The sequence below is a fragment of the Trichomycterus rosablanca genome, chromosome 1, assembly GCF_030014385.1.
Source record: "Trichomycterus rosablanca isolate fTriRos1 chromosome 1, fTriRos1.hap1, whole genome shotgun sequence".
Lineage (NCBI taxonomy): Eukaryota > Metazoa > Chordata > Actinopteri > Siluriformes > Trichomycteridae > Trichomycterus > Trichomycterus rosablanca.
In genome coordinates, this window is record NC_085988.1 from 5419063 (window position 1) to 5527217 (window position 108155).

At 40.5% G+C, this 108155-nt stretch overlaps 1 protein-coding gene across 1 annotated transcript; it reads left to right on the top strand.

Annotated features, from left to right (window-relative positions):
* Positions 1-15503: 15503 nt before the first annotated feature.
* Positions 15504-53325, top strand: LOC134325597 (NLR family CARD domain-containing protein 3-like). Its single transcript, XM_063007850.1, has 10 exons — positions 15504-15571; positions 15895-16011; positions 23495-23548; positions 23774-25579; positions 28076-28249; positions 29702-29875; positions 35407-35580; positions 51659-51832; positions 52634-52807; positions 53284-53325. The coding sequence occupies exons 1-10, from the start codon at positions 15504-15506 to the stop codon at positions 53294-53296; spliced, it is 2928 nt and encodes a 975-aa protein (XP_062863920.1). The 3' UTR covers positions 53297-53325.
* Positions 53326-108155: the final 54830 nt, after the last annotated feature.

The window sequence follows — 108155 nt, forward strand, 5'->3', positions numbered from 1 at the left end:
GTTTGACACATGGTTCTACTCATGGGTCAATTTGGTATGGTATAGTATTTTAGTAAGACATGGTTTGCCCACTGGACATCTCCAAACATCAGGAGACACACAATCAGAACCTTCTAAATGTGTTTATCCTGTTGGAAAGCACAGAATTTTAATGTTAGTTCAATCAAAGTCTGGTGTTAGCTGGACCTGTAAACAAATAATGTCGTTAGTGAGCAGTGGAAGGTGTGTAACAGCTTTGTCGGCAGTGTCACCTCTGGCATTGTCCTGTAAAATTGGAACAAAACTTTAGAATATGCACAATTTACAAAATGGCTCTCTGTTTGGGCAGCAGAATTGCATCCACAAGTTGTGCAACAAGGTATGGTGGGCGATTTCCAAATTTAAATTAGTCAAAACAAGACACTCTCCCACCAAATACAACCAATTGTTCGATTCCATATGTGAAAGTTTAGTTCATAAACATGTAAGCAGTTTTGCTTTCAGCCAGTCTAGAGGCTGTAATTAAAGCATGTAGTTCAACAGTTTAAGCCAATAAATTGAATAGGAGGGACAATGACACAAAGTATCATTTGCTAAAATTTTAACTAAGCCCACTTGTTTCCTGTCTGTTGCAGCATCTCTGGATGCAAATCTTTTCACAAACATTTCCAATTCAGGATTCCTATCAGGCCCAGAAAAAAATAGATAGAGTAATACAGTCATGATGTTCACCATCTTCCCTGTAGTGTATGAGATATGAGGTTGAGTGAGAATACTATTGATTCTGTCTTTTCTCGCTCTTGACAGGGTAAAGGCTGTGGAAATCAAAAATGCAGTCACACCATGACTTGTATTGACAATAAGAGGATGACATGACCAAATGTGCTGTTTGAGCTATGGTACAAGGGTACAGCTCTCCACTCCCCCCTTTTCTGAAAAAGAACTGCATTTATAATGCCATTCTTTTCAGAAACATCCAAATAGAAAGGGTCAGAGTATTTCGGTTGTTGTAGGTCACTGGCTAAGGTCAGTTGCTGTTTTAATTCAATAAAAGCAGCCTCAAGGGGCTTGGCCCACTCTACTTAGGTTGTTAGGTTTCTTTGACCTAACCTGGTAATTTCAGCCCTCAAAGGTGCAACCAAGCCTGAGTAATTAGGGATGTAGTTCCTGGAATAACCTGTCAAGCCAAGAAAAGACAGAAGGTGACTCACGGTAGTTGGCTTCGGGTGATTCAGGATGCAACCTCTGGTGTCAGCAGTCAGGGAGTGACCCTTGCTGGAAACCCTCCATCCTAGAAATGTCACGACAGGTCGGCATATCTGCAGTTTGGCTTTGTTGACTTTGTATCCTGTAAACTTCTGAACCCTGCAACAGTCTATGAAATCTCACTCTTTACAACTACACAATATTTTAGAAATAGTAACATATTAGCTTTTACCTTTTACTTGTATTCAGCATTTGTACACAGAGAAAAACACGACATCACTCTCAAATAAACACAAGCTTTGACAGTATATAATCCAATATATCAACACATGTCTTAATCAGAGGTGGAAAGAGTACCAAAAAGTGTATTCAAGCAAAAGTACTATTACCTTAATGAATCTCCACCTAATTACGAGTAAAGTTACTACTCTGAAAATCCACTCAAGCAAAAAGTAGAAAGTAACTCATTTAAAATGTACTCACCGAGTAAACAGCAGGGGGTCTCCTCTGTGTAATGTAAACAGGAGTGGATACAAACCTCACAACAGTAGTGTTTAATTCAAATGCAATAGAAGAAACGTTGTCCTTAACTCAAATGCAATAGAAGAAACATGTTGATGCAACAATTAAAACAGTTAGGGATGTGTAATGCATCATTTCAAATGACATAAAACTTTTTCAAACTGTATAATCACTAGCGATGTGTCGCAAAATGATTCGAATCTATGAACCGGCTCTTCTAACCGAAACAAAGGAACCGACTCTTCCGGGAGTCGCCATGTAAATATTAGGAGACCTGCGGTAGCTGGTGAATGCACCCCGAGTTCCCAGCGAAACAGGTCTTACAGAGCCAAGCAAACAAGGGCCTTAAATAGGAGGAGGACTAATTAGGGCTGATCACCTGCAGCTGCGGGGCTGGCTATTTAAGCCAGCCCTGTGCAGCGGCAGGTGTCGCACCTTTTGTTTGTTCCTGGTTCACAGGTGGCAGCTCGTCCACGCTTTGGTAGGCTTAGAGGGTATCCCCTGGTGGCATGCGCCATTCGGGTGTGTAGACTGCAAGGTCGAGGTATTCTTCGTTATTTTGCCTATTAGGATTAGCGTGGTGCGACGCCGTGCAGCCCTCGCGCTGCTTATTGTTTATCGGTTAGCATTAGCGGTGCTGCTACTCAGCAAGCGTTTGCGCTTGTTGCGGTACCCGTGCAACCTCTTGTATCCAATTAGTAATTGGATTCCACAACCGCTGGGTGGCGACGCCGCTAAGCATTCGGCACTTACGCCGTCATCCCCGGTTCGAATCCGCTCTTTGTCTGTCAAATTCCTAACTCATTATTCTCTCTTTTCCAGATCGGCGAATTCCCTCGGCTGCAAGCTTTCGCGAGGTAGACGTCGGTTGCGTACATCGCTAGCCTTCCGCTGTGCTGGGGCTAGCGTTTTCCGGGAGTTAACGTCTCCCGCGTTCCTACGCTCTAGCGCCTTAAGCGCTCTTCCGCTCTCCGTCACCCGCGCTGTAATAGCGCGGAGTTAGCGCGCCCGGTTAGTACCTGGAAGACCGGGGTTCGCGCCCTACTTTATTATTTTCCTTTTGTATTTTTGTTGCCTGCTGGTTAAGCGGCGCCATCGGACTTCCCGATTGGTTTTTGTTTTTCTCCTTTTATCTCTTCTGTTGTTTGTTTCTAAATATAAATAAAATATTAATCTTTTTTATAAGTTCTGCATTTGAGTCCTCCTTTCTTCCACGTAACAGTAAATACGCGGCTCTTCAAAAGGAACCGAGACAAAAGACTCGACTCCCCGTCGCAAAACTCACTGGATTAGTTTTCCAGCCGCGATTTCTTTAGCGTTTTTTTTTATTTTGCTCGGTAACAGATGCTATTCAAAATGTAACAATTACTAATACAAAACATACTTAAGCAAAAGCAAAATTACAGTCTGTGAAATGTGCTTTAAAAACTACTTTGTTACAGTAACCAGTGTGATCAGAGCGGTAACACTAAGCACTGGCTTCGTGTATGTACAGGGGTTGGACAATGAAACTGAAACACCTGTCATTTTAGTGTGGGAGGTTTCATGGCTAAATTGGACCAGTCTGGTGGCCAATCTTCATTAATTGCACATTGCACCAGTAAGAGCAGAGTGTGAAGGTTCAATTAGCAGGGTAAGAGCACAGTTTTGCTCAAAATATTGCAATGCACACAACATTATGGGTGACATACCAGAGTTCAAAAGAGGACAAATTGTTGGTGCACGTCTTGCTGGCGCATCTGTGACCAAGACAGCAAGTCTTTGTGATGTATCAAGAGCCACGGTATCCAGGGTGATGTCAGCATACCACCAAGAAGGACAAACCACATCCAACAGGATTAACTGTGGACGCAAGAGGATGCTGTCTGAAAGGGATGTTCGGGTGCTAACCCGGATTGTATTGTGCCCAAATCACGGCAGAATTAAATGTGCACCTCAACTCTCCTGTTTCCACCAGAACTGTCCGTCGGGAGCTCCACAGGGTCAATATACACGGCCGGGCTGCTATAGCCAAACCTTTGGTCACTCGTGCCAATGCCAAACGTCGGTTTCAATGGTGCAAGGAGCGCAAATCTTGGGCTGTGGACAATGTGAAACATGTATTGTTCTCTGATGAGTCAACCTTTACTGTTTTCCCCACATCCGGGAGAGTTACGGTGTGGAGAAGCCCCAAAGAAGCGTACCACCCAGACTGTTGCATGCCCAGAGTGAAGCATGGGGGTGGATCAGTGGTGGTTTGGGCTGCCATATCATGGCATTCCCTTGGCCCAATACTTGTGCTAGATGGGCGCGTCACTGCCAAGGACTACCGAACCATTCGGGAGTACCATGTGCATCCAATGGTTCAAACATTGTATCCTGAAGGCGGTGCCGTGTATCAGGATGACCATGCACCAATACACACAGCAAGACTGGTGAAAGATTGGTTTGATGAACATGAAAGTGAAGTTGAACATCTCCCATGGCGTGCACAGTCACCAGATCTAAATATTATTGAGCCACTTTGGGGTGTTTTGGAAAAGCGAGTCAGGAAACGTTTTCTTCCACCAGCATCACGTAGTGACCTGGCCACTATCCTGCAAGAAGAATGGCTTAAAATCCCTCTGACCACTGTGCAGGACTTGTATATGTCATTTCCAAGACGAATTGACGCTGTATTGGCCGCAAAAGGAGGCCCTACACCATACTAATAAATTATTGTGGTCTAAAACCAGGTGTTTCAGTTATTTTGTCCAACCCCTGTATGTGTATTGATCGAATTTGTTTAAAATCATATCCCCGCTATTGAAACATTATCCACTTGCGACATATTGATGTCGAATTATTGTCCAGCATTGCCCCACACATTAAAACAAAAAAACAATATAACAATCTCTCAACAATACATGCAAAGCTCCTAACACGATTAACAAGCGCTGGGTTAGTCAACAATTTTAATCTTATCCACTATAACAACTCTGATTAAGGAGATTTTCCTTAACTATTTGGGAAAATGTCTTACTCCTCTCAGTGGAGAGGGGTAATACTTTTCATGCATGGATGAATTCTACTCTAAGTGCCCCCTTTCCTAGTTTAAGCACCTTAAAGTTGAAGAACGCTACCTACCTTAAAACACACTTAGTAAGGTACCATGTCATATACTTCGTCTTAACTCATAGTTATCCTAAGCTTATAAAATTAAATTAAATTATAAAATTAACTGCAGCACTTACCCAATCCAGGCATACAAAGGCAAAGATATCCGACAGAAATGCGCTGCGCATAAAGAGCCGAAATGGCCGACATACAGCAAGATATCATGCTGCGCGCCCGGAGCCAATATGGCCTTTGAACAAAAGAAACCACGCTGCGCAACCCAGAGCCAAAATGGCGGATAGACAGAAAAGCACGCTGCGTTCCCAAGACCAAAATGGCGGATAGACAGAAAAGCACGCTGCGTTCCCAAGACCAAAATGGCGGATAGACAGAAAAGCACGCTGCGTTCCCAAGACCAAAATGGCGGATAGACAGAAAAGCACGCTGCGTTCCCAGAGCCAAGATGGCGGATAGACGGGAAACCTCGCTGCGTTCCCAAGACCAAAATGGCGGACAAACAAAAGGTTAAGGACAAAGTAAACTGCTTACCCACGGTTTCACCCGCGGTTCGCAGACAAATACACACAGAAACACTGACAAACAAACTCCTGATGTACTATTTACGAACCGAATTTAGAATTTAGAGTAATCAAATTATTCCAGCCCCGTTCCCAAAACAGACAGGCTAGTTAGAATTTAGAACGATCGAATTAGGCTAATTCCGTTACCCAAACGGACGAACTAGCCGAGTCCCGTTTCCAAAACAGCCAGACTCCTTTGAGATTAATAATCAAATTACCCGAATTCCGTTACCGAAACAGACGAATTCGTTAGAATTTATTACACTCGAATTAGGTTCTTGCCCCGTTGCCAAAACAAACAGGCTTCCCTCACTCCAATTGTGTTCCGGGCCCGGCCCTGTCGAACACATGGCGCCCTTTACCATTTATTTTAACCGGTCTGGTTCGAACTCAGCAATCAGGAAACATACATTTTAGCTCCAGCATATATTCACAGTTTTAAACTATCTAATGATACTTTAGTAATTTAATCAGACACTTACGGATTCTGAGATTCAATTTCACACTCAGTACGCTAAATAATAAATGCAGCTAATATATATACAGAGAACGTCTGTTTACCTTAAGTAGGCGCGCGCCTTGTACTGAGTACAAAAGATCCTTAGAATTCCAGGTCCTACCTTGATCAGCTGAATCGATCTGATGCTATTTCAGGCCTCTTGAACCATCCTTCTGCTACCATTTGTTGCGACAAATCTTTTAGTTCAAGAGGTCCTGGAGAAAGCAGTCGGGAAGTCCAGAAAGTACTCTTTAAAACACTTTATTAAGTGTAAAAATGATCTGTGAATATATGTCAGAGCTAAGCCGATCGGCGCTCCTTTCTCCTGCAGTCTAGAAACACAACCACCAAAGAAAGAGACCCGGCGTCTGAGCGCGCCCTTCTTTTAAACTAGTCTAGGCTCCTCCTCCGCCACTGCTGTTGGAGCCAATGAAATGTGCTAAAAAGCCCAGGGCTCCGCCTCCCCCCCCCCTCGGTAGGAGTCAGGGAGGGAGCCTGGCCGGCGCCATTTTGAACAAAGGGAGCATGGCCGGCGCCATTTTGAACAAAGGGAGCACGTGGGTAAATGCCGGAACACTTCCCATATTAAATGTACGTTTTTATGTTCCGAAAATCCTAACACATCTTATACAGACTGTTAATTACTATTCATTACAAAGGTGCTATATAGACGTGATTTAGTATTTAAAGCATAAACAACTTTTAATGAGGACATGTTTTGAAGCAGTGCATGATCTATACTGTAATAACTGTTATGTTCATCATGTTGTAGAACCTTTGTGTTGGAGAACAGTGTGCAGGGGGCATTCATGTACAAAAGTGGGAGAACCTGAAGCAGAAATACAAAATAATCTTCAGTAAAAATATCAGTACAGATTTTATTACTACACGTTAATTTCCTTGTTCTGTGTTTATGAATTTTGTAGGAACTCGAGTGCCCCCCTACTGGGGTGAGAAGAGAGAGTAGTGAAGCAACAGCAGCATCCTAGAAATGCTCTGCTGACATGGATGAGGCAATAGATGGGAGGCCATCGATTACCCCACCGACCCTTATTGCCTCTTCTGACCAGGGTGCTGCTGAAGCTCCACCCCCCTCTGTTAGGCCGAGAAGCACAGAGACCCCAGCCAGAAAGAGACGGGGGGAGACAGATTTAATGCTCAGCAGATCAGGGTAGAAGCTGTTCCTCACCTGTTATGGTGATGGTTTCTTAATACACGTGTTGCAGGTCTCGTTTTACATCTCTTAGTAACTGTGAGTCCAGATGAAAAAGTTCCACTAGACCAGCTGATGAGAAACGCATGCAAACATCCTTAATATACATCACATGTGTACTAGTGTTGAAGCTCTCAACTGTCCAGAAGTGCTGCTTTTAGGACTTTTGGAGTGAAAGATTCACTTTCATCTATTGACGAGTGAATGAAGTAAATAAAGAGCAGATTAAACCAGAGCTCGATCATCACTCATTCATCTTTAAATGAAGAATTTCCTGACATGTAATTAAATATGATGTCAGTGATGTGAGCAGCTTTCATATAAGCCAACAAACATGGTAATACTCTGGTCCTCACCACTGTGGCAGTAAGAGCTGGACTTAATCTGAGCCTGATCCAGAACAGTGGCTTCACTTCATTACTAATAGAAATGTGAACTAATACTTTAACCGTGTTAAACATGTTTAAGAAAGAACAAAAACATCAGTGAAATGTCTAGAATTAAAGTTTATTGTTGTTTAAATGAAACAGACTACAGTCCACGTGACTGAAGATCTGGGGGGTCTCCTCAAGTTCATCTCTTTAATACCATGGACAGGGATCTTCTGTGGTTGTTGGACTGCACTGGTGAGGATATGTGAGCAGCAGAAGTTGATGTAGAGCTGTGTGACACTACAAAAATAATACACTCATATTAGCCAGTGTTTAATGTTCACAATCACTGACTGTATTTAAACATTTAGAGTATTGAAGCGATGCTGTAATACATTAGGAGTGATGTACCATGATGCGCTGGTGCTGCTCTGCTAGTCTCCTCTCATCAGAACACAGATGAAAGAAGCAACCCTCATAATGATTTTTTATTTTTTTTTCTGTGCAATATCTCTTTTAGTGCAATATTTGGTAAAATAATATATACAGTGTATCACAAAAGTGAGTACACCCCTCACATTTCTGCAAATATTTCATTATATCTTTTCATGGGACAACACTATAGACATGAAACTTGGATATAACTTAGAGTAGTCAGTGTACAGCTTGTATAGCAGTGTAGATTTACTGTCTTCTGAAAATAACTCAACACACAGCCATTAATGTCTAAATAGCTGGCAACATAAGTGAGTACACCCCACAGTGAACATGTCCAAATTGTGCCCAAATGTGTCGTTGTCCCTCCCTGGTGTCATGTGTCAAGGTCCCAGGTGTAAATGGGGAGCAGGGCTGTTAAATTTGGTGTTTTGGGTACAATTCTCTCATACTGGCCACTGGATATTCAACATGGCACCTCATGGCAAAGAACTCTCTGAGGATGTGAGAAATAGAATTGTTGCTCTCCACAAAGATGGCCTGGGCTATAAGAAGATTGCTAACACCCTGAAACTGAGCTACAGCATGGTGGCCAAGGTCATACAGCGGTTTTCCAGGACAGGTTCCACTCGAAACAGGCTTCGCCAGGGTCGACCAAAGAAGTTGAGTCCACGTGTTCGGCGTCATATCCAGAGGTTGGCTTTAAAAAATAGACACATGAGTGCTGCCAGCATTGCTGCAGAGGTTGAAGACGTGGGAGGTCAGCCTGTCAGTGCTCAGACCATACGCCGCACACTGCATCAACTCGGTCTGCATGGTCGTCATCCCAGAAGGAAGCTGACGCACAAGAAAGCCAGCAAACAGTTTGCTGAAGACAAGCAGTCCAAGAACATGGATTACTGGAATGCCCTGTGGTCTGACGAGACCAAGATAAACTTGTTTGGCTCAGATGGTGTCCAGCATGTGTGGCGGCGCCCTGGTGAGAAGTACCAAGACAACTGTATCTTGCCTACAGTCAAGCATGGTGGTGGTAGCATCATGGTCTTGGGCTGCATGAGTGTTGCTGGCACTGGGGAGCTGCAGTTCATTGAGGGAAACATGAATTTCAACATGTACTGTGACATTCTGAAACAGAGCATGATCCCCTCCCTTCGAAAACTGGGCCTCATGGCAGTTTTCCAACAGGATAACGACCCCAAACACAACCTCCAAGATGACAACTGCCTTGCTGAGGAAGCTGAAGGTAAAGGTGATGGACTAAACCCAATTGAGCACCTGTGGCGCATCCTCAAGTGGAAGGTGGAGGAGTTCAAGGTGTCTAACATCCACCAGCTCCGTGATGTCATCATGGAGGAGTGGAAGAGGATTCCAGTAGCAACCTGTGCAGCTCTGGTGAATTCCATGCCCAGGAGGGTTAAGGCAGTGCTGGATAATAATGGTGGTCACACAAAATATTGACACTTTGGGCACAATTTGGACATGTTCACTGTGGGGTGTACTCACTTATGTTGCAGCTATTTAGACATTAATGGCTGTGTGTTGAGTTATTTTCAGAAGACAGTAAATCTACACTGCTATACAAGTTGTACACTGACTACTCTAAGTTATATCCAAGTTTTATTTCTATAGTGTTGTCCCATGAAAAGATATAATGAAATATTTGCAGAAATGTGAGGGGTGTACTCACTTTTGTGATACACTGTACATTTTTTTCTCTTTAGTGAAATAATTACATATGCTGCTGTTTTTGCCCATGTCTTGTCTTTTGCCTATGCCCTGTCATGTCTAATTGTGTTGAATAATGTCTGTCTTCCCTTGTGTAATTTGTAAAGTATTGTGACACTGCAATTTCCTTCGGGATCAATAAAGTGTTCTCTAATCTTATCTTACTGTGGTGCATCTTATGACCTAAAACTGATGTAAAACAGTTGATTATTGTTTATTAATATGCGTCTAATATCACACACACATACTGTTTTAAATTGTAGTGTAAAACAAAAACAAACGTTACAAGAATGTTTATATAACGTTACACTTTAAACCACTTTTTATCAAGGTCACGTTACGTTTATAAAACTTTCTACTGTTGTTATTGTGAGAACGTTTGCTCATAACATTAGGAGAACTTTTACATAACGTTAGTGAAGGTTGTGGGAACCGGCCCTGTAACTGTTCTAGTTGTAACTCGTCTCTACATGTTTGTTCTTGATACTGAAAGTATTTAGAGTGCCATTAACCTCACACAGAACATTAAAATCATAAAAACCTTTTATTTCTACCTGAGAGAAAACAGACTGATCACTACAGGTGAGATTTATTTCTTACAGCAAACAATTTAAATATAAAAATAAGAAACTAAATAAAGGTTGTCAGTAAAAGGTTGTCAGTATCAGTAACTCAGGACAGAGTTCTGGTCTTTAGTAGCATCAGTTTCTAGTTTAACTTCTGTACAGACTCTCATTATCAGCTAAACACATTATGGTGAATAAATATATATGTTTTTAATGTACAGGGTTTTAAAAAATAAAATAAAATCACATCACTGATCAGTACAGGTGAAATTTCCTTCTTACTGAAATATTTACTGTGTTACATTTAATGATGTTTGTTTGAGGTTCAGCAGTTCAGTCTCAGTGTTAGAAATAACTCATAATAACTCTGATTTTACTATTTCATATACAGGTAAAAATTCTCCACAATTATAATTTAATGTTAAATTAAACAGTATGTTGATTTATTTCAGTAAAAATTAAAATGAAACGACAGTTCACGCTCCTGGTTAGGGACCGTAATAAACAAATACTGTTTTTCATTTCATGGCACAGATGCAGGGTTTTACCTGGTTGTTGGCAGGCTTAGGTGAGCAGTTTCTCTCCGACTTACTGAGCTGTAATGGAGAATCATTACTGTGGTTGAACAATCTTTACTTTTCCGATGCTGCCACCATGTGGACGGTTTATGTAATGCAGCTCAAAAACCTCAGTACATACAAAAATACATTTAACCTAAAAAACCATTTTTATTTCCTAAACTTCACCCCAGGAGTCCCAAGCAATGATATCCCTGACAAAAAATATATAAGTATTTTTGAATTTATTGCTTTACAAAAAATTTTGAAAAATTGTTGCAAAAATGCAACAGTGGGTTATTGTTAATACAAAACTGTTGTATTTTGGATACAGTGATTGCCTATTATTGTTAACTCAAACATATATTAAGGAATAATTGAGAAACACGACAGAAAATATATTTATTTCTAAGTAACAGTAAAAAGAAAAACGGTTCTTCAAAATTCTTCTAAAACTACTTGTGTGTGCTGCTTATGTATTAGAAGGATAACCTTTTGCTCGCCGTTGTATTTTTGCAAATTAGCTCTCTAACATGTACAGCAGATGAAAAGAACAGGAACAGCTTTCCACCATCCATGTACTTTTCATGTCCCTTACTTATAAAACTTAGTCAGGTAACTAAGGACAACATGACACTTGCAGTGGTTGTAAATCCATCATTGCAGTGATCACATCGGCCTCGTTTGTCCACCTTTACTGGCTAATGTCCCGTGTTATCCATTTGGATGCTTGAGGTTGGGGGTGTGGTGGGGCATTCTAGCCATTTTGTTGGGGACACCCTTCCATTAGGGCTTGGGGATCTTCCCTCATTCAAAAACGGTCTTCATCTTTTCAATTTGTTCACCTGAATAAGTGAGGTGGAAAGCTGGTCCTGGAAGTGTTTCCTTTTATGCATTGGGAACTGGAGGGGGTCACAATCACATCTGTACAGGAACCAGGCATTTACACAGGCAGTATGATTGAATATCAGACGATGTTCAAGCACCACCTGTAAGACCTCAACAGAACCTGTGCATCTGTGTATGAATCCAACAGATCAACACCATCCATGAATTTATGCATTTAACTGTAAATGCCTTCAATAGATGCTCTACTGACTTGCACTGAGGTTTTTTGTCCCATTGTGCAGTCTTCTCAACATGCGCATACACACTCAAACACACTCACACACACACACACACACACACACACACACACACACAACTGAACACCTACATGAACTTCAAAAGATTTTAGGACAAAAACTGTTATTCAAGATATATTCAAATTATAATCTAAGAATATAAGCTCAAATGTCCCTAAAACTATTAAAATAATCTGTAAAATAATGGTGTTATTAATTTGATATGAGCTATTCTTCTGTAATTATGATGACAACTGGAGCCTAGTGCTGCCCATAAATCAAATGGACAGAGGGTAGTTTGCTAATATATTACATTTTATCCAAAGCAACTTACAATTATGACTGGACACAATTTTTGAGCAGTTAAGGGCCTTGCTCAGGGGTCCAACAGCGGCAACTTGGCGGGGCTTGAACCGGCAACCTGCTGATTACAAGTACAGTACCTTAATCACTGAGCTTTAACTGCCCTTTTTCTGTTACTAAACATCATAAGAAATGTAGAAGAAAATACTACATGATAAATTCTTACACAAAAACGTTCCAAATTTTAAGTGAAAACAGGAGCATTAAAATAATGATAGAATTATAATGACAATTATTAAACTAAAGCCAGCCCTTTGCTTTGACTTTAGGAAAGTACCTGACCTTTACTGTTATGACTCCACCCACATTATACAAATACCAAAGTGACATTACAAAGTGGTAAATGCTTTACTGTCCCAACTTTTTTTGCAGGAATGAATGTTTATTAATAAATGAAATGAAGTTGAGCAGATAAATATAAAGAAAGTAAATGTAAGAAACTCTGTGTTTTCATTATTTACATTTTCCATTCTGCCCCATATTGTTTTTGTTGTATATTAAATTATTATTTATGGTATTTTTATTTTTCTCTTCTTATTTAATATTTTTCTATTTGGCAAATTGTACATGAATGTGAGTGATATAAAGCCCCTGCTCCATCTTTTTGCATACGAACTCAAAATATATTTTTTTGAACTGATTTGTAGGTGTGGATGTTTGTGTTTGTTTGCTTCTCTCTGTACTGTGTTTGTGTCTGTGTGTAACCGGTTCTACCTGAAATTCGACTCTACCTGTTCGTTCCTGAGACTGAAAGTATTTGGAGTGTCGACACCTTCACACGGAACATTTATAAAAACCTTTTTTCTACCTGAGAGAAAACAGACTGATCACTATAGGTGAGATTTATTTCTTACAACAAACGATCTTTAATATAAAAATAAGAAACTTCTTAGGTTGTCAGTATCAGGACAGAGTTCTGGTAACTTTGTCTTTAGTGGCGTCAGTTTCTATGTTTAATTACTGTATAGACTCTCATCAGCTAAACACACATTATGGTAAATAAACATTTAATTTAAATGTCCAAAAACTTTTTGGAAAATCATTTTACTGATCACTACAGATGAGATTTATTTCTTACAGCGAACAATTTTCTCAGTATTAGAACAGAGTTCTACAACTTTCTGTCTATAGTTGTATACACACATCACTGTTCCACACCCATTTCATTATTCTATTTTTATCTGTAGTTTCTGTAATCATTATACAATCATGTATTTTTGCAGCTACAGTTGAACATGTAATCTTTACTTATATGTGTTATGTGGTATAACTGTAATGTGTATGTGTTATTAGTAAGGTAAACAATGTAATTTTCATTAATGGATTAATAAAGTGCTGCTATCTTAGAATAATTTAATAATGGAGATTAAAAATCTGTTTTTTATTAATAAATAATTGTATAGACCTAATGCAGATAAATAAATCTTTTAAAATCCCAGAGTGACAGTAGTTACTTGATTGTTCTTTTTTCATGATGCAGTACACATTTTTTCAAACACATGCACACAAACCTTTCTGTTGTTGTACATTCAGAATGAGATCTGATATTTATGCTGAAATAAAAGTGGAATACAAGCACTGGTGCAGCCCCTTACCATGACAGATGTTGATTTTTGTACTTATGCTGATAACAGACTGGACAGAATGTTACATAACTGGAACACTTAGATCACACATCAGATCATGATAAACAAAAGATTCAAGTTGAGAATGACCTGGAGGTGTCCTCCCAGACCTGAATTAGGGCATCAGTGAGCTCCTGGAGCATCTGTGGCACGACTTGGTGGTGTCACTGATACATAATATCCCAGAGGTTCTTAATTGGATTCAGGTCTGGGGAACGTGAGGGCCAGTCAATGGCATCAATGTCTTCATCATCCAGGAACTGCCTACACACTGTGGCCACATGAGGCCGGGCATTGTTCTGCATCAGAAGGAACCCAGGGCCCACTGCACCAGTGTAAGTTCTGACAATGGCTCTAAGATTTCATCTCGGAACCTAACAGCATTCAGGGTACCATTGGCTATCACATGGGGATTATGAGGATATGCCTCCCCAGACCATCACTGACCCACCACCAAACCGGTCATGTTACAGACTCTTTCACATCTGTCACAAGTGCTCAGTGTGAACCTGTTGTACCACAGGTCACTTTGTAGGGCTCTGGCAGTCCTCTTGTTCCTCCTTGTACAAAGGAGCAGATACTGGTCCTACTGCTGGGTTGATGCCCTTCTACAGCTCTGTCCTGCTCTCCTTTTGTAACAACCTGTGTCCTGGTATTTTCTCCATGCTCTTGAGACTGTGCTGGGAACAGACCTTCTTGCGACAGCACATATGGATCCTGGAGGAGCTGGATTACCTGTGCAACCTGAAAGGGCTACAGGTACCACCTCATGCTGCCAGTAGTGACAAGGACACTAGCAAAACACAGAACTAGAGAAGAATCAGTCAGGAAGCATAAGGAGAGAGTATTTGTCTATGGCCACCATCTGCAAAACCATTCCCTTTTTGGTGGTTGTCCTGCTGTTGCCTCTCCGGTGCACCTGTTGTCACTTTCATTTGCACCAAAGCAGCTGAACTTGATTTACAATCGCTTTTGCTTCCTGACTTTGTGTTATACTGTGATAATTAAGTGTTCCCTTATTTTTTTTCCCTTATATTTTTTAATGGAGGACCAAAAGAATTGATGAATTAACAAGCAATGATGAATCTTTTAACATTCTTTGTTAAACTGTTTTAACTGTACCTGAACTCTGTGTTCTTTTATTTATGTATTTTTCTGCATGTTTAGGGGTTTAGTTCATTCCAGCAAAAGACTCAACAGTACAACAGACTGTGTGTTCATGACTGAATGAGCTACTCGTACTACTTTGAGATGGAGACTCTTCATCCAGACTGCTCCAACTAACAATGAGTACTGATACTGATAGGTAAACAGATCCTGTAAATTTTACCATCCAATATTATCTATCCAATATTTACCATTTTTAACATACGTAACCTAACTGTTCCTTTAAAAATAATGACCACATAAATAATTTGTAGCTGATTTATAGAGCAGTTGTAGCCTAGTGGTCAAGGTACTAGACTAGTAAGAAGAAGGTTGCTGGTTCCAACCCCTCCACTGCCAGGTTGCCACTGTTGGGCCCCTGAGCAAGGCCCTTCACTCTCAATTGCTTAGACTGTATAATGTAAGTCGCTTTGGATAAAAGTGTCTGCTGAAATTGTAAATGACTATTATACATTTATATTCACAGTCAGATCTTCAGTACCCAGTCATATCATCATGAACAGTGACGCTTCTATGCATTATCCAGTAATATTCCAAGATGAAGATCCATCACCTGAGAACAGGTAACATGACACTTATCCACTGTGTAAGGAAATGTTGTAAATAGAGCTTAAGCCACTATGTATCAAATCATTCATGCAGGACTGAGCAAACCTTCACTTAGTGTAATAAGTGTCTATAATAATTTGACATATTAAATGTCTTGCCTACTTAAACATGAGAATCCTGTCACCTGTAAGCACTTACCAACCACAAGCAATTATAATCTAATATTATAATCTGTGTTAATGTTCTGAAAAAGCTTCAGTATTTAACAGGGATTTATAGTTTTATTTCATTTAAACTCACTAATTTTAAGCTAATTGTGCTGTGTTTTATTTATCAGTCCAATCTCAGTACAGAGATCAGATTCTCCAGTACCCAGCTGTATCTCCATGAGGAGTAATAGATCTATAGATCCTCCTCTGTACTTTCAAGATGGATATTCATCATCTGTGCCCAGGTAAGAGCTCCTCACAGTGTGTATCTGTGTAATTTATATGTATAGTGTGTTTGGTGTGTTCATGTAGTGTGTGTAGTTTACAGTGTGTGTATAGTTTGTGTGTATAATGTGTCTCTGTATTGTGTGTAGTGTGCAGGTAGTGTATGTGTAGTGTGTGTGTGTGTAGTTTAGTGTGTGTATAGTTTGTGTGTTTAGTGTGTCTCTGTAAACTACACACACACACACACACAATACACATACACTTCCTGCACACTACACACAGTACAGAGACACACTAAACACACAAACTATGCACACACTGTAAACTACACACACACAATACACATACACATTACCTGAACACTACACACAGTACAGAGACACACTAAACACACAAACTACACACACACACTACACATACACTACCTGCACACTACACACAATACAGTATGCGCATAGTTTGTGTATTTTGTGTGTCTGTACTGTGTGTACTGTGCAGGTAGTGTATGTGTAGTGTGTGTGTGTAGTTTATAGTGTGTGTATAGTTTTTAAATAGAGCTTTAGCCATTCATGCAGGACTGAGCAAACCTTCACAAAGTGTAATAAGCATCTATAATAATGTCACCTGTATGCACTTACCAACCATAAGCAATTATAATCTTATAATCTGTGTTAATGTTCTGGAAAATTTCACTATTTAACAGGGATTTATAGTTTTATTTCATTTAAACTTACTATATTTCAACTAATTGTGCTGTGTTTTATTCATCAGTCCAATCTCAGTAGAGAGATCAGATTCTCCAGGACCCAGCCATATCTCCATGAGGAGTAATAGATCTATAGATCCTCCTCTGTACTTTCAAGATGGAGATCCATCATCTGGACCCAGGTAAGAGTTCCTCACAGTGTGTATATGTGTATTTCATATGTGTATAGTGTGTAGTGTGTCCATGTAGTGTGTATACTTTACAGTGTGTGTATAGTTTGTGTGTTTAGTCTGTCTCTGTATTGTGTGAATTTTTTTTTTATTTAAACGTACTCGTTTGAAACTAATTATACTGTGTTTTATTTATCAGTCCAATCTCAGTACAGAGATCAGATTCTCCAGGACCCAGCTGTATCTCCATGAAGAGTGATCAGTCTATAGATCATTGTTTGCAGTTTAGAGATGTAGATCCATCATATAGGCTCAGGTAAGAGCTCCCCACACTTCAGTGCTGTTGTGTTACAGAGTTTTGTTTTAGAGATTTTAGAATGTGTCCATAAGATTTGGATTAATTTTATATTCATGTGGAGGGTCTGGACCCTCATACTGGTGTATCAATCAGAACATAAAAGTCTGCATCAGGATTGGTGTTTTTCATTGTTCTAACTGCAATTTTTAATGACCACGCTACCTTCTGAGGAGGTAGAAGGAAACCAGAAAGAACGAACATGCAAAACTTCTCACACAGTTCTCTGGACCCTGATTGTATGCAGCATTCACTCCACCTGCTGCAGCAGTTTTTGTGCTATGAGTAAAGATTTTAAAATATGAAGTCAGTGATCATTCACATCAAACCTCATGATGTCTTCCTTACCTCATTTATAAACTGAAAGGGACCCCAATAGGAAGGGTATAACAAAGGTCCCAACTTGGCTCTGGTAATAGCTGTAACAAGAGGAACCTTTGTTATGTGCTTGTTGTAACACGGACAGAGATTGATGATGTACTTGAGATGTTGCACATGTTATACCGCTAGATATGTTTTGTTAATAAAGTAAGCAAGTGTTATTGCTTATTGTCGTTATTAACAGTCAGAATAGAATGAATCATGGTGGCAGTGAAGATATTTGCATGGTAGTTTTCGGTATATGTTATTTAGCGTAGTGGGCACGGAGAAGCTCACAGTGCAATGGAAGGTCTGAAACCTCCGCAAACTCTATGTTTGGACTCAAATAACTTAAAAGTCGTGGTAAACATGAAGGGGTGAATTTGTTTTCTACATGGACCTCACTATGGCAGATGCAGAGGAGTCAAGGAAAGTGAAGCTGTTCAGCTACCTCATTGGTGAAAGCAGTAGGACACTTTAGCCACCAATTTGGCTGCTAAAGAGAGAACAGTGAGTGCGCTAATTGAAAGGTTTGATGAACATTGCAATCCCAGTGTGAATGAAACTGTGGAACTTTATCGCTTTCTTATGAGAAATCAAAGCGCTGGTAAAAAATGTTAATTGCTATGTGACAGCAATTTTGGAGAAATCAGAGATTCACTGATACGTGATAGGATTGTTTGTGGAATAAATAACTCAGGGCTGAGAGAAAGACTACTGCGTGAGAAAAATCTATTGCTGGATAACTGTCTACAGATATGCAGAGCTGCGGAGTTGTCGGGAGAGAACAACAAAACAATTTCAGGTGTACTTGTGGAAGATGTACATGCAGTGAAAGTGCAGTGCTACAAAACCAGCACAAAGAGACAATTGCATGCAGGTTCTGTGGAAAGCCACATGAGAAAGACAAACACAAGAGGCTTTCAGTAAGAAATGCAAACGGTGTGGCAGTGTAATCCCTGTAGGTCTGCTGAATCCTGACATGAAAATGGAGAAAACTAAGTTTGTGTTATTAATGTATGATAAAAGCAAACTGAGACCATTAAATTAAAGTGAAATCGGAAACTGTACCGACTAGAGTTCCAGGTGGTTGATAATCATTGCACAGTACCACTGTTAGGCAAAAGGGCCAGTAAAGCCATGAAGCTCATTAAAGTGCAATATGAGAACATCCTAGCTATAGACAGCATTGTCACCATCGGAAATCACAAAAAAGTCAGTGGTCACTGGAACAAACCAAGCAAGAGTACAGAGATGTTTCTGCTGGTAATGGCTGCCTGGAGGGAGAACGCAAACTTGAAATTGATCATTCAGTAAAGCCTATGAAACTCCCAAAGAGAAGAATTCCAGTTTCTATTATAAAACATTTGAAAGAGGAACTACTTGATCTTCAGAGGAGAGGTATTATCATGCCTGTGGAGAAAAGTACAGATTGGATTAGTAGTATGGTTGTCGTACAAAACTCCAATGTTAGACCAAGAGTGTGCATTGATGAAAGTATGTGATGTTACAGTATGTAATGTTAGAAGTGGTTTCTGGCATGTAAAACTAGATGATGAGTCCACTTACTTGACAACATAATGCGTAAGCCGCTATTGAGTGCTCACAAACGACTGCAACGAATGATGCTTCGTATCCAGAAATATGTTGTAGATGTAGTTTATGTCCCAGGACGGGACATGCAGTTGGCTGACATGCTTAGCAAGGCATATTTGCTAGAATGTCCATCTATTGGTTCTGTGGAAGCAAAACTAGAAACTATCATGATGGTAGAACATTTACCTATTTTTGAGGACAGACTTCATAGAATTCTTTGTGTGACAAAGGAGTACAGACTGCTGCAAATACTCACCAAAACCATTCTGCAAGGATGGCCGAGGCAGAAAGCTGATGTTCCAAGTGAAATAATGCACTACTATGCATTCCAGGAGGAACTGAGCTATCAAGTCAGAATCGTCTTTAGGGGTGAATGTGTGGTTATTTCTCAAAAGCTCAGAGGCGAGATCACACAGCGCATGCACTCCTCATACTTAGGTGTTGAAGGCTGCCTGAGGGGAGCCAGAGAGTGTGTATATTGGCAGGGTATGAATGGCCAAATTAAGTCGTACATATTGAAATGTAGTATCTGTCGATCAGTTGACAATAAGCAGCAAAAAGAGACACTCCGCCCACATGAAATACCAAACAGACCTTGGGAAAAGGTAGGGACTGATTTGTTTACATTTGATGGTAAAGATTACTCTATCACAATGGACTATTTTTCTAATTTTTGGGAAATAGATTATCTACCAAACACGAAGTCCAACACGGTCATTAGCAAGCTAAAAGCCCATTTTGCGCGTCAAGGTATCCTTGATATTGTCATTTCGGACAATGGACCACAATTTGCTTCTCAGGAATTTAAGAGATTTAGCCAACTTTGGATTTTATCCATAAAACCTCTGGGATATCCTCAAAGCAATGGCAAGGCAGAATCAGCAGTGAAAACAGCCAATGTACAAAGCCAAAGCTGCAAGACAGGATCCATACCTGTCATTGCTGGACCACCATATCACACCAACACATACAAGTCCAGCTCAGAGATTGCTTAGTCGTCACACAAGAACACTGTTACCTACCTAAGTCTGCTACAACCAGAAGTCAGAGATGTACAGCAAAAACTAGTCTACTACAACAGGTCTGCTAGAGTTCTAGACATGTTACAGCAAGGTGACTGTGAGAATACAACCCTTTGAACCTCAAAACATTTGGAGAAAGGGTGAAGTTGTTAAGCCAATTGACTTAAAATCTTACAGTGTTGAGTTAGACACTGGAGGTGTAATTCGAAGAAATCGCACATCACTTGAGGAGAGCACATGGGATGTCCCCAAGTGTACAGTCCCAAACAGAGTCAAGTGTTACCAGTCACGAACAGATATGTCCCAGATACTAACACAAGCACTAGTGACACTCCATCACAGCTAACCACCAAGTCAGGTCGCACAGTGGTTAAACCAAAGTACTTCAGGGACTATGTTGTTCTGTAGAAATGTTTTTGATGCATTTTGAAAAAAAAAGGTTTATTAGTAAATGTGTTACTTTGATATTCAATGCATGCAGTGAAAACATTTATGTTCAACTAAGAAAGTAATGTCTGAGAATTTGAGTTAAGATGTTTTTTGGAATTTAAAGTGAATGAAAAGCTGATGTTGTGATGTGTTTATTGCATATAAGGTAATTGCTTTACTACCTTGGTCTGCTACACTGTGTTCTAGAAAAAGAAAAAAGGATGTAACAAGAGGAACCTTTGTTATGTGCTTGTTGTAACACGGACAGAGATTGATGATGTACTTGAGATGTTGCACATGTTATACCGCTAGATATGCTTTGTTAATAAAGGAAGCAAGTGTTATTGCTTTAACCGTCCATTCTGTAGAGTCGTTATTAACAGTCAGAACAGAATGAAACAATAGCTACAATAGCAACAGCAGTTATAGTGATTGTATTGTGTTCAAAATGATCTGTGGGTGTTTAAACCAAAAATGGCTTGCCTTAATTTGCTGACATTTGACTTATTTGGATGTTTTTTTGGCATTTTTAAGTGGACGTTGGGTATCCCAGGAGCCTTTTCACTACTGGTGTGAGTTTCTCCTGCTAATGCCCAACTCCAGTGTGGGCACCATTTATCCTTTGGCTTAGAAGTGGCATTTTTGTGTTTTGTCTAATATTAAAATTGTAGAAAGGTTTGAAATATTTTAATGTAACAAATTAGAAAAAAATAGAAGAATTTTGGAAGGGGGCAAATAAAATACAGCCCTGTATATGAATTTTGAATTAAGTTTTAGGGGGCTGCAGTTCTGGCATTGAGGTGTTTCGGTGTGTAGTGTTTTTATTGTGCGTTGTCTCTATAGTGTATGTGTGTGCGTAACCAATTTCACATTAAGAAAAAAACCTAGTGTTTTAGATGTGATTATGTTTTTAGATTTTAGAGCTTTGAGAATTTTGGCATTCTAAATGGCATCAGGAACTGCTGCTGTACACAAAAAATATTCGTCTGAAATGGTCTATAGGGGGCAGCACTATCCCACAGCAGAGACTCGGGTTTAATCCTCACCTTCTCATGCTGTGTTCTCTGCATGGATTTCCTTTTACCTTTCTTAACATGCCAGTAGGTGGATTTTGTGTGTGGTGAACTCATGCTTTCTCCAGACTGAAAATCGGTCTGAAATGGTAACTGAAGATGAATTGCAGAGGTGCAGATTTGATTTTTTGATGTTTCCCCTTTTTCTCCCCTTTTAGTGCATTCAATGTTCAATTTGTGCTTCCTCTCTGTCTATGCCCTGACCGAGGAGATCAAAGCTAACCCATATCCCCTCCGAAACATGGGCAGCAGCCGGATGCTTTTTTGCCACCCACACGTTGATGTGTGGTGCCACCTAGCGTTGCATGCGGAGAGACACACCCTAAGGGCACTCTTCCTCATCTCTGTGCAGGCGGCTCTAATCAGCTGGCAGAGGTCGTAATCGCATTCTGACAGAGAGAGACCCACATCCGGTTCTTTGTCCCACCCCCCAACTGAGCAACCGGCCAATCGTTGCTCATACAGCCACTCAGCCTCGAACCGGTAAGGCAGAGCTAGATTCGATACAATGTACTCAGAATCCAGCTCTGGTTGCAGCATGTCTTTTTACCATTGCGCCACCTGAGCGGCAATGCAGATTTGATTTGAATGGTACAGATTAAAAGTACAGCAGTCGTTTCCTCCCTGTTTGCATCTTTTTAATTGTTTTTATTCTTTTTTGTGTATTTTTTTATTGATGGAAAGAAATGTAAGATCTCCTATTAATTAAAGGATGTGAGAAATGAGTGACTTGGTCCTCAGTCAATCGAGCTTTACGTCACCATGTGCTTAGAGTCTGTAATAAATATCTGCTTCAGATTTCTGTGTCCATGTGATCAGCAACATACTTTACTTGATTAGATTAGATTCAACTTTATTGTTATTACAAAAGTACAAGGCAACGAAATGAGCTTTATGATTCTGGAACAGGATCTTCCAGGGTTTCAGCAGAATTATGTTGCATGTTTGTACTAGAGTGTGAAGGAAATAAAGTTTTTCTATAGGTCTGTCTGAACAAGTACATGTGGTGGAACTCTTTTTCTGTCAGAAAGCAAACTCAGACACAAGAGATTCTTTTTAGCTGGATTGAAGTTTAATAAAAGCACAATTGTGTATTCTTACATACAGCATAGAAGCATACCTACAGTAAGTATGTAAGAACAACTAAGTAATTTTACACACACCAAGAGAATCAGCAAGATGCTATGAATCATATTAAAAAATAAGAAGATACATATTGGCACCATAGCGCCATAGAGTCTGCTATGTTCTAAATAATTCTGGTTTTGTGATGTGATAATCTGTCCCTCTTAAGTATCTTTTGTTTTTACATCCTTGTTATGTTTACGTTTGAACATTCTATCTGATTGTTCTGTTCTCTTATGTGACTTCGGTTTTACATTCTACATTCTTTACTTTAAATATGTGAAATACTTCTATATGATTTTATAAGAAGCCCCTTACTCATACTAAATTCTATCATAAACATCTGAATACTGAATGATGTAAATGACCCCCATGTTCCAGCAACTTTTTATTCATGGCAGACCTGTTTATTCATTTAATTTGTATTGTGGTTCTTGGATTACTGAGCAAACAAAAATATTTAAAAATAATTGTAAACCCAAGAGTGTCATGAAATAGACGCTCATTACAGGTGGATGTACACTTTAACTGTATGTACAAATCATCAGTAAATCAGTTTAGATGTTTCATATCAGCACATACAAATGACATTTTTTTGGAATTTGCAAGTTGGAGCATATGTAGGACCTGAGAATAAAACCTGCCTATAATTTTGGTGTGTCCACAGTGTCTTTCAGGGGGCGACAGCTAGAATACAAAAGGGGCTCATCAGAAATATGAGGTAAGATCAAACCCAGCAAAAGAAAATTCACTGTGATGTGATCATAGGATTTGAGTTAGAGTTTGATGCTCTCCTGTGTTCTTCTACACATTAAATTAGATTAGATAGCTTTTGGAAAATTTAACATCATGTTTATTCAAACATGATTTCATTTATTTTTTCCAAATTTAAAAGTATCTGAATGTACAGTATGTCTACATGATTTTTCTCATCATCTTATCACAGGTCTGACTTTATATCAGCTGGAACTGAGGTACAGAAGAAGCTCAAATTAAATCTGATAAAGAAGTTTCAGTGTGTAAATGAAGTGATCACAAAGCAGGAAAACCCAACACTTCTGAATGAGATCTACACCAAGCTCTATATCACAGAGGGAGAAAGTGGAAAAGTCAATAATGAACATGAGGTGAGGCAGATAGAGGCAGCATCCAGGAGAGCAGCAACAGAGGACACGCCCATCAAATGTAACAACATCTTTAAACCTTTATCAGACCAAGATGAACCCATCAGGACTGTCCTGACGAAGGGTGTCGCTGGCATCGGAAAAACTGTCTCTGTACAGAAGTTCATTCTGGATTGGGCTGAAGGGAAAGAGAATCAGGACATCCACCTCATATTTCCACTTCCTTTCAGAGAGCTGAATTTAATGAAGGACCACAAACTGAGTCTGATGGATCTCCTTCATTTCTATTTCCAGGAGATAAAAGAAACTGACATTTCCAGCTTGTACAAAGTTCTGTTTATTTTTGATGGTTTGGATGAGTGTCGTTTACCTCTAGATCTCCAGAACTCAGTGATATTGAGTGATGTAAATAAATCAGCATCAGTTTATGAGCTGCTGATTAACTTGATCAAAGGGAATCTGCTTCCTTCTGCTCTGATCTGGATCACCTCCCGCCCAGCAGCAGCTGATCAGATCCCCTCTGAGTGTATCGATCGAGTGACGGAGGTACGAGGTTTCAATGATCCACAGAAGGAGGAGTACTTCAGGAAGAGGGTCAGTGATCAGAGTCTAGCCAGTAGAATCATTTCACACCTGAAGTCATTAAGAAGCCTCTACATCATGTGTCACATTCCGGTCTTCTGCTGGATTACAGCCACAGTTCTAGAGAGAATGTTTGGTGAAGCAGAGAGTGGAGAGATCCCCAAAACTCTGACTCAAATGTACACCCACTTCCTCATCATTCAGACCAATGTCATCAGAAAAAAGTACATGAAGAATCAGGAGGAAGAAGGAGAAATTATCCTCAAACTGGGAAAACTGGCTTTTGAGCAGCTGATGAAAGGAAACCTGATCTTCTATGAGGAAGACCTGATGGAGTGTATAATTGATGTACGAGAAGCCTCAGTGTACTCAGGTGTGTGTACACAGATCTTCAGAGAGGAGTTTGGACCTCACCAGAGTAAAGTGTACTGCTTTGTTCATCTGAGCATTCAGGAACATCTCGCAGCTTTATATGTGCACCTGAGCTTCATGAACAAAAAGAAAAATGTTCTTCAACAGAGTCTGTTTTCAAAACTGAGGATCCTAAAAATAAATACAGAAAAAAGAACACACATCTCAGATTTACACATGAGTGCAGTAGATCAGGCATTACAGAGTAAGAATGGACATCTGGATCTTTTTCTTCGCTTTCTTCTGGGTCTCTCATCAAAGTCCAATCAGAATCTCCTACAAGCCTTAGTGCCACAAACAGGAAGTGACTCTCACAACAAACACGTAACTGGTCAGTACATTAAGCTGAAGATCAGTGAGAATCACTCAACAGAGAAATCCATCAATCTGTTCCACTGTCTGAATGAACTGGAGGACCATTCACTAGTTCAGGAGATCCAACAATACCTGAAATCTGGAAAACTAAAACAAAACAAACTCTCCGATTCTCAGTGGTCAGCTCTTGTCTTTATGTTACTGACATCATCAGAGGAGCTGGATATGTTTAACCTGAGTGATTATACCAACAAATACAGCTCATCAGAGGAGGTTCTTCTGAAACTGATGCCAGTGGTTGCAGCATCCAGAGGAGTTCGGTGAGTAATGATGAATATTCCTGTTACACTGGAATTCTGATGTTATAGTAATTGTTCTGCCCTCGATAAAAGTTTTTATCTAACTTTTATCGACAGACAACTCCCTCCAAAAATGCAGTTATGTTTTTGAATGTCGTTTATTAAGTTTTTTCGCTTCCCTACTGTACACTGTGTGCATCAGAACAGTAAAACTACAAAATACAGTAAAACTAAAAAACTAAAACAAATAAAACACTTTATACAGTACAGGCACACAGCTGTAGTCAAGTGTTACATCTAGTACAATATGAAATTTAATCAAACGTAAAATAACGCTAATAATAGTAATGGTAAACACCGTATTTAGTTACTTTTGTAACTGAAACACTAACATGCTTGCTAAACATTTGCAAACAACTGAATATACTTACAGATGAGAATTAACTTCTACTTAGTATTTTATTTATTTTTCACTCATGAATTATTTTGATGCTAAAATGTAAAAGTGACATGGCTTCTTAGCAAAGGTCAAAGTTTGTTGCCATGACTATGATATAAACAGTTGCCGCTTATAGACGCAGGTGTCCCATTAAATTATAAGTGCGTCTCTGTAACTATCGAACCATCACAGTATTTATATATTTTATTTTTATTATAATGAATTGACAGCAGAAACTTTCATTTGATATTTGGATTCATTATAACACATTTTATAATAATGGATTTTATTCCTAATGGGACACACACTTATAAATTTAATAGCATTTGGAAGAACACAAACTGCAAAAAATGTGGAGTACGATTTACTTAAAAAAACGTACAAGCTGCTAGTAAATTTAACAGACCATATATTCAAGTAAAAGTTACTCACAATTCTATCTGGATTTTACTAGAAATTCTTCAGTAAAAGTTACTTTGCTACACACTGCTTCAAGTATATTTAATAGCTGTATCTCAGTAGATTTTACCTAAACATTGCAGCATTAAAAGCATGTATTATTTATATGCTATATTATTTATATTATGTATTATTAAAATGTTATATATTATTAAAATGCTATTATAAAATGCCAAATAATTTTACATTATTCAATTCAACATCAATGATTACCATATACAAAAGCCACTATAACAGACAGACAACACTTTTTGTCAAACGTTTTTATTTGTTTTGCTCAGTTAATGGAAATGCATTTTCACTTTTAGTTTAGTTTAGTGGACAAAATGTCTTTCAAACAGCATGTTTTCTAAAGTCTCGCTCGCTACACAAAAGTAAAAACTGTAAATAGAAAACAAACTATAAAAGTGTCAGTGTAAGGACAAAATAAATATCAATCTTTCAAACATTATTCTGAAAACTTGCAGTAAAAAATAACAATAGATAGTAAAAGTGCAAGAGAAACCCTTGCTCCAGGTGTAGTTATCCTCCTGAACTCATCAGAGACAGAAAATAACATAAGTTAGTAATTATGAAGTTTATGTAGACCTCAGAATGTTATGTTACATATTATGATAAAATTTTATTTTCTCGAGGTTTGCTCACAGGTCTCTAATAATGCACATTTGTATTGTAAATGTAAATGTATTTGAAAGACCCGGGACTACAGCCTCATAAAGATTTATTTTTAAGTAGCAAAAATAGGCTTTTATAATCATGAGACAAAAGAACTTTTTTAGAACCAATGTCTTAAGTCCACGTACATTAAACAGAACAAGTTATCACGATTAATACATTACATGAATTCTGCCATATTAACAGATGCTAATTTGGAGTCAATGGTGTAGAAAGTTAAACGACTTTTTTAAATTTTATAATATTAACTGGCATGGTAATATAATTTCTTAAAAAATGACAACTTGCCATAAAACAGTCCTCTTCTGGCCAAAGTATGTCCTCAACAACCGAAAAACTTTGTGGTGAGAAGACTTGAGAAGATTAAAAAATCAGCAGCTCGTTTTGCACTCCGTGTGTGAAACGTCCGAACTTGCCAGGCAATGCGCATGCGTAATATTTACTAGAAGTTTTCAGTTTTGCTTTGCTTCAATCCAAGAAATAAAAAACATAGTTAATTTTACTTGGTATTTAGAATAAAATGTACAAATATATTTGATGACAAATAGTTACAAAGAAACAAACTGAATTATGTGTGAAATTCTTAAGTAGCAAGACTGTACTAGAATATTCTTGTATAAGGTACTTTAAAAAAGTCAAAAAAATCATTTTTTTTGCAGTGCATAAGCTAAGGTAAGCAGTGGTTATGATTTTTTTAATTGTGTTTTGGATTTTGGCCGCTGTGCCGTGATTTATCGTGCTTCTATTTTGCAATGAAAACAAAACATATCAGTTGAAGCTTTTAACTGGAACCTTCTTGTTACAAAAACTCTGACTCTAGCCTAAAGACTCGTGACATATTTTGTGACTTGTGAACATCTCTATTTGATCCACCAGATTTAGTTAATAGACAAACAGATGATTTGCACTACTGCTTTTGAATCAATATTATGGTTTTTTTTTAGGCTTGATTGGTTTGAACTAAAAGATAAAAGTTATGAAGCTCTGACATCAGTGCTCAGCTCAGAATCCTCCAGTCTGAGAGAACTTCATCTGTCTGGAAATAAACTAGGAGATTCAGGAGTGAAGCGTCTCTCTACTGGACTGGAGAATCCTCACTGTAAACTGGAGATACTGAGGTAAGATCATCTCTCTGAGAATCACATGAGCTGCTCCTCACTAACTCATCTTCTCTAATAGTGAGACTGAAACAGAGGATTTAGCTTTGAATGGTCTTTATTAAATAAAGAGAGGAAATGATCTATGAAACTAAACCTTAAAGACTCAGCCTTACCTGCATGCTGCTTTTGCACCAAACCATTATTAAATTCACCTGTTTAAAATCACATCGTTATTTTTTTTCCACCTCATTACTAGCCCTAAATTGCCCCAGTCCCAACTACTACATACTGTCCCAACTTTTTCTGAATTGGGGTTGAAGATAAGTTTTGTCCCATGGTATTCCACTTTTTATCCACTTCTTTAATAAAAGTGCTTGAGCATGTTTTTTCATCACTGAGAGAAACCTCACAAAAGTAACTAGATTAGCTTGACCCCCTTAGAACATGTGCTGTAACTCACTTTTTTTTCTCCTGAGCTTCACCATATGAAATCTACTAGTTGACAATTAAAATGCCTGAAAAGGAGAGCTTGTCTGACTGTGCTACACAGATTATATCACACAGATGCAATTAAGAAAGCTGAAACTGATCATTACACCACTGGTAATAAACTGTTGCGACCTGCTAAAAGCTTTCCACTTACTTCTTCACCAAAACACTTTTGTACATTTCTGGTGTTTTTTTATGAAAATGTTTAAAACATTTACATGCAGCTTCATTGATCTTCAGTTCCTGCAAATCAGCAAATGTATCTGCTTTCAGACTTCTAGTGGAGAGTTCAGTTAAATCGCTTATTAAGATCTCCCAACTCCTCTTGTTAAAGTTTATCTCTCCTTATTATGTCCTCTGTTCACAATGACTCTCAAATCTTCTCTCAGCTCTGGCATCATTCCCCTAGACTTGAAAATTACAGCAATCATTGGATGCCTGGACTTGACAATAAAGATCTCAGCAATCTGCTCCTTTCTAAGATCTTTTACCTAGACAAGCTTCTTGAGCAAGTTGTTGCTGCTCAGCTTAAAAACATCTAGTGTCCAATGGTTTGTTGAAAGAGTTCCAGTCTGGGTTTAAGAAAAATTACAGAACTGAAACATGTGCTTGTCAGAGTTGTTAATGACCTGATAATTGCAGCTGACAGACTGGGGTTATTAAACATTCTTGTTCTGTTAGACCTGACTGCTGCATCTTAAAAAAGTTTTTTTTTTTTTTTTATACTAAAACTCTCCTGGTTTTAGTCTTATCTCTCAAACATAAAACAAGTAGTCCTGATAGATAAATTCATCTTTCCATTCTTTCTCAGTTCCTGACCCACTCTTATTTATTATGTACATGCTTTCATTTCAATTGTAGCTCATGAGCTTCTACAATAAATGATTCATCCACACTGATTGTAGACTGTAGTGACTCTGTAGATGATGAAGTTCGTCTAGAACTGAGAGAATGAAAAGTGGATCATTGTTCTCTTTGCAGGTTGAATTATTGTGATGTATCAGATAAAGGTTGTTCTGCTCTGGCTTCAGCTCTGAGGTCAAACCCCTCACACCTGAGAGAACTTGATCTGTCTGATAATAAACTAGGAGATTCAGGAGTGAAGCGTCTCTCTGCTGGACTGGAGAATCCTCACTGTAAACTGGAGATACTGAGGTAAGATCATCTCTCTGAGAATCACACATGAGCTGCTCCTCACTAACTCATCTTCTCTAATAGTGAGACTGAAACAGAGGATTTAGGTTTGAATGGAAGTTGTGTCTTAAATAAAGAAAAGTAATCTTTAAAAATAAAAGTTATGAATTACTTCTGATTCAGGTTTTTACTGCTACTACACCAGATCAGAATAATAATAACTGACTAATAGTCAAGTCAAGTCAACTTTATTTATATAGCGCTTTTTTCAATAGACATTGTCTCAAAGCAACTTTACAAAATCCAGGACCAACAGACCAAAACCCCTGTTGAGCAAGCCGAGGGCGACTGTGGCAAAGAAAAACTCCCTGAAAATTACAGGAAGAAACCTTGAGAGGAACCAGACTCAGCAGGGCCCGTCCTTCTTGGGTGGCCTGGAGCAGCCTGGGGTGCCGTCTGGCTTTGTTAGGGGTGCCGTCAAAAATAGTCTGACGTTATTAAAATAAATTGAATTAATAAATATTATGAAATAAATTTAAAATACAAAAAAAGTCAACTTATCATGAAAATATATACCATTAGCCGCCTCAAACATCAAAATTTGTCTCACACGCCCGGTTCCCCATGCTACAAAGTCAACGCGCGTTGCGTGCGTTGCCTATAGTGATGAGTCGTTCGCGAACGATCCGATTCTATTAAATGGCTCTTTAAAATGAACAAAAGGAACCGAGTCGCGCCCCTGGGGGCCGTTATAATATATATTTATATTTGGTATTGGTATTGGTATATTTGTAATTCAACCATTCTGCTTCCATCAGTAGAGGAAATTAATCAGTCATATTATAAGCTGTTTATTGTCGAAATTCAAATCACTTTCAGTATCGCGGAGAGAGCAAGCGACACACACACCGTCACACTCAAACTCAAAAGAAGCTTTATTGGCATGACAAATAAGGACATTCGTGTTGCCAAAGCTCAATTACAGAGAAATATCACAAATAACAATAAGAAAGAACAAATATATACAGAACAGTTACATGTGTAAAAATATAAAATAGAATAAAATATTAATACAGTGCAAAATAATAACAATAAAAATTATAATATTTACATTAATGAGGTAGTAATAACAATCAGTGTTTGTGTGTGTGTGTGTATGGGACATGGTCACCCACTGTCCCTCACCTGGAGAGAGAGCTCATTACCTCATTAATGTAAATATTATAATTTTAATTATTATTTTACACTGTTTTTATTAATATTTTATTCTATTTTATATTTTTGCACAAGTAACTGTGTTGTATATATTTGTTCTTTTTTATTGGTATTTTTATTATTTCTCTGTAACTGAGCTTTGGCAATATGAATGTCATGCCAATAAAGCTTCTTTTGAGTTCGAGTATGAGGGCCATAACCGAGCTACAAAGAAACCATGCAGACAATGAGCAGTGCTAGTTGTATAATGACAAATAATTGAGAAATAAGCTATAAACTTGTTTAATGATGTTAAATCTGATTGGTTCATGGCGTGTATGTTTTAAAGCAGAAACAAACACAGGCTCACCTCTTAACAAGAGAGGATTTTTCTGAAGCTTAATGCAATGCAACCACAGTACGTCTCATCCATGTAGTGTTTTTGTGTGTTAGAGGTACGAGGGATGCAGAGTGTAAGTTTTTTAATACATTTTAGACTGGGGTGACTCAAGATTTTGAAAACTTTTAAAGGGTGCCGTGACTGAAAAAAGGTTGAGAAACACTGGCCTGGAGGATACTTTAAATAATTACACGATTTACACAAAGCATACAAACACAGAATTAAATTATCTAAAAAGTTATAACTGGTAATAGATAGATAAATAAATAATAATAGAGTTATTATTCGGTCTAGTCTTCAATAAAGTCTGTAGTGAGTTCTTGTCATTCTTGGTGCAATTACTCCAGACCCGTCACATCCGGCAGGAGCAGCATCGTTATCACGGCAGTCTCGACTTTAATCCTTAACCTCGGCGGGTAAACAGGTTCCCATCAGAATGCCCTTGGACAGGTCTAGCCCAGGTCTCAGTCTCGACTTTAATCCTTAACCCCGGCGGGTAAACAGGTTTCCATCAGAATGCCTTTGGAGTAAAACAACAAATAATGTAGTTAATAATGTACAATGCTGGTTGAGTAAAACAGTTTTACAGAGAGTTTTAGACTCCGGCAGCCCTAAATATTACAGCATAACTAAAAAGGAGAGCAAGCAAGGTAACAAGGTCATGAAGGCTTTCACAGGACATCAGCGCCCATCTCCCCACCATCATCAAACCTGAGTGATCGGACAAGAGAGGCAGGATGACAGCAACCCAACATCCCTGATCACCACAAGTTTCTATAACCAAGAACCCCCAAGCTCTGCGCCTTTGTCTATACTAATCAAAAGCCTGAGAAAATAAATATGTTTTCAGTCTAGACTTAAACATTGAGACTGTGTCCGAATCCCGAACAGAGGCAGGAAGATTATTCCAGAGTTGTGGAGCTTTGTAAGAAAACGCTCTTCCACCAGCTGTGGTCTTTTTAATTTTAGGAACTATAAGTAACCCTGCATCTTGTGAGCGAAGTGGACGTGCTGGATTGTAGTGATTAATAAGTTCACTCAGATACTGTGGAGCCAGACCATGTAGCGCTATCCAGCAAAACAAGAGCCAGGAGACTTCCGGGTCTTCAGGAGTAGAGTCGTTTATTAACACATACAGGCGTATGGGTACAGCTTCCAACTGTTAGAAATTCAGCGAAACAAGAGCCAGGAGACGTCTGGGTCTTCAGAAGTAGAGTCATTTATTAACACATACAGGCGTATGGGCACAGCTTGCAAGACCGGCAGAAAATCTAACTACATATATTTTGGGAAGACTTTATATACACTAGAAATGAGGGGAGGATTATAAAGAAAGAGGAGGAGGTCAGGGGGGCAGGAATGACAATGCAGAGGGGGACTGCAAAAGGTGACCAAAAGGTTGGGCTAGTGTAATAAAAGGGTGTTGGTTTTATTATGGGTAACACAGGAGCAAAGAAGGGCGATCGGGGAGGAGAGTACTGCAGGGTGTTGGTTTTATTATGGGCAATACAGGAGATAACAAAAGGGCTTCGGACTTAATAACACAATTAGGGTAGACAGGATTGGGTGTGTGTAGGAGACAGGGAGTGGGGTGATACAGGATGGGGGATCAAACAGGAGGGTTCATTTATTATTATATTATTTTAGGGGGTTTGTAGGAGACAGGAAAGGGAGTAGGTGAGGGGTGTATTATTTTCTCATAATAGGTTAGTAAAATTATTTTGTAATTAATGCAGAATTTAACTGGCAGCCAGTGTAGAGACGATAGAACAGGAGTAATATGATCAAATATTTTAGTTCTAGTTAGCACTCGAGCTGTTGCATTTTGAACTAACTGGAGTTTGTTTATGGATCTACCAGAGCATCCAGTTAGAAGAGCATTACAATAATCTAACCGAGAAGTTATAAACGCATGGATCAGTAATACATTTTATAAATATTAATAAACAAATAAAACTTTACATCAAACTAACGTGGCTGTGCCATCTTGTAGAGGATAAACATAAAATCATCTGGGAAATGTAGTCAGTAATAAATTGTAATTGCTGAAAACTGTAACGCAAGACAGACAAACCACAACACGAGCGGAACTAAAATATATAACAACTTTATTATGATAACAGATTACACAATCTGATATCAAAATCACAGCGGACATAACCAGGGAAATAGACAAAGCCAAAAACCAAGATACATGCAAGGGTCAGAACCAAATAACAATAGAACACAGGCAACCAAAACCAAAGGGCGAATCCAAAAGACAAAACGGAAATACACACAATAATCAAAACCAGAGATCAAACCGAAATGTAATACAGTGGGGCCAAAAAGTATTTAGTCAGCCACTGATTGTGCAAGTTCTCCTACTTAGAAAGATGAGAGAGGTCTGTAATTTTCATCATAGATACACTTCAACTATGAGAGACAAAATGAGAAAAAAAATCCAGGAAATCACTTTGTAGGATTTTTAAAGAATTTATTTGTAAATTATGGTGGAAAATAAGTGTTTGGTCAATAACAAAAGCTTAACTCAATACTTTGTAACATAACCTTTGTTGGCAATGACAGAGGTCAAACGTTTCCTGTAAGTCTTCACCAGGTTTGCACACACTGTAGCTGGTATTTTGGCCCATTCCTCCATGCAGATCTCCTCTAGAGCAGTGATGTTTTGGGGCTGTCTCTGGGCAACACGGACTTTCAACTCCCTCCACAAATTTTCTATGGGGTTGAGGTCTGGAGACTGGCTAGGCCACTCCAGGACCTTGAAATGCTTTTTACGGAGCCACTCCTTCGTTGCCCGAGTGGTGTGTTTGGGATCATTGTCATGCTGGAAGACCCAGCCACGTTCCATCTTCAATGCTCTCACTGATGGAAGGAGGTTTTGGCTTAAAATCTCACGATACATGGCCCCGTTCATTCTTCCCTTAACACGGATCAGTCGTCCTGTCCCCTTTGCAGAAAAACAGCCCCAAAGCATGATGTCTCCACCCCCATGCTTCACAGTAGGTATGGTGCAACTCAGCATTCTTCTTCCTCCAAACACGACGAGTTGAGTTTTTACCAAAAAGTTCCATTTTGGTTTCATCTGACCACATGATATTCTCCCAATCCTCTTCTGGATCATCCATATGCTCTCTGGCAAACTTCAGACGGGCCTGGACATGTTCTGGCTTAAGCAGGGGGACACGCCTGGCACTGCAGGATTTGAGTCCCTCTCTGCGTAGTGTGTTACTGATGGTAGCCTTTGTTACTTTGGTCTCAGCTCTCTGCAGGTCATTCATCAGGTCCCTCTGTGTAGTTCTGGGATTTTTGCTCACCGTTCTCATGATCATTTTGGCCCCATGGGATGAGATCTTGCGTGGGGCCCCAGATCAAGGGAGATTATCAATGGTCTTGTATGTCTTCCATTTTCTTACAATTGCTCCCACAGTTGATTTATTCACACCAACCTGCTTGCCTATTGTAGATTCACTCTTCCCAGCCTGGTGCAGGTCTACAGTTTTCTTCCTGGTGTCCTTCGACAGCTCTTTGGTCTTGGCCATGGTTGACTGTTTGAGACTGTGGACAGGTGTCTTTTATACAGATAATGAGGTCAAACAGGTGCCATTAATACAGGTAACGAGTGGAGGACAAAAGAGCTTCTTAAAGAAGAAGTTACAGGTCTGTGAGAGCCAGAAATCTTGCTTGTTTGTGGGTGACCAAACACTTATTTTCCACCATAATTTACAAATAAATTCTTTAAAAATCCTACAATGTGATTTCCTGATTTTTTTTTTTCTCATTTTGTCTCTCATAGTTGAAGTGTATCTATGATGAAAATTACAGACCTCTCTCATCTTTCTAAGTAGGAGAACTTGCACAATCAGTGGCTGATGAAATACTTTTTGGCCCCACTGTATATTCTGAGTTTGCAGTTAGTTTATTCCAATAGTTGATCTGATCATTGTTCTCTCTGCAGGTTGGATTGTTGTGGTGTATCAGATGAAGGTTGTTCTGCTCTGGCTTCAGCTCTGAGATCAAACCCCTCACACCTGAGAGAACTCGATCTGTCTGATAATAAACTAGGAGATTCAGGAGTGAAGCGTCTCTCTGCTGTACTGGAGAATCCTCACTGTAAACTGGAGATACTGAGGTAAGATCATCTCTCTGAGAATCACACATGAGCTGCTCCTCACTAACTCATCTTCTCTAAAAGTGAGACTGAAACAGAGGATTTAGGTTTGAATGGAAGTTGTGTCTTTACTAAATAAAGAGAGGAAATGATCTATAAAAATAAACCTGTAACAATACTGAGTCCTTCAGTCTAAGAGGAGGAATTACTTCTGATTCATGTTTTACTGCTCTTACAACAGATCAGAACCTCTCTAATAATAAACCAGATAACTAATTAATAAAACTGACACGGGGAGAACATGCAAACTCCACACAGAAAGGACCCGGACCGCTCCACCTGGGGATCGAACCCAGGACCTTCTTGCTGTAAGGGGACAGTGCTACCCACTTAGCCAACGTGCCGCCCCTTATAAGTTAGTAAAAGTATTTTGTATTTAATGCAGAGTTTAATTGTCAGCCAGTGTAGAGATGATAGAACAGGACTAACATGATCATTTACACTTTCTGCATTTAGCAGATGCTCTTATCCAGAGCTTCCATAGTAAACATTTAATTACTTTAGTTTAAGTAAACAACAGTTCAAGAACACAAAACTGAAAAAAACCCTGTTAGAACCAAAGTGTGTTTTATTTTTTAAGAAATGGAAAAGAGCATTAAGTAAGCAAGTACAATTCAGCTTAAGTGCTCAGTAAAGAGGTGATGAAGGTATTTAATTGTTTTTTTTAAAGACAGCGAGAGACTCAGCTGTTCGGACAGACAGGAAGTTCGTTCCACCACTTTGGTGCAAGTACAGAGAAGAGCCTTGATGCTTGTCTTCCTCTAGTCCTGGGTGGAGGATCAAGTCGAGTGAGACCAGAGGCTCGGAGATTGCGTGGTACAGAGCAGGGTTTGATTAGACTGCGAAGGTAGCTTGGGGCTGGTCCATTTTTTGCTTTGTAGGCGAGCATCAGTGTTTTAAACTGAATGCGTGCAGCTACAGGAAGCCAGTGAAGAGAACGCAGCAGTGGGGTAGTGTCGCGAACGATCCAGCTCTAAGAGCCGGCTCTTTAAAGTGAACGACGGGATCCGGCTCCTGATTGGGAGCCGATTCGTTTTTTTTCCGGGTTTTTTTTTTCTATCAAAGCCGCACGTGATTGGTCAAGATAAATGGTGGCGTTTGTGTGTGTGTGTGTGTGAGAGTGAGAGAGAGAGAGAGAGAAAGAGAGAGAGATTTTTTTTTAGATTTTAAAAACCTACACTTTATTCAATCACTCAACAGACAACATTTAAAATTCCATCTATCACTGACGAGAAAATTAAAATGATTATATCAAATGATATGCCTACACAGAAATAAACACATTTACATATGATCTCAGCTCCAAGGGCTGGTAAAAATTAACTCTCCTTCCTCCACAGTACATAGTGCATCTTTATCACACCACTCCATCTCAAAACTTTCAATATTGTTCATGGTCTTGTAAAACCCAAATTCAAAAACTATTCTTGACTTTACAAGAGCCATGAACATTGGAAGCACCTCATGACCAGATCTGCCCTCCATTCTGTTCCTCCGGGAGTTATAAATTGCTAGCTTTGCCTGGCCGACAATAAAATTTAGCAGTTGCCATTTATAACGATCTTTTCTACTATAACCAGCTCCAAAAATAAAAGCATACAATTAAAAAACACAGTGGACAATGTAGTGGAAAGTGAGCCAAGTCTCGGACATCCTAAAAAACAGTGAAAAATCGTTTCTCTTTCCCCACAAAATGCACATTATAAAATGGATAGTTCCGGTCCTAAAATCTGATTGGCTGAGCCGAGTTCGAAGCCGTTGTAAAATCCCCAATAAACGCACACCTAGGACCACCTCACATCATTCCATATTAATACGCCACTGAATAGACAAAGTTAATGTTATTTTCGCCCTCATGTTGCCTAGCAACACTATTACGGAACTACATTGCGTCGCGGAAGAATGCTTTATTGTAAGTTTATACACAATAAATGCATTTATGAATTAAACATTGTTGTATTTATTATATTTTATGTTGACCGCCGTTTTATAAAAGCAATAAGCCACTCGAGACCGTGCGTTACTGTTATGATTTTAGCACGGGGAAAGAAGTTTTAGGCACTCCGCTTCGCGTCGTGCCAAAAACGTCATCCCCGTGCTAAAATCACAGTAACGCACGGCCTCTCGTGGCTTATTGCTTTATTTATCACTGACGTCTGGATTTATAACCGACACAAAAGCATTAACTGCAATCACCCCATGCAAAATTCTCCACTGGAGGTACCCAGATCTTTTGGAAAGTGGTGGCTTATACATTACCCTCCAGACAGGCCGTCTGTCCATCCCCACACAAAGCTTGTTTCTCCACACGGTGTCAGAGTCAGAGAGGTTTTATTGTCATTTCAGCTACATACAAGTACATACTGAAACGAAACAGCGTTCCTCTAGGATCACGGTGTAACACGGTACAAAAAGTGCAAGACAATACAAAACAGTGCAAATACAACAATAATACAAAAAATCCTATAATAAATAACTACAAAAGATATTCCTAATTATCCCTAATCTAAACAAGTAATTAGAACACAGGACTAAAGACAAGTGTTAGTACATGATGGTGAATAGATGGTACAATGGTTCATGAGGTAGTGACATGTTGTACATTAGCAGCGTAAAATTGGCAATGCAGATAAGGTGCCTAAAAAGTAAATAAGGTGCAAAATACAAGTAAGGTGCAGAAATTATTGTGCAGTTCCAGGAGGTGTGCAAAAAATGCAAGTAACAGTCAAAAATGCAAGTAACATAGTCAATACAGATCAGTGTGTGGCAGCAGAAAATTTCCGCAGGAAATTGTTACAGTACTGAGTTTAGGAGTCTGATTGCTTGAGGGATAAAACTGTTACACAGTCTGGTTGTGTTAGTCCGGATGCTGCGGTATCGTCTCCCAGACGGGAGCAAAGTAAAAAGTCCATGTGATGGATGGGTTGGATCGTCCACAATGCTTAGAGCTTTGCGGATGCAGCGGGTGTTAAAAATGTCCGTGAGAGATGGAAGAGCGACCCCGATGATCTTTTCAGCTGTCCTCACTACTCGCTGGAGAGTCTTGCGGTCCGACGGAGTACAATTTCCGAACCAGACAGTAATGCAGCCTCTCAGGATGCTCTCGACTGTTCCTCTGTAGAACGTGGTGAGAATGGGGGGTGGCAGATGAGCTTTCCTCAGTCTTCTCAAAAAGTAGAGACGCTGCTGGGCTTTCTTGGTGATGGAACTGGTGTTGAGGGTCCAGGTGAGATTCTCTTCCAGATGAACACCGAGAAATTTGGTGCTCTTGACAATCTCAAAAGATGAGCCGTCGATGTGCAGTGGGGAGTGGTCCCTTAGTGTCTTTCTAAAGTCAATGACCATCTCTTTGGTTTTATCCACATTCAGAGACAGGTTGTTGTCAGGCCTTCCATCCAAAACAGACTTATTAAAAAACTTAACAAAACACTTGTATAAACCCTGACCTGACACAGAGTAGAGCTCCAAGTCCTGTAAACTGTCCCGGTCTAGCATTGGACCCGACACATTTCCAAGAAGTGGAGTAAGTCCAATCCTTGGGAAGGGATCTTTTTCATTATGTATTTTTCCACTCCAATATTCCTTCAAGAGCTCCCAATCATCATTTGATAGTCTCTCTTGCCACCTGGTGATAATATTACTGATGTGACGAATGGACCTCTGTTTCAGCAAAGAGGCCACAGCCTGGACATCACTCAGACCAGGTCCTGCCACATTCACCAGGGTGCGTAAGTTCACTGCCTTGGAGGCACAAAGCATTTGCGTGATGCCCGGTACACCACTCCTCGCCATATCCAGTCGTGCACCTTTAATCAAAGGTTCTTCTAACAACCAGTGAAATGAGGTGATTGATTCCAGTCTTTGAGTGCTAAAATGTCCCCATACTCTGAACAGTCCACAGTAGAAAGAAGATAATCCAGTCAGACATAGCTCCTTACAGTTTGTTAAAAACAAGGCAGCATCCAGACCAAGACCGTCAACTCTTTGTAGGATGGCGCTGGTCACCTTCCTCCATGCCAAGTCTGCTGCACCCGTCAGGAATTTCTGCACAAACTGCAGACGGAAAGTTGCCATTCTGCTTGCCAGGTGTACCAGGCCTTGCCCCCCTTCCTCTTCTGGCAGGAAAAGGACAGCCCGAGGGACCCAGTGTAGTCAATCCCAAAAAAAGTCTACCAGTATGGCTTGCAATCGTGGCAGCAGTCCAACAGAGGGATCCACACAGGACAACTTATGCCAGATGGTTGAAGCAACCAAATTGTTGATCACCAACACTCTTCCCCTGAAGGACAACTGGCTATGAATCCACTTCCATCGGGCCAAGCGACCCACCATTTTTTCTACCACACCCTCCCAGTTTTTCTGCACTGCTGCCTCATCTCCAAGAAAGATACCCAGGTATTTAATTCCCCCTGTCTTCCATGTCATTCCAGCTGGTAAAACCGGCAGCCCACTTGCCCACTGCCCCAGAGCTTCGCTTTTTCCCCAATTAACTTTTGCGGCCGATATGATGCCAAAATTCTGAATAGTGGAAACTAAATTTTCAACATCTACCTGCCCACTCACCATTAACATTATGTCGTCTGCATAGGCTGATACTTTTAGATGGAAATGATCATACTGACCTATACCTACCCCATTAGTGATTAGCAGTGGCTCAATGGCAAGAGAGTACAACATACCAGACATAGCACAACCCTGCTGTATGCCCAAAAAAACCCGGAAAGGAGCACTCAAACCACCGTTTATTTTCAGCACACTCTCAATGTCTTGATACATTACCTTTATCATGCTGGTAAAACTCTGTCCAAAGCCAAATGCATCAAGAGTATGCCACAAGTACTGATGCTCAACTCTGTCAAACGCTTTTTCCTGGTCAATTGAAAGAAGACCAAAATCAAGCCCTAGAGACTCAGAAACCTCTAAAAACATCCCTCACTAAGCAAATGTTGTCTTGAATGGATCTACCAGGAACACAGTAGGTCTGATCTAAATGAATGACCTGCCCCATCACCTTTCTCAACCTGTTTGCCAGGGTCTTGGAGAATATTTTTAGGTCTGTGCACAGGAGACTTACTGGTCTCCAGTTCTTAATCTTCTGTAGATCGCCTTTCTTTGGCAACAGGGTAATAACCGCCCTCCTGCAGCTCAGTGGCAAAATACCATCAGTCAAACTCTCATTCAGAACAGCCAACAATTCTGCACCCAGCTCTGACCAAAAGGTTTTATAAAACTCTACTGACAGGCCATCAATACCTGGGGCAGTGCCACCCTTCATGCCCTGAAGAGCAGCATAAAGTTCCTGCTCACCCAGTGCCTCTTCCAGTTCTGCACTGGCGTACTCAGTGATCTTTGGTAACCCGGCATAGAACCCAGCAGCTAGGTCTTCGTCGTTCACCTGTTCACTTCTGTACAATTCACTATAGAATCGTACAGCCCGTTTTCTGATCTTAGTGGGCTCTGTGAGCTCTTGACCTTCTTCAGAGCGCAGAGAATGAACAAAACGACTCTGACCATTTTTCTTTTGAAGGTTAAAGAAAAACTTGGATGGAGCATCCATTTGCGTTAAGCTCTGAAAACGCGATCGGACCAGTGCCCCCTGTGCCCTGATGCCCAAAAGATCACTCAGCGCAGATGTTTTAGATCTAAGAACTCCTACTTGACTCTGATCTCCGGTTGAGTCTATCAGTCTTTGTAACTCTATTATCTCAGCTTCCAATTTTTTCATGGACTGAGTAACGTACCGTGAGACACTGAAAGTGTACTGTTGACAGAGTTGTTTTATCTTAACTTTTCTATAGTCCCACCATCCCCTCAAATTACTGAAATGGTGTTTCTGTGCTTTAAAACCATTCCAAAAGACAGCAAACACTTGCTTAAACTTCATATCGCACAACAAGGAGTTATTAAAATGCCAATATGCACTTTTAGGTTTAACATTTGCAATAGAAATAGAGCATAAAACCAAACTGTGGTCTTAAAAGCCAACAGGTGTAATCACAGCTTTTTATAATGTTCAGCTGATGTTTAAAACTATAAAACCTGTCTAATCTAGCCAATGACATCCAACCCTCTCTTGCATGTGCCCATGTGTACTGCCTAGTGGTTTGGTTTAGGTTCCGCCAAACATCACACAGTTCATGAGCTTTAAGTAGCTCACGGAGGGCATGCTGTGACGGGGCATGAGGTTCTGTGCGGTCAATGCCATCATCCTCCGCATTATATCAACACCCTTTTGCTTGATTGATTAAAATAACAAGGCTCTTTTGTAGCCATCGCGTGCCCCATTTATATTTAAGGAGCCCACCCTTATCCTGCTCATTAATAGAAAAAAGAGGGATAACACAAGCAGAAGAGTGAAAACCAACAAGAGGTTATGATGTTTCATATCCCTCTTCATTTTGAAGTCCTATTTTTAATTCTGGCACAATTTTCTTTAGCCGGTAGATCTTCTGAACGGTAAAGTGGTTTTCTCCTGCATTCCTCATGAATGCTTTCACAGATTCAATAAATAGCTTACGGTCTGAAAAATATTCTTCAATCGCTACACCATTCATGTTTTTTGTTCTCTTAGGAAATAACCGAATCTTCTCAAATGTCTATGCACTCCGACGACTCCGCTGACTTCTCGTTTCAGTCAGATCACTACACTACCGAGTCTTCAAAAATGCCAGATCCAGAATCCTCTTCATGTTTTTCACTTTCCTGCTCTGATGCCCTCTGTGCTTTTCCTTTCTTTCCCTCACTCTTAGTCCACTTAATTTTCATTTTTCTCTTTCCAGAAGGCACTCGGAAAAGTGCCTCCTCAACCACAGATTGCCTCCATACCTTCCTCTTCCAAACTTATTACTTTGGAAGTGACAGCTTCTGCACCACCTTCATCTCCAATTTTGAAAAAAGGCACGCTGAGACCCTAAGCCCTTTTGCAGATCAGTTTGCACATTGTTACTGTCCCCACCACCACTGGGCCCAGCTATTTCAGCACCCTCCTCAGCTAGAGTCTGAGTGTTTGTAACAGTGCTCTCCTCTGTACTTTTAGCTCTGTCCTGTGCTGTACTAGGCCTAATGTTTTCTTCACAATCTCCAACTCCAGCACCTCCAGGCCTAGCATCTGCATGTCCTGTGTGATTTATACCACCTTCAGCAGGTGCAGAGTCTGAAGCCTGTGAAGTACCCTCACCTGCCTCAACTGGACAAGAGCACCTTAAATGCCCTTCTTGTCCACACCCAAAACATTTCATGTTTTCAGAAGTAGCAAAAATGACATAATCAAGGCCATCAATTTTGAATTTAAAGGCTACATTCAGTTCTTCAACTTCACTTTTCAAAACCATATAAAGTTGTCTTCTAAAACAGACAACATGTCTTGCACGCTGATTTTTGCCACCAAAGTGAATCTTTTTTACAGGAGACATTACTTGACCGTAACGTGAAAGCAATGAGTACTTCATCCGTCATGAAAGGTGGGACATTAGACAGAGTTATTTTCTTTGCTGAACGAATGAGGTGCATTACTGGAGTAAATGTTCCCTGAATAACAACACCAGTTTGAACTACAGTGTTAGCTTTCTCTACACTGTCCACAAAGATCTCAACAGCACCGTTCATCCTGGACGCTGCCATGATACTACTACAGTCTGCAACCTCTCCAACAGCTAAAACACACTCCTCTACTGAACACCTCATCTCAGGGGCAATTTTAACCCCATGCCGACGAGTAAGTTGCTCAAACTTTATTTTCTCTGCTGCCGCCATGGCGTCCGGCAAAAAAAGCTGGCAACCGGTGAATATAAACAAACCACCACTCCCACTTTAACTACACACATACACCTTCACTGATAGTGAAATAATTTCACATATAATCAACTAGCAAAGCACCGTAAATATAGAAAAGATAGAAAACTCACACAGCAGCAGATGCACTCACTCACGCACTCACTTCCGTTCACACACACACAGAGAGAGAGAGAGAGAGAGAGAACTCAGCGCTTTACACAGCCTAACATTACACGCTGGAAAGGTGAGGAAAATGAGGAAGAGGAAACATAATAAAGTTTGGACGAGGAACCTCTTTTACAGAAAAGTTCAGACCCACTGAGCTGGTGGGAGACCAAGTGTTCAGTCTACCCACATCTTATACATGTGATGGCACATAGACTGTGTATCTGTCCCCTCAGAGAGAATCTATTTTAACAGGGCAGATCGTAACAGAAAGGAGAAACAGGATCAACCCATCAAAGATGAGCTGCTTGGATTTTCTGAATGCTAATCTTCACTAAATACTTACAAATACTGTCACCTGGATGCTGATTTTTCTTTTTGTTTTGCACATTTTCATTTATATTTTGTTGAGTGCTTTGTTGATGTGTTGTTTCACTCTAGATGCTTGTTTATTTTCTTTTGTTTATTAGGATTTTAACGTCATGTTTTACACTTTGGTTACATTCATGACAGGAACGGTAGTTACTCATTACACAAGATTCATCAGTTCACAAGTTTATATCAAACACAGTCATGGACAATTTAGTATCTCCAATTCACCTCACTTGCATGTCTTTGGACTGTGGGAGGAAACCGGAGCTCCTGTAGGAAACCCACGCGGACATGGGAAGAACATGCAAACTCCACACAGAAAGGACCCAGATCTCTTCACCTGGGAATCGAACCCAGGACCTCCTTGCTGTGCTGTGCTAGCCACTGTGCCACCCCACTCTAGATACAAATTTACAAATAATATACACAGTGAGATGGGTCTTTGTTTTTGTATTTTATAATTTATTGTTGGAGCACCCCATGTTAAGTATATAAACAAAGCCATTTAAATAATAAACATTTGATACAATGTTTTATTACATTAGTAATTCATTTTATATGTAATTTGGTAATAAATTAATTTAAGCAACAAAAAAATCTAAGGAGTCACTTGGGAGCCGAAATTCCCATCACTACAGTGGGGTGATGACGAGGCAGCAGTGGGGTGATGATGAGGCAGCAGTGGTGTGATGATGTGACAGCAGTGGGGTGAAGACGAGGCAGGAGTGGGGTGATGATGTGGCAGCAGTTGGGTGATGATGTGGCAGCAGTGGGGTGATGATGAGGCAGCAGTGGGGTGATGTGACAGCAGTGGGGTGAAGATGAGGCAGGAGTGGGGGGATGATGTGGCTGCAGTGGGGTGATGATGTGGCAGCAGTGGGGTGATGATAAGGCAGCAGTGGGGTGATGATGTGACAGCAGTGGGGTGATGATAAGGCAGGAGTGGGGTGATGTGGCAGCAGTGGGGTGATGATGTGGCAGCAGTGGGGTGATGATGTAGCAGCAGTGGGGTGATGATGAGGCAGGAGTGGGGTGATGATGTGGCAGCAGTGGGGTGATGATGAGGCAGCAGTGGGGTGATGATGTGGCAGCAGTGGGGTGATGATGAGGCAGCAGTGGGGTGAAAATGTAGTAGCAGTGGGGTGATGATGTACAGCAGTGGGGTGATGTGACAGCAGTGGGGTGATGATGTGACAGCAGTGGGGTGATGATGAGGCAGCAGTGGGGTGATAATGTAGCAGCAGTGTGGTGATAATGAGGCAGCAGTGGGGTGATGAGGCAGCAGTGGGGTGATGTACAGCAGTGGGGTGATGATGAGGCAGCAGTAGGGTGATGATGTACAGCAGTGGGGTGATGATTTACAGCAGTGTGGTGATGATGTGGCAGCAGTGGGGTGATGATATACAGCAGTGGGGTGATGATTTACAGCAGTGGGGTGATGATGAGGCAGCAGTGGGGTAATGATGTGGCAGCAGTGGGGTGATGATGTACAGCAGTGGGGTGATGATGAGGCAGCAGTGGGGTGATGATATACAGCAGTGGGGTGATGATGCACAGCAGTGGGGTGATGATGAGGCAGCAGTGGGGTGATGATGTACAGCAGTGGGGTGATGATGTACAGCAGTGGGGTGATGATGTACAGCAGTGGGGTGATCATGAGGCAGCAGTGGGGTGATGATGTACAGCAGTGGGGTGATGATGTACAGCAGTGGGGTGATGATGTACAGCAGTGGGGTGATGATGAGGCAGCCGTCGGGTGATGAGACAGCAGTGAGATGATGATGTACAGCAGTGGGGTGATGATGTACAGCAGTGAGGTGATGATGAGGCAGCAGTGGGGTGATGATGTATCAGCAGTGGGGTGATGATGAGGCAGCAGTGGGGTGATGAGAGAGCAGTGGTTTGATGATGTAGCAGCAGTGGGGTGATGAGACAGCAGTGGGGTGATGATGTATCAGCAGTGGGGTGATGATGTACAGCAGTGAGGTGATGATGAGGCAGCAGTGAGGTGATGATGTACAGCAGTGGGGTGATGATGTACAGCAGTGAGGTGATGATGTGGCAGCAGTGGGGTGATGATGTAGCAGCAGTGAGGTGATGATGTACAGCAGTGAGGTGATGATGTGGCAGCAGTGGGGTGATGATGTAGCAGCAGTGAGGTGATGATGTACAGTAGTGAGGTGATGATGTAGAGCAGTGTGGTGATGATGTACAGCAGTGGGGTGATGATGTACAGCAGTGAGGTGATGATGAGGCAGCAGTGAGGTGATGATGTACAGCAGTGGGGTGATGATGAGGCAGCAGTGAGGTGATGATGTACAGCAGTGGGGTGATGATGTACAGCAGTGAGGTGATGATGTGGCAGCAGTGGGGTGATGATGTAGCAGCAGTGAGGTGATGATGTACAGCAGTGAGGTGATGATGTGGCAGCGGTGGGGTGATGATGTACAGCAGTGGGGTGATGATGTACAGCAGTGGGGTGATGATGTGCAGCAGTGGGGTGATGATGTACAGCAGTGGGGTGATGATGTACAGCAGTGGGGTGATGATGTACAGCAGTGGGGTGATGATGAGGCAGCAGTGGGGTGATGATGTACAGCAGTGGGGTGATGATGTACAGCAGTGGGGTGATGATGTACAGCAGTGGGGTGATCATGAGGCAGCAGTGGGGTGATGATGTACAGCAGTGGGGTGATGATGTACAGCAGTGGGGTGATGATGTACAGCAGTGGGGTGATGATGAGGCAGCCGTGGGGTGATGAGACAGCAGTGAGATGATGATGTACAGCAGTGGGGTGATGATGTACAGCAGTGAGGTGATGATGAGGCAGCAGTGGGGTGATGATGTATCAGCAGTGGGGTGATGATGAGGCAGCAGTGGGGTGATGAGAGAGCAGTGGTTTGATGATGTAGCAGCAGTGGGGTGATGAGACAGCAGTGGGGTGATGATGTATCAGCAGTGGGGTGATGATGAGGCAGCAGTGGGGTGATGTACAGCAGTGGGGTGATGTACAGCAGTGGGGTGATGTACAGCTGTGGGGTGATGATGTAGCAGTGGGGTGATGATGTAAAGCAGTGGGGTGATGATGTACAGCAGTGGGGTGATGATGTACAGCAGTGGGGTGATGATGTACAGCAGTGAGGTGATGATGTACAGCAGTGGGGTGATGATGGACAGTAGTAAGGTGATGATGAGGCAGCAGTGAGGTGATGATGAGGCAGCAGTGGGGTGATGTACAGCAGTGGGGTGATGTACAGCTGTGGGGTGATGATGTAGCAGTGGGGTGATGATGTAAAGCAGTGGGGTGATGATGTACAGCAGTGGGGTGATGATGTACAGCAGTGGGGTGATGATGTACAGCAGTGAGGTGATGATGTACAGCAGTGGGGTGATGATGTACAGCAGTGGGGTGATGATGGACAGTAGTAAGGTGATGATGAGGCAGCAGTGAGGTGATGATGTGACAGCAGTGGGGTGATGATGTACAGCAGTGGGGTGATGATGTAGCAGCAGTGGGGTGATGATGTGACAGCAGTGGGCTGATGATGTACAGCAGTGGGGTGATGATGAGGCAGCAGTGGGGTGATGATGAGGCAGCAGTGGGGTGATGATGAGGCAGCAGTGGGGTGATGTGGCAGCAGTGGGGTGAAATGGCAGCAGTGGAGTGATTATGTGGCAGCAGTGGGGTGATGATGTAGCAGCAGTGGCGTGATGATGTGACAGCAGTGGGGTGATGATGTGACAGCAGTGGGGTGATGATGTACCGCAGTGGGGTGATGATGTGACAGCAGTGGGGTGATGATGTACAGCAGTGGGGTGATGATGTGACTGCAGTGGGGTGATGATGTACAGCAGTGGGGTGATGAGACAGCAGTGGGGTGATGATGTACAGCAGTGGGGTGATGATGTACCGCAGTGAGGTGATGATGTGACAGCAGTGGGGTGATGATGTAGCAGCAGTGGGGTGATGATGAGGCAGCAGTGAGGTGATGATGTACAGCAGTGGGGTGATAATGTAGCAGCAGTGGGGTAATGATGAGGCAGCAGTGGGGTGATGATGAGGCAGCAGTGGGTTGATGAGGCAGCAGTAGGGTGATGATGAGGCAGCAGTGGGGTGATGATGAGGCAGCAGTATGGTGATGATGTGACAGCAGTGGGGTGATGAGGCAGGAGTGGGGTGATGTGACATCAGTGGGGTGATGATGCAGCAGTGGGGTGATGAGGCAGCAGTGGGGTGATGATGAGGCAGCTGTGGGGTGATGTACAGCAGTGGGGTGATGAGGCAGCTGTGGGGTGATGATGTAGCAGCAGTGGGGTGATGATGTAAAGCAGTGGGGTGATGATGTACAGCAGTGGGGTGATGATGTACAGCAGTGGGGTGATGATGTACAGCAGTGGGGTGATGATGTGGCAGCAGTGGGGTGATGGTGTGCAGCAGTGGGGTGATGATGTGGCAGCAGTGGGGTGATGTACAGCAGTGGGGTGATGATGTACAGCTGTGGGGTGATGATGTGCAGCAGTGGGGTGATGATGTACAGCAGTGGGGTGATGATGAGGCAGCAGTGGGGTGATGATGTAGCAGTGGGGTGATGTGACAGCAGTGGGGTGATGATGAGGCAGCAGTGGGGTGATGTGGCAGCAGTGGGTTGATGATGAGGCAGCAGTGGGGTGATGTGGCAGCAGTGGGGTGATGATGTGGCAGCAGTGGGGTGATGTGGCAGCAGTGGGGTGATGTGGCAGTGTTTAGGTTGGTTAAAAACCAGATGGGCAGCTGCATTTTGAATGAGCTTCAAGGGTTTAATAGTGGACATGGGAGTGCCTTTCTGATCCAACCGTGAGATTACAAGTGACTGGACCAGATTCTGAGTAGCTTCCATGGAGAGCAATGGTTGAGTCTTCCTGATGTTGTAGAGGAGGAACCAGCACCATCTTTGTTGATCAAACTTTCTAGTTCTGGATTTGCATTTGAGCTGCTGCATTTTTTTTTAATCAAAGTCTGTTTATTTTGTTTTTTAATAAAATTTTACAAAAATAGCAACACAGAGAAAAATAAAAAAAGAAACAAAGTCCCCTTCCCCTCAGACCAGACATGAATATTTAAACTTAGAATACAGCCAGTGTACAATAAATCAAAACAGAAAATGCCATCACATTAAAGTTACATATGTTAATTATAGCGTCGTGCCGTTAGCCCCCATCTCCCCAGTGTGCGCCAGAAAGGGCTGCCAGATATCGTAAAATTTCTCGGTAGACCCCCGGACAGTGTATCTAATCTTCTCCAGTCTGAGATGACTAGCGTCTTCTGTAAACCACTGGCAATATGTAGGTGGGGCAGAGTCCTTCCATTTAAACAGTATCAGTATCCTAGTCAGGAGAGAGCTGAAGGCTATAACGCTAATTTCTTTCTTGCTGGCGGTGCCACTCTCCGGTGCCACACCAAACAGAGCAATAAACGGGGATGTCAATTACTCTCCCAAATATTTTAGAGAAAGTTTCAAAAATTGTACGCCAGAATACATGAAGCTTTGGACATGTCCAAAACATATGCAGTAGAGTGGCCGGGGCCTGTCTGCATCGGTCACATGTAGGATCTATGTCTGCCCTAATCTTAGAGAGTCTGACCTTAGTCCAGTGCAGCCGATGCACAATCTTAAATTGAATGACTGCATGTCTTAGACAAATAGATGAGGAGAAAATTCCCTGTATTATTATTTGCCATGTTTCATCTGATATAGTTTGGTTAAAGTCTGCTTCCCATTTGTCTTTGAGAAGATCTAATGGGGTTGAGTTACAATCATCAAGCAGTTTTAGCCAATCAGATGTGGCGTCTTCACTCCTAATCCAATATAGCAATGACCTTATATTGGCCGCCCAGTAATAGTACAGAAAATTTGGTAATGCCATCCCTCCCATTGTACGAGATCTTTGAAGCATACTTCTTTTAATACGGGGTGTCCTTTTGTTCCAAATAAAGGTTGAAATTAAATTATTCAACTTAGAAAAAAATGATTTTGTTAAAAAGATCGGGGAGCTGCTGCATTTTTAACCAACTGGAATTTGTTTATGAATCTACCAGAGCTGCAGTGAGAAGAGCATTACAATAATCTAACCCAGAAGTTATAAATCTATGGATCAGTTTTTCAGCATCATTAACATTATCAAAGGAAAGATCTGAATCTATTGTGACACCCAAGTTTTTTACATCTGAGCTGGGAGTTACAGAGAAAGCCTATCCAATAAGATGTTATGATCTACAGTATCAAACGCTGCACTAAGACCTAATAGAAAAAGGCATCCAATATCAGAGGACAATAATAAATCATTAACTACCCTAATTAATGCAGTTTTGGTACTACGGTTGGGTATAAATCCTGATTAAAAATTTTCATAAATAAAGTTTTCATTTAAATAAGAACAGAACTGTTTAGAAACTGTTGTGGGAATTCAAAGTAACCCTTAAAGATACAGACAACCGGAGTAATAGTAAAAGCAAAAAAATCTATTTATTACTCAGCTGAGGACCCTCTCATCATACAAACACACACATGCCTTTACAGGCGAGAAGGGCGGACGGTGTCCACAGTTACAGTATTTATACCCCGCTTCAGGCTAACTCTGTTCAGCGATTAGCTCAAGGCCGACTTTCCACATCGAGCTTGTTTATCATTTTACAAGAATGGTCAGTTTGTTAGGAACATGACTGTGTGTGTGGGTGTGTGTCAAGGTCTTTGGAATGCTAGAACCTTCAAAAGTGTCTTCTACCCCAGCTAATTAAACTTTTAATTGACAATTTAATTACTGTGCTTTACCTGAAGCACTTTCACCCCACATACAGTGGGGCCAAAAAGTATTTAGTCAGCCACTGATTGTGCAGGTTCTCCTACTTAGAAAGATGAGAGAGGTCTGTAATTTTCATCATAGCTACACTTCAACTATGAGAGACAAAATGAGAAAACAAAATCCAGGAAATCACATTGTAGGATTTTTAAAGAATTTATTTGTACATTATGGTGGAAAATAAGTGTTTGGTCAATAACAAACAAGCAAGATTTCTGGGAGATTTTCAATGGTCTTGTATGTCTTCCATTTTCTTACAATTGCTCCCACAGTTGATTTATTCACACCAACCTGCTTGCCTATTGTAGATTCACTCTTCCCAGCCTGGTGCAGGTCTACAATTTTCTTCCTGGTGTCCTTTGACAGCTCTTTGGTCTTGATCATGGTTGAGTTTGGAGTCTGACTGTTTGAGGTTGTGGACAGGTGTCTTTTATACAGATAAGGAGGTCAAACAGGTGCCATTAATACAGGTAACGAGTGGAGGACAGAAGAGCTTCTTAAAGAAGAAGTTACAGGTCTGTGAGAGCCAGAAATCTTGCTTGTTTGTGGGTGACCAAACACTTATTTTCCACCATAATTTACAAATAAATTCTTTAAAAATCCTACAATGTGATTTCCTGGATTTTTTTTTCTTATTTTGTCTCTCATAGTTGAAGTGTAGCTATTATGAAAATTACAGACCTCTCTCATCTTTCTAAGTAGGAGAACCTGCACAATCAGTGACTGACGAAATACTTTTTGGCCCCACTGTATATTCTGAATTTGCAGTTAGTTGGGGCTCTCAAAAAAAGTGCTGATTTCTTTCAACTGCTCCAGTTAGAGGTCGCCACAGTGGATCATTTAGTGGATTACAGTGGACCATAGTTGATTTGATCATTGTTCTCTATACAGGTTGAATAATTGTGGTGTATCAGATGAAGGTTGTTCTGCTCTGGCTTCAGCTATGAGATCAAACCCCTCACACCTGAGAGAACTCGATCTGTCTCTGAATAATCTAGGAGATTCAGGAGTGAAGCATTTCTGTGCTGGACTGGAGAATCCTCACTGTAAACTGGAGATACTGAGGTAAGATCATCTCTCTGAGAATCACACATGAGCTGCTCCTCACTAACTCATCTTCTCTAATAGTGAGACTGAAACAGAGGATTTAGGTTTGAATGGAAGTTGTGTCTTTACTAAATAAATGATCTATAGAAAGAAACATTTAACAATACTAAGCAGTGTTTTAGTGCTCTTCCACCAGAACAACTCTAATAATAACTAATATCATCACAGTCACTGTTTCTCATTTTTATTTTTCAATCATGTGAAGCACTTACTGGTTCCAGTTTACATAAAACAGTTGGTCTAAAGTTTGGTCTCAGGAACACATGTACTGTTGTACAGTACTGCCCCTGGATGAAGAAATCACGAGTCCTGGTGTCTGAGAGGCACATTTTGAGTCCCAGCTACCAGTTATTTATTTGTACTTGTCCGGTGGACAAGCGACTCATTGGGTTGTTCACATGGTCATCACCAGCATTTACTTCTGTGAATTCATATTTAAAAAACTTGAACTTCAAATACACTGAATTTTCATCTAATACATGCACTCTGATATCAGGTTTAATCTAAATGTTTTGAAAGATACTGTAATTTTTTTAGCCCTTTTAAGTAAAAACTTAGCAGGATGAAGCAGTTTAGTAAAAATGAGTGAACTCTAAGATTTTTATGATTTTTCTTCTTGTTGATGTTCACACTAAAATTAAATGTGAATTATAGATTTAAGGGCTCTTGGGTATTTCAGTATAATAAACTCCAGTTCTCTTTAAAATGTTTGAATTCTGATCATAAACAGTGAGGATCTGATCATTGTTCTCTTCACAGGTTGTATAATTGTGATGTATCAGATGAAGGTTGTTCTGTTCTGGCATCAGCTCTGAGATCAAACCCCTCACACCTGAGAGAACTCGATCTGATTGGAAGTAATTTAACAGATTCAGGAAGGAAGCTTCTCTCTGATCTAAAGGATGATGAATGTTTCAGACTGGAGGTTCTGAGGTGAGTAAGAACTACTCACTACTCACCTATTTAAGATAAGAAGTTTCTAGTTTCTAGTTAAATCCACTCTGTAATGAACAGAACTTTGTAACATGAACACTGAATAAAATAAATAAATAAAATGAACAGATTTTGAGTGTGTGGATAAAAATCTGATGATGACAGTTTGTGTCTCTGGTCTTGTGTAATAATGTTCACTATTAATCACCATCAACATGTAAAAACGTTAGTCTGACTTTTTGAGAGGAAAATGTTTTAATAAATATAAACATGACTCCTAGCATATAAAATGTCATTTAGCTAAACAAAACACTTAATACACAAAATCATCAAAAAAGTTTAGCTTAACATGACAGTGAGAAGAAGAGAGAACATGTGAGGTGATGAACTACAGATAAACTGTTCCATCATGTTTCCATCATTACATATGAGAACACAGGACTGTTATTAATTTATTCTTTTATTATTTCTTTTAGATTTTGGGGTTAAACTCTGAAGACAGAGATTAAAAGCAGCTGTTATTTCTGTGATGTTCCATAAATCTTCTATGTTGAGGAACGGAGAACATGTCAGTCATTCTCAATTTACAATTCAAGTGACCACAGATGTGATTTACAGATGTGATTAAAATCTAACCATTATTTTTTTTTATTAATCGATTAGTCTAAACTTATTTATTGCTTATTTTAAATGGGTTTCTATCATGGTCATCTTCAAGTTCCCACATTATTGGCGATGATTTGAAACTTCTCTTTCCTAGTTTGTCCTGCTGTGCTAAAATTCTAGGGGTTATTTTCGATCCAGCTCTTAAATTTGACAGACAAATAAATTCCGTTGTCAAAAGTAGCTTTTACCAATTAAGACGCATTGCCAAATTGTCTCAAAATCTTTATATGATAAAACAGATTTCAGTCATTCAAGCCTTTATTATGTCACGCCTTAATTATTGTAATTCACTTTACATGGATGTTTGTCAGTCTTCTTTGACCTGGTTGCAGCTTGTCCAAAATAACGCCACTAGATTGCTTACTGGTATGAAAACACATGTCCCGGTCTACAATAATCCCAGTCTTCAATTGTTGCTGTTTTTATTTTTGTATATTCTATATTTATTATTCTAACAATGTATATGTATATATATGTATTTTCTTTTATTGTTGTATTATGCTGTACAGCATTTTGGTTAGCTTCGGCTTTCAAATGTGCTTTATAAATAAATTGAATTGAATTGAATTAATCTTCTCTTAACACAATATGCACTTCAAAATACCTGTGTTAAAATGTACCTTTATTGTAATGTCAAACATAAAATCTCATTAAAATTAAAGCAAGAACTTGTAAAATTTAAGCTAAGGAATACAGAATGGCTTCATTTGTCATTTATACATATACAGATGTACAGTACAACAGGAATTCTTTCTTTGCATATTCCAGCTTGTTTGAAAAGTCCTCCACACTTCTTTGCTTGACCTTTAAAAAGAGTTACATAAAGCAGATCAGAATTACAATGATGGGGGCATAATTACTACTGTGTAGTCAGATGTCTCATCAGAAAAAACATTCAAATGCAACAGCAACGGTGCAGAACGTAGTTTGTTAATTGTTACATTTATTTTATTAACCAATAAAATAAACTTATACATTAACTTATACATAAGCAAATCTATGTATTTTCGTAATTGTTTACGTCAACGCGTTGCCCCACCCCTACATCTAATTCACTTAAATCAGTCAGAGATTCGTCTGATATTATTAAACCACATTTTTATTTTAAATGTTTATATAAATGAAACCATTATTAATTTATTATTTGTATTGAATCCTGGTGTATATTAATGTGTATAAAACAATAAAACTTTATTATATCAGCATCTGTTGTTTGTATGTTGTGTAAAGTGTGAAGCACAAATGTATGGACACATTTTGTGTTGGAAATGTTCCTGATGAGCTGAATTCTAGAGAACAATAATCCATTAAACATGAGTAAGAGAGGCGACCAAGAGACCAGAAAGAAGAACAAGACAGTAAAGAACTGTAGCACAAGATTATTATTATTATTATTATTATTATTATTATTATATCCAGCTGTAACAAAGTGTTTATATTTAATTTAACAGATTATTATTATTATTATAATTATTATTATATCCAGCTGTAACAAAGTGTTTATATTTAATTTAACAGATTATTATTATTATTGTTATTATTATTATTATTATTATTATTATTATTATATCCAGCTGTAACAAAGTGTTTATATTTAATATAACAGATTGGTGTCCACCCCACGTGGGAGGGTGCTGCTCGCATTTCTTGCAGCATAGGTGACAGGCTTTACCACCGCGTTAGTGTAGCGGCAGATAGTGTTAAATGACTATCCAGAGCCAAGACCAGGCAGCAGACTAACAGGCCTAACCGACTGTCTGCGAGTCGCCATCGGACGTCACCCGGAATCCTTAGGTCACAAACCATTGAGACTGTGTCTGTTTACCGTGGCAGGTGTAAGCCAAAACAAAATCAAAAAGTATGTCATAATAACTTAATTAAAATTAATCTAAATGAGCATCATGAAAACCATAGTAAAGTTAAACTAAAGTTAGGACTTCTAAACATCAGGTCACTTGCATGCAAAACAGTAATTGTAAATGAAATAATTACAGATAATTGTCTTAGTGCCCTGTGTTTAACCGAGACCTGGGCTAGACCTGATGAGTATCTAGGTTTAAATGAAGCATCTCCTCCGGGTTACAGTTATGAACATAAGCCACGTCTTAGCGGTCGTGGTGGAGGAATAGCCACAATTTATGATAAAGACATAGGTCTTACTGTAAAATCATCTCCCATAACAAACTCGTTTGAAGTTCTTATCTCTGACATAACCAATAAATGTTCATCTGATAAAACTAGTATGTTTAAGCTGGTTACTGTTTATCGACCCCCTGGTCCTTACTCAGAATTTCTTAACGAATTTGCCGATTTTCTTTCTAAATTAGTTTTATCAACTAAAAAAGCTTTAATTGTTGGTGACTTTAATATTTATTATGAGGATAAGTGTAATCCACTTAAAATTGAGTTTGATTCTATTTTAGAATCTTTAGGTAACAGGACCCACTCACCGTTGTAAACATACTTTAGATTTAATACTTACTTATGGTATAAACATAGACAACCTTGTAATCATACCACAGAATGACTTAATTTCTGATCACTCCTTACTAATTTATGAAGTGTCCCTGTCCAATAATGTACAGCAACCGCATCATTTTAAATGTAAGCGCACTATTACATCTGCAACTGCAGGAGCGTTCATAAACTGCCTACCAGAATTACCAGATATATCAGCATCAGAACCTAAAGAACTAGATCAGGCAACTCAAAACCTAGAGACCGTATTGCGTACAGCCTTAGATAACGTAGCCCCACTCAAAACTAAACTGATTAGGGAGAAAAAACTTGCTCCATGGTACAATGACCACACATGCGCACTTAAACAAGCAGCACGGAAATTAGAACGCAAGTGGCGTCACACTACACTGGAGGTGTATAAGATTGCTTGGAAAGATGCTCTAACTGAGGATAAACATGCACTTATAAAAGCTAAATCTTTATATTATTTGTCCCTATTAGAGAAAAATAAAAACAATCCTAGATTCCTTTTCGAGACAGTGTCCAAATTAACTAAAAACGTCAATGAAACTGAATCTAATATACCGCCTGACTGTACCAGCGATGATTTTTTACAATTCTTTAATGATGAGATAGAAAAAATACAACTTCAGAGTCAAAGTGTGTCACTTCCCAATGTTAAGTATGGACTCACTCTGAGCAGCATTGGTGATAATAGTGGTGATAATAGTAACGAGTTAATCCAACTAAATTCCCATTAATCCAATCTTCCAAAATGAACTAACTGTGTTGATTAAATCATCGAAGTCATCATCGTGTATACTTGATCCTGTTCCAACTCGTTTACTTAAAGATTTACTCCCAGCTATTGTAGAGCCCCTGCTTACATTAATCAATGCATCCCTTAGCCTTGGGTATGTACCTAAATTGTTTTAAAGTGCCGTTATTAAACCCCTGATTAAAAAACCTAATCTTGATTCACATGTACTAGCTAATTATAGGCCAATTTCAAACCTTCCTTTTGTCTCTAAGATATTAGAAAAAGTCGTTTCCAAACAGTTATGTTCTTATTTGAATGAAAATTGTATTCATGAAAAATTTCAATCAGGATTTAGACCCAACCATAGTACCGAAACCGCATTAATTAGAGTAGTTAACGAGTTGTTAATGTCTTCTGATAATGGATGTCTCTTTTCTTGTTCTATTAGATCTTAGTGCAGCGTTTGATACGGTCGATCATAACATTTTACTGGAGAGGCTAGAAAATACAGTAGGTGTTAAAGGACTCGCACTCTCTTGGTTTCAATCATATTTGACTGACCGCTCACAATTTGTTTATGTAAATAATAAATGCTCGGAAACTACAAAAGTAAAGTGTGGTGTTCCACAGGGGTCGGTACTGGGACCGCTATTATTTACACTCTATATGCTTCCACTAGGTGAAATTATTCATAAACATGGCATAAACTTTCACTGCTATGCAGATGACACACAGCTGTATATATCAGCCAAACCAAATGATACTGACACAATCAGTAAGATTGAAGATTGTGTAAACGACATAAAAAACTGGATGTCGTGTAATTTTCTTAATTCAGATAAAACTGAAAGCTGCAAGAGACAAGTTGTCTAACCTGGTGCTAAACCTGAACACTTTCTCTGTTACTCCCAGCTCTGATGTAAAAAATGTAGGTGTCACAATAGATTCAGATCTCTCCTTTGATACACACATTAATAATATTACTAGAGTTGCTTTCTATCATTTGCGTAATATTTCTCAAATAAGAAATATACTATCTGTTAATGATCCAGTTTTTCAGCGGCATTACATACACTTAAACTTTAAACTTTGTAAAGAATTAAAACGAAACCAACCGCTAACCGATAGAAGAAATAAATCAGGCAAAGGTAGCACAGAATTATAGGCGTTCCCCGCAGCAAGTCAAAAACCTATGTTGGGTATACACAGTACATACTGTATATACTGTATGTTTTAAGTCACTTATTATACCATACTTGACCCACAGATCCCTTGTCAGCTGTACCAGGACACCTAATTGTACTAATACAATCTGTACAAATTAATGGAATAATGGACACAGAGACAATGAATACATGTAGAAAAGGCCTGTATAAAAGGTATTTTTAAAGTCTTAATGGCACCTCTATGTATTTACCATCATTGCATCTAACAGACCTGGTTTGAAACCAGAAAAGGTTCACACATTCCCTATTGTAGTTTCAAGTTTGTTGTTTTTTTGTTAGATTTTTGGATGCTGAGTTGATGGAACCACTCCCAAAGACCACAAAATGGAGAAAGGGAAACCACCCTTGTGATTTTCCCCAGACTCATAATGGAAACATCACTGAAGATTCATCCCCCTGCACTGGTCAAAAATACTGTTGTTCTGGAAATGGACATTGACCTCTCTAGTTTACTACAGTATGAACATGAGGAGGACACTGTATCATTTAGTGACACAATTTCTGAAGTTTTGCCAGATTCTGGTAACACAGAAGGTGTTCAGACATAACACTTGCACAATGTGTAGTACTCATTCTAGCTTATTCTCTTAGACACAACTTAAGCGCCTCCTCCTACCAGCAAATAACATTTTGCCACACTCTCTCCAAATATTCAAAACACTGTTTAAAAATTCAGCAGATTCTATTACCATACATTTTTTTTGTGAAGGCTGTGGAATGTGTCTACCCAAGCAGAATACACATTGTATGGCCTGTGGTGAAAAAAGTGACACTGATAAAAATCTTAGGGAAGGTAACTTTTTTATTAGTGTATCACTTGACAGTCAGATCAGAGACATCCTACAAAGGGAGGACTGCCCCATTGTAGAGCATACAGACTGACATCACAGTGAAATGCTTAAAGGAATCAACTTTAGTTGTGGTGATGTGTCCTTGTTTTGGAATTGTGATGGTATTTCTGTTTTCAATTCTTTATCATACTCTCTGTGGCCAATTCGCTGTGTAATAAATAAAATTCCAGCTGAAGTGCGTTATAAAAATGTGCTGCTGGCAGGTGTCTGGTTTGGACATGGAAAGCCAGAAATGTCAAAATTTTTTAAACAGTTTGTAGAAGATATTAAAGAGATTAACACACATGGTGTCAAATGGGTGCATCCAAAAACAGGCATTACAAGAGTTTCAAGAGTGTTCCCTGTAGCTTGTACATGTGATGCAGTGGCCAGGTGCATGCTTCAGGGTGTTCACCAGTTTAATGGTGCATATGGTTGTGGTTTCTGTCTCAGTGAAGGAAAGGTTGTGGCAAAGGGAAGAGGCTACACAAGGGTGTATCCTGCTGTACAGGCTGAAATGAGAAGCCATGAACATGTTGTGGAATGTGGACAGAAGGCCAATGAAAAGGGTGTTGATCATATCCTAGGCGTTAAGTCACTGTCACCATTGATTCTTCTAAACAGCTCAACTGGTTTTGATATAGTGAAGAGTTTCCCTGTAGATTATATGCACTGTGTACTGCTTGGATTGACAAAACAGTATTTAGATCTCTGGTTCAACAGCAAATATCATGACTGCCCATGGTATATTGGAACCTCAAAAGACACTGTTGATCAAAGGTTGCGCTCCATCTCACCACCCTCTGATGTACCCATATTTCCACGTACTGTGCATGTGGCACACAATTGGAGGGCTGCAGAATGCCGGAGCTGGTTACTTTTTTTATAGCTTATCAGTGCTGCAAATGATCCTGCCAGCCAAATACTTGAAACACTGGTTACTTTTGGTCAGTGCAGACTTCTGTCTTCTCAAGGAGAAAATTTCAGAGTGGGACTTTGCAGATGCCTCTAGAAAACTGAACAAATTTGTCTGTCAGATGCCAGAAACATATGGCTTGTGTCACATGTCTTTCAATGTATGCCTAGTGACACTTGCCATTCTCTGTGATGATGCATGGACCATTATGGTCAACATCTACATTTCCATTCGAAGGCCATAATCAAAAACTTATGCAGTTATGCCATGAGACACAATCTATACCAAGGCAAATAGCTCTGCGTTTTACCATCTTTTAGTTTTTACCTACGTTACTCAGGAAATCTCACACTGTTGGTAATGTCTCACACAGAGTTGACAAAATTGGTAATGATTGGATAGCTGGCTATCCTCTGACATGAAAAGCAAAGAAAATTAATGACATCAATGACAACAGGATGATCATTGCTACTTCCATTTTGTAGCATTCAGAAGACCAATATGACTGCTGAATTTTATGACCGGGCTGTTTTAAGGGGAAAGACAGAGGCATATGGACAAGGGCATAAACACAACAGCTATACTACTGAGCTAAATAAATGGTTGCATTGGGGTAATAAAGTCAATAATAAATATCCCAAAAGAAAATAGTAACAATCCAGTGTTTTTGGTACAGCTTTTCCAAACGGAAACAGCACGGTTTGGCTCAGAGGCAGTGGCACATTGTTAGACTTCCAACAACAAGAATAGCTGTGAAACCAAGTGATGTGGTCCGCAAGGTAGTTTTCATTGGGAAAATTCACAAAAATATGTATGTGTCATTACAGCCAAACAGCATAGAAATAGACTTAGTCTATATTGGTGAGAGTAGATTAAACACAGCATATGCAATGCATGAAAATCAGCTGGTGGTCAAGTAAAGATATACAATTGATGTGTTCAAAGTTGGTGAGATCAAATATAGAGAAATTTAGAAGAAAAAACAGAGAAATTAGCCAAATGTCTGAATGTATGAATGAGTTACTAAATAACTTTATTTTGTAATTCATTCTTATTTTTGAACAATTTATTTGTCATAATTTCTTATTGCTTCTATTTTTGTTTTTCATAACTTAACTGCTTAAATGGGCCAGACAACAATGATGGAAATGTAGATTTTTAAAATATTGTAAAATATAACTATATATATATATATATATATACTATATACAGGTGTTGGTCATAAAATTAGAATATCATGAAAACTTGTATATTATATTCATTAATTACACACAGACTGATATATTTCAAATGTTGATTTATTTTAATGTTGATGATTGTAACTGACAACTAATGAAAACTCAGAAAATTAGAATATTGTGACAAGGTACAATATTGAAGACACCTTGTGCCACACTCTAATCAGCTAATTAACTCAAAACACCTGCAAAGGCCTTTAAATGGTCTCTCAGTCTAGTTCTGTAGGCTACACAATCATGGGGAAGACTGCTGACATGACGACCATTGACATCTTGCACAAGGAGGGCAAGATACAAAAGGTCATTGCTAAAGAGGCTGGCTGTTCACAGAGCTCTGTGTCCAAGCACATTAATAGAGAGGCGAAGGGAAGGAAAAGATGTGGTAGAAAAAAGTGTATAAGCAATAGGGATAACCGCACCCTGGAGAGGATTGTGAAACAAAACCCATTCAAAAATGTGGGGGAGATTCACAAAGAGTGGACTGTAGCTGGAGTCAGTGCTTCAAGAATCACCACGCACAGACGTATGCAAGACATGGGTTTCAGCTGTCGCATTCCTTGTGTCAAGCCACTCTTGAACAAGAGACAGCGTCAGAAGCGTCTCGCCTGGGCTAAAGACAAAAAGGACTGCTGAGTGGTCCAAAGTTACGTTCTCTGATGAAAGTAAATTTTGCATTACCTTTGGAAATCAAGGTCCCAGAGTCTGGAGGAAGAGAGGAGAGGCACATAATCCACGTTGCTTGAGGTCCAGTGTAAAGTTTCCACAGTCAGTGATGGTTTGGAGTGCCATGTCATCTGCTGGTGTTGGTCCACTGTGTTTTCTGAGGTCCAAGGTCAATGCAGCCGTCTACCAGGAAGTTTTAGAGCACTTCATGCTTCCTGCTGCTGACCAACTTTATGGAGATGCAGATTTCATTTTCCAACAGGACTTGGCACCTGCACACAGTGCCAAAGCTACCAGTACCTGGTTTAAGGACCATGGTATCCCTGTTCTTAATTAACCAGCAAACTCGCCTGACCTTAACCCCATAGAAAATCTATGGGGTATTGTGAAGAGGAAGATGCGATACGCCAGACCCAACAATTCAGAAGAGCTGAAGGCCACTATCAGAGCAACCTGGGCTCTCATAACACCTGAGCAGTGCCACAGACTGATCGACTCCATGCCACGCCGCATTGCTGCAGTAATCCAGGCAAAAGGAGCCCCAACTAAGTATTGAGTGCTGTACATACTCATACTTTTCATCTTCATACTTTTCAGTTGGCCAACATTTCTAAAAATCCTTTTTTTGTATTGGTCTGAAGTAATATTCTAATTTTCTGAGATACTGAATTTGGGGTTTTCATTAGTTGTCAGTTATAATCATCAACATTAAAAGAAATAAACATTTGAAATATATCAGTCTGTGTGTAATGAATGAATATAATATACAAGTTTCACTTTTTGAATGGAATTACTGAAATAAATCAACTTTTTCATGATATTCAAATTTTATGACCAGCACCTGTATAACTGTTTAATGTTTATCCTGTTAACTCCCTATTTGTGTAAATAAATATTAATTTATTTTAATACAACAGTACGGATGTGTTAAATGAGTTCATAGCATAACTTAACACCTTTATCTATAACTTCCACCCCACTCTCAGCTCTAACCTTAAACCAATACTTAGTCTTAACCCTAAACCAACCTTCAGTCCTTTTTAGCAGGGGGGTTGCACAAAGTCTTTCAATTTCTTTGAACATATTTAGGATAAATTGGAATGTTAATTGGAAGCCAGGACATTCCAAAATCTTGTGAGAAAGAACATGCTAATGCCCATGGTTTGAAATGCAACAAGGTCACGTTTGTGTCCACATACTTTTGGACATTTGAGCAGATAAATATTCTGATTTTTGTCTTGTTACAGCTTCTGATATTAATATAATTAATTATTACAGATACCGATCTGGGGTACCATAAACAATGAACTAGTTGGTGGTCAAAACACTTGGTAAATACAGTGAAACAAAAGCCGCACTGTGGTAAACAGAGCAAACACTGTCACAGAGCAAACTCAGAACAGGTGAAATCAAAGACCATAATCAAAATACACAAAACAAAACAATTTTCTGATAAAAAGCCAGAGTAAATAATCTGTTTACTTACCATCAAAGCACACAAAAGGTAGTAGAGCGTTACACACTACATCATACAAAAAACCATTGATCATTATGGCACACTCTTCAAACCTGCTGTTCGGTTATGTTGGTGCCCAGTATGTCATGCTTCCCACCGATGCATTGTCAAGGGACCAGTACCAGTTGTCAATGTTCCTGTACAGTCCAATCCAGGCACTGGAACTCAACCCTTGTCTCTGAGCTTCATTTTGAAGTAGAAGCATTTCGGCAGCTGTTTGGACGGTAGCCAGGTCGGTGTAGTTGACTCGGCAGTAATCCTGGGCGTCGCTGCATGTTTTGGTCTCATCCAGGCTGGATGCTTTATTGGCAAAAGAGAAGAAAAAGGGGAAGAAAACGTGGAAGAATATCTTCAAGAGGAACCGTAAGCCCAAAGCAGGAAAGATGCTGAAGGAGGCTCTGGAGGGCCAAGTGCCCCAGCCGCCAAAAGGGGATGAGGGTCTGGAGCTACACTCCAGCCTGGATGAGACCAGGGGCAATACTGAGATGCTCCTGGATGAGAAAGAGCTCAAAGCTATGGCCGATTCTCTGTTTAGCCTGGATGAGACCAGGGACGTCATCCTGGGAGAGACCAGGAGTGATACTGACATGCTCTTGTCTGAGGAAGAGCTCGACTCTGAGGCCGATTCTCTGTTCATCCTGGATGAGACCATGGATGTCAGCCTGGATGAGACCAGGGGTGTTGCTGAGATGCTTCTGCCCGTCAGAGAGCTCGAAGCTGAGCCTGAAGCCCTGGTTAACACCAGCCTGGATAAGACCAGGGGTGATGCTGAGATGCTTCTGCCTGTCAGACAGCTCGAAGCTAAGCCTGAAGCCCTGGTTAACACCAGCCTGGATGAGACTAGGGGTGATGCTGAGATGCTTCTGCCTGTCAGACAGCTCGAAGCTGAGCCTGAAGCCCTGGTTAACACCAGCCTGGATAAAACTCAGGAAGTTGCTGAGATGCTCATGCCTGTCAGAGAGCTCGAGGCTGAGCCTGAAGCCCTAAAGAACCTGGAGAAGACCGGCCTGATTGAGTCTGAGGAGAGCGGAAGAGACACTGAAGCTGATTTATTGAGCAAAGGTAATGATGGTGGTATCACCAGAGAACACAGCAGGAGAAAAAAGACCAGGAGAGGAACCCGGGGACGCGGCCGGAAGATAAATTACAAAAAGAAGGATAATAAAAGTAAAAAAGATCAACATGCGTCCACATACTGAAGCCACTGTGGGATCTGATCTATATCATTCTTTCATTTTAGGATCTGAAATGATAAATGAGGTGCACGTGGAAGCAAAAGCTGAGGTCGTTGAAATGAAGAATGTTCACCCTGATGAGAAGGACTTAACTGCTGTTGTGCTAAAATATGACCAACCTCTGGATGAGGAAAGAAAGCAGCTGATAGGTCGAGGTGACCCAGAGGACACAATGCAAGAGAAGAAGATCACACAAGGCACTCAAGCTGCAAAATCAGAACCAGGTGCTGTTTACTGTAAACGTGAAAAAGCTCCACGTCGACCTCAGAAAGGTGTTCTGGGTAAATACTGAAGATCAATGTGTGCACTAATAAAACTAATAAAGTACAACAGTAAAACCAGTCTCCTTGTGTCTGTTTATTTATTTTTACTTTGATTTTAGCCACAATTTAAACCTTTTTAAATTAAAGCCTTTTTAAGTTTAAGCCTATAGCCTACAATTAAAACCCTGGTCCTCGGGTGGAACAGTGGTCTCTCATGCTGAGGAACTGGTGCTATCTATAGTCTAATATCTGAACAGCTGAGCTACTGCGGCTCCACTAACCAAAATTAAATCAAATTAAATTACAAATACTCCAAAAAACTACTTCAGTACTGCAACGAAGTATTATTACTCCGTTACTAGACACCACCGGTAGATAGACAGACAGGCCGTACAAACAACAACGAGTGAGAGTCTGAGTCGCTTTTACCGTCTCATATCAAACAGTTTGTGTCATTTATTAATTTCCTTTAGGATTAATAATGTATCTGTCTGAATGTCTATCCATATGTCTATCTGTCTCTCTATCTATCTAGCTACACTGCCGATTTTGCAAAATTTTCCACCTACAAAGAATGGAGAGGCCTGTAATTTTTATCGTAGGGACACTTCAACTGGCTCTCATAGGGTTGTTAGTTTTTCTTTAAGAAGCCCTCCTATTCTGCACTCATTACCTATATTTTATTGCACATTCTTTCTTTGCATATTCCAGCTCATTTGGAAGCTGGTGTCTGCTCCAGGGGCGCCGTAAGATGGCTGACCCTGCGTCTGACAGGGTTAAGGGTCTTGCTCAAGAACCCAAAAGTGGCGGTTCAAATCCAGGCTCTGCTATACAGCCAATCTTACGGTTGATAGCCCAAAGCTCTACCCATTAGGCTACCACAAAGGTTAATCTTGCGCTTATAATTAGTATAGCATGTCTAGATTTATATTATTTTATTTGTTTATCCCTGCTTGTTTTCTGTAACCGAGAAACTTGTGCTATCGGCGTCCAAACAAAGCACGTTTGTGTTTGTTTTTGTACTCCAGCACATAAACACCCTTTTCATCCAGAAGTAAAGCCGTTTTCTGTCCGAACGGGGAATCCAACTTAAACAGCACTTCAACACTTCATTCAAAGCCAGACTAGTATTAGTGAGTGCTTAGATGCAGCTGTAGCAGTCCCAAATGCCACTAGTTCAGATGTAGAGCTTTAGACTCCGGCATTAGAGCCCTCACAGCGGGGCCACTGGGTAACGTCTTGCCGACATAGTCGTAGGGCAAAGCACCGACCATCTCAGTTGCACGTGTCCAACAGGTTTTCCCCACTCAGTGACACACCCGCTGAGAAGCCTGTTAATGTAAGTGCTCTGGTTATAGGAGATTCTCAGCTCCGACACTTGCGTATTGCAACCCTCATAGAGACACCAGCGACCCATAGTCACCTGTATTCCGCGGGCCAGGGCGCCTGACATCAGGATTGTTATCCACATCGGCACGAATATTGTTCATTTGCGGCAGTCTCAGGTTACTAAGAGTAATGTTAAAGAGGTGAGTTAGCTAGGTCGATGTCCGAGGCAGTAGTGTTTTCAGCCCAGTGGTGAAACCTACAGCAGGCTATTGTCACTCAGGAATGGTGCTCAGAAAACAACATTGCTTTTGTACATAACTGATCCACTTTTGAAGGAAGGTCTGGTCTTTCCACTCCATGTGGGAGGGTGCTGCTTGCATTTCTTGCAGCATAGGTGACAGGCTTTACCACTGTGTTAGTGTAGCGGAAGATACTGGTAAATGACTATCCAGAGCCAAGACCAGGCAGCAGACAAACAGGCCTAACCGACTGTCTGCGAGTCGCAATCGGGCGTCACCTGAAATCCTTAGGTTCCAAACTAAATGAGCATCACAAAACACTAGTAAAGCTAAACTTAGTTAAACAAAGTGCACTAAGACAGTTATCTGTTATCATCTCATTTACAATTACAGATTTGCACGCAAGTGATCTGAGACCTGGGCTAGACCTGATGAGTATCTCGGTTTAAGTGAAGCATCTTCTCCAGGATACAGTTATAAACATAAGCCACGTATTAATGGTCATGGAGAAGGAATAGCCACAATTTATGACAAAGACATAGGTCTTACAGTAAAATCAACTCCTGTAACAAACCGTCAGAAACAAGGACTTTAAATGAGTTTAAGTTGGTTACTGTTTATCAACATTCTGGTCCTAACTCAGAATTTCTTCACAAATTTGCAGATTTTCTTTCTAGTCTTATCAACTAAAACAGTTTTAATTGTTGGTGACTAATATTCATTATGAGAATAAGTCTGATCTGTCTGATATTTTAGAATCTATAGGTATTACCCAAAATGTAACAGAACCCACACACTGCTTAAACATAACTTAGATTTAATACTTACTTATGGTGTTAACATAGACAACCTGGTAGTTCTGCCACAGAATGACTTGATTTCTGATCACTCCCTCTTAATTTATGAAGTGTCCGTATCCAATAATATACAGCAACCACACACTTACAGTCTGTATTCCACACAACTTTAGATAATGTAGCCCCAGTTAAAACTAAAGTGATTAGGGAGAAAAAGCTGCTCCATGGTACAATGACCACACACGCGTGAGCTAAAACAAGCAGCACGAAAATTAGAACGCAAGTGGCGTCACACTACACTGGAGGTATATAAGATTGCTTGGAAAGATGCTCTAACTGAGTATAAACATGCCCTTATTGTTAGGTCCTGTGGCGTCAGGGGAATACACCATCTCTCCCTGACGCCACAGGCCTTACAGAGCAGCAAACGAGCTGGCTGTAAATACCCGGCCAGCTCGTTAGGTGCGAACGCGCTGCAGCTGTCAGGGCTCTAGACTAACTTTTTGCACTGGTTGCACTGGTGCGCCTAACTTTTTTTCTTAGGTGCACCAGCACAAAAGTTAGGTGCACCCAAATTTTCGACTGCATCGCATTTAACACCGCAGTTTTACAGGTTCACTTTTTTTTCTTTTTTTTTTTTTTTAATCACTGTCCATACAGGCAATATTGACTTGTAATTAACTAACAATCTGGTCAACATGGCCTCGTCTGATGATCTGTTTGCTACTGCCTGCCGCTGAAAGGCAGTGGGGAGAGGGGGACACTCGGGCAGTGCATTTATCGCCGCATGTAATGTGTTTTATAGATGCATTGGGTTTTTTCAGCCTTTCAATTCAAAATTTATTAGAACCAGTCACAAATACACTATTGCCGGCCATGGTCTTCCCATGCTCTTTACAGTTAATTATAGTATAATAGTCTAATTATAGCAATTATTTTTTATAAAAATTATAATAATAGAGTAAATGTGTATGTATGTGTGTATATCTATTTATGTGTGTGTGTATATTTAAAATTATATGTATATATATGTGTGGGTTTGTGTGTGTGTGTGTGTGTGTGTGTGTATGGGGCTCTAGAGTGTTAGAGTGTAATCTTAAATGCAGTGCATTATATTATCTGCTTTACTGAATCTTTTACACAGATTCCCAAAATCGCTTGCGGTGCACTCACTGTGTATTTTGACTACATGTATTCTAATATATTATGGTCTTTTAGTTATTTTTATATTTTATTAATGAAAATATTGTGTTTTTACTTTTACTCGCTAGCATTAGCCACTTGCTACTAGAGGGTCGGCTCACCTAGCCGCTGTCCGGTGGGGATGCTGCGGGTCTTTTGCTGTGCGCTGGTGGAGGTGTGGGAATAAAGGCACACGGCAGGGTCGAGTCACTTTAACTGTTTAGTCAGGACTTCGGTGAGCGTTACAACACTTTAGACTGCCTAGCTCCAGAACCCGAACTTCCATTCTGGGGACATCCGGCGAGTCTCATATACAAAACTAAACTAACTGCAGAACGTCCGAACGCACATGTAGAAACCTGGTGCTGCATTCTGATTGGCTGAGCTGAATGTTGCTTACATATCGCCGCTACAATATTGTCCCGCCCTTCACCATCTCTGATTGGTTTAGACCATGTTATTGGCCTAATGTGTGTCTTGGTTTTTTTTTCCCTCGGAAGCCTGGTCGCACCGGTGCGACCTGAGATTTTTTTTAGTCGCACCATTGAGAAATTAGGTCGCATGTGCGACCTGTGCCTCCCCTTATTTAAGGGCAAGGCACAAAGCTGCAGGCGTCGCACCTTCTGTTTTTGTTGGCTGTTTCCTTTTTCTTTCTTTCAGTTTGTTTGGCACTACGGTGCCCTTTTATGTTTGTTTATTTTTTGTTGGGCTGCTTCGCACCAGCCACTTTACTTTTAGGGTTTACTTGGTTCCTCCAGGCGCCGTAGGGCGGTTGGAGGTGTAGGGTCAGGAGGCCCGAGGTAAAGTAGGTTTTAGTTTTTTTTTGTTTTGGGTGCGATCCTGGACAGCCCACGCACTACGGTGCTTTTTTAAGGATGCAACGCCGTGCCGCCGCCATTGTGCTGCCGCCGCTGAGCCGCTACTGCCGAGCCGCCGCCGGGCCAACGCCATAGAGCCGCCGCCATAGTGCCGCCGCCGCAAAGCCGCAGCCCCCGTGCCGCCGCTGCTGTGCCGCCGCCGTCGTTAATCCTGTTCACGTGCCCAGAGGGACGCAACCCCCTCCCAACGCGAACCGCTGGTGACAGTGTCGCGTTTCCCCGTCCGGGTCGCTGTTCTAAACGGCCACTTCCCAGCCATGTTGGCTGGTGACAGCACCGTTACGTTGATTCCTTTTGAATTTATAAATAACTCGTACCCGGTAAATGGCACGGCTACTGCTGGTGACCCTGCCATGCCAGTTAGCCATTGCCGGTGTCACCTTCCCTCTCCGGCAAACAGCGAACCCACTCTTCGCCTCAACAGCTGTTGGCCGGAGAGGGAAGGTGACACCGGCAATGGCTAACTGGCACGGCGCTCACCAGCAACTACTGCTGGTGACCCTGCCATGCCAGTTAACCATTGCCGGTGTCACCTTCCCTCTCCGGCCAACAGCGCGAGGTGGAACACCACTCTTCGCCTCAACAGCGCCGGGAGTGAGTCTGCCATTAGCGCTGCTGTGGCAGGCTGCTCGAGCTCCCGGTCTGGAGGCAAGAGTCCTGGGTTCGCGCTCCCACTTTTTCTCGTGTATGTTTTTCTGTTTCTTTTCAGCCCTCGAAGTCTTCGGCTGCCTTGTTTGTTATTTGTTAAATAAATTATTATTTTTTTAAAAGTCCTCTGCGTCCTTGGGTCCTCTGTCCCCCTCTTAACACTTATAAAAGCTAAATCTTTATATTATTCATCCCTAATAGAGAAAAATAAGAATAAACCTAGATTCCTTTTTGAGACAGTGTCCAAATTAACTAAAAACGTCAATGAAACTGAATTTAATATACCACCCGACTGTACCAGCGATGATTTTCTAAAATTCTTTAATGATAAGGGGTCAGAGTAACTTAGCAATATAAAGTATCAATTCACTTTGAGCAACATGGGTGATAATAGTGACTTATATAACAAGATAATCCAACTAAATTCCTTCAATCCAAACTTCCAAACTGAACTAACAGCCCAGGTGAAAAATGAGCTGAGGAAAATCAAGATGAAGAAAGCTGCAGGTCCAGATGGCATCAGTGCCAGGCTCCTCAAGTCCTGTGCAGATCAGCTGTGTGAGGTGGTCAAGCACATGTTCAACATGAGTCTGAAACTGGGAAGAGTACCACAGCTGTGAAAAACATCTTGTGTGGTACCTGTGCCGAAAACACAGCACCAATCTCCGCCGTCTGGTGAGCCCATCCATGGACCCTCTTCAGTTTGCCTACCAGCCGGGCGTTAAGTGGATGATGCCATCATCTATCTTCTACACAAAGCTCTTCCTCACCTGGAGAAACCTGGGAGCACTGTGAGAATAACCTTCTTCAATTTCTCTAGCGCTTTTAACACCATACGGCCGGGGCTCCTGAAGGACAAACTGGATCATGTTGGAATGGACAGTCACCTGTCCAACTGGATACTGGACTACCTCACCACCCGACCACAGTATGTAAGGGCACGGGACTGTGTGTCTGATATGGTGGTCAGCAGCACAGGGGTTTCTCAGGGAACAGTCCTGGCACCGTTCCTCTTCACCCTGTACACGGCTGACTTCATGTACAGCTCACCGGACTGTCACCTCCAGAAGTTCTCTGATGACACAGCGATCGTCGGACTCATAACTAATGACGAGGACAGCGAGTACAGAGAACTGATCCAGGACTTTGTGGACTGGTGTCTGCAGAACCACCTCCAGTTAAACATGGGGAAGACTAAAGAGCTTGTGGTGGATTTCCACAGGTGCAGATCCACCTTGCCATCAGTGAACATCCAGGGAATGGACATTGAGAGAGTGGACTCTTATAAATACCTGGGTGTTCATCTCAACAACAAACTGGACTGGTCAGTTAACACTAACGCACTTTATAAAAAAGGTCAGAGTAGACTCTACCTACTCAGGAGACTGAGGTCATTTGGAGTGATACATTGGTTGCATCAGCCATCTTTTATGGAGTGGTATGCTGGGGCAGCAGCATCTCTACAGCAGACAGAAAGAGACTAGACAAACTCATTAAGAGGGCCGGCTCTGTCCTGGGGAGCCCCTTAGACCCAGTGCTGGTGGTGGGAGACAGAAGGATGTTAGCCAAGCTGGCATCCATGCTGAAGAATGACTCCCACCCCATGCATGAGACTCAGCACTGGGCAGCACTGATTTAACGGTGTGACGCCGGCTACTGTACACAGGCTTTAAATGCAGTGCCGCACAGCTGAGCCTGATTGGCGCTGGGGATTCTGGGGATTAGAGTTCTCAACCCCAGATCCACCAGCTCTTCCCCTGCTCTACCCAGGCCCCCTGCTTGTGGCCTACTGCATTTGCGGCACTCTTACAAAGACATTTAGAAAATGGTATGCTTCCAGGGTTAGGGGTTCATTAGGGTTAGGGATAGGGTTTGGGGTTAGGGGTTTGTGTCCCAGTGCACAAAGAAAGATCCATAAAGACATGATCGGGTAAGTCTGGTGTGGAAGAACTTGACTGGCCCACACAGATCCCTGACCTCAACCCCATCAAACAACTTCAGGATGAACTAGAATGGAGACGGTGAGCCACCTCTCTCGTTCAACATCACTGTGGTTTTTTGCCCATTGATCCAGAAGAGCATTTGTGAGATTCTTAGACAGACAAAACTCCAAAATAAAAGCTCCTGTAGGTGTCCCAATACACACAATGTCCACACACAATGAAGGCTAAAAAGTCCTTCAGGCCTCAGTAAATAAAAACTAGATACATTTTTAGATTTTTAGTATTTGGCTGCATGTTGATGACTTTATGAGTTGAGAATTTAATCACCCAACTTTGGCAGGAGAAACACTTGATATGTGAGTGATTTTAATATGATTAAAAGTTATTTTATATATATATATATATATATATATACAGTGTATCACAAAAGTGAGTACACCCCTCACATTTCTGCAGATATTTAAGTATATCTTTTCATGGGACAACACTGACAAAATGACACTTTGACACAATGAAAAGTAGTCTGTGTGCAGCTTATATAACAGTGTAAATTTATTCTTCCCTCAAAATAACTCAATATACAGCCATTAACGTCTAAACCACCGGCAACAAAAGTAAGTACACCCCTAAGAGACTACACCCCTAAATGTCCAAATTGAGCACTGCTTGTCATTTTCCCTCCAAAATGTCATGTGATTTGTTAGTGTTACTAGGTCTCAGGTGTGCATAGGGAGCAGGTGTGTTCCATTTAGTAGTACAGCTCTCACACTCTCTCATACTGGTCACTGAAAGTTCCAACATGGCACCTCATGGCAAAGAACTCTCTGAGGATCTTAAAAGACGAATTGTTGCGCTACATGAAGATGGCCAAGGCTACAAGAAGATTGCCAACACCCTGAAACTGAGCTGCAGCACAGTGGCCAAGATCATCCAGCGTTTTAAAAGAGCAGGGTCCACTCAGAACAGACCTCGCGTTGGTCGTCCAAAGAAGCTGAGTGCACGTGCTCAGCGTCACATCCAACTGCTGTCTTTGAAAGATAGGCGCAGGAGTGCTGTCAGCATTGCTGCAGAGATTGAAAAGGTGGGGGGTCAGCCTGTCAGTGCTCAGACCATACGCCGCACACTACATCAAATTGGTCTGCATGGCTGTCACCCCAGAAGGAAGCCTCTTCTGAAGTCTCTACACAAGAAAGCCCGCAAACAGTTTGCTGAAGACATGTCAACAAAGGACATGGATTACTGGAACCATGTCCTATGGTCTGATGAGACCAAGATTAATTTGTTTGGTTCAGATGGTCTCAAGCATGTGTGGCGGCAATCAGGTGAGGAGTACAAAGATAAGTGTGTCATGCCTACAGTCAAGCATGGTGGTGGGAATGCCATGGTCTGGGGCTGCATGAGTGCAGCAGGTGTTGGGGAGTTACATTTCATTGAGGGACACATGAACTCCAATATGTACTGTGAAATACTGAAGCAGAGCATGATCCCCTCCCTCCGGAAACTGGGTCGCAGGGCAGTGTTCCAGCATGATAATGACCCCAAACACACCTCTAAGACGACCACTGCTTTATTGAAGAGGCTGTGGGTAAAGGTGATGGACTGGCCAAGCATGTCTCCAGACCTAAACCCAATAGAACATCTTTGGGGCATCCTCAAGTGGAAGGTGGAGGAGCGCAAAGTCTCGAATATCCGCCAGCTCCGTGATGTCGTCATGGAGGAGTGGAAAAGCATTCCAGTGGCAACCTGTGAAGCTCTGGTAAACTCCATGCCCAGGAAAGTTAAGGCAGTTCTGGGAAATAATGGTGGCCACACAAAATATTGACACTTCAGGAACTTTCACTAAGGGGTGTACTCACTTTTGTTGCCGGTGGTTTAGACATTAATGGCTGTATATTGAGTTATTTTGAGGGAAGAATAAATTTACACTGTTATATAAGCTGCACACAGACTACTTTTCATTGTGTCAAAGTGTCATTTTGTCAGTGTTGTCCCATGAAAAGATATACTTAAATATCTGCAGAAATGTGAGGGGTGTACTCACTTTTGTGATACACTGTGTATATATATATATATATATTTGCTTAATGAATATAAAGGTTCCTTTCACAAACCATGGGTGTGATCGAAAACCTAGTGAGCTGCCTTGCTGTCTTAAGAGGATTCTAATAAGTCAATGACTTATAAGTTCGGTTATTCGAACGCGCTACTCAGACAGCTATAACATTGGGTTTTGCTTACTAAGCTAACAGTTAGCATCTTGCCATTCAAACCAATGGGATGGGGTGGCACAGCGCGCTAGCATGTCAATATAACATCTCCCTCTGTGTACCGAAAATGGTTACGTTCGCTGACAAGCCCGAACTTGCAAATAAAAACACTCGTACAAGTTTATACAGGTAAAAATCAATAATCATTTATTTACGTTTGAAAATAACTCTTATGTGAGAAGAGCTGCTACACTAAATGCCTGGATTGCCTTGATCACTAAGGCAGTGTCGGATGCTCACTACTTCTTGAGTCAAAATATCATTGAAATGTTAAGATGCCTCACTAGTGAGGATATTAAGGCATCTAGGATTTGGAACAGCCTCGTTCTCGGGAGCACGTAGGATGACAGAAAATGCGTCTATGTAGAGAGAGAACTTGTTCCTTTTTTGTTTACTATTTGTATAAACCTGAACATTTACAAGAACACCCCGTCTTACTCGACACATCTACAGGCTGAAAAGGGACTCATGTAAATCAGAATGCAAAAAATGATGGTGACTTATCCACACTGATTAGACTGGAGGTTTTTAAAAGCGTCAGATCCTGTGATCAAGAAGAAAGGTGTAGATGGTACATAAGAAATCATGTATAACGATGAGAAGCAGCTGAAGCATGAGTGGAAACTGAAAGCTTGACTTTCTTCATCGATCGGTACCTGCTTGTCTAGACTTCTTAGCTTCTTCAGTTCTTTACACATCAATGATGAAGCAGATACTGATGGTCCTGTTTCTCACAGGTAAGTGTGGTACTTCATGGTTTTACTGGTTAAAAAATACATGAATGAGTAGATGGCTGATTGATAGATTGACAAAAGGAGAAATAGTATCATTTATGGCTCTATGAAGGGGGTTTTGGATAAATAAATTAATAAATACATTAATAAATTAATGAAGGAATAAATTTGATAATAAATGCATGACAGTATAAATAGTTTTGGCTGGATAAATAAATAAACGAATGAATTAATTCTTGATGAATGTAAATTACCTGTATTAATACAGCTGTGCCTTAAAACTTCTGGCAGTGGCATTAAGTTTCACTGTATTTTTCCCCATAGGGATGTTTGGGAAACCTGATAATGTATCAATGGTCCCATGGGTCTGCATATACAGTATATTAGACTAATGTAAAATATTGAGGTTAAAAATGATTGAGTTTAATAATAATAATAATAATAATAATAACAATGTATTTTATTTATAGGCACCTTTCAAAGCATTTAAGGGGACCTTACATCTTACAGATCAGTTAAACAAAAATACACAGACAATACAAGACATATACAATTAACAATGAACATTCAAGTGAATTAATTGTAGGCTAGTTTGAATAAGTGAGTCATTAGGTGGGATTTAAAGGTGGAGAGCTGTGGAAACCCGACATTCCTCGCTAAAGAAAAGTGCCGTACCGCCTTCTGGTGGAGTGCACTGATTTAGCTGGGAGAAATCACCATGTTGTTGCCATGTCTCCATCAAGTAAGGAAATCATATCCATGATCTCTCAGGAGATCATAGACCAGAGGACCTTTGCCGGATAGCGAACAAATGTTAAGTAATTCAAAGCAAAGAGAGTTCAGGTCATGTTTTATGCTAGTTGACCTAGCCAGGTTAGCTAGTACACTATGGTCAACTGTGCGACCAACGTCCCCCTGGATGGACGAGGCAGAGATGACCAGAGAGACCGTATTGGTTTAGTGTCATTAAACCTGAAACTCCTACGAGATCTCCGATAGATTTAGTATTTTCAACGAGGGAGGAGCGCAATATCTTGATGTAAGTACAGTTCCATAGCTGTATATTGTAATGCGCCAGCATCCTGTGCTAAATAACATGTTCAGAACCCTGTACGTTTTGTCCTGTGTACATTCTTCTTCTGTACATCACTGAATCCTCTGAATTATGAGGTTGTTTAAAGAGCTGTAATACTAATAATGCTACACGAAAGCTAATGCTACTGCACATTAATTACATGTCACTGAACTACACCAATCGAATCCACGGAATGAGCACCTGCCTTTGGTTGATGTAACACCCAACCATCCTTGCTTACTACTTTAATGTACTGTAGTTAGCTACTAAAAATATCAACTAAAACTTGTGAATATCACTCCACTGTTACACTGGTGAATCACGCTGACTCTTTAACAACGTCATAATTCAGAGGATCCAGTGATAATAGACAGAAGAATCTCCATAAAACGAAACTTGACAGCTTTGGAACATTTTTTATGACTACAGGATGAGAGAAAGGCAATTTTCCAAATTTCCATTCATTTTTCCCATTGAAAATTTTTCTTAAACCCGGGTTTCCAAATATGGGCATAACAACATGGCGTGGATTACGAAATGATGACACGACTTCAGTGGTCTATGACAAAGAAACAGAGCAACAGGAGTAGTAAAAGAAAAACATGATAAAATTACAATAAAATACAACAAAATACGGCAGCCGCAGCCAAATGTGTCCACCATCACCATTTCTGACACTTGTACACTGACAATAGCACAAATATAATATAAAAAACACTGAAACACAATAAAAACAGGTAATATTAATAAAATACATGACCAGCATCTGATGACCTTAAATTCCTGGATGGAGTGCAGCACTTGAGAAGGTCCGACAAATAAACAGGTATTTCACTGCAGACTTTTTGGGGACTGGGATGACTGTGGAGGTTTTAAAGCACATTGGGACTGCAGCTTGTTTAAGCGATGCCACATAATCACCCCACTGCTGCCTCATCATCACCCCACTGCTGCCACATCATTACCTCACTGCTGTACATCATCACCCCACTGCTGTACATCATCACCCCACTGCTGCCTCATCATCACCCCACTGCTGCCACATCATCACCCCACTGCTGTACATCATCACTCCACTGCTGCCTCATCATTACCCCACTGCTGCCTCATCATCACCCCACTGCTGCCTCATCATCACCCCACTGCTGCCACATCATCACCCCACTGCTGCCTCATCACCCCACTGCTGCCTCATCACCCCACACCATCACCCCACTGCTGCCACATCATCACCCCACTGCTGCCTCATCACCCCACTGCTGCCTCATCACCCCACACCATCACCCCACTGCTGCCACATCATCACCCCACTGCTGCCTCATCACCCCACTGCTGCCACATCATCACCCCACTGCTGCCTCATCACCCCACACCATCACCCCACTGCTGCCACATCATCACCTCACTGCTGTACATCATCACTCCACTGCTGCCTCATCATCACCCCACTGCTGCGTCTCTTCACTGGCTTCCTGTAGCTGCACGTATTTCGTTTAAAACACTGATGCTCACCTACAAAGCTAAAAATGGACCCCAAACTACCTTCGAGATCTAATTAAACCCCACTCAGTACCACACAACCTTCGAGCCACTAGTCTTGCTCGATTTGATCCTCCACCCAGGATTGTTGGGATCCACTCTGTGTGGGGTGGTTCTTACCTGATGACACTGTAGAACCTGTGTCTGCTTTTCAGCATGTGGTGTGATGTGGGAAGCAAATCTGCTGTTTTGCTTATCAATGCGACAGAAGAACTGGTTTAACACATCAGGTAGACGGGTGACGTCACTCTCCTGCAGGGTGTTGGTTTTGTAGTCCGTCAGTGCTTTGATTTCGTTTCACATGCTGCAAGGGTTGACTTAAATTGCTCCTCAATGAGCAGCTTTTGACGCAACAGTTGACGTAGTAACCCCGCCCCCCAGAGAAAATAAATAAATAAATTAAAATACAGCCACTACAATAGAAAATAAATGTGACATTTTTTACAACTATAATTTAAATAAAAATGCCAAAAGGTAGCAGATTGAGATATTGTGTAAAAATAAAAAAATAAATAATAACACCCGTCACACGTACAAGCAGCCCGGAAATAGGAGTGCAAATGGCGGCACCCAACACTGACAGTGTATAACAGGGGTGCCCAAATAATATAATTATAAGGGGCCAAAAGTTAATCTCAGTTAAGGGCCACGGGCCAAAACTAAAAGGTTATTTTAATATTGCAATAAATTAAAATATATCAGGTTTTTATTGTTAAATAAAACATTACTGTTTTTTCTAATTAACAGTGCTTTTATTGATTACAATGGATGATATAAAATGTTTCTTTTTAGGATTTGAACAAATGGAAATTTGTAAAGAAAAACATGCAGAGCAAAATATTATTCTTCACCTTTCTCTCCTCGCCACTTTACTTTGAGAACAGGTGTGCATGTTTTGTTTCGTAATGCAGACGGATGTTGTACTCCTTTAGTACATCTACTCTCTGTCTGCAGATGAGGGAGAAACTGTGGTTGAACCTATTTCGGTAAAAAAAAACCCTGTTTTTAAATTTTGGTTTATCTGTATGCCACTGCCTGCTACGCTCCATGATTAACAGCCTCACTCGTGTCATCATAGATTACCTGATCTCTGCTGAGAGGAGCTCCACAGCGCCCCCCTCTCCAATCCACTGTCTCATGTAAAATTGTGGTCAGCTAATGAATTGCAGCTAGAGTTATAGGCAGTTAAACACCTGTTGAAAGAAAATTACTGACAAAAGTAAACCCTACGTTGATCTAGCAAGGTGGGCCAAAAAAAAATATATATAATCTTTACCAGCTTTCAGTGTTGTTGTGGTTATACAGATACTTGTTTGTATAATGTAAATCTCTGTACTGTGTATTATTACTTTTGATTTATGTAACTTGCTACTGAGGTCTTAATTTCCTTCTGGATTTACATTTTCAGTATTTAGCAGACGCTTTTATCCAAAGCGACTTAAACAATGAGCTGTACACGATGAGCAATTGAGGGTTGCCCTATATATAAACTGTATACACACATATATACTTACACACACACACACACACACACACACACACATACTGTATATATATAAAGTTGTGTGAATTTAGTCCTGAATGCTATTTTTATCCAAAGCGACTTACACAATGAGCTGAACATGATGAGCAATTGAGGCCTTGCTCAGAGACCCAACAGTGGCAACTTTCTGTTTACTAGTCCAGTACCTTAACCACTGAGCTATCACTGCCCTAATTGTATATATTTGCCCTATATACACATATATACTTACATACACATACATATATGGGTCATTCTATAATTTGGGGTACATTTCACATCACCAAAAAAGTACAAAAACAATGTTCTCTCTCAATAAAACAATCAGTGGTTCAAGTTAATATATTCTTTAGTATAGCATATCCACTATTTGCAAAGCTTAAACATAAATTTTTTTTATTTTAATTTTAAAGGGACAGTAGATGTAGACTACTAGGTAACTTAGTTGACAGGTAACATAGTTGACAATTTCCCTATTTTGACCCATAACTTCAGTGGTAGACCTTGCCTGGCTGACCACATGTCATTTCTTGAACAGAATAATGTCTAATTTGAACATACGTTTGAATTAAAATTATAAAAAAAATTGTAACCATAACAATGTATGTAACATAGTTGACGGTCAATTAATATACTCATTGACAATGTTCTATTATAGATAAAATATTTTTAAAAAAATAAGAGGACATTCACCACAGTTTGTTCAATATACCCTCCAACAGAGAAAATGATCTCATGTAATGCTGGTCACATAGTTTTAGAACAAACCATTTTTGAGTTGCTGAGTGGAGTTATGTTAGTAACATAGTTGACAGAACTTTTGCGGACATTAATAAATAAAGATATTTAAATTATTTAAAAGAGAAACTCAATTTAAAAAATATTATTTTTCTTTGGTATTTAAACTTTTGAAATAAATAAAAAAATAGATGTTGTTGCCCTTAATGATTTTATTCATTATTTTGAAACCAAGGCACCCTCAACTTAAAAAACGGACACAGCAAAAACTGTTCATTTAGGAACATCATGACAAATTTCAAGTTAAATGAAGCATAGGATGCACATAATGTTTTTGTGATATTACAACATGTTTTCCATTAATAGGTAAAATATGACATTTTTAAAGAAAATAGTTAGAATAAATATAATTATTATCATTGGACATGGAATGTACCCCAAATTATAGAATGACCCATATGTCTATATATATATATATATATATACAAATACATATGTCTATACACACACACACACACACACATACTGTATATATATATATATATATATATATATATATATATATATAGTGCAAGTTGTGTAAATTTAGTCCTGAATGCTATTTTGGTTGAGGACTCAAATAGCTTGTGGGAAAAGCTTCTTCTCGTCTTCACGAAAACACTTCCCAGACTGTAACAAAGAATATTATATATTATATAATGAATGAATACATTGATAATTGAATTAATCTGTTCTACAGGAGTCTCCACCCTCATGCCTCTCGCCCAGCATAAATACTACCTGATCCAGCAAAGTAAAACATGGTACGATGCTCAGACTTACTGCAGAGCTACGTACACAGACCTGGCTACCATCAGCAGTGATGCTGACATGGCTAGACTTCAAACTGAAGCTCAGAAGAACAAGTTCAACTCTGATGCCTGGGTTGGACTGTACAAACAATCACATGGGTGGCGCTGGTCCTACAGAAATGAGAGTCTAGGAGCTGTAAAGTTTTGGTCTGCTACTGAGCCGGACAATCTTGGAAACAAACAGGAGTGTAATCGTTTTACATACGATGGTATTTGGCATGACAGAGAATGTGGAGACGTGTTTCCTTTTGTGTGCTATGATGGTAAGTGGGATTGTTATTGTGTTTAATGTTTTTATTTAGTGTACAGATTGTCTACCGGACTAAACTAATGCATGTTAATATTATTATTATTTTTTTTATATTTTATTTACATTTTCAAACAGGATGAACAATGAACAGAAAAAATCCACACTATACATAAATAATACATTTAGAAAAAAAAAACATTTAGTAAATAAGTACGAAATATGTATTATATGGAAAGAAGGTTAAAAATAATAATAAAAGAAAATAAATAGATAAAATATATAAATTAATTAAAAAATATATAAAACCAGGAATTAGATTAAAAAATAAAAAAAATAAACAAGTAAATAAATAAAATTAAATTAAATTTAATTAAAATTATGGCCTCTTTAGTACATCCAAAAATGCCTTCCAAACAGAAAGAGATCGCCCCAGTGCAATTGCACCAGAGCACCTCATCCGTTCTAGTTGAGCAACTTTGATCATCTCAGATAGCCATCTTCTGAAACATGGAGCCTGAGAAGATTTCCAGTCAAGAAAAATAATTTTCTTAGCTGCAACCATGCTGGTCATAAGAACCTGCTGTTGTGCTTGTGAAAAAAATGGTCATTGAGTCAGAGTATCCAAAGAGTGCTAAGGCCACATTGGGATAAATGCGAACATTAAATACGTCTGACAGCATTAAGAAAATATTGGTCCAGAAGCTATAGAGTAGGGGACAAAACCAAAACAGGTGAGCTAGAGTGCCCTCTGCAGTTTTGCATTTGTCACACAAAGGAGAAACAGAAGGATAGATTTTACTTAATCTGGTTTTGGGCATCCTCAGTGTCTGGGTATTTGGAGGAGTAAAGGTCAGAATAGAACTCTTTAAAGCGGTTGTTTATCTCTTTGGGGTTTGTAATAAGCTCGCCCGTACTTGATGTTATTTTATAGATCGCCTGTTTAGCCGAGACCCCCTTCAACTGCCTTGCTAAAATCCGCTCAGGCTTATCACCAAGCTCAAAATTTTTTTGTTTTAACTTAAGCAGGAGAGACTCTACTCTTTTACCAATGATTGAGTTATACTCATATTTTAAACACAGAATTTTATTATAGTCTGACTGTGAGAGTGAGACTATAAGCTTGTTCGAGTAGTTTGAGCGATTTTTCTATCTCTTTTAGTCTGGCATTCAATTCTCGCTTTTTGGAAGCTTCGAAGGACAATATATGACCCCTAAGAATGACTTTTAGCGTCTCCCATAATATGGAATCTGATACATCACCAGTATCATTAAACCCTATAAAATTGTCAAGCTTTGTATTTACATACATTAGAAATGTAGGATCTTTAAGCAGGCTCGGGTTAAAACGCCAGCTATAACTCTGTCTCGGGAGGATGTCCGAGAGATGGAGTGACACTGGGCTGTGATCTGAAATTAATATATTGTGATATTTTGTATTGGTGATCTTAGAGATTGGTTCTGATGAAATCAAAAAGTTATCAATCCGGGTGTAGGATTTATGAACATGCGAATAATACGAGTATTCTCTATCTGTTGGATGATGTAATCTCCATATATCCACCATATTTCTAGTTTTTATTAAGTTGTTAAGGACCTGTACTGCTGCTAAAGTAGGTGGGGGTTTTGAAGAGAGTCTATCCATATATGGATCCAAACAGCAGTTAAAGTCACCACCCAAAATCACATTAGAGAATGTAACTGGAATTAGGTCAAATACCTTACAGAAGAAATTGGGGTCATCAAAATTTGGAGCATATACATGTACAGTATATTGACCAATGTTAAAGCAAAGAGGTTAATATATCCTGATACCAAGATGAACCTGCCACGCGGGTCCACCTTAATTGTCTCTAAGCGAAATGGAATGTTCTTTTTAAACAGGATAGCCACACCCCTGGCCTTAGATGTATATGGAGCCTGATAACTTTGACCCATCCAACTGACCCTAAGCTTGGATTGGGATGTGGGAGAGATATGCGTTTCCTGTTAAAAAAACTGATATCAGCTTTTAATGATTTAAGATGTGAAAAAACTCGCCTGCGCTTAATTGGATGTCCCAGTCCCTTCACATTCCAGGAAGCTATTGAGATGCTCTTAACAACAGAATCACTCACCATTTGCTAAGGCTATATGAACATCCAGGAGTACAGGAGGCCAAAAAAATAAATAAAATAAAAAAAATAATAATAAAAAATAAATAAATAATAAGAATAATAAAATAAGGAAAGAAAAGAAGAGTTGAAAATGAACTATAATGTAAACCCACTGAACATACCACCCCTCCCACCCCCTCGTAACTGGCACGCCTCCCTAACGAAGCACCATTTCTGAACGATCAAACAGTACAGTCGTGAAGTGACATCATTGAAAAAAGAACAAAAAAAGAAACAGATCCAAACCAACCATTCCGTCCGCTCCGCAATTAAAGGAAACTACATACAAACAAAAACCCTGACCATTAGTACACTACTAATATAGCACACCTACGCAGAGAAAGGTTTAAAGAACATTATTAGTTATAGGTAAAGCAGCCTACCGTACAAACACACTTTTCGGGTGTATTTACGCGCACCCACGCACGCGCACACAGATCCGTGCGTAGAGTAACAATACTGTCATTTCTCCTAATTATCCAAGCAAAATAGACCATGCAACAATGTCCCCAACATTAGTCCGAGAGAGGAAATAAGAGTATAATCGAGGTAGGCTCTTAGCCCTTTTATAACCGTTCTTGAGCGTAAACAACAGTGATTATAACCAACGCATCAGTTTTCAGACACCGCAGCCTCCTCCACTTCAGTGAAAATTCTGGGACGACCCGCAATGTCAATATGAAGTTTAGCAGGAAAGCGGAAGCTATGTGAAACATTACAATTTCTCAGCTCCTTTAGCAAATCTGTGAACTGTTTACGCTTCCGTATAACAGCCTCCGAATAGTCCGGGAAAATCAGAATTTTACATCCCTGAAAGCTGAGGTTGGAGTTCTGTCTTCTCAGGCGCAGAATTTTCTCCTTTACCTGGAAGAGGTGAACACAGGCGATGATAGGGCGTGGTCTAGCACCATCTGCCGGTCGAGGTCGCAAGCTCCTGTGAGCCCTATCAATAACAATGGGCGATTCAAAGTTATCTTTACCCAGCACCTGCAGTAACAATTCCGTTACAAATTCTGTCAGCCTTCCTTTTTCAGCTCCTTCAGGGACGCCGATAATCCGAATATTATTTCGACGAGATCTGTTTTCCAAATCCTCGACTTTAAGCCTCAGGGACTCATTTAGCTTTTGAGTCTGACTTAATTTTAATTCGAGCTCGGACAGCCGTACATCCTGTTCAACAGCATTCTCCGCCATAGCGTCCAGTCTCTCCGCAAACTCTCTTTGCGTCGCATGGACATTCTGAAGAGCCTGATCAACAGAGACGAGTCGAGATAAAATATTGTGCTGTCCCTCTATTAACGGCTTTACCCAAGCAGGAGGGGTTTCAGGGCCTTCCGAATCCTCAGTAGAGAGGCCAGCGGGACATTCAGCCAAATCAGCCACGCAACGGGCCTCGACAGGCTTTTGTTTAACAGACTTTGGTGGCATTGTCATGTACAAGTGGTAATATTATATTGACAAACGCTGTCCAGTCGATTAACAATGATGCGGAGGTATAAAAATTAAGTAGATGGTCAAGATTTAAACTATTAAACTATAGATTTAAACTATTTTAAAACAAAATCACGGAGCGGAGGAAAAGCATGTCTTACTCCATCGCTGCTCGCTAGCGCCAACCCCCCCCCCCCCCCCATGCATGTTAATATTTAATGATGTGATTTTAATTCTCACAGAGAGCAACACTGGGACCAGCAGGTACGTTTACGTCTCTACCAGTAAGAACTGGTTGGAAGCTCAGCGTTACTGCAGACTGCATCACACCGACCTGACCAGTGTGAAAGATGCAACTGAAAACTCTGTTATACGTGGTATGACCCTTGATTCTGTTTGGATCGGTCTGTCCAGGGTCACCTGGAAGTGGTCAGATCAGACCAGCCTGGGCAACATTACCTGGATTCCGGGAGAACCTAAAACTGATGTAGCGTATAAAAATTGCGGCTATATATCTAATTTTCAGGCTGCTGATGCTCTGTGCTCCGACCTCAAACCTTTCTTCTGTCACAGAGGTGAGTTCAAGTCGTTTTCAGGGTCGTATTTAATTCAGAGTCATTTTACTAAACTTTATCATTTTAGTTTCATCTCTGTGTGAGCAGATGTAACAGGACACAAACAGATCCTGAGGTTCAGGGTTCAGTCAGATCAGAACATGAACGATCCTGCAGTACAGGCAGCGCTCCTGGAGAAGGTGGGTCTTCTCCAAATTCTGTTTATTTCAGCAGCAGGAACCTCAGTGTTCATCGAGCTCTGATCCACAGACTGAACCGTAATCATGATCAGCTGCTGGATTCAGTTCTTCTATCATTTTTACACCATCACATCAGCATGAGTTCCTAATGAAATCATCTTCTGTTCTACAGATCCAGCAGAAGCTTAAGGAGAGAGGGGTGGAGGGGAACATCAAGCTGAAATGGAGGGAACAACCTGGTAGAGAGGTGTTCCAGAAGATAAAATAAAATGTAAAAAATGTGAAAATTGTAAAACAAAACAAAACAATTGAATAATTTTTTCATCACATATTATAATTATTTCCATGCTAGGACATGCATATTCACAGAATTCATTTAGGTAGAATGCTATACTCTAATAATGAACTTCACGTTTTAATAGTTCTGGAAGTTTTGGATGGAAGTATAAGAATTTGAATCAAATGCTTGCCCCTGTGAAACCACACATCTGTGGAGACCTAAACACCAGAACAGGGGGGTATTCCAGAAAGTGGGTTAAACAAACTTTGAACTTAACCATGTGCGCTGAGTTGACTTATCTCGCCGTGTCATAGCCGGAGTTTTTGGTTCCAGAAAAGCGGATCAGCGTTAGGTTACTCAATTCTGAGTAGATTCAACCCAGCAGAAGCGCGTTCACATTTTACTATAAACAGCCATTCTCTGAAAGGCAAAGACATGCTTACAGAGTTAATGCGTGAGTTTAAATTCAATAAAAAAAAAAAAAAATAATTTATAACACACAGCTGTTTAGTCCCAATCCCTTGAGTTCCCTTCACATTGTGTGTGTGAAAATGCTCTTACTTTCACTATTAAACATCCCTGAGTTCTACTGGAGTTTTTCTACCATCTGATTTCACCAAACGTTTAAGTGATCGCCGATCACCATCATTCAAGATTTATTTTGACCCCTTCAAATATGAGAGTTGAAAGGTGTAAGAAGCTTGTGGATGGTTATAGGAAGCGATTGATTTCAGTTATTTTTTCCAAAGGGTGTTCAATCAAATATTAAGTTGAGGGTGGGTGCCAATAATTTTGTCTGGCCCATTTTTTTAGTTTTGCGTGAAATTATATAAATGTTGGCTTATTTTTCTCTGTTTTATTGTGTTTTTCCAATGCACACAAAGGAAATAAACATGTGTATAAAAAAAAACGTGTAACTGCAATAATCTTCTGAAAGATTTCAGGGGTGCCAACACTTTTGGCCATGACTGAATATGAATTTACGAGTATGAGATGCTATAGAAAGACGCCCTAGAAAGCGCTATGCAAAATAACACACAACACAAACACAGAACAGACAGGAGGTGGTGTGTTTCGGCACATAGATCAAACACTTGATCCATCAGCTCCTAACTTTGGTTTATCTGATGGTGACATAGCCAAGTTAGTGAGAGATGGTGGTATTGTAGATGATTATACCATAGTGCCTAGGGGTCTGTTTAACAGTGTTGTGCTACACAGATCGTTGAGTTTATGTGATGCTCCATCCACAAACATGAACTCATACATATCCTTTGTACACAATACACTATCAGAAATTGTGTCGTTCTCCAGGGTGTTGGCTGGTGATGGTGGTGTTATTTATATTACTCTAAGAGGCAGTAGTTTAACATCTGATGTTAATACTGTGTTGTCTTCGAGATTTATAGACGCTATTAAAAATATTATGCAGAGTAACAAAAGCATTAAAACAGATGATAGTTTGGTGTTAATTGTCTCGATAGCCATGAGTGAAAATGGCAGTGTTGGAAAGGAACAGACAAACATCTGAAATAACCTGTGTTTTACAATCTGCATTAATCTTTTTCTGAACCTACATAATCCACATAACACATTAGAAACTATAGCTGAACAGATACAGACAAACGCTGGCTACACATACGACCATAGAGTCGGGTTTAATGACACTGGTTGTTTTGAATATAAGTTTGGTGTGAAAATAGTTGTTTTTCACAAGAGTAGTTCAGGTCATTTAGAGAAGTACCAAACTTATGACAGGCCACATACCAAGACTGTGTTTCTGTACCTCCATGACGGCCATTATTACTTGATAAAAAATGTAAAAGCATTCATTGGTCTGTCATATGTTTGTGAGTTTTGTTATAAGGGTCACACTGATGCCAGAGATCACAGCTGTAAATACAGATGTGTTGTGTCACAAGTACCCCAGACTTATCAAATATTGTGATGTTCTGTAAGTCCGACTGTTATGATCAGCATAAGAAACAGAAACAACAGTTTACAGGAGTGATGACGTCCTCATGTAATCTAACCACGTATTGTTTGTTTGTTTGTTTGTTTATTAGGATTTTAACGTCATGTTTGTACACTTTTGGTTACATTCATGACAGGAACGGTAGTTATTCATTACACAAGGTTTATCAGTTCACAAGTTTATATCAAGCACAGTGTTGGACAATTTAGTATCTTCAATTCACCTCACTTGCATGTCTTTGGGCTGTGGGAGGAAACCGGAGCACCCGGAGTAAACCCACGCAGACACGGGGAGAACATGCAAACTCCACACAGAAAGGACCCGGACCACCGCACCTGGGGTTCGAACCCAGGACCTTCTTGCTGTGAGGCGACAGTGCTACCCACTAAGCCACCGTGCCGCCCAACCAAGTATTGTAAAACATGTTAGTTTAATAAAGCCAAAACCCTACAGGTGTGTCATTGTGGTGAAGATTTAATATCAGCTAATCAAATAAAGAGGACACAGTAATTCGTCCATCTATTGTGACTCTGAGACACAATTCGAACACGGAAAGCACAAAGCTAATTTTGTCTGTATTTAATTTTGGTCTTGTAAGAGCTCTTCTAAACTTTTAGAGCTTCTGTTGTTAATAGGATCTGAATATTCTGTATTTTCTACACTTTGGTTAAAAGCAGCAACAAAGCTGAAGTATCATGAAGTGATTTAAAAACATGATCTTGGATGATCTGAAATCCATGACTGACATACCTGTCAAGTTTTGGATTTAAAAATAAGGGAAATTTTCGCTTCGAGCCGTCCCACCAGCCCAACCGAGGTTCAGAATCCTTTACATTTTAAGACAGGTTTACAAGAAAGCTAAAATAACCACCTGTGAACCACTTACAAACTACAATTAAATGATCAGAATGTGACAGGCCTACCTTTGCATAATTCTGCCCCATCCTTCTCCTCTTTAGAAAGGTAAATTTGATGTCCCATTTCTCTAGATATTTACATGCAGTCTTTACTTTTTTGGCGGGGGGGGTTTGTCCTCTTTAGGTCTACTGTCCAAACAAACACTTTAACCAGCAGGTATAGGTCTTATATAAAGAGTATGGAAACTATAGTAACTTATGAAAGATTAAAATAAATTAAGATATTACCTAGGATGACCATATTTTGGTTTTTTGAAAAGAGGATGCCTGTTTTTTTTTAAACTTTAATAAATGTACAGCTGCTCTTTAACAAGGACCTTTATGGTCAGATAATCTCATTCCTTCACATTCAGCGTTAAGCCCTAAACAATAATAACAACAAATTAAAAAAACAGTTGTCACCTATAAATAAAAATCCCTTTATTTTTTAGTTTCTTTGATGGAAGCAGAATGCGTGGATTACAATCGGAAAGAACTGCGCAGATATAAAAATACAGTGTATCACAAAAGTGAGTACACCCCTCACATTTCTGCAAATATTTCATTATATCTTTTCATGGGACAACACTATAGACATGAAACTTGGATATAACTTAGAGTAGTCAGTGTACAACTTGTATAGCAGTGTAGATTTACTGTCTTCTGAAAATAACTCAACACACAGCCATTAATGTCTAAATGGCTGGCAACATAAGTGAGTACACCCCACAGTGAACATGTCCAAATTGTCAGCTACACTCAACCAGCATGCCCCGCTACGAACTCGGGTTGTGACATTCCGCCACTCTGCCCCCTGGTTTACTCAGGAGCTTAGGTCCATGAAGGCAAGAGGTCGTCAGTTGGAGCGACTTAGTAAGAAAACTAACTTGACAGTTCATGCAGTTGCTTACAAAGATCACATCCTGCAGTACAGAAATGCTCTTACTAAGGCAAAGGCTGACTTTCGCTCGTCTACCATTACCAAATGTCAGGGGAACCCAAGAGCTCTTTTTGCTACTATTAATAAACTACTGCAGCCTGCTAGTAGTTTTCCATTAACCTTTTCATCAGCCCTCTGTAATGAGTTCCTGGCATTCTTCCAAAGGAAGATTGACAACATTTACTCTGAGCTCGAGGCTACTATCTGCTCTACTTTTCCTACATTAGCCGGTTCCCCGGCTATTAACTGCTTGTCAGTTAGTAGAATTATTAAGGGCTCCAAATCTACTACTTGCATTCTTGATCCCTTGCCTACACCCTTGGTAAAAGCATGCTTTGCATCACTTTGTCCACTAATCACCAACATCATCAATTCTTCCCTCAGCTCTGGTGTTGTGCCTCCCAGCTTAAAACTGGCCGCTATAACTCCAGTCCTAAAGAAGCCAGGTCTCGCCCCGGACGATTTTAACAGCTACCGGCCCATATCTAATCTCCCTTTCCTTAGTAAGATTCTTGAACGTGTAGTCTCTGCTCAACTTAAAGAACACCTAACTTCCAATAACCTTTTTGAGCAATTTCAGTCAGGTTTTAGGGAAAATCATAGTACGGAAACGGCACTGACAAGGGTCATGAACGACTTACTTCTGGCAGTTGACTCTGGTCTAGTGAACATACTCATTCTCCTTCATCTTACTGCTGCTTTCGACACAGTCTGCCATGATACTCTGCTGCATAGGTTGGAGACCTGGACTGGTATAACGGATATGGCAATAGCATGGCTTCGATCCCATCTCACCTCTAGGCAACAGTTTGTCTCGATAGGCGGTTTTAGGTCTGATGTCCTCTCTCTCTCTTCTGGTGTCCCCCAGGGCTCGGTTTTTGGCCCCCTTCTTTTTATCATTTATCTACTCCCACTTGGTGACATCATTCGACGGCATGGCCTACAGTTTCACTGCTATGCAGATGACACTCAGATTTACGTCTGCACTAAGCCCTCTGACTCTCTGCCCCCTGACTCGCTGGTTAGTTGTCTGTCTGATATCAACAGTTGGACGACCAAAAATTTCCTTAAACTAAACAGCAGTAAATCTGAAGCCATTCTCATTGCTTCTCCTTCCATTCTGAAGAAAATTGCTCACCCCTTGCTATCTATCCCAGGTTTTATCACATCCTCAGTGACTCAGGTTCGCAACCTTGGTGTGATTCTGGACTCTACACTTTCCCTGGAGGCTCATATCAATAACATCACAAAAATAGCTTTTTTTCACCTAAAGAACATTGCCAGGTTGCGTCCTTCTCTCACTGACCCTGTGGCTGAAACCCTTATTCATGCATTCATTACCTCTCGACTGGATTACTGCAACTCTGTGATGGTTGGGCTTCCTTCCAGCAGCCTAAAAAAACTCCAGTATGTCCAGAATTCAGCAGCTAGACTTCTTACTCACACTAAACCCTGGGAACACATAACCCCCATACTGCAAAATCTTCACTGGCTCCCTGTTCATTACCGAGTACAATACAAAATTCTACTCCTGGTTTATGAAACTCTGCACGGTCTGGCCCCCAGTTATCTTTCTGCCCTGCTCACTCCATACTGCCCTGCATGTTCACTCCGGTCTGCTGATGCCCATTTACTGTCTGTTCCATTAACCAGACTTCGCTCATTTGGTGAAAGAGCTTTTAGTGTGGCAGGTCCTAAATTATGGAACTCTTTGCTACTTTCCCTGCGCACGAGCTCATCACTATCTGTCTTTAAGAAGCACTTGAAAACTCATCTTTTTAGGACTGCGTTCCATAGTTTATAGTTTTTATCTTAACCTCAGTACTCTTTTTATTCCTGGTCTCTTAATCTTTTTTATTTTATTTTAAAGTTTTTATTTTATTTTATTCATTTTATACTTGATTCTCTGGCTTATTGTGCTGTTTTGTGTTCCCTGTATTAATCTGTTATAATGTACCTTATTGGTTGTCATTTGTTTTGTTTTTGATCATATTTGTATTGTACAGTGTCCTTGGGTGACCTAAAAGGCGCTTATAAATAAAATTCTATTATTATTATTATTATTATTATTATTAAAATAGAGCTTTTTGATATCAACTCCACTCGCTGTGTTTGGAGTAAGAAGGAGGATAAGTACAACCATCCCAACCGTGAAGCATGAGGGTGGAAACATCATACTTTGGGGGTGCTTTTCTGCAAAAGGGACAGGACGACTGCACCGTATTGAAGGGAGGATGGATGGGGTCATGTATCGCGAGATTTTGGCCAACAACCTCCTTCCCTCAGTAAGAGCATTGAAGATGGGTCGTGGCTGGGTCTTCCAGCATGACAATGACCCGAAACACACAGCCAGGGCAACTAAGGAGTGGCTCCGTAAGAAGCATTTCAAGGTCCTGGAGTGGCCTAACCAGTCTCCAGACCTGAACCCAATAGAAAATCTTTGGAGGAAGCTGAAACTCAATGTTGCCCAGCGACAGCCCCGAAATCTGAAAGATCTGGAGAAGATCTGTATGGAGGAGTGGGCCAAAATCCCTGCTGCAGTGTGTGCAAACTTGGCCAAGAACTACAGGAAACGTCTGACCTCTGTAAAGGTTTCTGTACCAAATATTAAGTTCTGTTTTTCCATTGTATCAAATACTTATTTCATGCAATAAAATGCAAATTAATTATCTAGAAAAAAAAAAGTGGAAGAACATCTTCAAGAGGAACTGTAAGCCCAAAGCAGAAAAAATGCTGAAGGAGGCTCTGGAGGGCCAAGTGTCCCAGCAGCCAGAAGGGGATGAAGCTATGCTCCAGCCTGGATAAGACCAGGCGCAATATTTACATGCTCTTGATTGAGGAAGAGCTCGACTCTGAGGCCGATTCTCTGATATACATCCCCCTGGATAAGCCCAGTGATATCAGCCTGGATAAACCCTGGGATGATGATCTTTCTTCTGCAGACAAGAAAAAGGGAAAGAAAAAGTGGTAGAATATCTTCAAGAGGAACTGTAAACCCAAAGCAGAAAATATGCTGAAGGAGGCTTTGGAGGGCCAAGTGCCCCAGCAGCCAGTATAGGGGATGAGGGTCTGAAGCTACACTCCAGCCTGGATAAGACCAGGTGCAACACTGAGATGCTCCTGGCTGAGAAAGAGCTCAAAGCTGAGGCCAAATCTCTGACAAATATCAGCCTGGATAAGACCAGAGATGTCATCCTGGATGAGACCAGGAGTGATACTGACATGCTCCTGCCTGAGGAAGAGCTCGACTCTGTTCGATTCTCTGTTCATCCTGGATGAGAGCCTGAAGTCTTGGTTAACACCAGCCTGGATAAAACTGGGGATGTTGCTAAAATGCTTCTGCCTGTCAGAGAGCTCAAAGCTGAGCCTGAAGCCCTGGTTAACACCAGCCTGGATAAGACCAGGGACGTTGCTGAGATGCTTCTGCCTGTCAGAGAGCTCAAAGCTGAGCCTGAAGCCCTGGTTAACACCAGCCTGGATGAGACCAGGGACGTTGCTGAGATGCTTCTGCCTGTCAGAGAGCTCAAAGCTGAGCCTGAAGTCCTGGTTAACACCAGCCGAGGTGACCCAGAGGACACAATGCAAGAGAAGATCACACAAGGCACTCAACATCGCGGCCGCAAAATCAGAAGAACAGAACCAGGTTGACTAAGTCCGATTCTCTGACAAATATCAGCCTGGATGAGACCAGGAGTAATACTGACATGCTCCTGCCTGAGGAAGAGCTCGACTCTGAGGCCGATTCTCTGTTCAGCCTGGATAAGACATGGGGTGATCCTGAGATGCTTCTGCCTGTCAGAGAGCTCGAAGCTGAGCCTGAAGCCCTGGTTAACACCAGCCTGGATGAAACCGGGGACATTGCTGAGATGCTTCTGCCTGTCAGAGAGCTCGAGGCTGAGGCTAAAGCCCTAAAGAACCTGGAGAAGACCAGCCTGATTGAGTCTGAGAAGAGCGGAAGAGACACTGAAGCTTATTCATTTAGCAAAGGCGATGATGGTGGCGGTATCACCAGAGAACATGGCAGGAGAAAAAAGACCAGGAGAGGAACCCGGGGACACGGCCGGAATATAAATTACAAAAAGAAGGATAATAACGGTAAATAAAAGTAAAAAAGATCAACATGCGTCCACATATTGAAGCCACTGTGGGATCTGATCTATATCATTCTTTTATTTTAGGATCTGAAACAAGGTGCACGTGGAAGCAAAAGCTGAGGTCGTTGAGATGAAGAATGTACACCCTGATGAGAAGGACTCAACTGCTGTTGTGCTGAAACATGACCAACCTCTGGATGAGGAAATAAAGCAGCTGATAGGTCGAGGTGACCCAGAGGACACAATGCAAGAGAAGAAGATCACACAAGGCACTCGACATCGCGGCTGCAAAATCAGAAGAACAGAACCAGGTTGACTGAGTCCGATTCTCTGACAAACATCAGCCTGGATGAACCCGGGGATGATCTTTCTTCTGCAGACAAGAAAAAGGGAAAGAAAAAGTGGAAAAACATCTTCAAGAGGAACCGTAAGCCCAAAGCAGGAAAGCTGCCGAAGGAGGCTTTGGAGGGCCAAGTGCCCCAGCAGCCAAAAGGGGATGAGGGTCTGGAGCTGTAAACGTGAAAAAGCTCCACGTCAACCTTGGAAAGGTGTTGTGGGTAAATACTGAAGATCAATGTGTGCACTAATAAAACACAACAGTAAAACCATTCTCCTTGTGTCTATTTATTTTTACTTTGATTTTAGCCACAATTTAAACCTTTTTAAAGTAAAACATTTTTAAGTTTAAGCCTAGCCTATGGGCTTGTTAAGACGTGACATATCGACCTTATAAAACGTCACATCCGGGTCCAAGTTGTCTGAGTCCCTCGTATTTTCAATATGCCACAGTGCTGTGTCCCGTATTGCTTCAACAGGTCCGAGTCGAAAAAGACTCAACTGTCTTTTTGCCGCTTTCCTTGCGATGAGAAAGAGAAAAGAAAATGGCTGCAGATGATAAGGTAAGTTACATTTCTTATAAATAAATAATAAACCTTTCGACCGTGGTCTCTAACTACCTAGCACTAGCTAGTTTACCTTGCTAACATTAGCCCCCACGGCAAAAGCCAAACTGCCCCTTTGCAGATACCCTTGACATACTTATATTTTATAGGGTGCTTCTTGCTATATAACACATTTCAGTGTTTCTTTTGTTTACTTTACTGCCCAGTTAAAGCAAATATAGCATTAGACAGCTTAGGCACGAATGTTAGCTAGTGTAGCTAGCTAACGTTAGCACCCACCCAGCCTCTGTGGCTCTCATGCAAAGGGCCAGTGACTACGTTCGTGTTTTAACTATAATTATATGTGTTTCAAGCTTTTTTTGTTTAATTTCATATAATGTGGGATTGTGGATTGTGATTTTCATAAGCTATACTCTTAAAAGCATAAGCTATACTCATTAAAAGTAAAACCAAACAGTTAGAAATGTCAGTTTTCATGTAATGAATAAAAAATATGACCGCTTGCCTCTTGGAATGAAATGATTACATGAACTTTTTATGATATTCTGATTACCTGAAGTGCACTAGTGTACTGCACATCTTGTCTTATATTTATCTTATCGTGTTTCTAATTTATATATATAGATATATTCATAACAATTCACCCCAAACTGCAGGGTTTGCAGTTGACATTTCCCCTTTGGCAAAGCTGCTGGGCCATCGCGATTTGCATGGAACGAGGAAACATTTTTCCAATTTCCCGATCACCCCAGCATTCCCCCTAAGTGGAAGAAACAAGTGGTCCCTACCAGTGCTGAGAATGAAGGAAGAACAGATATAGTACCCACAGCTAACATTGCAACTGTACAGGCCCCTAGTACTTCAAAAAGTCTTGTGATGCTTGAGGTCGAGAATGACATGCTGAGAGAAGAGAATGAGAAATTTAAAAAAAAATAATTGGAGAAACAAAAGCAATAACAGCAGACTGTGGACTTCTCCAACATCTACAACCAGGTGATATGGTTATGGCAGACAAGGGCTTCACAATTCAGGATATTTCACCAGAGGGAGTTATTCTTAACATCCCATCTTTCCTTGTCAATGGACACTTTACACAGGAGAAAGTCAACAATAACAGACTTTGTTTAGCATTTTGGACCATATCCCATATCAGTTTAGAAAAAATATCAACAAGATACTGAAAGTATGTGTGTGTCTTACAAATTTGCAAACACCCATTCGCCGTGAAATGCAATAAATTAACTAATTGTGTCTTTCTAGTCTTTTCAGTGTTAGTTTTGAATAATTCAGGCCAGTTTGTTTAGACAACTTTTATTTGAAAAACGTAAAACCAGATAAAAATGTTTCTCCTCTCTATTTATTAAGTATTATTTATTTGAAGTGCTAAAGTTTATTTATTAAGTATTATAATATATTTTTATTATATCTTTTCATGGGACAACACTATAGAAATAAAACTTGGATATAAGTTAGAGTAGTCAGTGTACAACTTGTATAGCAGTGTAGATTTACTGTCTTCTGAAAATAACTCAACACACAGCCATTAATGTCTAAATAGCTGCAACATAAGTGAGTACACCCCACAGTGAACATGTCCAAATTGTGCCCAAAGTGTCAATATTTGTGTGACCACCATTATTATCCAGCACTGCCTTAACCCTCCTGGGCATGGAATTCACCAGAGCTGCACAGGTTGCTACTGGAATCCTCTTCCACTCCTCCATGATGACATCACAGAGCTGGTGGATGTTAGACACCTTGAACTCCTCCACCTTCCACTTGAGGATGCGCCACAGGTGCTCAATTGGGTTTAGTCCATCACCTTTACCTTCAGCTTCCTCAGCAAGGCAGTTGTCATCTTGGAGGTTGTGTTTGGGGTCGTTATCCTGTTGGAAAACTGCCATGAGGCCCAGTTTTCGAAGGGAGGGGATCATGCTCTGTTTCAGAATTTCACAGTACATGTTGGAATTCATGTTTCCCTCAATGAACTGCAGCTCCCCAGTGCCAGCAACACTCATGCAGCCCAAGACCATGATGCTACCACCACCATGCTTGACTGTAGGCAAGATACAGTTGTCTTGGTACTTCTCACCAGGGCGCCGCCACACATGCTGGACACCATCTGAGCCAAACAAGTTTATCTTGGTCTCGTCAGACCACAGGGCATTCCAGTAATCCATGTTCTTGGACTGCTTGTTTTCAGCAAACTGTTTGCTGGCTTTCTTGTGCGTCAGCTTCCTTCTGGGATGACGACCATGCAGACCGAGTTGATGCAGTGTGCGGCGTATGGTCTGAGCACTGACAGGCTGACCTCCCACGTCTTCAACCTCTGCAGCAATGCTGGCAGCACTCATGTGTCTATTTTTTAAAGCCAACCTCTGGATATGACGCCGAACACGTGGACTCAACTTCTTTGGTCGACCCTGGCGAAGCCTGTTCCGAGTGGAACCTGTCCTGGAAAACCGCTGTATGACCTTGGCCACCATGCTGTAGCTCAGTTTCAGGGTGTTAGCAATCTTCTTATAGCCCAGGCCATCTTTGTGGAGAGCAACAATTCTATTTCTCACATCCTCAGAGAGTTCTTTGCCATGAGGTGCCATGTTGAATATCCAGTGGCCAGTATGAGAGAATTGTACCCAAAACACCAAATTTAACAGCCCTGCTCCTCATTTACACCTGGGACCTTGACACATGACACCAGGGAGGGACAACGACACATTTGGGCACAATTTGGACATGTTCACTGTGGGGTGTACTCACTTATGTTGCCAGCTATTTAGACATTAATGGCTGTGTGTTGAGTTATTTTCAGAAGACAGTAAATCTACACTGCTATACAAGCTGTACACTGACTACTCTAAGTTATATCCAAGTTTCATGTCTATAGTGTTGTCCCATGAAAAGATATAATGAAATATTTGCAGAAATGTGAGGGGTGTACTCACTTTTGTGATACACTGTATATACAGTGTATCACAAAAGTGAGTACACCCCTCACATTTCTGCAGATATTTAAGTATATCTTTTCATGGGACAACACTGACAAAATGACACTTTGACACAATGAAAAGTAGTCTGTGTGCAGCTTATATAACAGTGTAAATTTATTCTTCCCTCAAAATAACTCAATATACAGCCATTAATGTCTAAACCACCGGCAACAAAAGTGAGTACACCCCTTAGTAAAAGTTCCTGAAGTGTCAATATTTTGTGTGGCCACCATTATTTCCCAGAACTGCCTTAACTCTCCTGGGCATGGAGTTTACCAGAGCTTCACAGGTTGCCACTGGAATGCTTTTCCACTCCTCCATGACGACATCACGGAGCTGGCGGATATTCGAGACTTTGCGCTCCTCCACCTTCCGCTTGAGGATGCCCCAAAGATGTTCTATTGGGTTTAGGTCTGGAGACATGCTTGGCCAGTCCATCACCTTTACCCTCAGCCTCTTCAATAAAGCAGTGGTCGTCTTAGAGGTGTGTTTGGAGTCATTATCATGCTGGAACACTGCCCTGCGACCCAGTTTCCGGAGGGAGGGGATCATGCTCTGCTTCAGTATTTCACAGTACATATTGGAGTTCATGTGTCCCTCAATGAAATGTAACTCCCCAACACCTGCTGCACTCATGCAGCCCCAGACCATGGCATTCCCACCACCATGCTTGACTGTAGGCATGACACACTTATCTTTGTACTCCTCACCTGATTGCCGCCACACATGCTTGAGACCATCTGAACCAAACAAATTAATATTGGTCTCATCAGACCATAGGACATGGTTCCAGTAATCCATGTCCTTTGTTGACATGTCTTCAGCAAACTGTTTGCGGGCTTTCTTGTGTAGAGACTTCAGAAGAAGCTTCCTTCTGGGGTGACAGCCATGCAGACCAATTTGATGTAGTGTGCGGCGTATGGTCTGAGCACTGACAGGCTGACCCCCCACCTTTTCAATCTCTGCAGCAATGCTGACAGCACTCCTGCGCCTATCTTTCAAAGACAGCAGTTGGATGTGACGCTGAGCACGTGCACTCAGCTTCTTTGGACGACCAACGCGAGGTCTGTTCTGAGTGGACACTGCTCTTTTAAAACGCTGGATGATCTTGGCCACTGTGCTGCAGCTCAGTTTCAGGGTGTTGGCAATCTTCTTGTAGCCTTGGCCATCTTCATGTAGCGCAACAATTCATCTTTTAAGATCCTCAGAGAGTTCTTTGCCATGAGGTGCCATGTTGGAACTTTCAGTGACCAGTATGAGAGAGTGTGAGAGCTGTACTACTAAATTGAACACACCTGCTCCCTATGCACACCTGAGACCTAGTAACACTAACAAATCACATGACATTTTGGAGGGAAAATGACAAGCAGTGCTCAATTTGGACATTTAGGGGTGTAGTCTCTTAGGGGTGTACTCACTTTTGTTGCCGGTGGTTTAGACATTAATGGCTGTATATTGAGTTATTTTGAGGGAAGAATAAATTTACACTGTTATATAAGCTGCACACAGACTACTTTTCATTGTGTCAAAGTGTCATTTTGTCAGTGTTGTCCCATGAAAAGATATACTTAAATATCTGCAGAAATGTGAGGGGTGTACTCACTTTTGTGATACACTGTATATATATATATATACGTGTATATATATATATATATAACATATAAATTATATATTATATAATTTATTATTAATTATAAATGAATCAATTTAATTAATCAATTTATCCAATAAATTACAAATGTAAATTAATTAAGTCTGTGACAGAATGTGTGGTAGGAAACAGTCTTTATAAAATGTTTCCAAGGTGTCAATGTTAAGCTCCAACTCGAACTCCTTCAATTTAATCTCCTTACGTGCATCGAGTTCACATGTCTGAAAATGCAATAACTGTCTGATACTGCTGACAACTTAATTCAAGCTCTAACTGTTTAAATTTCAGTGCAATCGGGTCCTCCACAGATTCTAACTGTGTAACATCTTTATGCTCAGCTTGGCCCTCTATTTCAGCCATGTCAGCAGAACTATCTAACTGTGCTTCCCCTTCAGTCCCAACACTTACGAGAATTCGCTGCTTTACTAACTCTGCATAAAGTAACCTCTTAATGTCACGTTTATTAGCACTCCGGGGAACATCTATGTGATAAAAGTCCGCAATAAGTAGCAAATCATCCTTACAGCATCTATTAAACTGTTCCACTGAAGGATCTACCGTAAATGCCTCTAAATCAAATCGAGTAGCCATGTCAAAACTCACACAACAACAACAAAAAAAAGATTTTAAATCCCGGACGAGCCCCCACTCTGTTACGCCCCGGTCTAGGTCGGGCCGTAACCAGATTAAATAGTGGTTTAAAGAGTAAAAAAAATAAAATAAAAAATGAAACTTAACACTCAAAATTGCCGTCTTCTCTTCTCTTCTCTCTCTCTCTAATAAATAAGAGTTCCAGGCGTTCCGGGCTTTTAATTAGGAGAGCAGTCCACCAATTACAGACGAGGAGGGCAGGATCAACATAAGCCAGCCAGGTTCATCCGACTTCAAACACGGAGTCAGGACGGTGCTCCAATCTGATCGAAAAAACACACACAACCAACCCACATGTGCACAATAATAATAAGGCAGGGCGTAGCAATTACATAATAGAAAACAGATTTTTATTAATAACTTTAATAGCATTTAAAGTATTCAGCATATTAATAACTTCAATAGCTTTTAAAATATTCATCAAATTGTTCCAAAACAAGTTGTATTCTATCAAGTGTAACCCACATTACATACTACAACTCTTATACTGACACTTTTACCCTTTATTACATAATAAAAACTGATTTTTATTCATAACTTCAAAGCATTAAAAGTAATCAGCATATTAATAACTTCGATAGGTTTTAAAATGTTTGTCAAATTGTTCCAAAAACAAGTTGTATTTTATCAAGTGTAACCCACATTACATACTACAACTCCTATACTGACACTTTTACTCTTTATTACATAATAAAAACTGATTTTTATTCATAACTTCAAAGCATTAAAAGTAATCAGCATATTAATAACTTCGATAGGTTTTAAAATGTTTGTCAAATTGTTCCAAAAACAAGTTGTATTCTATCAAGTGTAACCCACATTACATACTACAACTCTTATACTGACACTTTTACCCTTTATTACATAATAAAAACTGATTTTTATTCATAACTTCAAAGCATTAAAAGTAATCAGCATATTAATAACTTCGATAGGTTTTAAAATGTTTGTCAAATTGTTCCAAAAACAAGTTGTATTTTATCAAGTGTAACCCACATTACATACTACAACTCCTATACTGACACTTTTACTCTTTATTACATAATAAAAAACTGATTTTTATTCATAACTTCAATCGCATTTAAAGTATTCAGCATGTTAATAACTTCAATAGCTTTTAAAATATGCATCAAATTGCTCCAAAACAAGTTGTATTTTATCAAGTGTAACCCACATTACATTTACATTTTCAGCATTTGGCAGACGCTTTTATCCAAAGCGACTTACACGATGAGCAATTGAGGGTTAAGGGCCTTGCTCAGGGACCCAACAGTGGCAACTCGGTGGTGGCGGGGCTTGAACCGGCAACCTTTTGTTTACTAGTCCAGTACCTTAACCACTGAGCTATCACTGGCCACATTACATACTACAACTCTTATACTGACACTTTTACCCTTTATTACATAATAAAAAATGGATTTTTATTAATAGCTTCAATAGCATTTGAAGTATTCAGCATATTAATATCTTCAATAGCTTTTATACTCCTCAGCATCATCACCCAGTGGCTGGTCCCCTTGAACCACAGCTACAGATACTTTCTCTGACAGGGGCTTCAACAGAGAAGGGTCAGTCTTTGGGTCACATTCCTGAAACAATTTCAGCATGTTAATATGACAAATTGTTTCTTTACAGCGACACTCTGTGGTTTTTACAACATAATTTGACTAACTTAACCTTTTCTGAATAACATAGGGGTCAGACTTTGAACTTAAAGTGGGTCCAGAAGTAGGCAAAAGAACCAGCACTTTATCCCCAACTTGAAACTCACGTTTCACTGCCTTTTTGTCAAAACGTGCTTTCATCTTACCTTGAACCCGACTTAACATTTCATTGGCTACCCTACAAGCCTGAAGCCAACGTGACTTAAATGTACTTGCATACACAGATACAGGTTGTGATCCTTCAACCTTTTTGTCAAGGAACTGCTCCTTTAACAGCTTCAGTGGACCACGTAAGGAATGACCAAACACCAATTGAGCTGGGCTGTAACCTAAAGTTTCCTGCACCGCCTCTCGTACAGCAAACAGCAATACTGGCACTCCCTCATCCCACTCCTGTCCACTATCCATACAATAATTTCTAAGCATTGATTTTAAGGTTTGGTGAAACCTTTCAATGGCACCCTGTGACTGAGGGTGATACGGGGAGGATGTAACATGTTGAATGCCAAGTAACATGACCACTTGAGAAAAGAGTTCAGATGTGAAATTGGTACCAAGGTCTGTTTGAATAACCTTTGGCAGGCCAAAAGTGGAAAAAAATTTTAATTAGGGCCTTAACCACTGCTGATATTGTAATACGTCTCAGTGGGATTGCTTCAGGAAAACGAGTGGCAGTACACATAATGGTTAGCAGGAACTGATTACCTGACTTAGTTTTTGGCAAGGGACCAACACAGTCAATTAGCACCTTCTCAAATGGTTTGCTAATGACAGTGACAGGGTGTAATGGTGCTGGTGGGATTATTTGATTTGGCTTACCTACCTTCTGACAGGTCTCACATAAGGCACAGTACTTTCTCACATCTGTACGTAACCCAGGCCAAAAGAAGTGTTGTAGGACACGAGCACACGTCTTGGTGACGCCAAGGTGTCCCGACCAAGGATGATCATGTGCCAGCGACAACACAAGAGAACGATACTCTACTGGCACCACCACCTGAAATACAGTGTCTGCACCATCAGCCTTTGAGCACCACTTACGCATCAACAGGCCACCTTCTAAAAAGTAGATATTCCTTCTCCTCTCCACCTTAGTGGGCTCACACACAACATCAACACACATTTCTAGACTGGTGTAATTCTTTTGAGCCTTAATGAACTCATCTCTGTTTAACACTTGTTCAGCGAAAGGAAACACGGACATCTTTTCTCCCTTTTTAACAGCAACAGCTTTTTCTTTGGTTAAAAAGGAATCAGACAAATCTAAAACATCAGAATACTTAGCTTGTGACCGGGTGACAACACATGAGGTGAAAACGTCAGGGTATTCTTTCGCCAACCCATCCACCATGCAATCTTGGCACTCATCCACCACTTCCACTGGCGGTACCACCTTTCCACCGGCCAAGTCGTTTCCTAGAAAAAAGTCAATTCCAGGTACAGGCAGAATAGGACGCACACCAACTTTCACCTCTCCTCTCACAAGCTCTGACTCTAAATGAACATAGTGCAGTGGTACACGTACACATCCCATCTCCAACCCTTGGCACAATACATGAGAACCACAGGAAATCTCTGTAGAGAAAGGGAGTATATCTGCACGCACAAAAGACTGGGCAGCTCCAGTGTCTCTTAAAATGACCACTTCAATGCTTTCACCATTTTTTACCGAAATTTTTCCCTTAAAAATAAAAGGCAGATAACATTCATCAGTCAGAATAGCAGAGGGTCCTACAGTGGGTGGACAAGCTAGAGCAACTGGCGTGTGCAAATTTGGACTTTGGCGTTTCTGCTTACGCTGTAGCATTTGGCAATTTGCAGCTATGTGACCACGCTTATGACAATAGAAGCATTCTGGTGCACCAAGAAACTTAGTTGTCAAACTGGGCAGTGGACTTGGTGTACCAGACCTTCCAGACTTCACCTCAACATCATTCAGGTTTACTGACCTGGTCTTTGGTACAAAAAGAGTTTTATTTAAAAGTACAAACTCATTTGCCATTACTGCTGCTTGGGACATAGATGTAGCTTTGCCTTCATTTAAATGAATCACTAACTTATCTGGCATGCCAGTTTTAAAGTCTCCCAACAACATAAGTTCTCTTAGTGTTTCAAAGGTGGTAACCTTCTGGGCTGCTAACCATTTGTCAAACAGCTGGCTTTTCTCTCGGGTAAACTCAACATACGTCTGGGACTGAGCTTTTCTAAAGTTATGGAACGCTTTTCCTGTAAGTTTGCTCTGGAGCAACAAGGTCCACAAATCTTTTGGCCATTTTAATGCTATGGCCATCCTTTCAAACAAGCTAAAGTAGCTATCAACCTCAGCTTCTCTAAAGGGTGGAACCAACCCAATGTGCTTAGTTATTGGGAACTCATTACTCACACTTGAATGGGTTCCTGACCTGAAACCTCAAGTGTTTTCACAGGTTGATTAGCAACAGGGGAACTAGGGCACGTGAGCACTCTCAGATGGGGATCAGACCACTGGAGTTCCAACTCCCGTAATCGAACCTCCCTAACTATTTCTAGCTCATTTCTAACAACCTGCTTAATTTCCTTTTAAAAAGCTGGTGGGATAGAGACAAACCAATATTGTCAGCAATCTCCAACAACTCATCTTTCTTGCAACCATCCAGAAAAACTCTAGTGGGATTGCTCAAACGTTGCCATAGTATCACCAACACAAAACTCACTAGAGAACAATAACCAAACCGCAGGGAGTTTAAACCACAACAAGCTCCGCCTAGAAACTCTGGTAACTTTAGTCCAGTGCCCAGGGCCCCTCAATAAAAGATCCTGGATGAGCCCCCACTTGTTACGGCCCCTTGGATGTTATAAGGGGTATGGATGGGGTCGGTAACAAAATTTAACTGCACCGAAGTACCAGCGTGGCAGAACAAACGGATTCAGACACTTTGTTTTTATATATATCCTGGTCAAAATGAAAATTATGGTACAAACACAGATTTTTTATAACCAAAAAAAACAAGGAGGGGCGCTGGGCTATAGGTGGTGCTAAAGGAAAGAAAATAATAAAACATAACAAGTCTTTCCTATTATAAATCAATACAATTTCTAACTCCTAACAAAAAGAATCAAAACAAAACTAACTACTCTAAGCTTACCTGTCTTAATCAAAAATACAAGGGGTGGCACACACCTCTTACCTAATGTATTTTAGACAGGGAGTTACCTATGTGTAGTGTTTATGTATGGGCGTGCCCTTTCTTACCTGCCCAGACCCTGAAACACAGCCACGCGTCCTTCGTGGTGACACTCGCACAAAAAACCAAAAGTTTGGGTATTTGACCATTAGAAACGTCACAAGTACCAAAGCGAAATCCATGCAAACATGCCGTCTGTTAGGTTTTTAACATATCATTATTAAACATAAATTACATCCAGACCACATGGTCTATTGTTCAAAATGACGCCGTGACCCGGATCCCCCCCCCCTGACTCATACCGAAGGGGGGAGGCGGAGCCCGGGGCTTTTTAGCACATTTCATTGGCTCCAACAGCAGCGGCGTAGGAGGAGCCTAGACTAGTTTAAAAAAAAAAAGGATGGCGGGCTCAGATCTGCCTCTTTCTTACGTGGTGTGTCTAGACTGCAGGAGAAAAGGAGCGCCGGCCGGCTTAGCTCTGATATATATTCACAGATTATTTTTACACTTAATAAAGTGTTTTAAAGAGTACTTTCTGGACTTCCTTCGACTGCTTTCTTCAGGACCTTTTGAACAAAAGATTTATCCTAACAAATGGTAGCAGAGGATGGTTCAAGAGGTCTGAGGATTGCATCAGAATTAATTCAGCTGACTGAGGTAAGACCAGGAATTCTGAAAAAATCTTTTGTACTCAGTACAAAGGCGCGCGCCTGCTTAAGGTAAACAGACGTTCTCTGTATATATATTAGATGCATTTATTATTTAGCGTACTGAGTGTGAAAGTGAATCTCAGAATCCGTAAGTGTCTGATTAAATTACTAAAGTATCATTAGATAGTTTAAAACTGTGAATATATGTTGGAGCTAAAAAATTTATGTTTCCTGATTGCTGAGTTTGAATCAGACCGAGCAAAATAAACGGTAAAGGGCTGTTCGGCAGAGGCTTCACCCGGAACACCATTGGAGCGAAACGTGTCTGTCTGTTTCAAAAGCAGGGGCGCGTGATTCGAAAGATCTAAGTTTTAACGAGTCTGGGACTGGGTTAATTCTATAGATCTCAAATTTTCGAGCGTTGGATCTAGAAGTCTGGCAGTTTTAAAAACGAGATTCTATGATTCGAGCGTTGGAAATAATAGGGTCTGGCAGTTTTAAAAACGAGATTCTATAATTCGAGCGTTGTAAAACCTAGGGTCTGGCAGTTTTAAAAACGGGATTCTATGAATGAGCAAACGTTGGAAATCTATTACCTGGCAGTTCAAAGGACGGGGTTCTATGATTTGAACGTGGAAATCTTAGGCGTCTGGCAGTTTAAAAAAACGGGATTCTATGTAAAAGATTGTCCTAAAATTCGGACTTGACTGTTTTGGGAACGGAGTTCGGTTAATTAGACTACTTTAAATTCTAAATTTGGTTCGAAAACAGTACATCGGGAGTTTGTTTGTCAGTGTTTCTGTGCGTATTTATATGTAACCTTTTGTTTGTCCGCCATCTTGCACACGCGTGTTTTTCTGTCTGTCCGCCATTTTGGCTTTCTGTCTGTACGCCATTTTGTCTTGGGAATGCAACGTGGTCTCCCGTCTATCCGCCATTTTGTTTCTTGAGAACGCAGCGTGGCTTTCTGTCTGTACGCCATTTTGTCTTGGGAATGCAACGTGGTCTCCCGTCTATCCGCCATTTTGTTTCTTGAGAACGCAGCGTGGCTTTGTCTGTCCGCCATTTTGGCTCTGGGTTGCGCAGCGTGGTTTCTTTTGTTCGGCGGCCATTTTGGACCAGAGAGCTGAGCGTGGTTTTCTGTCTGTCCACCATTTTGGCTCTGGGAGAGCTGAGCGTGGTTTTCTGTCTGTCCACCATTTTGGCTCTGGGAGAGCTGAGCGTATTTTTCTGTGTATCCGCCTTTTTGGCTCCATGTGAGCAGCTTGCCGTATCTTGTCCATCGGCTATCTTTGTACGCCTGGATTGGGTAAGTGCTGCAGTTAATTTTATAATCGACTTTATTTTTATAATCTTAAGATAACTGAGTTAAGATGAAGTATTTATGGTACCTTATTAAGTGTGTTTTAAGGTAGATAGCGCTCTTGAACTTTAAGGTTCTTAAACCAGGAAAGAGTGGAATTCATCCATGTGTGACATAGGACATTTTCACACAAATAGTTAAGGAAAATCTCCTTAATCAGAGTTGTTATAGTGAATAAGATTAAAAAATTTTTGACTAACCCAACGCTTGTTAATCGTGTTAGGAGCTTTGCATGTATTGTTGAGAGATTGTTATATTGTTTTTTGTTTTAATGTGTGGGGTAATGCTGGGCAATAATTCGACATCAATATGTCGCAAGTGGGGAATGTTTCAATAGCGGGGATATGATTTTAAACAAATTCGATCAATACACATACATACACGAATCCAGTGCTTAGTGTTACCGCTCTGATCGCACTGGTTACTGTAACACAGTAGTTTTTAAAGCACATTTCACAGACTGTAATTTTGCTTTTGCTTAAGTATGTTTTGTATTAGTAATTGTTACATTTTGAGCACATACCGAGCAAAATAAAAAACGCTAAAGAAATCGCGAATTCAGTGAGTTGCGACAGGGAGTCGAGTCTTTTGTCCCGGTTCCTTTTGAAGAGCCGCGTATTTACATGGCGACTGCCGGAAGAGTCGGTTCCTTTGTTTCGGTTAGGAGAGCCGATTCATAGATTCGAATCATTTTGCGACACATCGCTAGTGTTTATACAGTTTGAAAAAGTTTTATGTCTTTTGAAATGACACATTACATATCCCTAACTGTTTTAATTGTTGTATCATCATGTTTCTTCTATTGCTTTTGAGTTAAGGACAACATTTCTTCTATTACATTTGAATTAAAAACTACTGTTGAGGTTTGTATCCACTCCCGTTTACATTACACAGAGGAGACCCCCTGCTGTTTACTCGGTGAGTACATTTTAAATGAGTTACTTTCTACTTTTTGCTTGAGTGGATTTTCAGAGTAGTAACTTTACTTGTAATTAAGTAAAGATTAATTAAAGTAATAGTACTTTTACTTGAATACCCTTTTTGGTACTCTTTCCACCTCTGATTAGGACATATGGTAATATATTAGATTACATATTGTCAAAGCTTATGTTTATTTGAGAGTGATGTCGTGTTTTTCTCTGTGTACAAATGCTGAATACAAGTTAAAAGGTAAAAGCTAATATGTTACTGTTTCTAAAATATTGTGTAGTTGTAAAGAGTGAGATTTCATAGCCCTATAAATCTTATGAGGTGTGATCATTTGTTTGCCTCTTGAATTAAGTTGGAAATAATGCCAGAAGGTACCACTATTTCTGTACAAGACAGGGACTCTGATCCCTTCTGGATTTGTGCAGAATTTTCTTTGTCTTTGTCTGATACAGAAATATCCGTAGTTATAATAGGTGATCTTGAGGGTCATACTTATCTAACTCGGTTAGTGCCAAATTATGTTCTATAACTGAAAGGAAAACATCTCACGTATCAAGATAATGATTGTATAAATACTACAGTGTACTTCTAAAATTTAACATTATTATCAAATGCTGTAATGTACTTAATCCTACCACTTTTTACTAATTGCAGGAGATGGTGAACATCATGACTGTATTACTCTATCTATTTTTTCTGGGCCTGATAGGAATCCTGAATTGGAAATGTTTGTGAAAGGATTTGCATCCAGAGATGCTGCAACAGACAGGAAACAAGTGGGCTTAGTTAAAATTTTAGCAAATGATACTTTGTGTCATTGTCCCTCCTATTCTATTTAAGTGGAACTATTTAAGTAAAGTTTTGTTCCAATTTTACAGGACAATGCCAGAGGTGACACTGCCGACAAAGCTGTTGCACACCTTCCACTGCTCACTAACGACATTATTTGTTTACAGGTCCAGCTAACACCAGACTTTGATTGAACTAACTTTAAAATTCTGTGCTTTCCAACAGGATAAACACATTTAGAAGGTTTATTTAATATTTTATTTTCAAGATTTGATTGTAAAATTTGAAAAAGGGGGGAGTATTATG

Coding starts and splice junctions, on each gene's coding strand:
- LOC134325597 (XM_063007850.1), top strand. CDS start 15,504: ATGAACAGTGACGCTTCTATGCATTATCCAGTAATATTCCAAGATGAA. Junction 15,572..15,894: donor GATCCATCACCTGAGAACAG/GTAACATGACAC, acceptor TTTATTTATCAG/TCCAATCTCAGTACAGAGAT. Junction 28,250..29,701: donor TGTAAACTGGAGATACTGAG/GTAAGATCATCT, acceptor TTCTCTTTGCAG/GTTGAATTATTGTGATGTAT.